The sequence below is a fragment of the Typopeltis vanoorti genome, chromosome 12 (genome assembly GCF_054136105.1).
Source record: "Typopeltis vanoorti isolate ZY-2024b chromosome 12, IOZ_Tvanoo_1.0, whole genome shotgun sequence".
Taxonomy (NCBI): Eukaryota; Metazoa; Arthropoda; class Arachnida; order Uropygi; family Thelyphonidae; genus Typopeltis; species Typopeltis vanoorti.
The window spans coordinates 91,436,893-91,558,788 of record NC_143560.1 but is presented as its reverse complement, the minus strand read 5'-3'; the positions used below and the strand labels follow the sequence as shown (position 1 = coordinate 91,558,788).

The following is a 121,896-nucleotide window of genomic DNA, read 5'->3' as shown; positions in this document are numbered from 1 at the left end:
GGCCTGATCTATACTAACTGAGCTGCTGACACTCTAATGTTTCACATTAAAAAAAATCCAACTTTGCAAAAGTTTTAATACGTTTTAGTACTTTGGACTCGAAATGAGACTTCATGAACATCTCTATTACAATAACACTGGAATATCTTATCATGAATGGAATCCTATCTCTGTTTGGCAGCACTTTCATATGTTGTGATATTACTTTTGTTCCTACATAAATATTATTCATCCGTGATACTAATGTATGATAGTTTAAAATGAAAATCACTCTCTCACTCACTTTCTTTCATGGTCTGCCTCCTTTCTTGTGTGTGTGTGTGTGAGAGAGAGAGAGAGGGGGGGAGAGAGAGAGCAACCTTTTGTGGGTGGGATATACATAAAAAAAATAAATTCTAAAAACCCATTATGTAAATTAAAAGACATAGTTCACTAGTAACCTTCAAAGGTAAATCAAGTTTTTAGTATAGTATAGAACTGTGACATCAAGAGATCCTGCTTTCTGAGCATCAGTCTTATTGTTTTTTTTTTTCTCTTCCATTCAGGAAAACAAGGAATTCAGTCATATGGAAACATTGATGCTACTGAACATTGTATTAAGAATAATAAAACTAATAATAATTTAAAAGCCAAATTCAATGAATAAAAAAAAAATACTTTTTTTAAGGGTACTCCAGTTAAATCTGAGAATCTGAACACAAGACCTATATATATGTGAGAACATAAATTAGACATACCATGACAAAAAAAACGTTTCTCATTGAAAGTAATTATATATATATATATATATATATATATATATATATATATATATATATATATATATATATATATATATATATATATATATATATATATATATATATATATATATATATATATATATATATATATGTGTGTGTGTGTGTGTGTGTGTGTGTGTGTGTATATATACATACACACATACATAAATTAAATTAACATTGGTACTAGTACCATTTTGCAAAATTTAAATGAATAAACAACACCAGACTAATAGTATTTGATCTAAGTAGGAAACTGCAAACATCACACAGGGGGTTCTACAGAACAATTTACTAGAACAAGTAACCAGTGATAATGTATAAATTTCTACAACAATAGTGAGTTTTCCTCATCCACAAATTAAAGCAGAATAATATGACTCATTTGAACTATATCTAAATTGCAGCTCTTTTAAAAGTGTTCATGATTTCATTAGGAATAAATATATCATTATTACATCAAAATTCCAAGCATCAGTATATATTGTACTTGAATAATTAAATAGTACTAATAGAATACAAGGAATATTGAAAGAAGAAAATTTTTTAAATTCTATAAATACCGCACAACACAAATTGAACTGTTCAAAGTGAAATCACAGTTCATAAGTTCTCTAGAATAAAAATACTACATTCAACTCATGATGCTACAGAAGATCGAATGAGCTATCATTTAGTGTAGTGGAGTGTAAAAATTATTCTTAAATTGTGTACTTCCACACAGTGGATACAGTATAGGTTTATAGCATTAGTCACAAATGAAATTTCAAGAAATACAAACATTGTGTTATATTTAGGTTGGTACTTAATTTCCCACAAGTTCACTAGCTCTATAAGTTTATGTTAGTTTCTTAAATGAAACTACAGAAATTCTGCATCTGTTATTAATTCTGCAACATGAATAATTTTTGTTTTTATTTAGCAATATAATAACTAGCAAAACCTCATTAATACAGCTTTCTCCTATATAAGGAGATTCTCTCTCTTTCTCTCTCCCTCTACCAAAAAATAAAAATAGATATATTAATGTTGAAAAATGTAGAGAAGATGCATATGGTCATCTCTGGCCATTACCATAGATCTACTGTATGAGTCATCTGGAATACAACGTATTCTGAATGACATGTAGTGAAGTCAAGTGATCATTTTTCTTGTAATCCCTTAAAACTACAATACAGAAAACATGGCAGATAAACAAATTGCAAAAACACTAGTTTTGTAAAATTGAAGCTGAAAATTTATCTAAGAAGTTAAATAAAGTAAAATAAAATTAATATTTAAAATGGATTTTGAAGTGAAACTCCATGCTGCAAAGAATTCAGCATACTTTTCACTATTTTACTCTAGAGTACTGAAAAACCTAAAAACAAATCATGCAGAGTGATGCTTAAAAAAACAATTGGTGTTCATGATCTTATGGTGTCTTCATATTATATAAAATGAGATTAATGTGTGTTTGGAGAATCTAAGCATTGAAGTGCTTGATACAAAATATTTCCCAAGCCTAATTTTAACTCGTCATCGATTTCAAATGTAGTAGCATTGATTGAATTCAACAGAATTCAAAGATAGAAGGATGGGGGGGGGGGGGGAATTGTGTTTTAAGCAGAATATGCACTGAAAGGTTTTTACACTTAATCAAACAGGTTTATTTTATAATTTACTATTTAACAGAATAGCTTCTGTCTGGTAGAGGCTTTGTCACAGTGTAGAGACGAAGAAGAATGGAACAAAGAGCACTACTGCAATGAATATGCAAGTTGAAAATTGTATCTGCATTACATATTATATTGTTCTTATCAACTGAGAATAACAAATAATCAATATTCAAATAATAAATTTAGTTTAATCCTTTATCCAAGTGTGAGCAAACAAAGTTTGCACCTGAAAGTATCTTCAGGACTGGGGCAAGGTGGTACAACACCAGGGCAACTCATTGCAAAGGTGGAGCAAGCTACCAACACTCCTGTCTCAGTATCCCCTATAATGCAAAACACATCTCCTTGCAGATATGTCTAATGTTATGCATTAAGGGAAGGGCCACTACCCAGACTAGTTTCGACCTTTATTGAGGTCTCTTCAGTGGGAGCCAGGCCCAAGCTGAGATACCAGGCAGAAGCATTCGCAGGTCATCTCTACCTATAGGAGTTGCCAAATGGTGTGCCACCCTTTTTTAATAAATTACTCTGGATTTAGAGAAAGATGTCAAAAGTTTATTTTTCACTTGGTTAGAGTATAATAAATTTAGTTTAATCCTTTATCCAAGTGTGAGCAAACAAAGTTTGCACCTGAAATTATCTTCAGGACTGGGTCAAGGTGGTACAACACCTTGTACCACCTCGCCCCAGTCCTGAAGATACTTTCAGGCACAAACTTTGCTTGTTCACACTTGGATAAAGGATTAAACTAAATTTATTATACTCTAACCAAGTGAAAAATAAACTTTCAACAATATTCAAATAAACCTTTGACATCCACAATATCCAATAATGTTGACATAATATATATGAATGACGGAAGCTAACATTTATAATGAAATTAATTTTGTATTTATTTTCCAGAAATCAAAATGGTAACTGAAATCATTACATAGCACATTAATTCTGAGATGCTGGAAAGGACAAACATTAGCAAAGATATGACTCAAACATAATAGGCTCTTTCCTCCTCTACCTTGACAACTAGCACCCCAGAAAATAAAATAACAATAGCCTGCCTTTTCCTAGATACTCTAATCACATCTTTCCAATGGCACCCTTCTTTCTCAGTTTACAGAAACCACCCACATAGGTGGATACATAAACTTTCCCATCAATACCCCCCCACTCTCCCAACCACATAGTGTTATCAAAACCGTTGCCAACAGAACCTTCAATCTCTGTTCTACCCAGGCTGAACTTACAGCTGAACTCTCCTTTATTTGCAGACATTCTTGTTGAACTGCCAAAAAGATTAACAAAATAGCTGTTCTTCCCATCCCTTCAAAAAAAACAAAAAGGGGATAGCATGAGTGAAGAGAGTGAGAAAACAAGACAAACGGGGAAATGGGAAGAGGGACACACAGGGTGTACAGGGGAACATAGCATGAGAAAAGTCAATGCTCAAAGAGGAAGTGAAAGTGTGGTGAGTAGACAAGACAGGAATGGGATGTAAGGGGAACAGTTTGGTTCGAAGAGGGTACTGGGATGCGTAATGAGAGAAAGAAATGGCTTGAGGAAGGACATGGAGAACCCACATCTAATAAGTCGCATCAGTGAGACTTGTTATAGATTCAGAAATGAGCTGTTATATCTGTATACAAAATTACCAGAAACAAGGGAAATTAAATGGTTGCAATGTTGAAATCATTTACCTAAAAATTGTTAATAATAATAATTATGGCAACATCGATTGGGATGATGAGATAGTAACCAGAAATAAAGAAAATGCCTTTATTAGTTCTGTTTTTTTTTAGAGAGAACTACTTCAGACAGTGTGTAACAGAGGGCATGTGAGGATTGAGATTAGATCATCTCATCAAAGGAGGTCATTATAAATAAGGTGTCAAATCACCCTCCATGAAATGGAGAGTGACCATGAAGTCATTACCTGAGTGGTTGCCAGCCATGTGAGCACTTCTGTGAAGAAAAGATATATGTGTGGAACTACTCAGGAGATGCTTACAGGTGTAGCATGGAATGAGGAGTTGGGTGGAAAGGGGATCAATGCAGCTTGGGTACTACTCAAGAACTATCCAGTAGATGCAATGTTTAAATGTATTCAAAGGGTCAGGAGGTTAAATAAATTAGGTGTGAAATGCATGAATGAAGAGATTAAATATGCAACAATACAAAGAAAGAAGGCATTAAGGCAGGGGTAGCTCTTGGCCACATGCGGCTCGTGTCCACGCAGCTCTTCATGCTCTACCAGAAAAAAAATAAATGAAATGAGAAGAGGCATCAACAAAAAAGAGAAGAAGGAGAAAAAAACAGGATTAATAAAAATTTCTGCAATATAAAAGTTTAATTCGAAACACATTAAATGAGGTTCACTTAAACAATTAGAAAAATTTTAAAATCAAAACACGATAATTTTAGTTATTTATTTACTAGTAGAGTCCTTCCTTGTATCCATTTGCTTAACAAGTTCCTTAAAATAAGGTGTGTAATTAGTCAAAGCAGTTGGTGAGCACCAGAAGTGTAATTAACATGTTTTGGCAGGAAGGCATACCTTCTGCCACCTCGCCATGCATGCTCACTTACTCCCGTACCATCACATCAGTCAAAAGGTTGCAGCTCTTCTAATTCTTACCAGAATTATTTTGGCTCCAAAAGGATCATAGTTGGCCACCCTTGCATTATGGAGACAACATAAGATGAGTGGTGATAATCAATTCCATGAGTAGTACAAGGAACAGGTAAGGAGGGTAACTAGGTTGGTAAGGGTAAAAAAAAAAAAAAAAAAATACCAAGGAGTTTTTTCGATATGTAGCCAGCAAAAAAAAAAAAGAAAAGATTATGGTAAGATGACACTGATTGCAGAAATTTTTATTAATCCTGTTTTTCTCTCCTCGGATTTGCTATGGGGAAGTCATGTTTTAGTAATCTACTTACTTATTACAATAAGGTGACAGCTGCATCGGATGAGGGAGATAGATACACAGTAATGTAATGTAATAGTAGAGTCACTTATTTGTTGAAAGTTTTTCCACTTGGTTATACTATAAATTAAATGCCAAGAAATTATATTCTTGGTTTAATTCTTTATCCAAGTGTAAACAAACAAAGTTTGCGCATGAAGTAACTTAAATGCTGGGCAGCTCGTATATAGAGGCTAATGATTTCACATCACTTGCCTTAGTATCCCATAATGCAAACTACATTATCCTTACAGACATGTATAATGCTATGCATTATGGGAAAGGCCACTACCCAGACCAGCTTCAACCTTTATTGAGGTCTTATCCAGAGTATTTTAGTAATAAACACACACATACACACACTCTTATTCTCTGCTAGTCAGCATCAGTACTGCAGCAATCCAATGGGTTATCATCATCATCTCTGCAAAAAGTTTCCTGAATGACAAATTTTTATCCACCTTCATATCAAGATCCCTTACGTCCTCCAATGCCACCATTAGAGTTCCAGCAATAGAGTAGGCAGCCTTCCATCAGTGGATCCAAATGTCAAGATCTTATATTTAGTTGCATTTAACCAATACCTCCATTTATTTGTCTATCTTTCTAGCTTATTCAAATACTCCTGATCAGCACTATTACTAGTAAACTATCCCTGCTTCGCATCATCTGCAAACAACTGAATAGTTGTTTGCAGATGATGCGAAGTTATCAGCAATGGTAAGTTGTATACCACGAGTGAAGAAGAGGACACAATTTGGAGTAAAGTGGATGACAAACAATATTAAACAGGAATTGCATGCGAAAAAGAGGCTATGGAAGAGATATAAGGAGACAGGTGAAGAGATGCATGAGGAATATAAGACACAGGCCAGAAGAGTGACTCGTGTGGTAAGGAAAGCGAAACTGGAATATGAGAGGAGATTGGCCCTAAGATCCAAAGAAAATCCTAGGGAATTTTTTAGCTATGCAGCCTGTAGGAGGAGAAATGACTGTGGAAGAATAATATTGTGGGATAAAAATGGGAATAGAGTGACTGATGCAGAGGACATAGTGGAATTGTTCAATGAACACTTTATTGGAGTATTTCATCCTAGAGGAGTCAGTTTTAATGCTAGAGGGATAGGACTGGTACGAGGTCTGGAGGTACAGGAGGAGAGTGTGTTTCAGATACTGAGTACTCTGGATGTCAGTAAAGCTGTGGGACTGGATGGTATTTCGCCACGAGTTTTGAGAGAATGTGCTAGGGAATTGACAATACCTTTAACGTGGCTTTTCAATGAAAGTCTGGCTTTGGCAAAGGTGCCCAGGGAATGGAAGGAAGGTAAGATAGTGCCATTACATAAGGGTGGTAACAGACTGGAAGTGTCTAATTATAGGCCAGTCTGTGTGTCATCAGTAGTTAAGATCTTGGAGAAAGTAGTGAGGGACAGTGTACAGCATTGGGCAGATGAGGGTAATGTTATCTGTGAGAATCAACATGGATTTGTGAAAGGACGCTCTTGTTTTAGCAATATGCTAGCCTTTTATAATAAAGTTACAAGAGCATTAGATGAGGGAAAGGCATATACTGCAATTTTCTTAGACTTGGCGAAGGCATTTTACAGGGTGCCACATGATAAGCTGATATTTAAGTTGCAGCACATGGGTCTGGATGTCAGATTGGTCAACTGGATTCAGGATTGGCTGTCTGATAGGTATCAGAGAGTTGTGTATGGTGGAGCAGTTTCCAGGAGGCAGAGGGTTACAAGTGGGGTCCCACAGGGCTCAGTACTAGGACCTATATTGTTTAACCTTTATATCAATGACATAGCCAGTGGATTGCAGGGGGATATTCAGTTGTTTACAGATGATGCGAAGCTTGGAAGGATTATTAGTAATAGTACAGATGTGGTAGCCCTGCAAGAGGATTTAAATAAGCTAGATAGATGGGCAAATGAATGGGGGTGTCAGTTTAATGCAGCAAAATGTAAGGTCTTGAAGTTTGGGAAACATCGATGGGATGCTGCATACTCTATGGGAGGAGTTATACTGGAGGAAGTAGGGGAGACAAGAGATCTGGGGTTGATGATTGATAGAAACCTGAAGTTTAGGGGACATATTGCAAAGGTGGTGAAGGTAACACAGAGGATTGCTGCTATTATGAGAAGGACACTGACCTGCAGAGATAAGAGGGTTATCATTCCGTTGTATAAGTCTCTGATCAGACCACACTTGGACTATTGTTCTCAGATTTGGTCCCCAGGATTTGAAGGGGATAAATTAACTGTGGAAAGGATACAAAGACGGATGACAAAGATGGTTTCAGGACTGTACAAGGATAGTTATGAGGATCGGCTGAGAGAATGTGGACTGCAGAGTTTGGTGGATAGAAGAAGGAGAGGTGATATGATTGAGACTTTTAAACTGTTGAGAGGTTAAATAAGAGGTTAAATGTTACAGGGTTGACACTGGGGAGTTCTTTCGCTTGGTTGATCAGCAGGAAGGAGTGATGACAAGAGGCCATCCCTGGAAGTTACGAAAGGAAACTGTGAGCAAGAGGGTAAGGAGTGGTTTCTTTGTGTGGAGGGTGGTTGAGCCGTGGAATGCATTGCCTGATGGAGTGGTGGGAGCAAGAACGGTCAGTGGGTTTAAGGAGTGGTATGATAAACTTTGTGTTTCTCAGGGGGGGGACCTCCCCTCGATGAGTCTTGACAGACTTTATGTCTTAGAAAGGACCTCCCTCGATGAGTCTTTTGACTCCTTGGAGGCCTGAATAATAATAATAATAATAATATCATCGTGCAATTCTAGTGTCTTGACCAATAAAGGTTGACCAGTATTGGTCATAGTTCACTTTCCTATGAAATTTCACATGTAGCATTCTTTCTCCTTGATACTTCTTCCCCAATACACTAGCATAGCTAATTTTCAATCTACTAGCCTAATATTTAAATCCATATGTTGCAACTAAAATACCAAACTGTCATGTGGTAACCAGTCAAATGCTTTTGTAAAATCCAGAAGAAAAAAAAAATCACAGTATGTGCATTTCCCTCATCAACCACTCTTCTTACAATATAAAAGACAAACAGATTACTGAACACGAGCTCTTAACAAATTCATGGTAACTTTCATAAATAATATTTTTCTCATCTTCCCAATTCTGTGTACATGCTCTTATAATTTCTCCAACTGCACAACTACAGAAGAAATAAAACTAGTCTATAAATGCCACCATTCTACCACCACTCTTATATAATGGCAATATCTTAGCCGCTGTCTACTCTTTAAGGATTTTACCAGTAATAATATTTTCATTAAATGCCAGATTACAAACACTATCAAGTCCTAGGCACATTCCCTTAAAATATGGCAATCCCTTAATGGCATCTAGAGTATTTAGTATTCTAGATGTCAGTAAGAAATAAAAACTGCTTTACCAAGATGAAATATCCTAATAAAGTGATCATCAAACAGCTCCACTGTGATCTGCATTGCTCATCCAACCAATGTCTCCATCTAAAAGATTATTTATTCACACTTATTTTTTTTCCTTTTTTTTTTTTTTTGTTCACAATTTTTTTTTCCATATTTTTTTAATGTAAACCCAGCTCAAAAGAAAGTTGTAAATCTATTGTATATTAGTACTGGGTGATGGACTAAGGATTAAATAATTTGAAAACCATGCTCCAGAGACTAAACATATACATTTTGAAAATCATTTCACTAATCAATAACATTTCGTCTATGTAAAAGACTTTCAAAAATATCCATGCCCAAGTAAGATTTGAACCTACTGGATGGAGAGCAGAAAGGCATTCATCCAATCAGACAAGTGACATATTTACATATCATATAAAATTCCTTGAATTTTCTTTGAATCATAATTGTGTTTTTTTTTTCCTTCTTTACTAGTCACTTTTCTTGAGTAATTTTTTTTTATTCCCTTAATATTTATTTCATTCTAAAACTTTTTTTTATCTTTCTCCCTCAAGTTATACAATTTACCAATGCTACTAACAAATATTTCTTGCCTATCTCCAATGCACTACTGATCCCCTCTTCTTTCAAATTATTTCTTCCACAATACTGCCTCAAGCTGATTTAAAAGTCTGTTATGATCACATGACATAATTCTACATAAATTCTTTTCTCCCTGATACTTCTATATATAATCATCTCTCAAGTTGTCATTCTTAAGGATAGGAAGAACAACTCCATGATCAGATCCTCTGGTGCTGTGGCCAAATCCAGAACTCTTGGATTATCATGTTCCCTTTATCACATTCTGCCACAGATATCTGCCCCTAAAGAATTCCAGAAATTCAGTTATCTTATTATATGCTGTTCCTCTTTCCAATCTATGCTATCATAGTTAAAATCACTCATAATTATCATCTGCTTCACTTGCAAAACTAATTTTCCTAAACGTTTTCTGTTCTTCACTTTTTTCTATTCCCTTGCCTTCAACAATATTTCACTAAATACTCTGTCTTACCTACTTCTATCTTGCATCATACACTCTCAAACCTATCAGTACCATTTCCCTCCTAGTTCACTAACCTGACAGGGTACAACTTGTCACTTATTATAAATAATACTTCACCACTCTGTTTTCTCTCATTCTAATCCTGCTGAAATCCTTCTATTCCTGTTAGGATATCATCTTCTGTCAGCTATGTCTCACTAATACCAATAATTTTTGACAGATTGAGGCTATTAATGAAACTCAGATTTATTCCTGGCATTTGTTTTCATTACTGTTATATCTATTATTGCACCTCAGACTCCACTGGGCTCCAATATACAACCTCTCATTGCCCAAACTACAATCTTTGCATGAGACAATCCTGCTGCCTTCTGCTTTGACAGCTCTCGTTTCTCTTCCTTAACACATTCACGTCCCAGAAAATGGCAGCAACTCCAAATGTGATCCTTCCATGTTCAGATGCAACCATACCTTGCATACAGCTGTCATCATATTCATGTCAAACACTCACATATTCCAGATCTCCATCTTCCAGCACATTCTTATTATGTCATTCATTATCATAACTCTTCTCCTCAACTGTATATTATCATACAGAAGCAACACATTTGCTAGCTTTCCTTTCACCCTTTTCTCCAACAGCAATCTGAAATCTTTTGCTACCCAATTCACACTTTTCTGGTCACACTTAATTCTCTTAGGCTTACAAGCACTCCTGTAACATTTTCCTCTTCGCATCCTGAATCATGAAGTCTCCATATATTAAACTCTTCACAGTTCCATTCATTCCACTTTAACTCTTCTCCTCCCTCTTTACACTCTCTTGACTTCCTCTCCCTTTCACTATTTCTCTGGCTCATCCCAACTTCCACTCTTATTCTCCTTGCATCAAATAAACTTGTTTCGTTTCTTAATCTCTTCATTTACCCTCCTCAACTCAGTCTTCATGCAATTCACTTCCTTTCTAAGTACCTCTATTTCTCTCTCCAACTATCTTGTCTTCGACCTATATTCCAAATTTGAATACAATAGTGTGAATATGGATGGGGAATTTTAGGATTTCATGTAAACACATCTATGCCAATTCTTCTACAACAGTGCCAACAAAAGTAATATTCTCAATACACAGTGCAATGATGAATGTCCTATCAAAAATAATATAAGTCAATGGAATAAGTAATGAGCAAGCAATATGTATGTTGTTTAAAAAGAATGACAATAGTGCAAAATAAAAATTATATATATATTTTTAAACTTACAACATAAACTAAATACTGTCAGTTTAAAAGAATGATTTTCTAGAAGCTTTAATAAAAGTTTGATCATAGCAACAAATTCTATATAGTTTCACCTCAAATTCGATTTTTTTGAATCCCGTTACAAATTGTAAAATTTTAGGTCCTGTCATGTTTGTATTAATAAGGTTTTACTTTATGTAATTTTCCTGCAGTAATAATTGGTAGTAATTAATAGGCATTTTTAAAAGTCAATCTACTGTTATATATAACAAAATGTATTCTGGACATATTTTCTTCTTTCAGATAAGCATTTATTAAGATAATATTTATACTAATAATATACTGAATACTTAATTTATTAGGAATTCTGAATGCTGAGTATGCTAAATGTCAGTAAGGCAGGGGGGGGGGACTAGATGGAATTTCACCACATGTTTAAGAGAATGTGCTGTGGGACTGACTGTGCTATTAACTTGACTGTTTAATGAATCTTGCAATGGGAAAGATTTCTGGAAAGAGGAAGGAGGGTAAAATAGTGCCATTGCATAAAGGTGGTAGCAGAATGGAGGTATCAAACTACATGCCTGTTTGTATCTCTTCTGTAGTTGTTAAGATTTTGGAGAAATTGGTAAGAACTGTTATACAGAATTGAGCAGATGAAGGCAATATCATTTATGCAGACCAGCATGGATTTATTAAGTGGCAATCTTGTATTAATTATCTTTTACAATAGAGTAATAAGAGCAGTGAATGAGAGTAAGGCATACACTGTCATTATTTTGTATTTTGCAAAAGGCATTTGATAGGATGCAACATAAGTTGATTTTTAAGTTATAACATATGGGTTTAGATATCAAGTCAGTGGATTGGATCGGTAAAACTGGCTTTCTAATAGATATCAGAGTTGTATAAGGGAGAAACTATCAGGGAGTAGGAAAGCTACAAATGGAGCTCCACAGGGTTCATTCTTTATGTCAATGATATTGTCACAAGATCACAGAGAGAATTTGTATGCAGATTGAGTTGCCTGGAATAATAATAATAATCCCGGGCAACTCCAAGGAGTCGACAGACTCATCAAGGGAGGCCCTAACATCATGTCAAGAACAACTGTTCGACATTCACACAGTATCTATCATACCTTGCCTTGAACTCATTCATGGTCGTAGCACCCACAACAGACTCTGGCAGCTTATTCCACTCATTCACCACTCTGCAAGTAAAAAACATCAGCAAAACTGCCAAAGCAACAATACCAAGAGGCCAGCGGAAAAACACCTGGATACCATACTGGAAAGATCACAATATTGATTCAATGATTACAGAAAGAGACAATATCAATGAACAATTCAGAATTAATAAAACTGATGATTACAGAAAGAAATTAATGGACATAACACACAAAATAGAGCAGGAAATTTGGAAGTGCAAACAAGAGAAATGGGCGGAACTTTGCAGTAACCTGGATCCAAGAAAAGACAGCCAACACTGGAATATTATTAGAATCCTAGACAATATCAAAAAAGAGAACCAACAGAAAACAAACTTCATCATAAATGCTGGCAAACAAGCTATTACAGATCAAGAAATTGCAAACACACTGGCAAAAACCTATTCAAACAACTCCAAACTTCAGTATAACAGAGAGGACAAGCCCCTCAATAAACTCACAAGTCAAATGCTAAAACAAGCAAGAACATACCAAACTAATGACATCTTCTCCGAAGAATTTACACTAAGTGAACTAAATTCATCAATCGAGAAAACTGCACCTAATAAATCCCCTGGTAATGATCTTATCTTTGGTCATATGGTCAAACACCTTGGCAAAAATGCCAAAGAATAACTTCTGGACATTCTCAATACCTCTTGGCGAACGGGCAAACTTCCAAAAGAATGGAAAAAATCAGTTATTGTACCCATCCTGAAACCTGACAAAAATGCTGCAGAATGTCAAAGTTACAGACCTATCGCATTAACTAGCATACTTTGTAAAATTACTGAAAGAATCATACACTCCAGGCTTATGCACTGGCTGACAAAAAATAAGAAAATCAACTACTACCAAACTGCTTATAGAACTCGTCATTCGACAACAGATCAATTATTCCATTTCTGCCAAACAATAATAGACTCATTTCAGGAAAAACCAACAAAAAAGACAACTGCCATATTCCTTGATATGACTGCTGCTTTTGATCGTGTTTGGATCAAAAAATTAATACAAACAATACATGATATTGGAATTAGAGGAAACGCTTTAATCTGGATTGCTGATTTCATCAGAGGAAGAAAGATCAAAGTCAGAATCAATACAGCAATATCAAAAGAGCGGAGAACCTGGGCTGGTGTTCCCCAGGGCTCAGTACTCAGTCCCTTACTATTCCTTCTATATGTCAATAATATTCATCCCTACCTTACAGAAGACACAAAAGTAACTTGCTATGCAGATGATATAGCCATCTGGCACACTAGTGCTAAAATCAAAGAATCAGAGGAAATTCTAAACAAATCCATGAGAGGATTAGAAAAATGGTCAAACGAACTCAAACTTAAAATCAACCCAGACAAAACAAAACTAAGTACATTTAGTACAGACAGGAAAAATAGACATTCCTACAATCCCAAAGTCATGATCAATAACAAGCTAATTGAAAAAGTCACAAATCCAAAATACCTTGGTATTACGCTTGATCAGGAATTACGTTTTGCACAACACATCTCTAACACTTCCAACAGAGCTCTAAAAAAATTAAATATACTGAAAAGGCTTTGTGGAACAAATTGGGGTGCAAAGCCAAAAATCCTCAAAACTACTTACACTACACTAATAAGGCCAATAATGGAATATGCAGCACCTATCTGGTCACCTTCGGCTTCATCGGTAAAGAAAAACCTAGACAAAATACAAGCAAAAGCATCCAAGATTATCATTGGTGCAGTCTCATCCACTAACAACATCAGAGCCCAACAGGAATGTGGGCTTGACCTGCTGGAGGACAGACGAAAATTTGCCACCATAAAATTCATAAATAATATCAGAAGCTACCAAAGTGATCATGTCTCCCTAAAAACCTATGAACATTGGAACCAAATTTGCAGACTTCACAGATCATCGACTTTACAATATGATGACACTATCAGGAAAGAAATAGGTCTTGATCAGCTAAATGTCCACATAAACAAAGAACCTCTATTTTCCAGTCCTTTACCTTCAAATACCTTCATAAATCTAAACCTTACCAAACTCTGTACAAAAAAAGAACCAAAAGAAATGCTTAAAGAAAAAGGCCTAAATACCATCAACCTTCTTTCATCCTCCAAACAGGTTATTTGTTATACCGATGGATCATCAGACACCAATATGATTAATGGAGGCGCTGGTGTTCTCCTTCTACTCCCGAAAGGTGAAAAACTTTCAATAAAAGTTGGATCTGGGAGAATCGCTTCCAATTTTACCAGCGAACTCTACGCAATAATTAAAGCACTAGAAGCCTACTTAAATCTATCATCATCTCAACAATCTGAAGGAATTATAATTTACAGTGACTCAAGATCAGCTATGGAGGCAATCAAAAATGGCAATACCAAGCTCACACAAGACATCCATAAACTCTTAAATCATCTAAAGTGTTTAGGTAAAAGTTGCATTCTACAATGGATTCCTGCTCATGTAGGCATTGATCACAACGAAGCAGCTGATAAATTAGCAAAAGAGGCCAGAGAACTCAACCAAGAAACTCATATGATAACTCTTGCTGATGCCAATGCACTAGCAAAAGCTAAACTAATTCCATTGAAATCAGTGATACAACATCAAATTCCCGAGATCAATGCTGACAGAAGGACCTCCACTACGATAGCAAGACTACGAACAGGACATTATAGAGGAATGAAGATCAATACAGATGATACGAGAACATATAGAAACTGCAACAACTGCCCCAATACGGAACTGACACCCACTCACATCTTTACCTGTCCAGCAATTACAGCAGCCTTGCAAGAAATAGATCCTAATCCTGAACAACAGCTCTATACAAACAAAATCACAGACATAGCCAAAGCAGTACAAAGAGCGCACGGAAACATCTAAGACTCTTCAAAGGACAAGACAACAACAACAACAAGCACCCACAACAGACTCTGGCAGCTTATTCCACTCATTCACCACTCTGCAAGTAAAAAACCTAGCTCTAACACCCTTGTTAACCACATTCTTACCCAGCTTCCATGCATGGCCCCATCCTCCCACCACCGGTCCTATTTTCAAAAATATCTTCTGGATTAATCTTATAGAAACCCTTCAGTAATTTGAATGTCTCAATCATATCACCCCTTTTCTGCCTATCGACCAATTTTTGCAACCCACAAATCTTCAACCTATTCTCATAAGGTTCATTCCACAGACCTAATATGATATGAAGCTTGGTAGAGTTATTAGTAACCACTGATGTTTTGGCTCTTCAAGAGGATTTAAATAAGTGGGTAAGGTGGATAAATGAATAAGGCTGACATTTTAATGAAATATAGGTTTTAAATTTAGCATAAGGTTTTAAATTTTAGGATCCACAGATGGGATGCTTCATACTCACTTGGTGGAGTTACACTGGAAGAAGTGGAGGAAGCAAGGGATCTTGAGGTGACTGCTGATAGAGATTTCAAGTTCAGAGATCATATTGCAATGGTTGCAAAGACATCTCAGAGAATTCTTGCTATACTGAGTTGGCCACAAGAGATAGCTAGTCACCAGGATTTGAAGGGGGATGAAGTTACATGGAGAGAGTATTATGATTATGAGGATAGACTGAGGGCATGCAGACTGCAGAGTTTGATGGATAGAAGACAAAAGGAGAGCAATATGATTAAGACCGTGTGTTGAGGCTTAAGTGCTGTGAAAAATTCATGTTGGAGGTTTAGTGGAATATTATCAGCACTGAGAAAGAATTAAAATTAATTTTAATGCTTCCAGTATTTATTCTCAGTCACAGAGACGTCTTCAGGGATTGCAAATAACTTTTGTAACAACACACAAATACAATACAATGATAAATAAAAACTGTATTTGTATGTGTTGTTACAAAAGTTATTTGTAATCCCTGAAGATGTCTCTGTAACTGAGACAAAATATTGGAAGCATTAAAATTAGTTTTAATCCTTTCTCAGTGCTGATAATATTCCATTAAATCTCCAATGTGAATGATTAAGACATTTAAGCTGTTGAAGGATTATTATCAGATTAACACTGAGGAGATTTTTCAAATAGTAGAACAAGGACAAGGGGCCATCCCTGGAACTAACAAAAGGAGTAAGTAAAAGGTTAAGAAGTTTTTGCATGGAAAGTGACAAGATCATGGAATGAATCACCTGAGAGAGTGGTGAAAGTGCAGAAGGTGGAGAGTTTAAGGAATAGTATGATTGACTTTGTATTGATCTCCCATGATGAGTCTTGTGATTTCATGAATCTCAAGAAAATAATATTTAACCTAGACTACTCAAATATGGAGTATAAAAGTTTTGCAGCTGATGCACTACATAATTCAATAAGCCTGGTCAGAAGTTCAAATTCCAGATTACCAAAATAGTCTCATAGTATCCATCTACAAAAAAGGGAAATAAAACTGAATGTGAAAATTACAAAAGAATTTCCATGATAAGTAGTCTTGGTAGGATGAGGCTTCCATCCTTTTATCTCTTGTGGCCAACTCAATATTGTAGGAATTCTCTGAGATGTCTTCACAACCATTGCAATATGATCTCTAAACTTTAAATTTATATCAGCAATCACCCCAAGATCCCTTGCTTCCTCCACTTCTTCCAGTGTAACTCCACCAAGTGAGTATGAAGCATTCCATCTGTGGATCCCAAATTAGCCTCTCTCAAGAATACTTGAGAGATGCTAAGATAAATCATGTAATACAAAACTTGGTGAAGAACAAGCTGTTCTTCAACAAGCTATTCTTTAGCTAAACTGAGTTTTCTGACCAAACAGGAGTTGTCAGGATCAGATTTGTACTTTACAGCAAAGAGATGAAACATGGGAATATAATAAGAATCTGTATTTATGTTTGTAGATCTGGAAAAGGCATTTGACACAGTACCAAGAGAAAGCTGTTATTATGGAACATTATTATGATGTAATACAATCCTTATTTAAGTTGTAAGGCAGCAATTAGAACTGCAAAAGATAAAAGATGATGGTCTGATATAAAATCAGGTGTGAGGTAAAGGGAATACAATATCTCCACAATATATTAAATTAGTAATGTAAATCAGTTATAAATGTATATGCAGATGATGCTACACTCCTAAATAAATCTAGTCCAAGCTTGTTCAGTATTCTTTAGCTAAACTGAATAACTGCTCTAACAAATTTGGTATGAAAATTAGTAATAAAAAATTACTACAAAAATGAGGAGAAATATTAAAAAAATTAGTTGCATCTTGCATGAAGAATCTATAAAAAAATGGAAAAATTTCATATATTTAGGTACAAGTTTTAGTGTAAATGGTGAACTGAATTAACCTCCCTACCAGCCAATCTGAATGAAATAGTGACACCAAATTGCGCTTCTTATCCATGTTATTCAGTGGGTTTTAGAGCTTCGTATCCAGATTTATCTTGATGCCTATAGATGTTGTGGCTGGTTGGGGGGTTAAGTATAGTAATAGACAACATAATTAGCAAGGCTAGTATAGCATGAAGCCAGTTGAATAAATTTATATGGAATAAGAAAGAAATTACTCAAAACACTAAACTAGTTATATACAAGACAGTGTTCAAGCCACTTTTACCTTAGATCTGAAAATGGGTTAGAAATAAAACAGTTGATTAAAGACTCTAGTTCTGAGAAAAATTAGGGAAGTGGCCAGATGGCATGGCATGGCATGGCAGAATACTATTAAAAATGAAGATATTAGGGAGGAATGTGACATTGTTAGCATTCGGGAATGTGAACATAGTCAGAGGGAGACTAAGATCTAGCTAGCGGATTGATGCAGTAAGAATTGCCTTAGATGACTGAAATATAAGATCTGACAATTGGAGTCCTGACAGATAACAGACTAATGTGAAAGAATATTGTCAATTGGACATCAGTAACAATGTAAACCTTACATGTGCCATTATTATAATATCCTGTAGACCCCTTGAGGGTGTATAACAGGAATCTGATAATTATGATGAATTTTTCTTTTCTTTATGAAACATCTCTCAGTCATGTCCTCTGGCATTGCATTGGAGAGAAATGGAATGACTTCTGCAATTTCTATTCTTCCTTCTTACGGTTGGATTACTGTTTACACTCTCCTGATTCAGATACCTAATCTAATCACTAAAATAATTCTTGCTAGAATGAAGGTCTGCATTTCATTCTACTCAATAAGTCCTGGTTTCTAACAAGTGTGTCAAGACAGCCTATGCAAAAAATTCAGCAAGCTAAAAGTGTCTTCCTCTGGGTCTTCTTCTTGCTGTCATGATATCAAACACCTGTTTTGCTAATCTTTACTCTATTCTGCTTAAGTGACATACTCTAACATTACCTCTGCTAATATCTTTATTTTTAATACATTTCTACCACTGATGCAATCTAGTCTTTCCCCAATTTTTCTCAGAACTCTCGTGTCTGTGGCTTCCAGTCTCAATTAACTTTTTTAATTCTAACCCAGTCTCTAAGATCCATACGTTAAAGCTGGCTGGTTTGAATGCTGTCTTGTATATAACTAGTTTCGTGTTTTAATTAATTTCTCTCTAATTCCATATAAATTCATTCCATTGACCATACCATACCAGTTTTGCTGATTCTGATGTCTATTTCCATATTTAATTTCCACTTCACTAAAAATTGTGCCTAAATAGCTGAAACGTTTTACTTGTTCTACTCTCCATTTGGGATGTGGCTAATTTTTTTATGTTTGTTATGATCTTTTTATTGCTGATTTTCATGCCAAATTTGTTATATCGATTATTTAATTTAGGTAAAGAATCTTGTAGTTAACTTGTACCGGATTTATTTAAGAATATAACATCTAAAGAGCTGAAATTAACACCTGTAATTCTGATATCAGATTTAATGCTACCTTCCTTCATAATGTGATCTACATAGATGGTAACAGTGTGCACCCTTGTCTACATGCCTGGTTTACATCAAATCACTTTCCCATACCTCCTTCAATTTTAACTGCCAACTTGCAACTGAAATGCAGACTGTATTTCTGAATATAATGTCTCATTCACACCATATAATTGTAGCATTTTGAAGAGCCCCCCCCTCCTTCTTGGCGCCCTGTCATTTTCTAACTTTACAAATCTTAAATATAAATCCTTGTTATTCCCATAATTTCTCAACTATTTGTCTTAAAGTAAAAATCTGATCCTGACAATCCCTGTTTAGCCTCAGTACAAGAAAACAGTAATAGGTAGATAGATTTTATTATTATTAACAGCCTATTTTTCTAACCACTGCAGGGTGAAGGCCTCTCCCATTATAGGAGGTTTTGGGTCTACTACTCCCATGGCGACCTAGTCCATATTGGTAGAAGACAATCACAAACATCCATGCCTAAGCGGGATTTGAACCCGCAACCTCTTGGCTGGAAAGCGGATATGCCAACCAGGCCGACTTAGGAAAAAGATCAGGATGAGAAGATGTAAACCATAAAGAGATGCTATTAAGGAATATATCAAAGTTGTAATGCTCGCAGACAAAATATATTCAGTATAGCTTTCATAGCCTGATACAGTGAATAAAATCAAATATTCAAGAATTCGTTTTATGATACTTGTAGTTAATTTAAGACCAATTAATAATTCTTCCCTTGAAGGTTAACTAATTTTTCATTTAAACTTTTTTTATTTAGAAAAATGATGTCCAGAATACAATAGCAAATAAAAATTATATTAACTCTAAAAAAGAAAAAAAAGAATTTTCAAACATTCCTAATTAAAGAATGTTCAAATGTACTGAAAAACTCTGAGTATAAGTAAACTGTTCATTATAAAAATTATGATAAAAGAGTTTACACTCAGTCATAAGTTTCTGAGAATTAAGTATAACATTATTTTCATAATTCAGTTATCATAAATTAATAGTGCACTTCACTTTTACTGTTTTTGCAAGTGTTAATATTAATACTGATATGCAAAATAACAGTATATTGATGCAAAACTATTTTTGTATAATATTATGTATTGTATTATTTTTATAATGAAATACGTATTTGATTATAAAAAATGTTCATGTGGAATTTCTAAATAATAAGCATTTTGTTCATATAGTTACATATTTAAAAGTATAACAATAATGAAAAAATGAAATATCTGCAATCAACATAATTTAATTAGAATTGAAGTTGTCATAGTGCATTTAATTCATAAATTATTTACCAAAAATTACGATGTGGCTCAACTTGTAGTGTTTTTGTGATATGTCATGATAACCTTCATATTGCTACTCACTACCAGAACTGATTTTCTGATAACCCTTACAGTGTACTTCCATCCCACTCCACATTCCATCACCATCATCCTCATCCCATTCCGCCACTGTTGCACCACTATCCCCACATGTGGCATCTTCATCTCCAAAGTCAATAAGTAATCTCTCACTCTCCTGACTCTTTTTGCCTCTCGACAAAAGTGGAGATCTATTTTCCCTTGCACGTGGTGGCTGTGGTGACCATTTAGACTTAATTGGTGTTTTGGTGCCCTTGAGACTGGTACTACTTGTGAAAGAATCTTGCTCCCATTCATCTGTCATCCAGTCTGCTGAAGATCTTCTGTGAAAAAAAATAAACTAAGTAAATATTTAATTGAAACATCTCTCTTCAAGTCTTCAACTTAATTGGCATGCACTACATAAAATGAAGAAGACAAAAATAATTTTGGCCATCCTGTTCACACAGTGTTATTTAAATTTTCCCATTTATTTTATACAAAAATTTATTATTTCACTTTTAACATATCTGAAATATAAATGATTTTCCATTCTGTGATAGTTAAGAGCTTCACTGGATAGCACAATTTCTAATGGACTTTCCATGAAGTACTAATATGATAAAAAAAAAAAGCTTGGATACAAGTGTCTACAAATCACTATGATGTTCTTTAATTATTATGATGCGACATTGCAATCCATTCCACACAACCCACTGTCTCCATTACTTAATCTTCCATGGCTCTATCTGTGCACAAAGCCATCTATTTTTCCTCAATAATATTTTTTGTCTAAACTGCATGCATTTCCTAACCAATTTGTCTGTATGCAGGATAGAAAACCTTGAGTTTCCCAGAGAAAACACCCTGCAACCTCCATATGAGATTGGCTAACTCACCTTCAATTAAAAGAGTTACATAAAGATCCCTTCATCATGAATAGAATCAAAACTAAGGTCTTTTCCAATCAAGGTTCACAATGTCTCATCATTCTTCCAAAATTCTTCCAAAATCAGAAAACCATATCCTTATATTATATGAAGCAAGATATAATTACCAGATTAACATGGATGAGATTTTTCATAGAATATCTGCAGACGGAGAGAATGAGAGGCCATTCCTGGAAGCTGCATAAGGTAGGTGTAAGCAAGGGAGGTGAGGAGTTGATTTTTTGCACAAAGAGTGGTGGGTGATTGGATGCATTGCCTGAGAGTGTGGTGACTGATTGGATACATTGCCTGAGAGTGTGGTGAGTGAGATGCATTTAAGTCAAAATATGATGAGCTGTGCATGTGAGAGTAGGACTCTTGCAGTGAGTCTTTTGACTCCATGGATGGCTGTTGATAATGTGGAAAGTAGAAAGAATGATAATGATGATTATAAATGTCTAAGAGATTTTTCATAGAATATCTGGAGACAGGGAGAGAATGAGAGGCCATTTCTGGAAGCTGCATAAGGTAGGTGTAAGCAAGGGAGGTGAGGAGTTGATTTTTTGCATGGAGTGTGGTGGGTGATTGAATGCATTGCTTGAGAGTGCGGTGAGTGATTGGATACATTGCCTGAGAGTGCGGTGAGTGATTGTATACATTGCCTGAGAGTGTGGTGAGTGAGATGCAATTAAGTCAAAATATGATGAGCTGTGCATGTGAGAGTGGGACTCTTGCAATGAGTCTCTTGACTCCATAGATGGCTGTTGATAATGATAATAATAATAAGATATCTTGGTTGGTATAACTGTATGGAATAATGATGATGTATCTCTCATTCCAGAGGAAATGGAATGAGAGATACATCATTAGTGATGTGAAAAGTAGAAAGAATGATAGTGATGATTATAAATATTTAAGACAGAACATTTATGAATTTATCAAGCAAAATTTTCGTGGTAATTTTCAAATTAAAGCTGATTGGTTCTTTCAAGATTACACAGTGGTCAATATTCATTGTGCAGAATTTATGGAGACAAAAACATGCATGTTAGAGCAAAATAAAACATGTTTGCAATAAAAACAGCATAATTATTAAAATAACTGCCAAAACAATACTATCCATGATGTGCAAAAGGGAGCTTGAAGAGCTCCTTTTTGCATTACAGGAATAATTATGAATATTCATGTTCATATATATGAACATGAATTCTTAAAAAAATATGAATACACGCCCATATATATACAGGTAACCCTTGTTGAACGCAGTACTTATACAACACGGTTCTGATAAAAACACGGTCTACAAATTGTAGTAACCCTTTATCTTTTCATATGTTTTTCACCGTGCGACTTAAAAATCAAATTTTATCTTTGTTAAATTTGTGTCTGCCTGTATCTGTATTCCACATGTAATTATAAGTAGTGAATTTATATTAGGGGAAATACCCTTTAGCACACATGTACCTCAATTGTTTACTGTATAAAATGTTTATTGTTGAAAATTGCCCTCGTTTCTGCCAGGAAAGTGTGTTAAAAATCATAAGTGTGTTCATCTCAAGCTGAGCACTTTATTTTCTGGTGAGTTACATACAATACGTAATGCTTGCTTTTTTGTGTAAAAAATTATTTTTATAGTAATGGCCACAAACTGCAACGAAAGGGAAAACCAACATTGAAAACAAAATTAATAATTAATTTCTCTCGAAGAAAAATATTCAAAATCTTGGAGATCGGTTGAAAAATGGAGAAAAACCAGGAGTTTTTGCAGAGACTTTGAATTTAAATGAATCAAGAATTCGAACAATCAAACAAAATGAACATAAAATCCGAGAAAGTGTTTATTGCTGGGTCAACGATAAGTGCAAGGCGCATTGCTCGTGTACACGATATTCTAATGGAAAAATGGAGAAATCACTAATGATTTCGATAGAAGATTGCACCTCAAAAGAAAATTCCTATGGATGGAAATCTTATTAAACAAAAAACTCTCAAAGTTTATAAACATTTACAGTGCAGATTCATCCACAGATTAACCAGATTCATCCAGATTCCAATATAACCAGATTCATCCACATTGAACACCTGGTCTGTGTTCAATGTGGATGAATCTGGTTATATTGGAAGTTCCAAAGATAGAATTACTCTACTGTTTTGTAGTAATGCATCAGGTGATTACATGACAAAACCAGTGTTTATTAACCAATCCTGAAATCCTCGTGCTATGAAAGATTAAAATATGTACTATTTTATTTTGCCTAAAACATTTATGCATTATGTGCAATGAAGTTTAAGTACAATTTGTAATTTTTATACTTTTATACTATGTGTTTGTTTCATAGTTTATATGTTTTCTTAACTTACATGAATTACCAGAATTAAATAAAAATATTTTTTTTGTTGGATATGTCATTGTTTATATAATTTAAAAAAAAAAAACGATTTTGGAACATAACCCTACTTTTTCTATGTGATCTGAGACTCGCATAACGCGACATTTCAGCGGAACCTAACATCCTCGTTATACGAGGGTTTACCTGTATATATATATAACAATTACTAGTGTGAGGGGATTTTAATGAGAATGCTCCTTAAAACTGGGATGATTTAAGGCAATTATTCTTATATAGGTTTGGTTGATGAATAACAGCCACACAGTTTATATATATAAACTGTATGACTCTTATTAGTTTAGTAGAAATATATAAACTGTATGACTCTTATTAGTAGAAAACGAAATAGAATTTATGTAAGAGTGTTGTGTATGGACACCATTTGTAGGAAACTGTATGGAGAGGGGGGGGGTAAGATTAAATCTAATTAAGCATATATACGTTCACAATTTTCCTGTCTGACCATAACATGAAAGAAATGATAGATTCCTGGATGGAATAGGAACAATTTCTTCCTGATCCAAGAGTCCACTAAACAACTGAAGCTTAAATAAAAGCTATTTTCTTTTATACACATTATATAAAGAAATCTATGAAGCTCTGATTCATCAACCAAAACACCTGAGAAGCAAAAAAAGCAGGTGTTCTGAGATAACAATCCAGACCATATGAATAAACAGAGAAACAAGGTAAGGAGAAGGTTTTGTAGGGAGATTCTGATCAGAGGGGTACTTAATGAAAGAGTAATAAAATCTTGTTTCCCTGATGCAAAAATTAATATCAGCGATGCTATTGGGATTATATGAAATATATATAATGTATATATATTTCAATAAATAAGAGTATGTAATTATAATAAAATAAAAATTTTCTTTAAAAGTTACATTTACCTTCAGAACTGCCAAAGAAGTATCAAAAACAATATAAATATAAACAAAACACAATATGAAACTGTGAACAAACAATTTCCTCATTTGGATTTTATGCACAATACTGAACAAAATATTTCTCATCTTCCATATTATGATAAAAATAAATTACATTTTGAAGTTGCTTAAATTATTCATAATCCAAAGTTTCCACCTCTGAATATTTGCAGAAATTAAACCTTAATAAATGTGATCTTCAAAAATAAAAATCTTATTATTACCAAAGTGATAAAGGCAGTATTGTTGTTATATCAATCTCTTCTAAATATAAATGGAAAATGGACTTTTTACTTCGAGATCCAACAAGAGCCAGATGGCATTTATTCTGAAAAAGAATTAATGTCTTAATGTTTATAGTTTCTTCATGTCTTTACTATTATTATTATTATTATTATCATCCAGGCCTCCATGGAGTCAAAAGACTCATCGAGGAGAGGTCCCCCCCCCTAAGAAACACAAAGTCTATCATACCACTCCTTAAACTCATTGATTGTTCTCGCTCTCACCACTCCATCAGGCAATGCATTCCATGTTTCACCACCCTCCATGCAAAGAAACCACTCTTCACCCTGTTGCTCACGGTTTCCTTTCATAACTTCCAGGAATGGCCTCTTGTCATCACTCCTTCCCGCTGTTCAACCAAGCAAAAGAACTCCCCAGTGTCAACCCTGTAACCACCTTTCAACAGTTTAAAAGTCTGAATCATAGAATCATATCACCTCTCCTTCTTCTATTCACCAAACTCTGCAGTCCACATTCCCTCAGTCAGTCCTCATAAGTACAGTCCTGAAACCATCTTTGTTATTCACCTTTGTACCCTTTCCACAGTTAATTTATCCCCTTCAAATCCTGGGGACCAAATCTGAGAACAATAGTCTAAGTGTGGTCTGATCAGAGTCTTACAATGGAATGATAACCCTTTTATCTCTGCAGGTCAGTGTCCTTATCATTATTGCAGCAATCCTCTGTGTTACCTTCGCCACCTTTGCAATATGTCAACTAAATTTCAGGTTTCTATCAATCATCAACCGCAGATCTCTTGTATCCCATACTTCTTCCAGTATAACTCCTCTCATAGAGTATGCAGCATCCCATCATTTAGATCAGCCATGCCCTCCCCCCCACAAAGTTGTGATCTCTCTAGCTGAACAAACTAAACTCCTTATTGGATAACGTATTTTCACTTGATTCCAATACATTTGAAAAACTTAAAAATCATCATGCATGGCCACCTAGAATTCATGGACTTCCTAAGTTGCAGAAACCAGAATATCCTCTATGTCCCATTGTAGACATTACAGGAGAAGCATCCACACAAAATTTTGAAGTTTCTTTCAAATCTCCTCTCTCCCTTAACTGGCCAGTCTTTCTGTTATATTAAAAATATCAATAACTTTATATAAAAAAATCAAGGCTTTGAAACTTCATTCCATAGATTTACTAGTAGTTTCAATACAACTTCACTTTTTTCTAATGTTCCTCCAGATAACCCTAGAATTTTGATCATCAAAATTTCCATTGGATATGATAGAACTTTTTAAGTTTGTCATGAATACTGGATATTTTAGTTGGAATGAAAATCTTTATCAACAAATTGAAAGGACAGCAATGGGATCTCCAATTTCTCCTCTTCTTGTAAATTTCCACTTGCAACAAATTGAAGAAAAAATGTCCGCTTTTTAATCCAAAACATTTCCTGTGTCTTCGTCATATGGATGATGTTTCTGCTACCTAAATTTAAAAATCACATTAACAACTAGAAATCTTCTTACAAAAAAATCAATAATCTTCACCACAGAATCAAATTTACTATGAAACTTGAGTCAAATGGGACTATATTCTTCGTAAATATCAGTAACTTTATATATTAGCCTTATATTTAAAACTTTATATATTAGCTTTATATATTAGCCTTATAAAAAATTGGAATTAGATGGTCCCTTATTAACATCTGTCTATTGTAAACATTCCTTCTCAGGTCCATATAATCTATCACACATTTGCTCACCATTTCACAGAAGTATGGTATTATTACTTGTGGTGTTCGCACGGTTAGCCTAGTGGCTGTGCACTTCGCAACTATATGACTGGGAAAGGAGTGTCCCAGGTTCGATTCCCGTCGAAGACATGAAGAATTTGAGGATCTTCCTCAGCCATAGCCACAGCCATAGTCTGTATATTGTACTCCTATACAATATAGGAGTACACCAGTTCAGCAATTCTATAGTAGATGTATATGTAAGTTCGGTTCACTTAAAACCTTGATATTTCAGGTCTACCTACTCACTGATGAGACCTCAAAAAAGGTTGAAACCGGTCTGGGTAGTAACCTCTTCTCATAATGTAAAACAGTATATATACATCTCTTAGGAGCTGTGTTTTACATTATGAGAGAATATTAAGGGTAGTGACAGAGCTTGCTCCACCTTTGAATGGAGTTGCACTGGTGTTGTACTACCCAAGTGATTACTTACACTTGGGCTCGCCGATAGTTTTTTCGGCATGAAACTCTATGGATTCGATGGATTTCGATCTGAGTTTCATACCCGGCTATAAAATAAAACGGGATTTACCATCTCCCTTTAACTTGGATTACTTGAATGTTGAAAAACACTAACAAGTAAAGATAGGGAGGTTATTATCCCTCTTATAAGGCTATGATTTGCCCACATCATGACTACCACACACAGATTTGGTCACCTGTAATTTTAGGGGGACAGGGAGGTAGTGGAGAGGATTCAGAGATCAGTGGTCAAGCTGGTGACAGGTCTATGGAATGCTCCATATGAGGATAGGTTGAAGTGTGTGGGTTACAAAGTTTAGTGGATAGGTGGAAAAAGGGGAGAAATGATAGAAACTGATAAGATATTAAATGGGTTTTATAAAATTGATGCAATGAAAAATTTTCAATATATGGCAAATAGAGAAGGATGTAGAAGTTATGTGAAGAGTGTGGTTAATAAGAGGGTGCGGACTAGATTTTTTGCATGGAGAATGGTAAATGAGTGGAATAGATTGCCAGAATCAGTTGCAAGTGCTCAAACAGTGAATGAATTTCAGGAAAGGTATGATGAGTTTTGTATAAAAGTTAGTGCAAGTCTCCCATAATGAGTCTCTGGATTCCATGGAGATGCTGTATAATAATAATATCATAATATTTTATATAAATGCCTCCTTTCAAGAGGTTATATCATCTGTACTTCATCTGAACCACTTCAGAAAGAAATTTCTACAATCAAGGAAATAACTATTCTGAATGGTTAAAACTCAAAACAACAGAGGAAATTTCAACTGTATTTCCCCAAAACTCTACCAGAAGAGATGACTCACACAGAATCTCAATCTCTTGCAATGAAGATATTTCAGAGCATATCGCTCATATCTTAAAGAAGCTCAATATCTCTACCATATTCAAACCTATTAATGCAGTCAATCCTATGATACCATTCCAAAAGATAAATTCAAAATATACTGCTACCCGGAGTGTATTCAGTTCCATGCAACTTCCAGATATTCTATTTTGTGTCAACAGATCAACCTGTTTCTAAAATGCATCTCTGAGCATCACTCCTATATTGCCAATAAGAAATGTAAGAAATCTGGTTTAGTAGAACATGGAATTATTAATACTAGCCACAAGATCCTCTGGGATGATACTAAATTATTACACTGATATTCCTGTAAATATGAATGTCTTTTTAAAGAATTCTGAAGTTCTTCTACACCACCCTAATTTCAACCTGAATGACTGTCCATACAAAAACTCTGAGAAATTATTATCCAGAACTATACCTCTTAATATTATATAATTAATGGGTTTTTTTTTTCATTCACATGCACACACCTTTCATTTGATCATAATAATATTGTTTTTTAACCTAGCTGTCACACAACTGCATACAAGGAAAGATTCTAGTCTTCCATATACCTTCATTGTTGATGGATTTCTGAATTTCCCACTGTAATATACTACACTGTATATGGTCCACAATATGTGTACAAAAATATCTGCACTATAATTAATCAATTAAATGTTTAATTTAAATGAAATTTAATCAAAGTCAAAAGAGAGTTCAATTTGGTCGGCTAAATCCCAAATTGCCAGCCCATCCTCATTTGTTCAGTCCCCAATAGATATATGTACTGAAGGGCTGCACTACATGAAGAGGAGGATTGGAAATTAAGAGTCCAGTCAGTTCTCTGCATTCCTGAAAGGAGATGTGGAGGTCTCCTCCTAGTTATCTGGCTTTAACCCTTAAGCAATCCTTAAGGATCTTCTAAGGAAGAATTTTCCAAGTCATTAGAACAGGCAGTTGACATAAAGAAAACGGAAAAAGTCATCCTTGTTGGAAACCTAAACTGCAGAGTAGGAAATGAATCCCATCAGGCATATAGGAATATTCCGGGAAAATTTGGAGAAAAAGGATAAAGCTAATAATAATGGGAAGTATTTGCTAGATTGTGGAAGGGAAGCTTGGTGAAGAACAAGCTGGATTCAGGCCAAATAGAGGTTGTTAGGATCAGATTTTCACTTTACGACAAATTGTTGAGAAATCATGGGAATATGACAAAGATCTGTATTTAAGTTTTGTAGATCTGGAAAAGGCATATGACAAGGTGCCAAGAGAAAAGCTATTCAAAATGCTACATTTATATGGTCATTGGGCATTATATCAAGCAATACTTAGTCTTTATTTGAGTTGTAAGTCAGCAGTTAGAATTGAAGGACGTACAGGAAGATTATATGGATCGCATTATGAAGGAAAGTGGTCTTAAACCTGATATAAAAATTGGAGATATTAATTTCAGCTCTTTGCTTTATGCAGATGATGTTATACTTTTAAATAAATCCAATACAAGTCTGCAAGATTCCCCGACTAAATTGAATAAATGTTGTAATAAATTTGGTGTGAAAATCAACAATAACAAAACAAAGACAATGAAAATAGAGAGAAACATTGAAAATATCAACTGCATCGTGAATGGAGAACCTATAGAACAGGCATTCCCAACCCTATGACCGCGGGCACCATGGTGCCCGTTGATCAATTTGTGTGTGTCCGCCGCTGTTCAACCGTGTGCTGTATAATTTTAAATAATCACATGCACGTCATGCAACAATTCATGGCATGCTATATAACGCATGCATTAATGACACATGACGATTATTAAACGCATACAATGTAAAGTAGATGCGCATTTGAAGTTGCATTCATTTAACAAGAGAATTCAAAAAATTTGCTTGAAAAAATAGATGGTGCCCGTCGCCCTACCGGTACTTTAGAATGTGCTCTAGGAAACAAAAAGGTTGAGAACCCCTGCTATAGAACAAGAAAAACATTTCAGCTACTTAGGCATAATTTTTAGTGAAGATGGTAAATTAAATATGGAAATAGACAATAGAATCAACAAAGTGGGTATAGGAGGAAGTCAACTGAATAAATTTATATAGAATAAGAAAGAAATTAGTCAAAACACTAAATTAGCTGTATACAAGACAGTGTTCAAACCAATTTTAACTTATGGATCTGAAAGCTGGGTCAGAAGTAAAACACTTGACCAAAGACTAGAGACCGAAGATATGAGAGTCCTGAGAAAGATTAGGGGCATGAACAAATTATTGATTATTATTACCCCAAGACCCCCATGGAGTCAAAGACTCATCTGGAGGACATTTTACATACACACACAACTCATCATACAGTGCTTTAAACACCAATTCTCAGGCAAGGCATTCACAACTCTGCATGGAAAAAACCTGCTTCTCACTCCCCTACTCACACCCTCTTTATACAGTTTCCAGGGATGACCCCTGGTTCTTCCCTGATCTCCCACTATTTTCTGTAGAACCTCTCCAGCATTGATGCTATATCAACCCCTTACTAACTCATATCTCCTCTCTTCCTCCTGTCCACCAGACTCTGCAAATTGCATCTTCTCAATCTTTACTCATATTCGACATTCCAGAGGTTAGAAACTACCTTAGTCAGTTGCCTCTGGACCTTTTCCAACATCTCTTCATACTTCTGAAAACCAGGTGACCAAATCTGGGCACAATAGTCCATGTGTGGCCTGATCAAAGCCTTATACAATGGAACAAAAATCTACCTATTTCTAGAAGTCAGTGTCCTCTGCATCATTCCCAGAAGAATTTGTGTTGTCTTCACATTTTCGCTATGTGTCCTAAATTTCAGATCCTTATCCACTATCTCCCCCAGATCGCTTATTTCCTCCACCTCTGACAATATATCCTCACCAAGCATAAATTCTGCATTCCATCTTTATTTCCCAAATTTTAAAACCAACATTTCGCAACATTGAACTCACGTCCCCATTCCCGTACCCAATCACTCAATTTATTCAAATCTTCTTGTAAGGCCATAACATCTTCTCTACTCTTCATGCTTCGTCTCAACTTTGCATCATCTGTAAACAACTAAATATCTGCATCCAAATCTTCACCAATATCATTAATATACAAGTTAGACAGTAATGGCCCTAAAACAGACCCCTGAGGCACAACACTAGTGACTTTCCTTTTCCTGGATATTGCTCCCCATACACAACTTGTTAATACTTATCAGATAGCCAGTTCCAATCCAATGTACTAATCTAATATCCAACCCCATCCACTTTACTTTCACTATCATCTTATCACGCAGTAATCTATCAAAAGCCTTTGTGAAATCTAAGTATATTACTGTATATCCTTCTCCTCTCTCGAAGAAAGCAGTCGCCTTATTGTAATAAGTAAGTAGATTACTAAAACATGACCTCCCTTTAGCAAATCCACGCTGTCCATCAAAGATAATATCATTGTTGTCAACCCAATTCTGGATCCTAATTCTCACAAGCTTCTCCAACAACTTAACAACTTAAAAAAAAAATATGTAAGACCTGCATCAACTCCCTGGCACATTCCTTTAGAATATGTGGTGATATATTATCAAGTCCCACAGCCTTATTAACATCTAGTTTGTTCAACTCCCATACACCTCTTGCTCACTTATAGTCAGTCTCTTCTTTCCAGTCTTCAACTGCTCTCAATCTCAACATGAAGTCACATTCATGAGATTGAAAGACCTTTATATGAACTGCTCATTAAGTATCTCCACCACATCTTCCGCAACAGCTGTCTTTATACCATTTTCTCCAATCAATGTCATCCTTCCATAATCATTCTTTCTTTTGCTGGCTACATATCGAAAGAACTCCTTAGGATTCTTTTTGGCTTCATTCGCTAACTGCTGTTCATACCTCACTTTAGCTACCCTCACCCACCTTGCCTGGTCTTTGTAATCCTCATGGAATTGGTTATTTCCACTTCTCTTATGTTGCCTCTATAATTCCCTTTTTCTTTGTATCACATGCTTACTCTCTTTATTCATCTATTTCACACCTTATTTACCTTATTTAACCTTTTCACCCTTTTTGGAATACATTTAGACATTGCATCTACTAAACAGTTTTTGAAAATCCCCCAAGCTGCATTGATCTCTTTTCCAGTTAATTCCTCATTCCATGCTACATCCACAAGCTGTCTCCTGAGCTCTTCACAATCACCCTCCCTTGTAGTTCCACATATTCAGCAACAAATGATTTGAAAGAAGACAAAATGGAAATGATAGAGGATGTGAGGGAATTACTTGAGGTAGCAAAAGAGAAGAGTGAGAGAGTTAGGTTGATGAGTATTTTACCACAGTATGACAGTGAAGTGTTTAGAAGGAGGGCCATAATTGCCAATGACTTTATGCGCGGGTTATGCAGGGAGAGTGGTGTGGAATTTGTGGATGTGCGGAGTGAGTTCGATGGGCCAAAGGATTTATATAAGATGGATGGGTTACATTTGAATGGAGTTGGTGTACGGAGACTTGAAAAAGTGTTGATGAATGAAGTGGAAGTGGATGTACAGACTCAGGGAAACTAGATTTATTAAAGTGGGGGGGGGGAGTAGATATGCAGACTTTAGGGAGGCAGTTAAGTGTATGAATGAGTATAATATGCCCGAGCGAGTACGAAGGACAACAAATCAGAATGGGATAGTTAGTATAAGGCATCAAAGTAGGGGTGGGACTAATGGGCTTCTGCTATTCATGTACACTAATACCAGGAGTATTAGGAACAAGAAGGAAGAGTTTTTGGCCTTGGTTGGCACTTCCAGGCCACAGGTTGTTGGTATTAGTGAAACATGGCTGACAGAAGATGATAAAGCTAGTGGGATTGAATGCGACAGGTATAGCGTGTTCAGATGTGACAGGGTGAATAAAAAGGGGGGGAGGAGTGTTATTGATAATAGCTGATGAGTTGCAACCAAGGAGTATAGAAGTTAAACTGCAGGATAGAGAAAAGAGCACATTTGAGGCTGTTTAGTGTGAGATAGAATCTAGCAGAACAAAATATACAATTGGGTGTATATACCAGGTGATGGAATAGATGGTGAGGATAGTATGCATAGGCAAATAGAAGAAATGAGTGGAAGGAGGGTAATTATTATGGGTGATTTCAATTATGGTAACATTGACTAGAAAGAGGAAATTGCATGTGGGAGGAAGGAATTGGATTTTATGCGGTTATTAAGGAACAACTATCTGCAGCAGCATGTAGTGGAAAATACCAGGGGGCAGAGAGTGCTTGACCTAGTAATTGCAACTGAGAATGTGGCTGTAACGAACATGACCATGTTGCCACCAATTGGTGAGAGTGACCATAAGGTCATGACTTGGGAGGTGGCTAAAGGAGTGGAATTTACAATTAAGACAGGGTACATGTGGAATTACTGGGCTGGTAAGTATGACAAGCTTAGGTGCGTGCTTGGCTCAAAGTGTTTGCAGGAGGCAATGGTTACCAAGAGTCCGAATAATAAATCAAGTAGGGGTTAAATGAATGAATAACACTATTAAGCTTGAGCTGCAAAAAAAGAAACAATTGTGGAGGGAATTTAAGGAGAAAGGTGACCAGCAGGTGCAGGAACAGTATAAAGCTCAGGCCAGGATGGTAACAAGAGCAAAAGCGGATTACGAAAGAGAAAAGCAAAAGCGGATTACGAAAGAAAATTGGCCTTTCAGGCTAAAGAGAATCCCAAACAGTTTTTTCAATATGTTGCAAGTAAAAGGAAAAATGTTCATGGCAGAATGATCTTAAAAAATGCTGAGGGTAGGGAGGTAACCAAACCAGTTGATATAGTGGAATTACTGAGCGAGCACTTTGCAAGGGTATCCAGGTGGTGACATTGCAGGAATGGAAGAACCAACAGCTTATACTGGAATTGTGATGAATGAAGTAGAGGTAACTAGTCCATTACAGAACCTCAATGTCAATACATCTGTGGGATTGGATGGTATACCAGCTCATGTCGTACGTGAAGCAGCTAAAGAATTGTCAGTACCCTTGACCATTTTGTTTAATTTGAGCCTCAGGTCTGGGTCAGTCCCAAGGGGATGGAAAGAGGGGAAAATAGTTCCGCTGCATAAAGGTGGTTCCAAGGCTGCTGTTGAAAATTACCGGCCAATCAGCATAACAGGAATCATTATCAAGGTCTTGGAGAAAATAGTCAAGAGGAAAATACAAGATTGGATGGAAGAAAATGGGATACTGTATCGGGGACAGCATGGTTTTGTGAAGGGTAGGTCATGCCTCAGTAACTAGCTCACGTATTATAACACAGTGACGGCTGAACTGGATAAGGGTAATGGGTTTACAGTGATTCTACTAGACCTTGCTAAGGCCTTTGACAGGATACCACATGGAATTCTAATCAGTAAAATGCAGCATATGGGGATGGATATAGGGTTGGTGAGATGGATAGGAGGGTGGTTGATGGAGAGATATCAGAGAGTGGTTTATTCAGGAGTAGAGTCCACAAGACAGCCTGTGACTAGTGGTGTGCCACAAGGATCTGTTCTTGGACCACTGCTGTTTAATTTGTTCATTAATGATATAGGAAAGGATCTGAGAGGAAGAGTTCATTTGTTTGTGGATGATGCAAAGTTGGGTAGGGCAATAGTGAATGCATATGATGTCAAAATTTTGCAAGAAGATTTGCATAGATTGGAGGTCTGGGCTAAGGAGAATGGATGTCAATTTAATGTGGCGAAATGTAAGGTTATGCATTTTGGGATGAAAAGATTAGCAGCAGATTACTACACTGGTGGAACTGTACTCCAGGAAATTGATGAGGCACGAGATTTAGGAGTGTTGGTGGATAAGGAGTTGAAGTTTAGGGGGTACATTGCAAAAAAGTGGCCAAATCAGCTCATCAAATCACTTGGTTTGCTGAAGAATACGTTGACAAGCAGACACAAACAAGTAATTGTTCCTCTGTATTGGGCCTTGATAAGACCCCCATCTAGACTACTGTGCCCAGATATGGGCACCAGGGTTTCTTCTTGATGGGGAGGAGGTGGAGAGGATCCAGAGACGAGTGACCAAGATGATAGCAAGTCTGTGGAATGAACCTTATGAGAACAGGTTGAAGATTTGTGGGTTGCAAAAATTGGTCGATAGGCAGAGGAGGGGAGATATGATTGAGACATTCAAATTACTGAAGGGTTTCTATAAAATTAATTCAGAAGATATTTTTGAGAAAAGGGATGGTTGTGGGAGGACTAGGGGACATCCATGGAAACTGGGCAAAAGTGTGGTTAGTAAAGGTGTTAGAGCTGGGTTCTTTACTTTTAGAGTGGTGAATGAGTGGAATGGGCTGCCAGAGTCTGTGGTGGATGCTGTGACAGTGAATGAGTTTAAGGCGAGGTATGATAGATACTGTATGAATGTCGAATAGTTGTGATGAATATGATTTGGGGCCTCCCTCGATGAGTCTAATGACTCCCTGGAGTTGCCCGTAATAATAATAATAATAATAATAATATACCCTTTTCTCGCAGAGGTCCTCATGCTGCTGGCAACCACCCAGGTAATCACCTCATGGTCACTCTCACCAATTGGTGGGTGATTTGACACCTCATTTATAATTACATCCTCTGATGAGATGACAAAATCCAAGACCCTCAATCCTCGCATGCCCTCTGTTACATATTGTCTGAGGTTATCCTTCAAAAACTCAAGAAACTCATTTTCTTTACTTCCAGTTGCTATCTCATCATCCCAGTCTATATTGCCATAATTAAAATCACCCATGATGATCACTCATTTCTTATTTGCTTGGCTAATTTGATCATACATTTCGTTATCACTGCCATCCACAGATGGAATCAATGGCAATATCATATTAAAAACAAGGATATTAAGAGAGAACTTGACATTGCTAGCATCCAGGAATATGTTAGCAGAGCTAATCTCAGGTGGTATGGTAACTTAAACGGAATGGGAGAAGAAAGATTAGCAAAACAAGTGTTCTCTGCCAGGTTGGCAGGAAGAAGACCCAGAGGGAGACCAAGATATAGGTGGATTGATATGGTAAAAAGTGTCTTAGAAGATAGAAATATAAAATTTGATAATGTTGGGGTCTTGACAGGTAACAGATTGATTTGGAGGAAAATTGTAAATAGGAAGTTAGTAATGATGTAAATTTTCCATGTAGTACTACCATATCCTGTATGCCCTTGAGGGTACATATCAAGAATTTGATGACGATGATGATCTATTTGCTGGATATCTGCTCATGACACAGACTAGCCATTACTAACACCATGTTCTAACAAAAAGATGCGCACAAGTTCACGTGGAAGAAGACACAAAAAATAAGAAAAGGATCATTGACGATGTCATTGTTGATGGTGATATCTTCATGCTGGTTCAAGATACAAGACAGTACAGAGGATTTGAAGTTGGAAGTGACCATTTCTTAGTGCTAAGCAGGATAAAAATGGATATTACATTGAAAAGAATAGTATGTAAGAAAGTTATAAAAAATAGCATTGAACAGCTTTTACAGGTAAACTGTAGACTTGACTATACAAACGTCATTGAAGAAAATTTGAAGCAGTTTGAAAAATGAACCAAACCTTGGAGTCTCCGTGGAAAACTCTGAAAAAGATATTAATTGATTCAGCTAGGAATGTATGTGGTGAAGTTGTCTATAAGAATAGAAAAATAAAAACTTTTTATTTATGCATTACTGCATGGTGGACACAAGAAGTTAAAGAAGCAATTCTGGAAAATGTTGGATCCTACTTCTTGTCAATCTTTACTTTGGATCTGACATGTTAGTCACTACGATGTTCTTAAACAAAAAATAGTTGCTAGTCGATTTCTAATACAAATATAGAGAAAATTTATATTTATAGACTGTGCCACTCTATATCTGAATTAGTTCAAGAACTGAAGAAAAATCAACCCTCAACTATTTCTCCTTAATATGTTATTAATATATATACTGGCCGAGTATATTCAACTAACTTAATTCACCCGCCTTGGTTCGAATATTTTATGAATGGTGAAGTAAAAGAGATTCAGGCAAAATACAACATTTGATTAACAAAAACAAACATTTAATTTTATAATCACAAATTATACACTTAAGATCAAAATACTAAACAAGTTATTATAAACACTTCAGCCTTTCTAATGATACTGTCATACAAACTCAGACAATGGTAAATCTGTTATCTCTAATACAGTCTTCTCACAGTTCTTTAAGTTCCAAATACGACAAAAATTGCAGTAACACTTCCTCACAAATAAACACTTTTAAATTTACACTTCAGCTAATTTTCACCAATAGTTACTGTTAGTATAGGGAAATTCTAGGATGAAACTCACACACTTCTCTGTATAGGAATATTAATGGTTGAAATAATCTTACCGATAATCTTCTATCTTCATCTACTTATATATATATATACACTTTTTATAACTAAACACTTAAACAGTATACGGCACTCATTAAAATAATTCTTCTAAGCAATAACTGAATTAATCATCGGTCACAATACACATAAACAAACGTTGTTGCATAAAGTACTACTGATCACTCATGAAATAAGGCAATACACAATAATTCCTTAACTTGGTGTTTTATATGCACAGCTATTCATTCTTCCTGTATTCATTTAATTCTTTAGGCAATATATTTCTAAGCACAGCTAACGGTAAACTTCACTTTACAGCCTCTACTATTCTAGTAACTCAGTGCTTTGCTTCAAGGTTCTGTGTGTCCTTGAAAGGCCGGCCCTGAAATTAAATCTCAATTCAAGTATTGCTAGTCCATTTAGTAGTCACTCAGCTGTCTTCCGTAGCTATAATTGTTATTCTACAACTTATTAGCTAACCGCCTCTCAGCTAGTACACTTTATTAGCTGCTTGAGTGACTTGCCGACTCACTATTATCGCACTGTGATTTCCGAATGCCAAATGCTCCGATTCAAACCTAATGCCAATCTCTCTCTAATAAATCTCTAATCTCTTAAATTCTTATTATTTCAGCGTTCATCGCTTTTTATATCCATTCTTCTCGCCTAAATTGTTCTCATGATTTCTTTCTAAAACTCTTTTCAATAAACCTCACATGGTGTTCCAAAACGTGCTCGCTCACTTACATACGTTTCCATGACAACAAAACAAAATATAATAAAATTGAGCTATTACATAACGTTAAACTTTACAAACAGGAATAAATAGAGAATATTTACATTTCAAATAATGCGCAGTTAAATTATCAAATACAAGTTCTTATAATATTAACATAATAATAATTAAAATAGCTTAATAATATTTAATACAGTCTTTTCATTATTAATACATATATCTTTGATTAAATAATTAAATATTAGACAAAATTAAGGTAGTTATATGAATATTAAATTATAAACAAGTGATTTACATTAAATAATATTTACAAATGTAGCCTTTGCCATGGTGGATTATGTTGGATTCTGAGGAGAGTATTAATAATTTAAATTTCTCTTCATTTAGAATCCAACAAAGGAAAGCATACCAAAAGTTTCTAGCAAATAAGTCAGCAGATGTCCTAAAAGAATAGAGATAAATGTAAGAGTACTAAGCTATGCGTAAAAGTAGCTAAACAAAAGTCATGGGAAGACTTTGGTAAGAATATAGAAAATAAATATCAGGAAAGTGACAAAATTTTCTATAGGTGATTGAAAAAGTTTAGAAATAGAGGAAAGAGTACTGTAAAAGGAATCAACAATGATAAAGGTGACATGATCACTTTCCCTGGTTGGTGAAAGTGATCATGAGGTATTGGTTTGGAAGGTAGTCACAGAAAAAAGTTGTTATCAAGAAGGTCTATATGTGGAGCTACAAGGTGGCTGATTATTAGAAGCTCCATAGTCAACTAGCATCAATACACTGGGTTGATGAATTGTGTAGAAAAGATGTTGACAGTGCATGGGAAATGACAAGGCACTATCCAATGCAAGCAATGTATAACTGCATACCAAGAGTTAAGCAAATAAATAGAATAGGAGTGAGATGGATGAACAGTGAAATCAAGCAAGCAGTGTTACAAAAGAAGTTGTTATGGAGGAAGTACAAGACAGTTCGCAGTGAACAGATGCATGAAGGCTACCGGACTGGTTGGCCGAGTGGTTAGCGTATCCACTCTCCAGCCAAATGGCTGTGGGTTCGAATTGCACCGTGGGCATGGATGTTTGTGAGTGTTCATGAAAATAATAGTGTTGGTGGTCAGCAGCAGAAAGCGTTTTTGTAATTGGTGGATTAAGTGGTGAAGGTGAAGAGTTGTTGAGTAGATGCCCTCCCTCGATGAGTCTTTGGACTCCCTGGAGGTGTTATGTAATAATAATAATAATATAAAGTGCAGGCCAAAAAAGTGACAAGCATGGTTAAAAACGAAAAAGTAGAATTATGAGAGGAGACTGGCCAGTCAGGTCAAAGCTAATCCATAGGAATTTTTCTGTTATGTGGCAAGCAAGAGGGAAAATAATTATGGTAAACTGACACTGGTGAATAGTTATGATATCAAAGTAACCATAGCAAATGATATAGTGGAATTATTTAATGAACACTTCATCAGCATATATCATAGTGGTGTGATTGATGCTGTGCAACATGAAGGGAGGCATGGCTAAGGAGAATTAAAGGTGAAAGAATCAGAGATGTATCAAGTGTTGCTTGAGTTAGATGTTAATAAGGCTGTGGGGATGGATGACATATCACCACATTTTTAAAGAATGTGCAAAAGAGTTAGCCATGCCCTTGTCCTGTTTATTTAATGAAAGTCTTGCAGTGGAGAAGGTTCCTACATAGTGGAAAGAAGGCAAAATAATATCTTTCCACAAACATGATTTGAGAACAGAAGTTTCCAATTATATACCAGTCTGTATATCTGCAGTTGTGATCAAAGTTTTGGAAAAATTGGTTAGAAATGGAATACAGAATTAGGTTGATTGACATAAGATTCTATATGATGATGGACGGGTTTGTGAAAAGCAGGTCTTGTTTTAGCAATCTGCTTATATTTTATGATAAGGTGACAAATGTGTTGGATAAGGGGGAATCATATACAATGATATTCTTGGACTTTGCAAAAGCATTTGATAGATTACCACATGATAAGCTGGTGTACAAGCTGCAGAGGAATAGATAGTATATTGGTTAGATGGATCGGAAAAGGATGGTAACCAGTGGTGTGTGTGGCCTCAGGGTTCTGTTCTTGGGCCCCCTACTGTTTAACTTATTTGTTAATGATATTTTATGTGGATTGACTGGGGAGCTGCAAATATTTGCTAATGATGCAAAGTTAGGTAAATTATCAGGAATAGTGCTGATGTTAATTCTCAACAGGAAGATTTGAATAGACTTTTAGCTTGGATAAATGAGTGGGGTTGCAGTTTTAATATTAATAAATGCAAGGTGTGTACACTTTGGGATACAGAGAGATAAGGCTGTACTGTATTGGTGGAGCTGTACTTCTGGAAGTGGATTAGATTTGGGATCTTGGAGTGATGGTAGACAGTGAACTGAAGTTCCAGGGGCACATTGCATGTGTTGCAAAGACTGCACATCATATTGCTGCTCTGATAAAAAGTACGTTGACATGTAGGGATAAGGGGATGATGGTGCCTCTATATAAGGCATTGATCACACCACATAGATCACATGCTCAGATTTGGTCACCTAGTTTTCAATGTGATGTGGAAACACTAGAGATGGTCTGACAAATAACCAAAGTGATATCAGAATTCCGGAGTGTTGGTTATGAAGTACATTTGAGAGAATGTGGATTACAGAGATTGTTGAATAGGAGGAAAAGAAGAGATATGATAGAGACCTTCAAGTTAGTTAAGGAATTCTATCAGATTAATACAGAAGAAATTATAAAAAGAGTGGATGTTAAGATGGACAGAACAAGAGGTCATCCCTGGAAGTTGTATAAAGATGTGGTGAAGAAAGGTGTGAGGAGTAGATTTTTTATGTGGAGAGTCGTAAGTGAGTGGAATGCATTACCTGAGTATGTTGGGAGTGCATATAGTGTAAATAACTTCAAAGCTCATTATGATAGACATGTTGCTGGTTGAGTGGGTCTCCCACGATGAGTCTGTTGACTCCATTGAGGTTACCAAATAATAACATAAACTGCAGATAAGGATAACCTAGATGTCTGGAGTAATTATTTTGAAAGACTTAAATGAAACATGCAGTGAAAGAAACTTCTCATGGCACAAGTTTCTTAAACAACATACTAGTACATTTTCAAGAGGAATTCAGAGAGGAATACATATCAGTACTTGAGGTAGAAAAAGCCATCAAAAACTTGAAATGTGGAAAGGCAGCTGGAGTAGATGATATTCGACCAGAAATAATAAAGAATGGAGGTATAAAAGTCTTCCAGTGGCTACACTGCATAATGCAGAGGTTATGGTTAGAAGGTTGAATTCCAGATAGTTGGAGTAGAGATCTAACAGTTCCAATCTATAAAAAAGGAAATAAAGCTGAATGTGAGAATTACAGAGGAAATGCTCTACTAAGTGCTCCAGGTAAGATTTATGCCAGCATACTTGAAAACAGGTGGAGAAAGATTGCAGATGAGAAACTTGGAGAAGAACAAGCTGGGTTCAGACCAAAGAGAAGTTGTCAAGATCAGATTTTCACTTTATGAGAAATAGTTGAAAAATCATGAGAATATGACAAGGATCTGTACTTAAGTTTTGCAGATCCAGAAACGCATATGATAAGGTGCTCAGAGAAAAGCTTTACAAAACTACAATTATATGGGGTAAATGGAACATTATACAGAGCAATACAGTCTATATTTAAGCTGTAAGTTAGCAGTTAAAATTGAAGGAAATACAGGAAGATGATTTGATGTAAAATCAGGAGTAAGACAAGGATGCTCATTATCTGTAATCTTATTCATCATCTATATGGATCACATTATGAAAGAAAGTTTCATTAGGCTTTTATGGAGATGATGTTATACTCCTAAATATATCTAGTGCAAGTTGCCAGGATTTTCTAACCTAAACTGAATAACATGTTTATTCAGTTTAGGTTAGAAAATGCTGAACATCAACTGCATTCTGAAAAAAGAGCTTATAGAACAAGTAAAATATTTCAGCTATTTAGGCACAATTTTAGTGAAGATGGCAAACTAAATTTGAAAATAGACAACAGAATAAGCAAAACTGGTATGGTGGGTAGCCAGCTGTATAAATTTATATGGAATAAGAGAGAAATTAGCCAAAACACCAAACTAGCAATATACAAGACAGTGTTCAAACTTGTTTTAAGTTATGGATCTGAAAATTGGGTTAGAAATGAAGCACTTGATCAAAGACTAGAGACTACAGATATGAGGGTTCCGAGAAAAATTAGGGGAGTGAACACATGGCATCAATGGCAGAATCATATTATTATTATTATTATTCAGGCCTCCAAGGAGTCAAAAGACTCATCGAGGGAGGTCCTTTCTAAGACATAAAGTCTGTCAAGACTCATCGAGGGGAGGTCCCCCCCTGAGAAACACAAAGTTTATCATACCACTCCTTAAACCCACTGACCGTTCTCGCTCCCACCACTCCATCAGGCAATGCATTCCACGGCTCAACCACCCTCCACACAAAGAAACCACTCCTTACCCTCTTGCTCACAGTTTCCTTTCGTAACTTCCAGGGATGGCCTCTTGTCATCACTCCTTCCCGCTGATCAACGAAGCGAAAGAACTCTCCAGTGTCAACCCTGTAACCACCTCTCAACAGTTTAAAAGTCTCAATCATATCACCTCTCCTTCTTCTATCCACCAAACTCTGCAGTCCACATTCTCTCAGCCGATCCTCATAACTATCCTTGTACAGTCCTGAAACCATCTTTGTCATCCGTCTTTGTATCCTTTCCACAGTTAATTTATCCCCTTCAAATCCTGGGGACCAAATCTGAGAACAATAGTCCAAGTGTGGTCTGATCAGAGACTTATACAACGGAATGATAACCCTCTTATCTCTGCAGGTCAGTGTCCTTCTCATAATAGCAGCAATCCTCTGTGTTACCTTCACCACCTTTGCAATATGTCCCCTAAACTTCAGGTTTCTATCAATCATCAACCCCAGATCTCTTGTCTCCCCTACTTCCTCCAGTATAACTCCTCCCATAGAGTATGCAGCATCCCATCGATGTTTCCCAAACCTCAAGACCTTACATTTTGCTGCATTAAACTGACACCCCCATTCATTTGCCCATCTATCTAGCTTATTTAAATCCTCTTGCAGGGCTACCACATCTGCACTATTACTAATAATCCTTCCAAGCTTCGCATCATCCGCAAACAACTGAATATCCCCCTGCAATCCACTGGCTATGTCATTGATATAAAGGTTAAACAATATAGGTCCTAGTACTGAGCCCTGTGGGACCCCACTTGTAACTCTCTGCCTCCTGGAAACTGCTCCACCATACACAACTCTCTGATACCTATCAGACAGCCAATCCTGAATCCAGTTGACCAATCTGACATCCAGACCCATGTGCTGCAACTTAAATATCAGCTTATCATGCGGCACCCTGTCAAATGCCTTCGCCAAGTCTAAGAAAATTGCGGTATATGCCTTTCCCTCATCTAATGCTCTTGTAACTTTATTATAAAAGGCTAGCATATTGCTAAAACAAGAGCGTCCTTTCACAAATCCATGTTGATTCTCACAGATAACATTACCCTCATCTGCCCAATGCTGTACACAGTCCCTCACTACTTTCTCCAAGATCTTAACAACTACTGATGACACACAGACTGGCCTATAATTAGACACTTCCAGTCTGTTACCACCCTTATGCAATGGCACTATCTTACCTTCCTTCCATTCCCTGGGCACCTTTGCCAAAGCCAGACTTTCATTGAAAAGCCACGTTAAAGGTATTGTCAATTCCCTAGCACATTCTCTCAAAACTCGTGGCGAAATACCATCCAGTCCCACAGCTTTACTGACATCCAGAGTACTCAGTATCTGAAACACACTCTCCTCCTGTACCTCCAGACCTCGTACCAGTCCTATCCCTCTAGCATTAAAACTGACTCCTCTAGGATGAAATACTCCAATAAAGTGTTCATTGAACAATTCCACTATGTCCTCTGCATCAGTCACTCTATTCCCATTTTTATCCCACAATATTATTCTTCCACAGTCATTTCTCCTCCTACAGGCTGCATAGCTAAAAAATTCCCTAGGATTTTCTTTGGATCTTAGGGCCAATCTCCTCTCATATTCCAGTTTCGCTTTCCTTACCACACGAGTCACTCTTCTGGCCTGTGTCTTATATTCCTCATGCATCTCTTCACCTGTCTCCTTATATCTCTTCCATAGCCTCTTTTTCGCATGCAATTCCTGTTTAATATTGTTTGTCATCCACTTTACTCCAAATTGTGTCCTCTTCTTCACTCGTGGTATACAACTTACCATTGCTGATAACAAATATTCTTTCACAATTTCCCACGCACTGGTGATATCCCGGCCTTCCAATTCCTCCCTCCATGAAACTTCCCGAAGTTGACGTCTAAGACTATTATAATCACCTGCCTTATAATTCCACATAAGTTCCCGTCTCTTTGATACTCCTGCATGTCTATTCATTTTCCAAGTCAAAACCATATGGTCACTCTCTCCAACTGGTGGGAGAGACGTCAACTCAGTTATTATCAACTCTTCTGATGCTATAACCAAATCCAAAATTTTTGAACCTCTTGTTCCCTCTGTTACATGTTGCCTAAGACATTTGTCCCTCAAGAATTCTAGAAATTCCATTCCCCTATTGTTACATGCATCTTCCTCTCTCCAATTTATACTACTGAAGTTAAAATCTGCCATAACAATCATTCTTCTTGCACTTGCCAAACTTAGCTGTCTAAACATCTCCTGGTCCCCATCCTCTGTGCTCCTGGGTCTGTAGCAACACCCCACTAAATATCCTGTCTTGCCTACCTCTACCTCACACCATACGCTCTCAAAATCATTTGTCTCACTTCCTTCCAAATTCTCCACTCTTAGAGGACATAGGTCATCACTTATCAAAAACAGCACCCCATCATATTATAAATGAAAGGAACTTGACATTACTAGTATTCAAGAATATGTAAGCAAAGCTAACCTAAGGTGGTAATGGACACTTAAATAGAATGGATAAGGAAAGGTTAGCAAAACAGGTGTTTGATGTCAAGATGGCATCAAAAAGACCCAGAGGCAGACTAAGGCCTATGTGGGTTGATTCGGTCATGAGTGCCTTAGAAGCACGTTGTTAGATATCAATATTGGAGTGCTCACAAGCATGAGAAACAGATTAATTTGTAGGAAAATTGTTGATAGGAGATTAATAATAATGTAAATTTAATCATGTAGTGCTGTCATAGTAGGCTGAACACCCTTTGAGAGTACATATCAGGAAATAGATGATGATGTTTGACTGTGATTAATGTGTAATTATTTTAATGAATACTACAGAGTTATCCCCTCATCAAAATAACAGAAAACTTCAGGTTATGATGTAGTTAGCAGGCAGTCTACATGGAATTTTGGAAACTTGTGAGTAGGAAAAAAAAACTTAAAATAAAAGCTTGGTCTAAGGTGGACCTTCCAAGATAAGCCTTGTGATCCCACAGAGGTTCTGACTTATTAAAAAAAAAAAAAAAAAAAAATCAACTAACGCCTTTTGATTCCCATATACGGGAGTAGGCGAGGCCATTTAGCCCTATCTAACTTTTGGAGACTGAGTGGGCAGTTCAATCTCCACTGGTACCAATCAGAGATAGATGGCCCAAGGCTATCACTAATTAAACGGTACACAGTGAAGAGAGGCGGCTCAAATGTGCCTCCATCTCGTGGTCCCTAACCCTAACACAATATATTTAATGTCTGAAATAATGTGGGTTCTACGGTCGATTTTCTTAAGTTTACAGGACGAAAAACCCGAGTTTCCGGGAGGAAAAACCTGCTTGCCCGTGCCAGAGATCAACTAACTCGGGAACCAGTCGAAAAAAGGCTTAGAAAAATTTCCTCTAGTCGCCGACTAGACTCGAAACCAAGTCTTCCTTTGTGCGGCCAAGCGCCATGGTATGCAAACGCCACATCCACTGAGCTACACAGGCTCTGTCTGACTTATAATAATAATAATAATGATGATGATCACGAAAATTAGCAAACATAACTCAAAGCATTACTTGGATGTTGAAGAACACACAGACAAGTAAAAATAGGGAAATCAGAATCCTCTTTATAAGAATGTAATTCAAGGATCTTGATTGCTGTGCACAGATTTGGTCGTCTTGGGATTTTCGGTGGAGAGGATTCAGAAACAAGTGACTAAACTAATGATAGGTCTATGGAATGCTCCCTATGAAAATACTCTGAAGGTGTGTTTTTTGCAAAGTTTATTTTTTGCTTAAATATAAAGAGCTAATAAGCTTTATTTTTTGATTTTTTTTTGATTTTTTAAAATTATTTGTTGTTGTTGATGAGCCCATACCTCTCATGTATGGGCTCAGCGAAGGTTGGAATGGGTAGTGAGGTGGGAAAGGAGAAACTTGTGTGCATTTGATTTAAAAGCCTGTATATTGTTCTTCCCCATGATGTATTTCCACATCATGGGGAAGACTGTTCCACAGTACAACAGTAGCAGGGATGAAGGAGGAAGAAAAGAAACTTGTTCTGTGAGTTTCAATGTTTACTGTGAATTTGACAGGTAGTAAACATGCAAAATTTTTCAATAGATGACAAATAAAGGGAAAACTAGAGGATTCAGCCCAGAAAGTTGTGAGTGTGTGGACTAGATTTTTTGCTTGGAGAGCGATATAGGAGTGGAATGGATTGCTAGAGATAATTGTGAGTGCCCTGACAGTGAATAAGTTTAAGAAGAGATATGATACATACTGTGTTAATAACGGTTAGTATGAGTCTCCCACAATGAGGCTTCTGACTCTGTGGAGATACCTGTATAATAATAATAATAATATTGCTATGATTGTTCTGTCACTATTTTTTCAAGCATGCTTCCAAAATGAAATTCATTTTTATATCTCTTATGAATAAACACAATAAATAATGTAAAACAAGTTACAATACAGGAAGATGCTAAAATTTCTAGGAAATTTCAAATAAAACAGTTTACTTGAAACTAAGTGTCCATATTACATTAAATTTGTAAATGGATTTGACATTACAGAATTAAAAGTTGAGTAGTTTCATGATAAAAGAAATATTGCTGTGTCATAATAATAGTTTCATGATCACTTAAGATTATTATTATATGGGTATCTTCATGGAGTTTGGACTAACAGTTAGGAGACCCACATTAACCATTAGAAATTTAGGTCTCATGCCCTTGCTGATGACATTCATTAACAACTTCCAGGGTGTTCCCCCTTTTTTTATATTGAAAAAAAAATTCCCCGTACACCAATTTTATAAATCTCTTTAGTAATGTATGTCGTTATCATATCACCTCCCCTCTTTTCTGTCTATCAACCAAATTTTACAATTTATTCCTAATCTTCTAGAGAACATTCTACAGACCTGTCATCACCTTGGTCACTTACCTCGGAATCTTCTGAACCAATTCCTTATCCTTATGAAATCCAACTAAATCTGTGCAGAGATTTCCCAAACTTCTCCATGCATTTGTCAAAAAGAGGATGACATAAACAAGAAGATCCCTTGTTGAATGATGATGGAGGAATCCACATATGCAATAATTTATTAGTTGACAGGTTTTCAGGTAACATAAAATGGAACAGAGCAGTGTAAAAAGGCAACAACAGAGAACAGGAGTCCACTCTAGAGCACAAACTTTTAGAATCAAAGAAATTCCATCAGTACCAGAAGATTTTTTAATAACCAGTTTGGAACAAGATTCTTCTAATCTCTTTTGGCAAAAAAGGGAGTTGAATGCTGTGTGATTAGAATGGTATGCAGTCATTACCAAGATGATCAATGCAAAAACTGGAGGAAAAGTAAGAATCCAGGAGACGGGCTTTTATTATGAGTAATGATGCAAGAGAACCATCCAAGTGCAAAAGAGAAGAAGAAGGTTGGATAAAAGTTAAAACAGCTATGGCAAGATAATATAAGGTATGACTGCCATTTGGACATGATTTCAGTTTCAACCCATTCCAAATTAATTCAGAAACTGGAATTAATTTGGAATGGGTTGATAATCTGCATGCTACTACTTCAAGTATAAACAGAAAAGGAAGATATAGATGATGATGAATGCCACTTGCAATATGTTTAAGTCTTCTTTTGTACTGCCTTGAGACATTTCTTAGAAAACTAAGGTTTAAATAAGGGACAATAATTTAAAGTGGAATGGGGAACGAATGCTTCCATACCAATAACAATTGCTTCAGTGATGCATTCAGTGCAAGTGTCCAGATAAGAAGAATGAAAAGAATAATCCAACTAACTAAGGAAATGAGGCCATGAAATCTCAAAGATTGTTCCACGGATCTGCAGTCAGATAATGCTTTCTCAAACATCTCTTGACCATTTCCCATACATGGATGGGTCCCTTGCAGGTTCTAATACCAGGATAATGCTCCAAGCAAATTCCTAATTTCATCATAATTACCTGCAGACTGAAAACTCTATCCATACTTCACTACCTCCCAGATCAAAAATGCACTTTGTCTTCTAACTCAAAGCGGTGGCTACGGTGGTTACGGGCAGACCTTCTAATGCTATCAGCATGTCCAGAATACTCAAATATAGGACTTTTCCATCATGTACTGTTTTAGCTAATGATCTCTGCATAACCCATAAATCCAAGCCCTTCTCCACTCCTATGTGTCCTTTCCTCAGAATAGTCAGTTGTGTGCTGTAATAATTACTCATCCTGATTTTTTGCCCACTATCCAGCTTATTGGAGGCCTTAAGAGGCTCGAAAAAGTTCATTGTTTGGTCTCGGGCTAGGAAATACTACACTAAAATGTACAATAGGTTGACCACCTTCTCCACGTGGGATTCACATTAAAAAAAAAAAACATCTATATATATCTTCCTTTGCCTCTCCAAGCCTACACTAGCAACCAACCAATATAATTTTGTGTCCTACTAGCCAGTAGAACAAATCTTGTACCCAACAGGTCAAAATGCACTGCTTCACAAATGGATGATATAACTACAGGGATAGAATGTAAAGGATATCGTATGTTCAAAGACAGAGAGAGAGAGAGAGAGAGAGAGAAAACAGGATATGCAAAGGATATTATCAGTTATAACAGAAGAACTACAATCAACAAGAAGTTCTATAATATTGACAATATCCCTTGCCATAACCTGTTTTCTCTCTCTCTCTCTCTCTGTGAAAATACAATATCCTTTACATCCTATCCCTGCATGCCTAGCACATCAATAACATATAACTTCCTAGTTATATGTTAACATCAGAGATGTATATTGATGTGCTAGGTATGCGGTGCATACCCACAGAATAGCAATATCACCAATATTTTGTGTTTGCATTTATCCCTGTTAAAGACTCCCCTAATTGTTTTCTGGCTTCGCGTGATTCCTAAAATTAAACACAATATACTAATGCTTCATGAAGAGGACTTTTTTGATGTGTAAACATTGCATCACATTCACATTAATAGTCCAGGTGTGTGCAGCCAAAAATACAAACACCTTTGAGACCTTTGAATAGACATACAGATGGTGTTCTAGTAGTTTTAAACCACCCAGAACGCGAGGCAGGGTATGCACTGAGATAATAGCACCCAGAAATCAGTGACTGGTTATTGTGTCAACCAATCCAACTGAACGTTGTCATTGTAATGAGATGCTGATTTGTTTTCTGAGTTTCATTTGTTTTGTGTGTGTAAAGTGTAAACTGATGTGTTTAGGACATCGATATAGACAAGTTTTTAATATATAATTTTCTATAAATAATTTATAACTTTTTTGCCCATATTTACAATGGGAAACAGTGTTAACAATCTACTGAATGTCCTGTTTTCTGCCAGAGCTTTTGCAGATTGTATGATTAGAGTCGAAAGAGGTTGAAACTTGTTATAAATAAGTAAGCAAAACAAGTTATTTCAGCCTATCTTTGGTTTAATCTGGGAATATAATAATTTCCCAAGTGATTACTTTTTCCGATTTCTGTGCATATTATATGGCTGTATTTAAAAATGGTATCAAAATTCAAAGTATTCATATTTCAATTTAGTATTTGCCAATGATAGTCTAATCTCACCATTTATGTGAGAAGCATAAAACCTTTATGCTTCTCACATAAATGGCATGCATAAAGCATAACTATTGTTCAGTTGACCTTTATACTTTCCATATTTAAAATTATATTAATTGACAAATTAAAGTATTCAAAGATATCCTACAATTAAATACATTGGATCAATTAAGATGAGAGCTGATGTGCTATGCACTCTGAAAACTTTCATACATCAATAAAAATGCAATTATACAGTCCAATTGACGTGAATTTTGTAGCTCTGTTGCAAAAGCAACCTAAATGGGCATGACACCACTGGTCAACATCTACAATACCCTATAGTTATGACAATCCTTTAGCATATGGAATTGAAATTCTCAAAACTTCTTAAGGAGGATTAGAATGAAAGCAATAATTATTAATTATTTTATTGATTATTTTTGTATTATAATCATCAGAGATTAAAGTAGCTCTGATAAATAACAGTTCCTTATTTAAAAAGATAATTAGTGGAACATAGCTTATGTGAACATTCAACTGAAATTTTAATTACACGATATTTCTGACAGAGGTGATGATGTAAAGTGGTATTGATATATTTATCTATAAGCTGGTTTTCTGTATACTGAGAACAGTAGACTGCCATTAGGTTAATGCAAAATGAGAACATCCAGAAAAGAGAGACAATTGTTATCATCTACTTCAAGTGTAAATTTAATTTTTGGGTTTATTGAATTAATTTTTTCAAGAAATTCATGACATTTGCATACAGCAAAAACATCATTGACATATCAGTATTAAATAGATGACTGAGGAAAAAAGCATTGAGAATATGTTGTTCATATTGTTCTATAAAACAATTTGCTAGAGTAGGGGAAATAAAAGATCCCATTTCAGTTCCTTCTATCTGTTTATAGCTTATTTTGACAGCAAAAGTAATTCCAATAACAATTATTTGAATTTACAATAAAATCAAATAATTTTACAATAGGAGAAGAAAAATCAGTGCATAATAATTCTATTGCATTAGCCAGCTGGATGTTTGTGAAGAGTGAAACTGTTTAAAAGGGTTATAAAGATAATTCTGATATTTTATTCTTGAAATCTGAATTTTTAATGAAAGAAAAAGAATTTCCTGTAAATGCAAAGAGAAGATTTGACAAATATTTTGAGTTTGTAGGCCAGACAAGTTAGATTTTTTTAAAAGATTGAGAGAATGTAAGTTGCAGAGCCTCGTGATTAGGATGAAGGGGAGGGGGGATATGATTGAGACAGGGGTTGTTATCGAGTCGACATGGAAGAGATTTTTCATAGAATGGGTGAGGGGAGTAGAACAAGAGGCCATTGCAGGAAACTGTATAAGGAGGATGTGAACAGAGGAGTGAGGAGTAGGTTCTTTGCATGGAGAGTGGTTGGTGAATGGAATGCATTGCCTGAGTGCATTGTGGGTGTAGACACATTGAATCAGTTTAAGGCACGGTTCAATAAGCATTGTATGCAATAGTGTGTACCCTCCGATGATGAGTCTCCGACTCCATGGAGGTCAAATGTTAATAATAATAATAATAATATAATTCACAATAAGTCTTAAAAGGAACATTTTCTTTATGAATCTTGGGATGAAAGACCATTAAGTCAGGAATGTCTAGCATGATGAGCGCTTAACTTTTTTGATGGTTTCTTCATCCCAAGAATGAACGTCATCCATGAGATTATTAAGTTTGTTGATTTGTGACTGAGTAGGATCTCTGGAAATGCATCTATTGATGATATAATCATGAGGTACACAGGCAGGATTACCAATACAAATACAATATTATTATTATTAAGTGACACTTTTAAAGAGTCCAAACAGTCTAAGGCTTCATTGCAGGAGGGCATACAACTTCACACATCCAATCTTAATTTATTTAATCTATAATAGCATTATTCACTACAATGCAATTTACTGCTCACTGATTTTTTTTTTTTTTACTGTAAATTGTGTGTAATCTCTGGCTGATTTGCCTAAACACATTGCAAAGTCTAATTAAAATCACAGATGCAAGGGATCTGATAAACACTAGGCAATGCTAGTGAGACAGCTTTTCTGCCCAGAATGTAAAAACTAAAAAAAAACTTCTGGACAGGATGGAATGCAAGAGTATCAGTGACTGCACATTTAAACTTAATGTACATGATAATAACAGGTGTGGGGAAATCCTGACATGTTTTAACCAGTTTTATCCATGCCACCTGTTGGTGGCATGGATAAAACTGGTTATAGACCTAAAAGTGAGTTGCTGTTTATTTATGAATGTCAGAAGCATCAGAAATAAAATAAACAAAATTATTTCACTGAGTTTATTCACCCACAAGTTGTTGGAATAAGTGAAACATAGTTGGATGAGGATGATATCCTGATGAAAATAAAAATGGAAGGGTACAATGTTCAAGGAGATGCTGCTGATCATAGCAGGCAAATTATGTCCACACAATGTGGAGATGTGAGATGTAAATAGTGACAATGGTTTTGAGACAGTATTGTGTGAGGTAGAGGTTGATAGGAAGAGATATTTAGTCATGTTGCTATAGGACTGGGAATGTGGGGGAGGGAGGGAGGGAGGTGGGTAGCGATGAAGAAATGTATAAGCAACTAGGGTAATTGATGAGGAAAGGGTGATGATTATGAGTAATTTGAATTATGGTAATACAGATTGTAATGAATTGATAGCATTTGGGAATATGAAAAATAAATTTTTTGACAATATGTAATGGAGGACACACAAGTACAGAGTCTTAGATCTGATAATTTCATAGAAGATGTGATTGTGAGCGGGATGTTGCATGATCATTAAAGTGATAAACCAGGTAGTAGCCAGCCATATGAAATCTTCTATGACAAAAGGATATATGTGGAACTACAAAGCCAGTAATTATGAAAAGCTTAGGAGACAGCCTGCAAATAATAACATGGAATGAGGAGTTAAATGGAAAGGATATATGGTGCATAGCCACTGACCAACAGAATTTTAACAGCATAAATAAATGAATGTATTCTGAAGGTCAAAAGGCTGAATAAGGTAGGTGTAATGTGGATGAATGATGATATTAAGCATGAAATCTAGAAGAAGAATGCACTGCAGAGGCAGCACAATATGAGCAATGCTAATCTTCTTCTTCTTCTTCTGCAGCTTCTCCCACTTAAGTGGGGGTCACTGTTTGTAATGAGTCCCCTCCACACCTTCCTGTCTTGGGCCGTCACCACATCCAAGTTCTTCATCTTCAAGTCCTCTTCTACCAGCTCCCTCCATCTCTTCTTTGGCCGCCTACGCTTCCGCCTTCCTTGCACATCCATCTGCATGACCCTTCTTCCCACATATTCGTCCTCCCTCCTCATCACATGACCAAACCATCTCAACCTTGCCTCCTGTATTTTCGCTCCTAAGTTCGTAACTTTCACTGTTCCCCTGACATAGTCATTTCTCAGACAATCCTTTCTGGTCACACTGCACATCCACCTAAGCATTCTCATCTCTGCTACCTCCATCCTGCTGATATTATTTTTCCTCAGGGCCACAATTTCTATAGCATATGTCATAGCTGGCCTCACTACTGTCCTATAAATTTTGCCTTTCAGATTGATCGGCACCCTCTTATCGCATAACACTCCAGCCATCTCCCTCCAGTTCCTCCAACCCGCTTGTATCCTGCATCCCACTTCCTTCTCAGCTCCTCCATCTTCTTCCACTGTTGAACCTAAGTATCTAAAGTCTCTCACCTTCCTGATGACATTTCCTTCCAGCTCCAGATCTGTCTCCTGGCCGCCGCCCACTGCACAACACATATACTCTGTCTTATTTCTGTTCAGTCTCATACCTCTCTCTTCCAGTACTTTTCTCCATCTTTCCAGTTTAGTTCCCGCTTCTTCTCTTGAATCTACACACACTACACACAACAAAATGTCATCTGCATACAACATTGTCCAAGGCGCATCTTCTCTCACCTTCTCTGTTACCACCTCCATCACAATATTAAACAGAAACGGACTTAATGCTGACCCTTGATGTAAGCCAACTGTTACTTGAAAACTTTCTGTCTGTCCCAAACAGGTCCGAACACTTGTCTTCACATTTCTGTACATTTCCCGCACCAACCTGACATATTTCTCCGGCACCTTCTTCTCCCTCAGACACCTCCAGACTTCTTACCTTGGCACTCTATCATATGCTTTCTCCAGATCAATAAATACCAGATGTAGCTCCCTTTGTTTCTCTCGATATTTGTCCATCATCTGCCGTAACCCAAAGATAGCATCTGTTGTTGATCTACCAGGCATGAAGCCAAATTGTTCCTTTGCAATCTCCACCTCCTTCCTCCTAATATTTATTATTATTTTTTTATTATTATTATGACACCTCCAAGGAGTCCAAAGACTCACTGAGGGAGGGCACCTACTCTGCAGCTCTCCATCTCCATCCCTTACTCCACCAACCAACCAACCTCAACTACCATCATCTACACCAAAGCCATCTATTGCCCACCACTAGTATTTTCACAGACAATCACAAACATCCATGCCCATTGCAGGATTCGAACCCACAGCCTTTTGGCTGGTGAGCAGATACACTAACCACTCGGCCAACCAGGCCAATTTAGTTGCGCACAGATTATAAAGAGCAGACCAGAAGATTCATCCTGTACTGACTTCATACCTTCTTCAAAATTGCATGCTTAATCTGCTCATTCATTCAATCTAATTAACTAATAATCTTCCTCCCTCCCTCCCCTTCTCTCTCTCTCTCTGATTCACCCCAATCACTCTCATACATTGTTTCTGACCACCACCTCTTCTATAAGAATTTTCATGAGTAATGTTCTACTGAACTGGCCATCATTATTCTTCCCTCTTCCAGCTTCAAACCTACCGAACCAATTTTTTCATTCCTCCTCTTTCATTCCCTCTGCTTCTGTGCTTTGAAACAGCTTCCTTCATTCTTTCTTCACCACACGCGACTTCCCCCTCCCCCACACACACACTTCTTGTCCACACAGTATTGATGTGCCACAGTTTAACAAACTTTCATGTATGTGGTTAGTGTGGATCTCCCATCTCATCTTTGCTTGCTGACCATTATGTGAATCCTCTGAGCAACAGGCATCATTTAATTACCATATTATTATTATTATTATTATTCCAAATCTACATGGAGCCATAAGACTCATTAACACCCACATTAACAATACTGTAACACTCTTTAAACTCATCCACTGATCCACTGTTTGCAATCAGGCAATGAATTTCATGTTCCTATCACTCTCCATGCAAAAAAAAAAGAAAAGAAAAAAAAGTTCTTACTCTAATTTTGAAACCTCCAGGAATGGCCTCTTGGGCTCATTCCTTCCTCTCTTTCTACCACATGAAAAACATCTCCAGGGTCAATCTGGTAAATATCTTTCAAATGTTGCAATCATATCTCCCACCCACTGCTTCATCTCCTATACACCAAACTCTGTAGTGTGCCTTTAGTCTATTCACATAACCAACATTGTAAGGTGCTAATATCATTTTTGTTATCAAATCTTGGTTCAAATCTTGGCTGACTAGATTTGAACACAGCAATCCAGATGTGGTCTGATCAGTGCTCTATATAATGGTACCAATGTCCTTTTATCCCTGCTGGTCAACATCCTCCTCAATATTGTAGCAATTCTCTGGGTTGTCTTCACACACTTTGCAATGTGTCCTCTGGACTACAAATGTCTATCGACAATCACTCCAAGATCCCCTGCTTCCACCACTTCTTCTGGTATAAATCCACCAGTGAGTATGAAGCAACCCATCTGCCAATCCCAAATTTCAAAACTTTACATTTAGCTGCATTAAACTGACATCTCCACCTCCCATTCATTTGCCCACCCACCTTTCAAATTTATATACATCAAAAACACAGATAATATTTGAATAATTTGGCTATACACACAAGAACTACAGATTTTTAATGAATACTTTAAACAATTATAATCAAGTATTACAACTCAAAGTTAACAAATGATTGCTTTTTTCTATTTTGTGTATGTTGTAGTCTGTACAACGAAAGTTATGTTGTGTAGAGAACGAAAATAAATATGGGACAATGCTGACATACAGAGTCGCACCATCATAAAGTCGCACCATCATAAAGTCGCACCATCATGGTAATGATACTACTACTTCCCTATAAAAAAAAAAAATACCAGTCATCAAGCTCACAATTACATACATAAAGCATATAGATAGCATTTTACACAATAAGAATTAAAGTGGCCTTCATGCCCTTTAAAAAAAATATTCTTTTATTTTAAAATTCCCAAACCCTCCACACGTGCCAATGAAAAAAACAGCTGTTTGTGAAAAGCACTGCCTGAGAGTGTCGTGACACCAGAGAATGTGAGTATATTTAAGGCATGGCATGATGAACTGTGTGTGTGTGAGTGACTGTGGAACCTCCCACGATGAGTCTTTGACCCCATGTAAGTCTGATGATGATGATGGTAATAGTAATAATAATAATTATTATTATTATAAATAAATAAATAATAATATTTATTTATTCATTTATTATGAACATGACATATCGCTACATAGAAGGCAAGCAAATCAGGAAAAATTTGCAAAGGGAAATACATTACATGGAACAATACATTATGGAATTAACATTTCATACTACAAAGTAAGGGCATAATTTTATCAGGGATAATACAAAAATGACAAAGATTGCAGGCTACATTTATATAAAAAGATTCAAAACAATAGATACCATGGAGGACAAAGAGCACATCAAAATGGATATCAGGAGGCTGTTTGGAGGGATAAAAGAGAATAGTGTGACAGGAAGATTAGTAAGTATGTTGCCTAGATATGAGGTGGAGAGCAAGGATTATGAATGATATGTTAGCTGAAATGTGTGAGGAGAAAGGAGTATAGTTTGTTAATGTGTGGAATGAGTTTGAAAGACAAAGTGAACTATATAAGAGAGATAGACTGCATTTGAGTAGTTATGGTGTAAGTTGCTTGGAGAGACTGCTGCTGGAAGGTAGAGAAGTGAGTACAGAGAATGAATCAGATCAAGTGGGAAGTGATGTGAAAGAGCAGGAGAGTAAGACAGGAGAGATTGAAGAGGTGGTTATGAATGAGGACGTGAGTGGCATGAGTATGGAAAATGAGAGAATGGGTATGCAAGAGGAACAGGGAAACAGGGAGGCTAAGGGTGGACAGGGGTACAGAGCATGAGAAAGGTGGATTCTCCAAGAGGATGTGAAAGCATTTGTAGACAGGAAAGGAATGGGATGACACCAGTGATAAAGAGGAAACAGTTGGAATTGAAGAGGATTCTAGAATGAATAAGCAGAAAGGGAAACAGCCCAGTTGAGCATGGAGAGATCACATCAAATGAGTGGTATCAGTGGAACTAACTGTAGATCCAGGAATGAGCTGTTGTGTTTGTATACAAATGCTAGGAGTGTAAGAAACAAGGCAGATGAATGTTTGCACTAATTGAGTCTGTTCACCCAAAAATTGTTGGTGAGACATGGTTAGATGTGGGCGACATTCTGACAGGAATAGAGATGAAAGGGTATGATGTATTTCGTGAGGATAGGAGTAAGAAAGGAGGGGAAGTGCTATTGATTGTGTTGTGCCACTTCATAGAGAAAGAGTTATGTCCATTAAGTAGAGATGCAAGAGGGAAATAGTGCTAGTGGTTTTGTGGCAGCATGGTGTGAGATAGAGGTGAATGGAATGAAATACTTGGTCAGATGTTGTTATAGACCAGGTAATGTGGATGGTAGTAATAATGAAATATATGATCAAATTAGCCAAGCAAATAAGAAATGAGTGATCATCATGGACGATTTAAATTATGGCAATATAGACTGGAATGATGAGATAGCAACTGGAAGTAAAGAAAATGAGTTTCTTGAGTTTTTGAGTGATAACTACCTCAGACAGTATGTAACAGAGAGCATGCGAGGATTGAAGGTCTTGGATTTGGTCATCTCATCAGAGGATGTAATTATAAACGAGGTGTTAAAATCACCCACCAGTTAGTGAGAGTGACCATTAGGTGATTACCTGGGTGGTTGCCAGCAGTGTGAGGATCTCTGTGAGAAAAGGGTATATGTGGAACTATAAGGGGGGTGATTATGAAGAGCTCAGGAGACAGCTAGTGGGTGTAGCATGGAATAATGAGTTAGCTGGAAAACAGATCAATACAGCTTCGGGGATTTTCAAGAACTATCTAGTAGATGCAATGTCTAAATGTATTCCAATGTTGAGAAGGTTAAATAAGGTAGGCATGAAATGGATGAATAAAGACATTAAGCATGTGAAACAGAGAAACAGAGAAAATGGCATTATGGAGGCAGCATAAGAGAAGTGGAAATAACCAATTCCATGAGGATTACAAAGACCAGGCAAGGTGGTGACTTGGTTGGTAAGGGTAGCAAAAGTGAGGTATGAACAGCAGTTAGCTAATGAAAACCCAAAAAGAATCCTAAGGAGTTTTTTCGATATGTAGCCAGCAAAAGAAAGATTGATTATGGAAGGATGACATTGATTGGAGAAAATGGTATAAAGACAGCTGTTGCGGAAGATGTGGTGGAGATACTTAATGAGCAGTTCATAAAGGTCTTTCAATCTCATGAATGTGACTTCATGTTGAGATTGAGAGCAGTTGAAGACTGGGGAGAAGAGACTGACTATAAGTGAGCAAGAGGTGTATGGGAGTTGAACAAACTAGATGTTAATAAGGCTGTGGGACTTGATAATATATCACCACGTATTCTGAAGGAATGTGCCAGGGAGTTGACGCTGGCCTTAACATATTTTTTTAATACGAGTCTTGCACTGGGTCAAGTTCCTAAGGAGGGGAAGGAGGGCAAGATTGCGCCACTTCATAAAGGAGGTGATAGAACTCAAGCATCAAACTATAGGCCTATCTGTGCGTCAGGTGTTGTGGGAGAAGCTGGTGAGAACTAGGATCCAGAAGTGGGTTGACAACAATGTTTTTATCTTTGATGTACAGCATGGATTTTCTAAAGGGAGGTCATGTTTTAGTAATCTACTTACCTATTACAATAAGGTGACAGCTTCCTTGGAGAGAAATACACAGTATTAAACTTAGATTTCACAAAGGTTTTTGATAGATTACTGCATGATAAGTTGATAGTCAAACTAGAGTGGATGGGGTTGATGTTAGATTAGTGCATTTTATTGCAGACTGGTTATCTGATAGGTATCAGCAAGTTAGTTATGGGGAGCAATATCCATTAAGAAGAAAGTCACTAGTGGTCTGTTTTAGGGCCATTGCTGTTTAAACTATATGTTAATGATATTGGCAAAGATTTGGATGGGGATATTCATTTGTTTACAGATGGGACGAACCATGAAGAGTAGAAAAGATGTGGCCTTAAGAGAAGACTTGAATAAATTGAGTGATTGGGTATGGGAATGGGGATGTGAGTTCAATGTTGAGAAATGTTGGTTTTAAAATTTGGGAAACAAAGATGGGATGCAGAATTTATGCTTGGTGAGGATATATTGTCAGAGGTGGAGGAAATAAGCAATCTGGGGGAGATAGTGGATAAGGATCTGAAATTTAGGACACATAGCCAAAATGTGAAGACAACACAAAGTCTTCTAGGAATGATGCAGAGGACACTGACTTCTAGAAATAGGGAGATTCTTGTTCCATTGTGTAAGGCTTTGATCAGGCGACACATGGACTATTGTGCCCAGATTTGGTCACCTGGTTTTCAGAAGTATGAAGAGATGTTGGAAAAGGTCCAGAGGCAACTGACTAAGGTAGTTTCTAACTTCTGGAATGTCGAATATGAGTGAAGATTGAAAAGATGCAATTTGCAGAGTCTGGTGGACAGGAGGAAGAGGGGAGATATGATAGAGACCTACAAGTTAGTAAGGGCTTGTTATAGGATCAATGTTGCAGAGGTTCTACAGAAAATAGTGGGAGATCAGGGGAGAACCAGAGGTCATCCCTGGAAACTGTATAAAGAATGGTTTGAGTAGGGGAGTGAGAAGCAGGTTTTTTTCATGCAGAGTTGTGAATGATTGTAATGCCTTGCCTGAGAGTGTGGTGTCTGCAGAAAATTAAGTGTGTTTAAAGCACAGTATGATGAGCTGTGTAATGATAAAAGTCTTTCCAGATGAGTCTGACTCCATGTGGTCTTGGGTAATAATAATAATAATAATAATAAAACCATGCAACAAAAATTCGGGTATAGCATGTAATTTTATTTGGTTTCTACAAAACATAAACAAAATGGGCTGTGAAAGACAACATTATTATTATCATTATGAAGATCTAATTCCCCCATGAAATCGAAGAGCTCATCATGGGAGGTCCATACTATCTCTCTCTCAAGCCAAAGGATCATTGAACAAACCCATTCACAGTTTCAGTACTCACCACATTTTCAGTCAATGCATTCCACTCTTAATGTAAGGAACCTGCTTGTCACCCCATCTGCTCACACCTCCTTATACAGCTTCCAGGGATCACCTCTAATTCTACCCTTGCCTCTGTCTAGCCTATAAAAAATCTCCTCCATATCAATCTGGTAACACTCCTCGCCAACTTATGTCTCAATCATATCCCCTCTTCTTCTACTATTTACAAGGCTCTGCAAGTTGCATTCCCACAATCTCTCCTTATGTATGACATTGACTTAGTAAACCTTCTCTGGACCCTGTCCAATGCATGCTTATTTCCTTAAAAATCAGGTGATGAAATGCTCACAGTAGTAGTCCATGTGTAGCCTAATTTTATATGAGAACCATAAACTCTTTACTTTTGCATGTCAGTGTCCTCATTATTGTCATAATCTGTGCTTAACATGAAAACTTATCAACATTGAGCTGTATATGTGATTCACATGTTGACATTAACTGTTAAATTCTTGGTGTTTATTTCTGGGTGTTTTTTTATTTATTTAATTCAATTTGATATAAGTAATTTCTTATATTCACAGTTTTCATCTAATACTCCTGTGATCCAAGTGATTCATTGAACTCACTGACTGAGATCAAAAATCATTGCACTATTTAAAATCACTCAAGGGGTTGATCAACTGTTGCAACTCATATTCTTTAATTAACTTGTGAAGTATTTTGAAAATTAATTCATACTCCTGTTTGGGGTTCTACAGGCACTCATTTTGTTATTATTATTTTGACACCTCCAAGGAGTTCAAAGACTCATCACATAGGGGAAACTCTACTCTACTCTGCTACACACACACACATCTCACCTACTACTTAATGATTCTACTACACACAACTACCATTAATGCCATGTACTGCCCAATCACCACTGCCAATAATATTTTTTGTCTGTAAATTGCTTGTGTTCCAATGGCTGATTTGCTTGTATGTGAGATGAAAAACCTGAGTTTACAGGACAAAAAATTCTACTACCTTCATATGAGATCAGTTAACTCACCTTCAATTGAAAAAGCCCATATAAAAATTCCTCTCATCACAACAGGAATCACCCTCAGGCATTTTCCAATCGGAGGGTGCAATACACCATTATTCTTCCAACTGCACTATAGAGGCACTTACACTTCAGAATTAACAACTCACTGTCAATATATGCATTGATTTTGTGCTCATATAGGTGGGGGAGGGAGACTAAACAAAAGAAACAGATGGAGAAAGAAAACAAAAAGTAAATGATAGTCAAAATTCACAGTAAGATCCTTACTTTTTCCTGACAAATAAAATAATTTAACAACTTATCTGGATTACTCAGAATTAACAATAATTTTATTGACCAAATGAGAAGGTCCAGAAAAGATTCACCAAGTCAGTGTCAGGTCTGTGGAATGTGGGGTATGAAGACAGATTGAGGGAATGCAATTTGCAGAGCCTTGTGAATAGAAGAAGGAGAGAGGATATGATTGAGATGTACAAGTAGATGAGGGGTGATTAATGTGGAGATTTTTCATAGACTAGAAGGAGACAAGGGTAGAACAATAAGCCATCACTGAAAGCTTTATAAAGATGGTGTAACAAAGGAATGAGGAGGAGATTCTTTGCATGGAGAGTAGTTGGTGAGTGGAATGCTTTGCCTGAGAGCATAGTAAGTATAGAAACTGTGAATGGGTTTAAAGAACAGTTTGATCATCATTTTACATTAGAGTGTAGATCTCCTCTGATGAGGCTTTTGATTCTTTGGAGGTTTGATGTAAATAATAATTACTACTAATAATACAAGTATACAGAGGTAAAGATACATAATAAATCAAAATATATGTAATGAATGAGCATTTTAATGTAAAACTTAAAAAATGCCCAATTAAAATTATTTTAGTTTCTTATTTACTAAAAATAAGAAATTAATGATAACGTTTATTCATAATTCTTTACTTATTCATATACATTATTGTTATGCTTTTTTGGGAATCTCCATGGAGCCAAAGACTTATTGTGAGTAGCTCATTTTAACCATTGCTCACACAATACTTATCATACCTCTCCTTGAACTCATTCACTAAAGAAGCACTCACAACTATCTCTGGCAACTCACTTCACTCATTCATCATCCTTCAAGCAAAAAATCTAGTCCTGACATCTTTGCTAAGTACATTCTTACATAACCATGTATTGAAGTCTTTGGTGTCAATTCTAAAATACCCCTTTAATAATTTATATATTTCTATTATATCCTCTCTTTTTCACCTAACAAAGTCTTTGAAGTCCATAGACCTTCAATCCATCCTCATAGGAAGCATTCCATAGAACTGTCACAATCTTGGTTACTTATTCGGTCATTTTACATTTTCTTGTGAATTCTTCCCACCACTTCCTCTTCTCCATGAAATTCAGACAACCAGATGTGGCCGTATTAATGCCTAATAAAGCAGAATAATAACCTCACTATTCTTGCTTGTCAGCGTGTTCTTTCACAACACATAATCTGATGTGTTGTTTCAGCTACCTTTGCAATGTGTCCTCTGGACTTCAACTCCCTATCTACAATTACCTCCAAATTCTTTGCCTCATCAATTTCCTCCATGGAGGAAACTGACGAAGCAAGTTCTATCACTTGAAGTGCACAGCAAGGGATCTCTTCATCCCAAAATGTGTGTATGACCTTACATCCAGCAAGACCTTTCCTCCACAAAACCATGCTTCATTCAACAAGAAAGAAAATAAACTTTAATAAATTTAGTTTAATCCTTTATCCAAGTGTGAGCAAACAAAGTTTGCACCTGAAAGTATCTTCAGGACTGGGGTAAGGTAGTACAACACCAGGCAACTCGTTGCAAAGGTGGAGCAAGATAGCATCACTCCTATCTCAGTAACTGTTTTTACAATGAATTGTAATGCACTGAGATATAAACTGTTTTGTTTGTTTTTTTCAGTAAACTGACTTTAGAAAAATTGCTATTAGGTGAACTGACTTTAAAAGAATTGCCATTTGGTTAATTGTTGTTCAATGAACATAACTATGATGAATTTTCATGGAAGTGATAAGATCATACCTGAACTACATTACACAGATATGGTCATTTGGCTTTCAAAGAAGAAGAAAGGATATTGCTGATGATTCAAATGTGGATATCCAAGATACCAGAAGGCTGAAAGAATATTCATTATGAGGAGAGATTTAAAGAATGTGGACATCACATGTTTGGCGACTAGACAAAGGAGAGGAGATATAACAGAAATATACAAGACAGTCAAAACAAATTTTACAGTATAGATATATATGAGATTTTTCAATATATGCAAATAGGGCAGAAGAGAGAGAAAGAGCAAGAATCATCCCTGGAAACTGAATAAGAGTGTGGTCAGCAAGGGTATGCTAGGTGCTGTGCCAATTAAAGGACCTTCTTTGATGAGTCTTAAGACTCCATGAAAGTGCCTGATCAATAATAAATCCTGTGGACTTTTCTAAATAAGTGTTCACATAAACTTGATTAAGCAGTATAGTCTAAAAGATTAAAAAATAAAGGATTGAGGAAATCTCACTGTGTCTGACTTTTCTCTTGGCTACTGCTTGTATACCAGTCCCACTGACAGTCGGTATCTTTCTCAGGAGTAACTGGTTGGTCATGCAGTAGTGGTGTATCACTTCGATCTGGATCATGATTTCTAGAATTAAATTAAAAGATATACAGATGATTAATTCAATAATTCTGTAATTATTTTAAATAAAATTGTGATAATATATACATAGCATTTCTGTTGCAAAATCAAAACATATGAGGGTCGTAAATAAAGTAGTGGAGACACTGTCAGGAGATGTAGTTGGTAAATCAAATGTTACTCTTGACAGAGGTACCAGTGAATAGACAGATAGAGGTACTGAACAGACAAACTGACACTGCCCATTCTAACAAGAGTCTCCTTGTGTGAAGAAATGGTTAAAGTCAACATCTCAGTGTGCAATGCTCTAAGGTATGTTCACAAGATTAGAACAACAATCCTGGATCAAGGTCCAGGTTGCATGAGGTAAAACTGCAAGTGTGTTATTGTGGCCTAAGGGAAGCCTGTGGCAAGAGTGCCCAGTTGTAGCGAGATAACGAGGTATATTTCGTGCAGGGTGAGACCATCCCGGATGATAATCGCAGTGCAGGATGCCCTGCCATTTCAGATAAACATGTTGAACTTGTTCAAGGACCCATCACAGTTCATTGGCAATAGACTGTATACCAGTTAGCCCAGGTAACTGGGATAAACCACCAAGTGTTTGGCACATCCTAAAAGAGAGGCTCGGTATGCACAAAATTTCAGCTTGTTGAGTTCCACATCACTTGACTGAGATGCACAAATGTCATCTCAGTTAAGGGAAGGAGTTAAGGAGGATGTTCCTACACTTCCCTTGGAAGTGTTGGAACATCCTCTGTATTCACCAGATATGAATCCTTGCAACTTCGACTTGTTCCCCAAAAATGAAAGAATCCCTCAGAGGTTCTGCAGTTTTGTAATGTGCAAGGGTTTCTACAAGCAGTAGTTTGCACTATCACAACAGACAAAACACTCTGTTGATGGTATCCAGTGGCTTCCACAAATTTCAAAACAGGTGCTGAACATGGCAGAAGATTACAGTGAAGGGATGTAATTGTACAGACTTGATAAATAAACTATTTTACATTTTGTGTACATGTTGCCACACATTATTTACAACCCTCATAACATCATTTAACCAGAATAACCTGGGAATGAACTAGGATGTGAAGAACATTGATAAGGTTTCAAATGAAACTGGTTTCTCTTATCTCATATAGTGGATGGAAGAGCTTTCCACTTGAAAACGCCCTCTCCTCACCACAAACGACTGACTGAAAAGCATATGCACTTAGTAAAGTATGTATTTAGGATTATCTACCTTAACAAATTTAAAATTAAGTTTAAAAGTCAAACTACTTGAGTGCAATGTATAGCTCAAATTTTGTGCATACCGAGCTTCTCTTTTAGGATGTGCCAAACACTTGTTGGTTTATCCCAGTTACCTGGACTAACTGGTATACAGTCTAATACAGAAAGAATGTGTGATAATACAAATCCCACTATAATGTGAATATATTGTGAAAATCTTTAGATGGTAGAAAAATTTCATGCAAAACCACCACCCTACTTATATATAAACACAAGCTTGGAGTTTCTTCAAAAAAAAAAAAAGTTATATGTTTAGTCTTTAAAATAAGGTTTCTGGATTATCTACACCTTAACTCACCTGAAAATAAACACACGTGTTGAAAATAATCATTTCAACACGTGTGTTTCGTGTCCCTAAATTCGTAAATACATAAATATCCATAAATATTCATAAATATCAAAGAGTGGTTTACGGAGGCAGGTGCACCTCAGGGTTCAGTATCACTTGAGTATCAATAAAAATCTCCTTCAAAATAACTTCTAAACATGTCTGAAATTTGCTGGCATGTGGAGACATCTACTTTGAATATGATTCAGTTAAACTCTTCTAAAGTGTGGCTTTCAAATCTCCCAGATGGTAGCCGATGGACAGATATCAAAGAGTGGTTATGGAGGAGCAGGCAGGTATACCTCAGGGCTCAGTACTTGGTCTTCTGTTATTTAATTTGTACATTAATGACACTGGAAATATCCACTTGTTTGCTAATGATGCAAAATTAGGAAGAGCAATAGTCTAGGAAGGTGATGTAGATATCTTGTAGGATGACTTAAATATTATTATTATTATTATTAATCAGGCTTCCATGGAGTCAAAAGACTCATCGTGGAAGGTCCTTTCTAAGAAACACAAGTCTATCAAGACTCATCGAGGGAGATCCCTCCTAGGAAACACAAAGTCTATCATACCACTCCTTAAATGCATTGACCGTTCTCGCTCTCACCACTCCATCAGGCAATGCATTCTGTGGTTCAACCACCCTCCATGCAAAGAAACCACTCCTCGCCCTCTTTCTCACAGTCTCCTTTCATAACTTCCAGGGATGGCCCTTGTCACGACTCCTTCCCGCTGTTCAACTAAGCAAAAGAACTCCGCAGTGTCAACCCTGAAACCATCTCTCAACAGTTTACAAGTCTCGATCATATCACTTCTCCTGCTTCTATCCACCAAACTCTGCGGTCCACACTCCCTCAGCCGATCCTCATAACTAACATTGAACAGTCCCAACACCATCTTTGTTATCCGCCTTTGTACCCTTTCCAAAGTTAATTTATCCCCTTCAAATCCTGGGGACCAAATCTGAGAACAATAGTCTAAGTGTGGTCTGATCAGAGTCTTATAGAATGGAATGATAACCATTTTATCTCTGCAGGTCAGTGTCCTTCTCATTATTGCAGCAATCCTCTGCGTTACCTTCACTACCTTTGCAATATGTCCCCTAAATTTCAGGTTTCTATCAATCATCAAACCCAGATCTCTTGTCTCTCCTACTTCCTCCAGTTTAACTCCTACCATAGAGTATGCAGCATCCCATCGATGTGTCTAAAACCTCAAGACCTTACATTTTGCTGATTTAAACTGACAACCCCATTCATTTGCCCATCTATCTAGCTTATTCAAATCCTCTTGCAGGGCTACACATTTGCACTATTACTAATAACCCTTCCCAGCTTCTCTTCATCCGCAAACAACCGAATATCCCCTTGCAATCCACGGACAATGTCACTAATATAAAGGTTAAACAATATAGGGCCCAGTACTGAGCCGTGTAAAACCCCATTCGTAACCTTCTGCCTCTTTGATACTACTCCACCATACACAACTCTCTGATACCTATCGGACAGCCAATCCTGAATCCAGTTGACCAATCTGACATCCACACCCATGTGCTGCAACTTAAATATCAGCTTATCATGTGGCACCCTGTCAAATGCCTTTGCTAAGTCTAGGAAAATGGCAGTATATGCCTTTCCCTCATCTAATGCTCTTGTAACTTTATCATAAAAGGCTAGTATATTGTTAAAACAAAAGCGCCCCTTCACAAATCCATGTTGACTCTCACTGATAACATTACCCTCATCTGCTCAATGCTGTATATGGTCCCTCACTACTTTCTCCAAGATCTTAATAACTACTGATGACACACAAACTGGCTTATAATCAGACACTTCTAGACTGCTATTCGCCCTTATGCAATGGCACTATCTTACCTTCCTTCCATTCCATGGGCACTTTTCCCATGGAATGGAAGACTTTCGTTGAAAAGTCAGGTCAAGGGCACTGTCAGTTCCTTAGCACATTCTCTCATAACTCGTGGTGAAATACCATCTAGTCCCACAGCTTTACTAATATCCAGAGTACTCAGTATGTGGAACACACTCTCCTCCTGCACCTCTAAACCTCGAACCTGCTCTATCCCTCTAGCATTCAAACTGACTCCTCCAGGATGAAATACTCCAATAAAGTGTTCATTGAACAATTCCACTATGTCCTCTGCATCAGTCACTCTATTCCCATTTTTATCCCACAATGTCATTCTTCCACAGTCATTTCTCCTTCTACTTGCCACATAGCTAAAAAATTCCCTAGGATTTTCGTTGGATCTAAGGGCCAATCTTTTCTCATATTCCAGTTTTGCCTTCCTTACCATACTAGTCACTCTTCTGGCCTGTGTCTTATATTCTTCATGTATCTTCTCTTCACCTGTCTCCTTATATCTCTTTCATAGCATCTTTTTTTGCATGTAGCTCCTGTTTAATATTGTTTGTCATCCACTTTACTCCAAATTGTGTCCTCTTCTTCACTCGTGGAATACAGCTATGGGCAAAGGTAAATGGTTGTCAACTGGAAGTGGTTAAGTGTAAGGTGATGCACTTTGGGAGGATGAGATCACATGATGTGTACTGTATTAATGGAAATGAACTGCAAGAAGTTGACAAGGCAAGAGATTTGGAGGTTATTTTAGACAGAGAACTTAAGTTTAGAGGGCATATTGCAAAGGTGGCAAAAACAGTAGATGGTTGTTGAACAGACAAGAACACACTGACAAACACGGATAGGGAAGTTATTGTTTCACTTTATAAGGTATTTATAAGGCCACATCTGGATTATTGTGCACAGATCTTGTCACCTGGGTTCCTAGGTGATGAAGTAGTGAAGAGGATCCAGAGACGAGTGACAGACATTGTTACAGGTCTGTGAAATATTTCCTGTGAAGAAATATTGAAGGTCTGTGGACTCGATAAACTAGCTGATAGATAGAACAGAGGAGATATGATAGAAACATGTAAGTTATTAAAGAGGTTTTATAGGATTGATACTGATGACTTTTTTTTCTGTACAGTGCAGCAAGCAAGAGAATAAGGGGTCAACCCTGGAAATTGTGTAAGAGGCTAGTTAACAAGGGTGTCAGGACTAAATTTTTTGTTTGGAGGGTGGTGAATGTGTGGAATGCATTGCCAGAGGTGGATGTGAGTGCTTCATCTATGAATGAGTTTAAGGAGAAGTATGATAGATATTGTGCGAATAATGGTTAGTGTGTCAATGGAGGATCTTCCACAATGAGTCTTCTGACACCAAGGAGACACCATTATAGTAATAATAATATAAAAACTCAAACACTTGTCTGTCTTCGTCTTCTATCTGGAAGAAAATATTTGTAATTTTATATGGCAGGAGAAATGACCAGATCACTAACTCTTTCATTACTAAAATTTGTTAACCCCTGGAATAATTAAGTGTATGTACAAAAATGATTATGTAATGCTCAATGCAATTACACAGGTTTCAGATTCGAATGGGGTGGTAATGGCACTACACAAGAATAATTGTGGGTCCAAGGGGATGTTGAAATGAATGTACACAAATGCCTGATGTAGCAGAAATAAGGAAGAGGAGTTTTGGGCATTGATCATTGGCTCAGAGAGGTATGGGAATGTAAGAAGAGGAGAGAATGGAAACAATAGGAGCGAGGGAATGGTAAAAGGTATAATGTATGGTGACTCAATGATCCGTGGTGTTCAAGATAGGATGCGTGAGGAGTGTTTGCCAGGAGGAACAATAGAAAGGGTAGCAATGGCAATTAAGAGAGGTGAAAGGGTGGATGAGATGATTGTGATGGCAGGAACGAATGACTTGAGTGGTAATGTAAGTTGGGCAGCGAGAGATATGAGATTTTTGCTTGAGACTGTACGGAAGAAGACAGAGAGAGAGGAAAAATAGTGTGCGTGTTGCCTAGGTATGATAATGATCAGCTGAGCAGAAGAGCGGTGATATTGAATGGCATAATAGCGAGAATGTGTGACAAGAGAGGACTGGTATATGTGGATGCTTGGAGTGCGTTTGAGGAAAGAGAGGAATTGTATGCGAGAGACCATTTACATTTGAATGAGGAAGGACATAGGCATCTAGAGAGATTGCTGTTCTGAACGAGTCAGTGTGTCCCAGGGAGGATGATAGCAGGGATGGCCTCATGTGGGAATGGATACTTGGGAGAAGGGAGACAATGTCGGGTAACACTGAGCCCAGTGGAGTCTAGAAGGGATAATGCTGGGTATAGAAACAATGGCATTTATATGCTTTATACTAATGCCAGGAGTATCCGGAATAAGGGAGAGGAATTGGTGGCGCAGATAGCATCAGCCAGGCCAAAAATTATTGCGATCACTGAGACGTGGTTGACAGAAGGGGATATAACAACAGGAATAGAAGTCGCTGGGTATAGCATTTTTCATCAGGATAGGAGGGGAAAGCGTGGTGGTGGGGTACTGCTTATGATAAGTGATGACCTATGTCCTCTAAGAGTGGAGAATTTGGAAGGAAGTGAGACAAATGATTTTGAGAGCGTATGGTGTGAGGTAGAGGTAGGCAAGACAGGATATTTAGTGGGGTGTTGCTACAGACCCAGGAGCACAGAGGATGGGGACCAGGAGATGTTTAGACAGCTAAGTTTGGCAAGTGCAAGAAGAATGATTGTTATGGCAGATTTTAACTTCAGTAGTATAAATTGGAGAGAGGAAGATGCATGTAGCAATAGGGGAATGGAATTTCTAGAATTCTTGAGGGACAAATGTCTTAGGCAACATGTAACAGAGGGAACAAGAGGTTCAAAAGTTTTGGATTTGGTTATAGCATCAGAAGAGTTGATAATAACTGAGTTGACGTCTCTCCCACCAGTTGGAGAGAGTGACCATATGGTGTTGACTTGGAAAATGAATAGACATGCAGGAGTATCAAAGAGACAGGAACTTATGTGGAATTATAAGGCAGGTGATTATAATAGTCTTAGACATCAACTTCGGGAAGTTTCATGGAGGGAGGAATTGGAAGGCCGGGATATCACCAGTGCGTGGGAAATTGTGAAAGAATATTTGTTATCAGCAATGGTAAGTTGTATACCACGAGTGAAGAAGAGGACGCAATTTGGAGTAAAGTGGATGACAAACAATATTAAACAGGAATTGCATGCGAAAAAGAGGCTATGGAAGAGATATAAGGAGACAGGTGAAGAGATGCATGAGGAATATAAGACACAGGCCAGAAGAGTGACTAGTATGGTAAGGAAAGCGAAACTGGAATATGAGAGGAGATTGGCCCTAAGATCCAAAGAAAATCCTAGGGAATTTTTTAGCTATGTGGCCAGTAGGAGGAGAAATGACTGTGGAAGAATGATATTGTGGGATAAAAATGGGAATAGAGTGACTGATGCAGAGGACATAGTGGAATTGTTCAATGAACACTTTATTGGAGTATTTCATCCTAGAGGAGTCAGTTTTAATGCTAGAGGGATAGGACTGGTTCGAGGTCTGGAGGTACAGGAGGAGAGTGTGTTTCAGATACTGAGTACTCTGGATGTCAGTAAAGCTGTGGGACTGGATGGTATTTCACCACGAGTTTTGAGAGAATGTGCTAGGGAATTGACAGTGCCTTTAACTTGGCTTTTCAATGAAAGTCTGGCTTTGGCAAAGATGCCCAGGGAATGGAGGGAAGGTAAGATAGTGCCATTGCATAAGGGTGGTAACAGACTGGAAGTGTCTAATTATAGGCCAGTTTGTGTGTCATCAGTAGTTGTTAAGATCTTGGAGAAAGTAGTGAGGGACCATATACAGCATTGGGCAGATGAGGGTAATGTTATCTGTGAGAATCAACATGGATTTGTGAAAGGACGCTCTTGTTTTAGCAATATGCTAGCCTTTTATAATAAAGTTACAAGAACATTAGATGAGGGAAAGACATATACTGCCATTTTCTTAGACTTGGCGAAGGCATTTGACAGGGTGCCACATGATAAGCTGATATTTAAGTTGCAGCACATGGGTCTGGATGTCAGATTGGTCAACTGGATTCAGGATTGGCTGTCTGATAGGTATCAGAGAGTTGTGTATGGTGGAGCAGTTTCCAGGAGGCAGAGAGTTACAAGTGGGATCCCACAGGGCTCAGTACTAGGACCTATATTGTTTAACCTTTATATCAATGACATAGCCAGTGGATTGCAGGGGGATATTCTGTTGTTTGCGGATGATGCGAAGCTGGGAAGGATTATTAGTAATAGTGCAGATGTGGTAGCCCTGCAAGAGGATTTAAATAAGCTAGATAGATAGGCAAATGAATGGGAGTATCAGTTTAATGCAGCAAAATGTAAGGTCTTGAGGTTTGGGAAACATCGATGGGATGCTGCGTACTCTATGGGAGGAGTTATACTGGAGGAAGTAGGGGAGACAAGAGATCTGTGGTTGATGATTGATAGAAACCTGAAGTTTAGGGGACATATTGCAAAGGTGGTGAATGTAACACAGAGGATTGCTGCTATTATGAGAAGGACACTGACCTGCAGAGATAAGAGGGTTATCATTCCTTTGTATAAGTCTCTGATCAGACCACACTTGGACTATTGTTCTCAGATTTGGTCCCCAGGATTTGAGGGGGATAAATTAACTGTGGAAAGGATACAAAGAGAGATGACAAAGATGGTTTCAGGACTGTACAAGGATAGTTATGAGGATCGGCTGAGAGAATGTGGACTGCAGAGTTTGGTGGATAGAAGTAGGAGAGGCGATATGATTGAGACTTTTAAACTGTTAAGAGGTGGTTACAGGGTTGACACTGGGGAGTTCTTTCGCTTGGTTGATCAGTGGGAAGGAGTGATGACAAGAGGCCATCCCTGGAAATTACGAAAGGAAACTGTGAGCAAGAGGGTAAGGAGTGGTTTCTTTGTGTGGAGGGTGGTTGAGCCGTGGAATGCATTGCCTGATGGAGTGGTGGGAGCGAGAACGGTCAGTGAGTTTAACGAGTGGTATGATAGACTTTGTGTTTCTCAGGGGTGGGACCTCCCCTCGATGAGTCTTGACAGACTTTATGTCTTAGGAAGGAACTCCCTCGATGAGTCTTTTGACTCCTTGGAGGCCTGAATAATAATAATAATAATCAGCTGAACTTGGCCAAAAATTATAGGCATCAGTGAGACCTGGTTGACAGAAAATGATATAGTTACAGGGATAGAATGTAAATGTGTTGTATTTTCAGGGAGGATAAAGCAAACAGGAACAGTAGGTGGAGTATTGTTGATAACTGAAGAACTACAATCAACAAAATTAGAAATTAAAGTGAATTTTAGGTCTGGAGAAGATGGTTCATTTAAGACTGTCTGGTGTGAGATGGAGACCAACAGGACAAAATATATTGTTGGTTGCTTTTACACACTGGATGGAGAAAGTCCACAGGAAGATGTGGATATCATGTATCAGCAGATTAAGCATAATGAGTATATACTGAACAATTATTATGGGAGATTTCAACTATGAGGTCAGAGACTGGAGGGAGGAGAGGAAGATGGAAGTGAAATTTATACAGTTGCTAAGGAATAATTACCCGAAACAACATGTTATAGAGGGGACTAGGAATTTGAGAAGGCTGGATCTGGTAATAGCATCAGTAGATATATCCAGAACCAAGTTAGACTATGATTCCAATCAGGGAGAGTGACCATGCAGTCTTGTTCTGGGGAGTTGCTAAACATGTATAATTCTCTGCCAAGAAAGAGTTTATGTTGAACTGAAATCTGGTAATTAAAACAGACTTTGGAGGCATCTTAGAGCAGTGCCATGGCATGAGAAGCTATAAGAAAAAGAATATCAGTAGTGCATGGGAAGTGGTCAGAGATTGTTTCAGAAGCAGTATCAGACTGCATATCTAAGGTCAGGAGACAAACCAAGTGAGGGATTAAGTGGACAAGTAGAAATATAAAGAAAGAACTGCAAAAAAAAAAAAAAAGGAGGAATATAAAGAAAAAGAGGATCACCATATGCATAAGCAGTACAAAGTGCATGCAAGAAGGTTGACTACTATGATTGAGATTATGATAAGAAAAGGCAAATTAGATTATGAGAGAAAATTAACTAAGAGTTTTTTTCATTATGTAGCAAGTAAAAGGAAAAAGGATTATGGTAGGATGACTTTAATCAATACTGATAATAGGAAGGTGACAGAGGCAAAAGAAATTGCTAACTTGCTGAGTGGTCAATGATGTGAAAGAAAGATATGTCAAAATTGAGGTTGATGAACAATAGGTGTTCAGTATATTGAAAAATATCAATGTGAATATAACAGTGGGACTGGATGGCATGTCAGCTCATGTACTACATGAATGTTTTAGAGAACTGGCATTGCCTAAATCTCAGTTCTGGCAGGATTCGAAAGGAGAGGAAATACAATAAGATAGTTCCATTACATAAAGGTGGCTTCAAGACAGAAGTAGCAAACTACAGACCAATTAATATACAAGGAATGGTTATTAAAGTATTGGAAAATTTGGTCAGGAGGATAAACTAGGTAAAATCCAACAGTAGGTGGATAGGGATATGATACTCTATAGCAGGCAGCACAGCTTAAAGAGTAGGTCCTGTCGTAATAATAAGTGACAGGGGAAATGGATAAAAAGGAAATGACTACACCAGGATACTGCTGGTCTTTGTAAAGGCATTTGACAAAATAACACATGGAACCTATTACAAAAGATGGAACAAATGGGAATGGATATGAAGCTAGTTGCATGGATGGAGGGGGAAGGGTGATAGACAGACACCAGAGAGTAGTATATGGTAGAGTGGAATCTAGAAGAATGAGAATGACTGGAGTACCTCAGGATTCTGTACTACTCTATTACTCTTTAATTGGTATATCAATGTTATAGGAAAAGATTTAAGGGAGGGATATTCAATTGTTTGCTGATGATGCAAAACTGGGGAGGGCGATAGTTAGTAAAGGTGATGTAGATATTCTGCAGGATGACTTAAATGAATTGGCATTATGGGGAAAGGATAAAGACTGTCAATTTAATGTTGCAAATGAAAGGTTATGCACCTCAGATTGAAAAGGCTGTATACTGTGTATCAAATTGACAGTATTGGATTGGAGGAAATTGATGAGGATAGGTAAAAGTTGGTAAAACAGCTCAAAGGATTACTTGGATATTGAAAACCACACTAACGAGTAAAGTGGAAGTTATTATCTCTCTTTATAAGTCACATCTTGACTAATGTGCACAGATTTTCACTTGGGTTTCTTGGGATCAAAAGGTGGCAGAGAGGATTCAAAGACAAGTGACAAAGACAGTGGCATGTCTGTGGAATGCTCCTAGTGAGGATAAATTGAAGGTGTGTGGGCTATAAAATTTAGTTAATAGGCAGAAAAGAGGGAACGTGATAAAACCTTATAGGATATTAAAGGGATTTTACAAAATTGATGCAAAGGAAAATTTTCAATATATGACAAATAGTCAGAGAACTAGGGATAATTCATGGAAGTTGTGTAAGTGTGTGGTTTGTAAGAGACTAGATTTTTTTTGCATGGAGAGTGGTAAATGAGTGGAATGAATTGGCAGAATCAGTTGTGAGTACCCTGACGGTGAATATGTTTATGGAGAGAGATGATATGTTTTCTGTCTATAAACGTTAGCGTAGGTCTCCCACAATGAGTCTCTGGTCTCTATGAAGATAGTGTAAAATAATAATAATAAAATTTGTGGTGATATGTCACCCATTTTCACAGGCTTATTAACAATTAGACCAATCAACACTTAATACACTTCTTTTACCTGTAATTCCCATATTATTTGCCTCCAATCTAGGTGTTGCACAGCATCACTTACACCCATATGAAATGAAATACACTGATCAAGTGCTCGTTAAACGATTCTACTACAACTTTCACCATGGTCACTCTACTACCATAACTATTCCAATATTACCTTTCCATTATTCTTCCTCTTACTTCCATACAGTGAAAGAATTCTCTTGAATTATCTTTGACTAGACTGGCCAATCTCTTCTCATATTGCACTTTTTCTCTCTTTACCATGCTTGTCATTTGCATTTTATATTCCTCATGCACCTGATCACTACTTTCTTTTACCTCCTCCATGGCATCATCTTCCTTCCACTTTCTGATCCCAAAGGAATCCAGGTTACCAAATCTGTACATAGTAATTCAGACTGGCCATATTTACACTTTATAAAGAGGAATAATTAAATTTCCCTATGCCTGTTTGTTAGTGTCTTCAACATTCAAGTCATGTGAGGAGTTAATTTTGACTGCCTTTGAAATATGCCATCTTGACTTTGACTTTGTCTATAATCTCTCCAAATCCTAGCCTCATCAATTTTCTGAACTCCAGTGTCATCAAAGTAATGCACAAATAACACGATCCTACACTTTGTGTAATATACAAAGTAGGATCATCAAGGTGTAAAATCATGTGGATCACCTTTAAATTTAAAGGATAACAGTTTAAATCATCCTAAAGAATCTCTATACCATCAACATTAACTATTTGCCTACCCAGTTCTGCATCATCAGCAAACAACTGGAAATTTTTTCTTAAATTTTTTTCTTATATCACTGATGTACAAATTATCAGCAGTAATGCAAGTACATAAAATCAGAATTAAATTAGAATGGGAAAAGTGGGTAGAACAAGAGGCCATCCCTGGAAACAGAATAAGGAGGGTGTTAGCATAGGAATGAAGAGCATGTTCTTTACATGGAGAATGGTTGGTGAGTGGAATGCAGTTCTTGAGTGTGCTCTGAATGTAGACACATTGAATCAATTTAAGGCACAGTTGGATGAGCTTTGTGTGTGTGTGTGTGTGTGTGTGTGATACCATGTACCCCCCCCCATGACGAGTCTCTGACACCATGAAGGCAAGATGTTAATAATAATAATAATAATAATAATAATAATAATATCATATTGGATATGTTCAATGATATTTATCTACAAGAAAAATTCCACAAATCCTTGATTATCTTATCACATAAAAAGGGTAAATAGAAATTATATCAATACTATAGACCAATCAGTTTGGTATCACAATTGTATAAAATGTTTATATCCATTATATTAAATAAGATCACAAGGTGTAAATGTAAGTTTCTGTGGTTTAAAAGTTCTGTGAGAAGTTTTCAGTATTGAGACCACATTATAATATAAATAAAGAGTTTAATAAAAAATAAACAATTAAAACCCGACAAGTTTTGTATGTCGTAACTTTCAGGTTTTATGTACCACCCTGATGATGTAAGTCTTACATCATCAGGGTGGTACATCAGTTTTACACAACAAAAGCCTATTAACAATTAATTACACATATTGGATGTTTTTGATAACTTATAACTATATAACTGATAAACCAGAACACAAATGGTAAATTCATTACTGTATGCATGTTGGAAGATTGCTAGTTGTTGCTATCACATGTGTTATATCCTAGGTCCAGAGCAGTTAAATTTTTGATGAAAGCATACCATACTTAATGTAAAATTAAGCCTTGATTTTTATTGCATTGTGTAGGGATCCTAAGCATTTGTGAGGTTTCTTTAAATTTTCTTGTAAAACAGTTACAATCAATATATGATATTTTTGTTTGTTGCCAAAGTACTTGATGGCCAATAGTGGTTGCATGGAATGCTAGGCCTGATTTATGCTCTCTTCTTTTATTATTATTATTACCCAAGACCCCATAGAGTCAAAGACTCATCTGGGAGATCCTTTTATCATACACACAGCTCATCATACCATGCCTTAAATACACTCAAATTCTCTGCAGGCACAACACTCTCAGCAGTTTTTTCAACCTCTTTTACGTGTTCAGAAATGCAGATCTCTCCCGACCTTCCTGTCTGGCCTGCATAACAAATGCCACAAGAGCAATGAATAATGTGGTCTCAATACCAAAAACTTCCCACAGGATCACAAGGTTTTTGGATAATGCACAGCCATATGAACAAACAGGATTCAGAGCAAGATTCTCTACAATAGATTGTATCCAAACTATTAACCAAATAATAAAAAAAGCAAATTAATATAATTTTTCTGCATATTTAGTGTTTGTAGATTTTGAAAAGCCTTTGATTCACTATATCAGTTAGATATAATAAACAGTTTAAAACAACAAACCATCCCAACAAACTATATCAGATTATTATCATAACTGTATATCAAAACTCAACAAACAGTATAAAGCTAGAACATCAAGGAAAAGAATTTGGTATTAAGAGAGGAGTAAGGCAAGGAAATCTTATATCACTCAAATTGCTACATTAGAAGAAGTCCTTGAGAATGTCTCATGAAAAACTACGGAATTAGCATCAACAGAAAAATCTCAATCACTTATGGTTTGCAGACTAAATTGTGCTTTTAGCAAAAAAATGAAGGCATTTAGGAAATGCTAAATGACCTTGACAGAGAAAGCAGGAAAAAAAAAGGTTTCAAGATTAATATAGCTAAAACCAAACTCATGACAAATTCAGATGAAAGTGAAGTAAAATTAACTGATAATCATATTGAAATTATGGAGGACTATATTTATCTTGGTCACTTAGTTAGTTTTAAGGAATAACAAGATAAAGAAATAAGTAGAAGAATCACAAAAGAAAACAAAGCATTTTGGCTGTATAAAGATTGTTATTATTATTATTATGTGACACCTCCAAGGAGTCCAAAGACTCATCAAGGGAGGGCACCTACTCTACAACTCTCCATCTCCACCACTCAATCCACACACTACAGCAAACCATGTCACCTACACCAACACCATCTACTGCCCATCACCACTACCACCACCACCACCACTAGTATTTTCACAGATAATCACAAACATTCATATCCACGGCAGGATTCAAACCCTCAGACTTTTGGCTGGAGAGTGGATACACTAACCACTCAGCCAACAGGCAGGCATTATCTGTTAGGAGATTTGTGTGTATACTTAAAAAGAAAGCTATTTAATATGTACCTTACTTCAGTGTTTACCTATGGAAGTGAGAATGGGCAATGACAGGAACCAGGTTGAATGTAGCCCAAAGAGCCTCAGAGAGAAGAATGCTCCACATAACAAACAGGGATAAAATAAAGATACTAGAATTAGAGAGATGACTGGAGTAAAAGATTGTGAAATGTTGTAAAGCACGTAAACAGATATGGGCTGGCCATATTAGTAGATTGACAGATTAAAGGGGGACAAAATTATGCAGTGAGTGGATACCAAGAGAAGGAAAGAGATGCAGGGTTGATCTGCAGAGGTTTGACATGAGGTGGTGGACATTGGCTAAAGACTGACAGAACAGAACTGGTAAGTTAAGGGGAAGGCCTATAGCAGTGGATGGAAAGAGGAATACAGATGATTGAGGCACTGGAGAGAAGCAAATGAGCATGAGAACTAGAGGTGTTTGTAGGAACAAATGATTTGGCTGAATACAAGGAAAATGTGAGAATAGATATCAGGAGATTACTGAAAGGATTGAAAAATAACAGTGTAGTAAGAAAGGATTTCAGTATGTTGCCAAGTTAGGACAATAATGGGTTGAGATGACAAGCAACAATGAATACTATATTGGTAAAGTTGTGTAGGAAGAAAGGGGTACTGTTTGTTAAAGTGTGAGAGAATGATGAAATTGTACAAAAGTGATTAAATGGATTTGGTGTGAATCAACTGGAGAGACTACTGCTAGAAGGAAGTTTAATGAGTGATGTTAACACAGGAGATCAGAGGAAGAAAGAAAGGTGATGTGAAAGATCAAGAGAGTGAAACAGATGAGACTGGAATGCTTGTGAATGGCAAAATGTTTTTTGTGAGTATAGGAAGCACAAGAAGGGAGTGGGACTGCTGTTGAGAATAGCAGTAGAATTATGTCTGCACAAGGAAAAGATGCAAGGAGGAAATAATAGCAGCAGTTTTGAGATGGTAGGATGAGGAGGAGGTTGACAGAGTAGTAGAACAAGAGATGAGAAAGGAAAACAGGGCTGGAGTCGAGATGGACAGGGAGATACAATATAAGCAAAGAGAGAGAGAGAGAGCATGGTAGTAGTGAATGTGTATAAAGAGATAGTCATCATAGCATTAGGATGGCCTGGATGTAAAGGGAGTAGTGAGTCTGAGGAGATAAACAGGATAACTAGTGATAAAAGCAACTGTGCATGAGAAAGCTTGGTGAAATTACAGTTGAGAGGCTGCCAGAAACATTAGAAATAAGGGAAAGATAAAATTGTTTCACTGATTTGCGTTTATTCATCTAGAAATTGGTGGAATAAGTAAAGCATTGTTGGATGAAGATGATAGCCTGATGGGAATCGAAATGGAGAAGTAAGATTTTTTTTTGAGTATAGGAAGCACAAGAAGGAAGCAGAACTGCTGTTGAGAATAGCAGTAGAATTATGTCTACACAAGGAGGAGATGCAAGAAGGAAATAGTAGTAACAGTTTTGAGATGGAAGAGTGTGAGGAGGAGTTTGACAGAATGATATTTAGTTGGATGTTGTTATAGACCAGGGAATTTGGAGAATGTTTCATGAAGAAATATTCAGACAACTTGGATTGGCAAACAAGGAAACTGTGATCATTGTGATTTTAATTATCGTAATACAGACAGGAAAAAAAGACACAGCAATGGGAATAAAGAAAATGAATTTGAGTTTCAAAGGTAAATCAATCTTAGTCATTATGTAAAGGAAGGCATGCAAAGATTCAGAGTCATAGATGTGATCATTTTATAAGGGAATGTAATTGTGAATGGAGCATCACATTTTCCTCCAGTTGATGAGAGTGATCATAAAGTTATCACCTGGGTGGTGGTTAGCCATATGAAAACTTTTGTGAGGAAATGATATATGTAGGACTACAAGGCCAGTGATTATGAAAAGCTTAGTGCTACAGCATGGGATGAAGAGTTAACCTCGAAGAAGAAGATAAATGCTGCTTGAGCTGACCAAGAGATATTTAACAGCATCACTTTCAGAAGTCAAAAGGCTGAATAAGAGATAGGTATCAAGTGGATGAATGAAAAGTTTAAGCATGAAATCTGGAAGCAGCAGGCAACACAAGATGAATAATGATGATATTCAGTGCATAAAGAGTATTTAAGAGCAGACCAGGAGTGAATCAGTTGGTAAGGACAGCAAAAGTGCAGTTTGAACTAAAATTATCAAATCAAGTCAAGAAAAATCCTGATTTTTTTAATATGGTAGTAAGCAGAAGAAAAAATAATTATGGCAAGATGTTAATGAATAAAAATTGTCTTTTGGTAACTGCTATAGAAAATATAAAGAATTTATTAAAGTTTCACTCTGAGGATGAAAATCCTCAGAGTGAAATCATGAGAAGCTCAAGTACAGAAGGAGTAAGCCATCTTTGTGACAGAAGATGACTTACTGGTGAGTGAGCAAGAGGTATATGAAGAGTTAAGTAAGCTTGAAGCTTGATGTTAATAAGGCAAAAAGAATTGATGACATATCACCATGTGTCTTAATGCTTGATGGATTGTATAAGGGAATTAGCAGCACTCTTGCTATACTTGTTTAACAAGTCTTTCAACAACTCAAATCCCAAAAGAGTACAAAGAGGGTAGAAGTTGTTCCACTTCACAAAGGTGGTCATATGACTGAGGCAATACAAAACTGGGTTAATAACAGCAATATTCACTGTGATGGTCAAGCATAAATTTGTTAAAGGGGGGTCATATTTTATCAATTTACCTGTGTACTACAACAAAGTGATGAATGTACTGGATGAGGAAAATGCATATACAGTGGCCTATTTCAATTATGCAAAGATTTTAGCAGATTGCCACAACAAGTTGGTAACTAAATTGTAATAGATGGATTTAGTATTATGGGATTAGATTCTAGATTAATGAGTTGGATAAGTGACTGCTATCAGAAAGGTATCAACAAGTTTTATATGGGGAGAAGAAGAGGAAAGTCACTAGTGGTTTGCCACTGGATTCTGTTGTGGAGCCATTGTTGGTTAACTTGTATAATAATGATAATAAGGTGACAGCAGAAAGGAAATGGCTACACTATGATGTCTTGAAATCAAATGCCTTGAAAAGCTGGACTTTTCAAGTCTGATAGACTGAAGGCTGATAGACATACATTCAGGAGTGGTGGAGTGGAATCAAGGAGAATCAGGATGCTAGTGGAGTACCCAAGGGCTCTGTACTAGGATCATTACTCTTTAATTTACATTAATGATATAGCAGAAGCTTTGAGAGGTGGGAAGCTATTCAGATGTTTGCTGATGATGCAAAACTGGGGAGGGCAATAGTTGATAGTGTGATATACTATAGATATCTTGCAGGATGACTTAAATAAACTAGCAGTGTGGGCAAAGGACAATGGTTGTCAATTTAATGTTGTAAAATGTAAGGTAATGCATTTTGATTAATCACTTGATTGGTGATATAGATATCTTGCAGGATGATTTAAATAAATTTGTAGTTTGGGTAAAGTATAATGGTTGTCAATTTAATGTTGCAAAATCTATGGTAATGCACTTTGGGATGAAAAGGTTACATACTTCGTATGTTACTGATGGTACTAGATTACAGGAGATTGATGAGGCTAGGGATATGGGGATGATGGTGGATAGAGATTTGAAATTTAGAGGACATACTGCAAGAGTTGGCAAAATAGCTCCGAGGATTACTTGAATGTTGAAGAACAAATTGACAAATAAAAATAGAGGTTATTCAAGGTATATTTTAAGGAAGCCACAATAGTACTAATAACCGGCGGAAACCTCAACAGAAATCAGGGTATAATTCTCAACAGTTCGTGGAAAAACTTGATCCTCTCTCTCAGTCAATCTGAACTGCAGCTGGCCAGTAATCACATTGCAAGTCTACAACAAACGCGCATGCGTGATAATGAATAAGAACAATAAGCCATCTCTGTCACGCGAAACGTGTAACCATAGATACTAGTTTGGTTTACAACGTTTTTTATGTTCCTTTTAATTTGCATTTACTTTCATATCTCCGTAATACCTTGAAAAAGCCAGACAGTTTGCTGGCGAAACTGGTAGGTTTTAATAAATGTTTATTTGTAAAATACTGGTCTGTATTAATAAAAGTGTATTTCTAAAAATAGAGGTTATTATCCCTCTTATAAAGCTATGATTTGTCAACATCATGACTACCATACACAGATTTGATCACCTGTGATTCTAGAGGACAGGGATGTAGTGGAGAGGATTCAGAGACGAGCTACTAAACTCGTAACATGTCTGTTGAATGTTTCCAGTGAGGATAGATTGAAGGTGTGTAAGTTGCAGAGCTTAGCTGACAGGTGGAGGAGAGAGGATGTGATAGAAACTTATAAGTTCATCACCATCATAACACTAATTACGGGTATAGACCATATTGGTTTGTTCCAGCCTCATTATCAATCCAATATCCTTTTTTGAGGTCTACCCTGCCTACTCTTTCCAATTGGCTTATATTTTAGTATTTGTTTAGGATGTCAGGTGTTGGCCATTCGGTTTACATGTTCAATCCATTTTTGTTTATAATTGTTTAGTTCTTCCATTGATTTCGTTTTTAGTTCTTTTAAAATGTCTTCATTCCTTTTTTGATCTAATAATGTGTATTTTGCAGTTCTTCTCATAAATCTCATTTCACTTGTTTTTATTCTTTGTTTATCTTGTTTGTTTATTGCCCAAATTTCACTGCCATATAATAATGTGGGCACTGCTAAAGTATTGTATATTTTCAAGCGTGTTTCTTTTTGTACAATATTTGGGCTGAATGTTCTATTTATCAGGCCTATAATCTGTAAAAATTTTGAAGTTTTTAATTTTGTCTTTTTCTCCTTCATATGATATTTCACATCCAAGATAACTGAAAGTATTTATCTGTTCTATTATTTTATTATTAATAATTATTTTTCTTCTAACTGGAGTTTGTCCACAAAATGCCATTGTTTTAGTTTTATCTATGGAAATTTTCATTCCAAACTGTTCTACTATACAGGGTGTTCGGGATAAATTTGACAGTTTCGTAAGGAAAAAGAAAATCTTCTTTGTATCTATTAAATTTAATGAATTGACAAAAAAACATTACAGGCAGAGTTAATTACAATACTATCAACAAGATTTACTCAAAATAACCACCATTAGCATCGATCACAGCTTCAATTCTGCTTCGGAACCTCGAACAAGCTGATGCTACAGTCTCCCTGGGAAGGGCCGCAAAAACTGTTTTAATTTTATCCATTAACTGGGCTTTTGTATTACTGGAAGTGCGGTTGGTGTCTTTTTCAACTGCGCCCCATACAAAATAATCCATGGGGGTTAAGGTCTGGGGAGTTTGGAGGCCAAACATTTGGACTGGTGAAGTCGTAGAAATTTTCAGACAACCATTTTTGACTTTTCCCAGAGGTGTGGCAAGGGGCCGAATCCTGCTGCCATACATACGGCCTACCATTGGCTACCCTTGTTATCCAGGGCTTGACTACAGTTAGCAACTCCACGAACAAAGCCCGAATTCCAATGCCAGGGTTCTTCAACACCTGTTCCTGCAGATTTGCGAGGAATTCTGCTGTACGAACGCAATCAGATCGTCTGCTAGGGATCTTTCTTCTTGCTACATCCTCGTAGTCACCATTGCAAGTCTCTAGTTCATGCCTGATTGTTTTTACTGTATTCAGGGAGCATTGGGCAGCAGTCGTAATATCCTTATTTTGATGGCGGGCACGAATCATCATGATACAAGTTATTCTCTTCCATGATTCAGGTGGGTTCCAGCTATCCATCCTTTCTGACATCTTGTATATGAATGAAGAAGGGTCCAAACTTTTAAATGAAGAGAAGTGTGTGTTAATACATGTAACTTACGGAAAAATATAATTAATTATAAATATGTCAAATTTATCCCGAACACCCTGTAATGTTTAAATTATATATTGCTCTTTGTAAATTGTCTTTCTTATCTGATATCATTACCTGATCATCTGCAAATAATAACATATTTATTTTGTCATTCCTTTGGTATGATCTGTATGATTTTGTTTCTAATTGATCTGTATGATCAATTAGAAACAAAGAAAGGACAGAGAAAAATTTATCAACTAGCAAAATGTAGAAATAAAGCAGCAAAGGACATCTTACATGTGAGGCAGATCAAAGACGCTGAAGGAAGAGTATTATGGAGGAATGTGGACATAAGAAACAGATGGAGAATATACTTTGAGGGATTTTTGAATGAGGAAAATGCGAGGATTCACAGAGAAGATGGGCAGCCTACTGAGGGGATGGTGCAGAACATCAGTAGAGTGGAAGTGAAGGAAGCCATGAAGAGGATGAAGAATGGAAAATCGGTGGGCCCAGACAGAATTCCAGTGGACATGAAAGGCACTGGGGAAAAAGGGAATTGACCTGCTGTGGGACCTGTTCATGAAAGTTTGCCAACAGGAAAATGTACCTGAGGAATGGAGGGAAAGTACTCTTGTCCCCATCTACAAGGGTAAAGGGGATGCACAGACTGTAAGAATTACAGAGGAATAAATTTGTTTCCCACACAATGAAAATCCTAGAAAGGGTTCTTGATGGAAGATTGAGGAAGGAGGTGGAGATTGCAAAGGAACAATTTGGCTTCATGCATGGTAGATCGATGACAGATGCTATCTTTGGGTAAAGGCAGATGATGGAAAAGTTTCGAGAGAAACAACGGGAGCTACATCTGGTGTTTATTGATCTGGAGAAAGAATACGATAGAGTGCCAAGGCAAGAAGTCCGGAGGTGTCTGAGGGAGAAGGTGGTACCAGAGAAATATGTCAGGTTGGTGAAGGAGATGTACAGAAATGTGAAGACAAGAGTTCAGACCTGTCTGGGACAGACAAAGTTTTCAAGTAACAGTTGGCTTGCATCAAGGGTCAGCATTAAGTCCATTTCTGTTTAATATTGTGATGAAGATAGTGACAGAGGAAGTGAGAGAAGATGCGCCTTGATTTATGTTGTATGCAGATGACATCGTGCTGTGTGCAGATTCAAGACAAAAAGTGGCAGCTAAACTGGAAAGATGGAGGAAAGTACTGGAAGAGAGAGGTATGAGACTGAGCAGAAGTAAGACAGAGTATATGTGTTGCAAAGTGGACGGCAGCCAGGAGACAGATCTGGAGCTGGAAGAAAATGTCATCAGGAAGGTGAGAAACTTTAAATACTTAGGTTCAACAGTGGAAGAAGATGGAGGAGCTGAGAAGGAAGTGGGATGCAGGATACAAGCAGGTTGGAGGAACTGGAGAGAGATGGCTGCAGTGCTATGCAATAAGTGGGTGCTGATCAATCTGAAAGGCAAAATCTATAGGACAGTAGTGAGGCCAGCTATGATGTATGCTATAGAAACTGTGGCCCTGAGGAAAAATAACATCAGCAGGATGGAGGTAGCAGAGATGAGAATGCTTAGGTGGATGTGCAGTGTGAACAGAAAAGATCGTCTGAGAAATGACTATGTGAGGGGAACAGTGAAAGTTACGAACTTAAGAGCGAAGATACAGGAGGCAAGGTTGAGATGGTTTGGTCATGTGATGAGGAGGGAGGGAGGACGAATATGTGGGAAGAAAGGTCATGCAGATGAATGTGCAAGAAAGGAGGAAGCGTGGGTGGCCAAAGAAGAGATGGAGGGAACTGGTTGAAGAGGACTTGAGGATGAAGAACTTGGATGTGGTGACAGCCCAAGATAGGAGGATGTGGAGGAGACTCATCATTAACAGCGACCCCACTTAAGTGGGACAAGCTGCAGAAGAAGAAGAAGATTAGTTTTTCATTAAGTTACTAAAATGATTCTATAAAATTGACACAAAAGAAATTTTTCAATACACGGAGAATGGGGGGGGGGGGACAAGGAGTCCCACTTGGAAGTTGTCTAAGCACATGGTTAGTAAAGATGTGCAGACTAGGTTCTTTACTTGAAGAATGGTGATTGAATAAGTGGAATAGATTGCTAGAGATGGTTGTGAGCACTCCAACTGTGAATACCTTTAAGGAGATGCACGATATGTATTGTGTTAATGGATAGTGTGGGTCTCCCCACACGATCATGTATACCTCTTGTCAGACAACTGGGAATAAAGGTAAAAAAAACAACATAACAATTTGAATCAGTTAAAAAATCACATTTCAAGTAATAGTGACATCTCTTAAATAATTATACCAAAAGGATATTAAATTTAAATGGATAACTATATTCTAAACACAAGAGACTGACATGGATTTGTTTGATATAGAAAATAATAACAGGATTCTTTGAATTAGTGAAGCAGCGAAGAAGTGTATATCCTACCATTGAACATAATGATCTTTATTAATTCCATGGTCATATAAATCCAGATATGCCAAGTTGATGGAAATAGTTGATGTAATTCAAATGTTATTCCCATTTAGCCTTAGTAACAAACTCAGTTTAATAGTAGTATCTGAGACCATAGGAACAGTGGATGCAGCACACACCAATAATTTAATGTACCTGTCTTTAGAGACCAAGGATTATTTTTTTGAAGTAAGACAAAAAGGAAGCAAGTTTTCAAACAGAAGAGGAGGTTAGATGTAAATAATTTTTTTTATTATTATCTGAAAAATGAACATTTAAATTTAATATCCTTCTGCTATAATTATTTAGCAAAATACAGGATATTTTGTTAACTGATTAATTTCTATTGTGTTACACTAGAGAAATATAAAGTTTTGTAAAAAAGTTTGACTTTTTTAAATCTAATAAACTGATAAATAATAAGGCATTAATAAATATTATTATTATTACATAACACTTCCAGGGAGTCCAAAGACTCATCGAGGGAGGGCACCCGCTCTATAACTCACTGTCTCCACCACTCCACTAACTGCAACTACCTTCATCATCGACACCAGCGCCATCTACCGCCGACCACTACTACCATCACTATTTTCACAGACAATCACAAACATCCATGCCCACAGCAGGATTTGAACCCGCAGCCTTTTGGCTGGAGAGCGGATATGCTAACCACTCAGCCAACCAGGCTGGCAATAATATATTACTAAACATTTTCTTCAACATGTCTTTATCCATTAAATCATTTTGAAAATAATTTCACAAGAATTAGTAAGCTTAAAATCAAGAATATTGTTAGATACTGAATGGAGAACTTCTTGACAAGTTATTCATTCAGAATCTAACATGTAAGCTTTACAAAATAACAAAGAAATTTGCATAATACCTGCTTACCAGTAGAAGATGAGAAACACCTTTATTATTGTATGTGAAAGTTTATATCAGAATGTGTAAATATTGGAATTTATTTATTGTAAAACAGAAAGCTAAAAATCAAGAGTAATGTCAGATTAGCATTTCTTGTAAAGGAATAATGGCTTAATTTATGTATTATCAAACTATCATAAAATCATAAGTCACTAGGTAAGAAATGACTAATAAGATCAAAGGTCACGTCTAAGCCGCAAGTACCTGTCGTAACGCCGAAGGCTGTAGCTTACGGGGAAGGCTGACATAAGCGCTTTTCCTCGAAAATAACACCTAATAGCAAGGAGGGAAAGCAAGGGGGATCAACCTAAGGGCGTTGTAAGCTATGGATCGTGCAAAAAAACAATACAGAAAAAGAGGGTGCTGAGAAAGAATATTTAAGGCAATACGCGCCAAGCTCTAGGCTTTTTTCCTGTTTTCTTCAGGGATTTTGGAGATCGAGGACTCTTGACGAGTGATCAGAGATAAGACAAGCCAAGGGGTGCTATGTCGACGACAGCCGGCCGTATTCATGACCTGCGCTGAGAGGTATTCCGCAGAGATCCGTACGAGAATCAACAGCTCATGCAGAATGGTGCCAAATGCTGAATGACCCACCCAAACGAGTGGAGAAAGCTCGTAGCAACAGCCATTTCTTGATTTGTGTCTGGTAGCAGAGAACGGAACAACTCAGTCATGAGACGAAGGATGACCCGAGCAACATGTGGCAGCTAATAGACCTTCGGAGGGACTTGGTAAAGTAAAGATTCATTTGTTTTATATCTTGAGATTGTTTGAAGGTAGAATTTGTGTCTTGATAAAGCAAGACTAAGGACATTTTAGAGAACTTTGATAGGATAGAGTAATTAATACAGCCAATTCTATTAGACAAAGAATTGTATATCATAAATCTCTAACGTGTATATGATTGAAATAATGAAAACCCTTTGTTAATTGAGTAAACTTAACTAAGAGAGAAATGATTTCAGAAATATCTATTTAAAGCAAATGTGAATGAAGGAACATGACTTGAGTGTAACATTGTTTAAATTATCCATTGTATTACATGATTTTGCATGTCAGTTTATGTGAGAAAGTCAGATTAGTATTGAACAGTTTGTATAGATAAGCATAAGACATTAACTTAGCTAGAAATTCAGAAGTTTTGATAACTTGATACAAGATTTAATGTACCTGTCTTTTTTAGTATTAATAAGCGTGTTTTGTTATTTGAATCAGAGTCTTGCCTGAATTCGAGGTGTCAACCTACCACTTATAAAATTTGAACCAAATAGCGGGAAAGAGTTTAGAAAATTATATAATAGAGATTAGATCTTAGGTCACGACTGCAAGGAACCAAGATCTATATACTTACGTGTGAATTTAGATTAACGTATATGCCTAAAACCTAGGAATATTTCCCTGAGCCTGAATTATATTCTTGTTATAGGAAGCTGGCTAGTGCAGTTAAAATATAAATTTGCCCGTTTCTGAAGAGGAAATATCCCTAGGGCTCAACCCAGGTTATATATTAAGGAGAAAGATATAAAATTTAGGTAGAAGGATATAGAGAAGACTGGATCAATTTGGATCATACTTAAATACATACTCTAATAAGGAAACGAAAATACAGATGTTACAATATGCTTATTTTTCCAAAGGAAAGGATACTTATAAACAGCTTTGTTTGTTAAGCAATAGGTGTGAGCATGCATTCTTTGCTAGCACATTGAAAATCAAAACTATACTGCATCTATACATCACATCACTTAATAAAGGTGCTGGTATGCCAGTATGCCTGCATACCATTCCAAAAAAGCACTGCTTATAAAATATACATTAAAAAATGTAAAGAATTTATTATTTTTATTATTATTATTACTTAACACCTCCAGGGAGTCCAAAGACTCATCGAGGGAGGGCACCTACTCTACGACTCTGTCTCCACCACTCAATCCACCAACTACAACGAACCGCAACTACCATCATCATCTACACCATTGCCATCTACCACCCATCACCACTAGCATTTTCACAGACAATCACAAACATCCATGCCCACGGCGGAATTCGAACCCGCAGCTTTTTGGCTGGAGAGCGGACACACCACTCGGCCAACGAGGCCGGCAAAATTTCCTATAATCACTGACTAGATTCGAAAGCAAGTGTTCCTTCATGTGGCCAAGCACTGTGCAAGATGTGCAAACGCCACATCCACTGAGCTACACAGGCTCATTTTAATATTTAAAATAAATTTAAAATTAAAATCATTTTAAATTAAAAAAATAAATAAATAAATTTAATTTAAAATGATATAAGAATAGAATACAATACACAAATGAAATAACATACACATGAAATGAAATATGGTAAAATATTGCATAAATGAAAGAAAACATATAACAAAATAATATACAAATGAAATAAAATAGAACAAAATCATATACAATTAAATAAGATAAAACAAAATAATATAATTAAATAAAACAAAGTAAACTAAAACAACATAAAAAGACAACCTGTATGCTTCAAAGTTTCTGAGAAAACTATGCTCTTTTCTGTCAGTGCAATGGCATATACTGCTGTAAATCACATGATTTACTTCGTTAGACCCATGCTAATCTTTGAATCCTATAAATATAAGCACTATGAATTTTACACATTAAATAAAAATGCTCTGGATGTTTTGCACTGTATATAAGATTTTGTTAAGGCTCATTATGTAATCATTACATTACAAAATAAAGTTCCAAAAATATTTCTGAAAATGACAGATTAATTGTTATTATTACGTGACACATCAAAGACTCATACCCTACTCTCCATCTCCACCATTTAATCTACCAACCAGGAAATCGTAACTACACTGACATCATCATCTACACCAATGCCATCTACTGGCCACCACCACTAGTATTTTCACAGACAATCACAAACGTCCATGCCTACGGCGAGATTTGAACCTGTAGACTTTTGGCTGGAGAACAGATATGCTAACCACTTGGCCAACCAGGCCTGCATTTATTTTGAAACACATGTACAAATTTAGGTTAGATTCAAAAAGTTCAAGATTATAAAGTAATTAAGCTCCTTGATAATACAACCTACAAATTATTATTATTATTATTATTATTATTATTATTATTATTATCCCAAGACCTCGTGGCATCAAAGACTCATCTAGGAAGTCCTTTTGTCATACACACAGCTCATCATACAGTGCCTTAAACACACTCAAATTCTCTGCAGACAACATACTCTCAGGCAAGTGACGTGAAGTCATACCACCTTTGCCACAAGTTGCCTTAGTCCTAAAGATACTTCAGATGCAGTTACAATTGGATGATGGATTAAACTAAGTATGTAATTTCTTGGTATCTCTAATTTATACTCTTACTAACTTGTAGGTCTCTATTATATCACCCCTCTTCCTCCTATCCACAAGAATCTGTAAATTGCATCTTCTCAACCATTCCTCATATTTGACATTGCAGAGATCAGAAACTAATGAAATAGTTTCTGATCTCTGGACCCTTACCAACATCTCTTCGTCCTTTTGAAAACGAGGTAACCAAATCTGTGCACAGAAGTCCATGTGTGGCCTAATCAAAGCCTTATACAATGGAACAAGAATCTCCTTACTTCTACAAGTCAGTGTTCTCCAGTCCTTAAGTCATCTCTGGACGCTTCCCAATATCTCTTTGTCCTTTTCAAAACCAGTATGGTTTTGAAAAGGACAAAGTCCACAGAAGTCCATGTGTGGCCTAATCAAAGCCTTAAAGAATGAAACAAGAATCTCCTTACTTCTACAAGTCAGTGTCCTCCACATCATTCCCAGAATTCTTTGTGTTGTCCTCATAATTTTTCAATGTGTCCCCTAAATTTCAGATCCTTATCCACTATCACCCCAGGATCTCTTATTTCCTCAACCTCCAACAATATATCCCCACCAAGCATAAATTCTACATTCCCATCTTTGTTTTGGAAATTTTAAACCCTTACATTTTGCAACATTGAACTCACATCCTCATGTCCATGTCCATTCACTCAATTTATTCAAGTCTTCTTATAAGCCCAAACATCTTCTCTACTCTTCATAGTTCATCCCAACTTTGCATTATCTGCAAACAAATTAATATATTCCCATCCAAATTCGCCAATATCATTAACATACAGGTTAAACAGCAATGGCCCTAAAACAGACCACTGAGGCACACCACTAGTGACTTTCCTCTTCCTGGATATTACTCCCCAAAACTAACTTGCTGATACTTATCAGATAACCAGTCTCCAATAAAATACACTAACCTAGCATCCAACCCTATCTGCTCCAGTTTTACTATCAACTTATCATGCAGTAATCTATCAAAAACCTTTGCATAATCTAAGTATAATACTGTGTATTCCTCTCCTCTCTCCAAGGAAGCTGTCACCTTATTGTAATAAATAAGTAGATTACTAAAACATGACCTCCCTTTAGCAAATCCATGCTATATATCAAAGATAATACCATTGTTGTCAACCCACTTCTGGATCCTAGTTCTCACCAGCTTCTCCAACAACTTAACCACAACACCTGATAGGAATATAATTTGATGCCTAAGTTCCATTGCTTTATAAAGTACCACAATCTTGTCCTCCTTCCACTCCTTTGGAACTTGACCCAGTGCAAGACTCATTAAAAAAATATGTCAAGGCAGATGTCAACTCCATGGCACATTCCTTCTGAATACGTGGTAATGTATTATCAAGCCAAACAGCCTTATTAATATCAGGTTTTCTCAATTCCACATACACCACTTGCTTGCTTACAGTCAGTCTCTTCTCCTTAATCATCAACTGCTCTCAATCTCTCTCTCTCTCCATGAAGTCATATTCACAAGAATGAAAGACCTTTATGAACTGCTCATTAAGTATCTCCATTATATTGTTGTGTCGGAAAAAAAATGATGAGTCGCCTTTTTTTCCCACCCAACATTAATCTATCTCAGAAGGAGTGGATAAGGACATGCTTATGCCTCCGGATGGGAAATGTACCGACTGATGTCCCAAGAACATGTAAATATCTAAGTGTGTAAGCTCTGAACAGTGTTAAAATAACCCATGAGTTTAATAGAGAATAGTTGTAAATGAATTAGAATATAAAATCATGTATAAATTGCCAAGTAAATATGTATAAGCTAGAGCATGTTTTAAGCCATGTAAAAACAGTCAGTGGCCACAGCGTCCAATCGGCAGTCGCCGTATGCATGACGACACCATCGAGTGGGCGAGCTGTTCTGAGGTATAAAGGTTTCGGCAGGGATTTGAATCGCTCTCTTGTCTCTTGTCTCCGGGTTTGGTCCGCACCTAGTTTCCTGTCGGAGAGCTGTGTAGAGCTTGCCGGCACGAGCAGCAAGAATCCCCCCTTGCTATGTATACTACGTGGGCCAAGGCTGCAACTACAATGTATTCAGATCCATAAGAAGAACGAGCCACTGATGAAATCAACGTCAGTGTTCAAAATCTGCATATGAGTGTTTTCCGTTCGTATGGAAACAAAGGAATAGCAAGGCCGCCATCAGTGAAGACACTGTAAGCAGACCAGAACATCCAGTTCAAGGCAAGAACGGTAAGCGTAAGATTTTCTTATGTTAAATGTTGGATTAAAGTAACCGTGGGGTAAGGAAGCAGAAGTTAAGGACACATGCTATTTCCATGTGGTGCTATAAGAACAGGCTGCGATTTGGACACTTTTGTCTGCGGTTGAGAGGAAAGCATATTAGGCTCCAGGCGAACAGGATGCCGAGGCCCGAACTGTTTGCGTGATTTAGGAACAGTAATATTATATGGTCAGAACGTAATTAAATGTTAGCTAAATATTTTGGAGGGAGGATTAAGTAAGAATAAGAAGTATTACCCTAGAGAAGTTCATGTCAGAATTATTGAGTTGTCTTGTGTATATATGCAATATTACATGTGTGATAATATAAGAGTCTGAGAATAGATGTACGTATAGAAGTGAGAAATTTATGTCAAGTAAGGGACTATAACATAGAAGTTTTGGATGTGATTAATTAAGTAAAGGGAACCCAGACTCTTTTAAGATTAAGGATTTGATTAACATGTATACTTGTCTTTGTGCCATAATAAATGTGTTTCTTTATATACAATCAAATGAGTTTGTCATCCTTTCTGCGGATTGAGCTACCGTTTGAAAACTTACGTACCGTGCATTAAGGGGGAAACCAATAGTGGTATAGGAATCAGGACCACGACTGCATTCCTCATGATCCCTACATTTCCTTTAAATATTCTTGGATAATGTATCAGAGTTTAGTTGACGGCTAGCGCAGTCTTTAATCAATACAAATTTGTCGGCAAATGAATATCTGATATTGACTGATACAACAAAAAACTTAATGTTAACTGTAAAGTTAAAGTAAAGACAGAGATATAACAACAAGGCAGTCACATAGGCAAATATATATAACAGACAATATATATAAAAAAAAGAAATATAACAATGGCGCAGTCAACAGGATGTGCTGAAAGAGATTAATTTGCACACCAAACTGGTCTCAATCCCAGAAACAAACTCAGTTGTGAAAGGTATAATAGTGAAATTAAGTATTTTTGAAATTTAGCTGCATTTGGGCTGTGGTAATCAGAGAGCGTAAGTATGTCCCTACCCAATACGACCACCGAGATGAGCGCCCCAGAGTTCTTTAGGACCACAAACCCCCAACAAATTTTCCCTCAGTTCTCTGGTGAAGATTCTGACGATGTGGGGGCTTATTTCGAATACGTAGAAGAACTTAGGAAAATAGGGAGATGGAGTGACTTCCAGTTACTCATTTTGCTTCGCAGCAAGTTAACTGGAAGGGCGAAAAGCTACTTCTACTCCTCTCCCCTATTGAAAAATACAATGGACTACCAGAGGTTTAGGCAAATTCTAACCTCACAATTCTCAAAGACCAAGACAGTGGGGCCAAACCTCAGGAAGCTCCAAAGCATAAGACAAAAGGAAAGGGAAAGTGTAAGTGAATATTACAACAGGTTACTCACGTGTGCTAACACACTAAGTGTACAGGAGGAGGAGAGACGACATCTAGATTGGACAGTATTTCAACTATTCAGAATGGGCCTGAGACAGGAATTGAAGGAGGTGGCGTTTGCAAAAAACATATCCAACCTGAAGGAATGCCTTAATGCCGCCACAGAAAAAGAGCAACTGCTTGGGGACATCTACCCCGCAGCCACTGCAAACTACGTAAACATAATAAATGATAATAAGGGAGATAATACGTCTTTGAACCAAAGAAAGGAGGAGAGAGAAAAGGAAATAGAAAAATGCCAAGAAGTACAAGAAGGCATAGAAAGAAACAAAGTGAAATCTGTCTATAAGATCGATAGTGAAACGTGTAATCTCAACGAAGTCCACTCCCTGATAAAAATCGAGGTTGAGAAATTTCAACAACCACTAATGGAATGACTTGATTTAATAGCAAGCCAGTTAATGGAAAATAATACAAACAGCAAGAGTTCTCAAATGATTCCGGAGGAGAAAGTAACAGATCTCATAAGACAAGAGGTAAATAAGGTACAACAGCCACTACTTGACAGATTAGAGTCCCTAATGGACAGGTTAGCAAAAATGTCTACCCAATGTGGCTCGAGCCCTCCTTTGTCTGTAGACGGAGAGGTTAGACGAGATTTCCGATGTGAAATCCCTATATGTTACCGTTGTAACAAATTAGGACACATTGCCAGCGACTGTTGTACCACACAGGGAAACCCAAGGGTTAGGCACCAACCTGAAGTTACATTTTATGTTTGTGCCAAGCAATTTGAAAAGGGAAAAGAAAACCTCACAGGAATGAAAGTAACAACGAGAATAGGCAGGAAGAGTTTAGACGCACTCTTAGACACAGGATCCCAGGTTTCCACTATATCTGAAAACTGCATCAGGGAACTGAGTGAATTCATAAAAATGAGAACTAAGAGATTAAGGAATCCGGTCAGACTATTAGGGATATCACCCCCTGTGATTTATGCCCAAAAGCGGGTAAGGTTAAGAATAGATTTGGTAGGACAAGGCCTACATGCATGGCATAACTTCCTTGTACTGCCCAGAAACACGGGCCCACACGTAGAAGTGATCCTAGGGGAGGATTTCCTGAAAAAACATGGTTTCTCCTGTAACTATCCCAAAGCAACTGTGCTGTTCCGTGGAGGAAAGACTGATTCAAAGAACGATCAAGAACTTGTAAGCAAAGGAGTAGAATCAGAAAGCATAATTGAAAGTCAGAACACACGTCATAATGAGCAGCATGTTCAGACCGAAGGGACACCTACAGATATCATGCCATTACAAAAGGGTAGTGTGGAAAACAGAAAGATATCACCCCACTGCGGAGAACTGAGAGAAAAGATTCCTTCGGGAGGGACCTCTAATAAGAAAAAAAGAAGGGAAACAAAGGGGAAGAAGGCAAAGAAATTTTGTAATAACTTAGTTAAGAAAAAATTTTAATTAAAGGGGGGGGGCCTTTGTTGTGTCAGAAAAAAAATGATGAGTCACCTTTTTTTCCTACCCAATATTAATCTATCTCAGAAGGAGTGGATAAGGACATGCTTATCCCTCCGGATGGGAAATGTACCGACTAATGTCCCAAGAACATGCAAATATCCAAGTGTGTAAGCTCTGAACAATGTTAAAATAACCCTGAGTTTAATAGAGAATAGTTGTAAATGAATTAGAATATAAAATCATGTATAAATTGCCAAGTAAATATGTATAAGCTAGAGCATGTTTTAAGCCATGTAAAAACAGTCCGTGGCCACGGCGTACAATCGGTAGTCGTCGTATGCGTGACGACACCGCCGAGTGAGGGAGCTGTTCTGAGGTATAAAGGTTTCGGCAGGGATTTGAATCGCTCTCTTGTCTCTTGTCTCCGGGTTTGGTCGGCACCTAGTTTCCTGTCGGAGAGCTGTGTAGAGCTTGCCGCCACGAGCAGCAAGAATCCCCCCTTGCTATGTATACTACGTGGGCCAAGGCTGCAACTACAATGTATTCAGATCCATAAGAAGAACGAGCCACTGATGAAATCAACATCAGTGTTCAAAATCTGCATATGAGTGTTTTCCGTTCGTATGGAAACAAAGGAATAGCAAGGCCGCCATCAGTGAAGACACTGTAAGCAGACCAGAACATCCAGTTCAAGGCAAGAACGGTAAGCGTAAGATTTTCTTATGTTAAATGTTGGATTAAAGTAACCGTGGGGTAAGGAAGCAGAAGTTAAGGAAACATGCTATTTCCATGTGGTGCTATAAGAACAGGCTGCGATTTGGACACTTTTGTCTGCGGTTGAGAGGAAAGCATATTAGGCTCCAGGCGAACAGGATGCCGAGGCCCGAACTGTTTGCATGATTTAGGAACAGTAATATTATATGGTCAGAACGTAATTAAATGTTAGCTAAATATTTTGGAGGGAGGATTAAGTAAGAATAAGAAGTATTACCCTAGAGAAGTTCATGTCAGAATTATTGAGTTGTCTTGTGTATATATGCAATATTACATGTGTGATAATATTAGGTAACTTAGTTATAAGAGTCTGAGAATAGATGTATAGAAGTGAGAAATTTATGTCAAGTAAGGGACTATAACATAGAAGTTTTGGATCTGATTAATTAAGTAAAGGGAACCCAGACTCTTTTAAGATTAAGGATTTGATTAATATGTATACTTGTCTTTGTGCCATAATAAATGTGTTTCTTTATATACAATCAAATGAGTTTGTCATCCTTTCTGCGAATTGAGCTACCATTTGAAAACTTACGTACGTGCATTAAGGGGGAAACCAATAGTGCATTAAGGGGGAAACCAATAGTGGTATAGGAATCGGGACCACGACTGCATGCCTCATGATCCCTACATTTCCTTTAAGTATTCTTGGATAATGTATCAGAGTTTAGTTGCTGGCTGGTGCAGTCTTTAATCAATACAAATTTGTCGGCAAACAAATATCTGATATTGAGTGATACAACAAAAAACTTAATGTTAACTGTAAAGTTAAAGTAAAGACAGTTAGAGATATAACAACAAGGCAGTCACTTAGTCACACAGACCACAGACAAGACAATATACAAAACAAAGAACATAACAATATCTTCTGCAGTGGGTGTCCTTATACCATTTTCTCCAATCAATGTCATCTTTCCATAATCATTCTCCACCCCCGCTGGCTTGCTGCATCTATAATGCCCCTTTTTTTTTTTCTGTATCGCATGCTTAATGTCTTTATTCATCCATTTCACACCTACCTTATTTAACCTTCTCACCCTTGGGATACATTTAGACATCTACTAGATAGGTCTAGAATATCCCCAAAGCTGCATTGATCTCTTTTCTAACTCCTCATTCCATGCTACACCTGCAAGCTGTCTCCTGAGATCAATGCTGGAGAAGTTTTACAGAGAATAGTGGGAGATCAGGGGAGAACCAGAGATCATCCCTGGAAACTGTATAAAGAGGGTGTGAGTAGAGGAGTGAGAGGCAGGTTTTTTTCATGCAGAGCTGTGAATGATTGAATGATCACAGTAATCAAGATGGGATCTTATCAAGGCTCGATACAGAGGAATAATAACTTGCTTATCTCTGCTTGTCAAAGTATTCTTCAGCATCCGAGTGATTTGATGAGCTGATTTAGCCACTTTTGAGATGTGCCCTCTAAACTTCAACTCCCTATCCACCAACACTCCCAAATCCCTGGCCTCGTCAATCTCCTGGAGTACAGTTCCACCAATGTGGTATACTGCTGCTAATCTTTTCACCCCAAAATAACCTTACATTTTGCCACATTGAATTGAGATCCATTCTCCTTAGTGCAGACCTCCAATCTATCCAAATTATCCTGCAAAATTTTGACATCTTCTGCATTCACTATTGCCCTACCCAACTTAGCTTCATCAGCGAACAAATGAACTGTTCCTCTCAGATCCATCCCTATATCGTTAATTAAACAGCAGTGGTCCAAGAACAGAACCCTGCGGCACACCACTAGTCACAGGCCATCTTTTGGACTCTACTCCTGAGTAAACTACTCTCTGGTATCTCTCCATCAACCGCCCTCCTATCCATCTCACCAACCCTATATCCATTCCCATATGTTGCAGTTTACAGATTAGAGTTCCATGTGGTATCCTGTCAAGTATTGCCATAATTAAAATCACCCATAATAATTACCCTTTTCTTATTTGCTTGGCTAATTTGATTATACATCTCATAGTCACTACCATCACATTACCAGGTCTATAATAACATCCAACTAAGTATTTCATTCTATTCACCTCTATTTCACACCATGCTGCTTCATAAAACCACTAGCACTATTTCCAGGGCAATCGCCAGATTAGATCGCACCCTGAGGCAAACAATTAAATATCACCCCTGATTATAAGGCAAAAATATAAGAAAATCATCAATTGCCATTTTGTTTTTATTACAAGAGAAACATTAATGCAAAACGATTACATAATAATATTAATTAAATGTTTGCTCTGTGGAGATATCGCACAATAAAACTGTTTTTAACCCCTTCTAAATTTAAATTATAAGCTATATCTGCCTCTATCAATATAGTTGCTTTCTTGGGTCATTGCTGTTCACAAATAATTTTTAATCACTTTAAACTTGGAAAAATTCCTTCCGCACTTGCGACGCTGCCTACCGCAATATGGCTGAATGAGCGTCCTTATTAAGCCATGCTGTGAGGCAGACTGCCTGTATGCTATTGGAAGTTTGTTTCCACTTCGTTAGACTATAATAAATTTAGTTTAATCCTTCATCAAAGTGTAAGCAAACAAAGTTTAAAGTAATTTCAGAACTGAGACAACCCGTGGTAAAGGTGGACAAAGTTCTCATCACTCTTTGTCTTAGTATCTCCCATAATGCAAAGCACACCTCCTTGAGGACATGTATAATGCTATGTATTAGGGGAAGGGTCACTACCCAGACTAGTTTCGACCTTTATTGAGGTCTCGTCAGTGGGAGCCAGACCTAGGAGTGGTGATACTAAGGCAGAAGCAATGGACAAGTCATATTTACCTATACAAGTTGCGAAATAGGAGATACTAAGACAAGGAGTGATGAGAGCTTGGTCCACCTTTACCACGAGTTGCCTCAGTCCTGAAGCTACATCAGGTGCAAACTTTGTTTGCTTACACTTGGATAAAGGATTAAACTAAATTTATTATAGTCTAACCAAGTGGAAAAAAACTTCCAACATCCAGAGTAAATCTATTACTAAATCCAGAGTAATTTAATAATAAGGTGGTACATCTTTTGGTAACTTGTATAGGTAAATATGACTTCTCAATTGCTTCTGCCTTAATATCACCACTTCTGGGTCTGGCTGCCTCTGATGAGACCTCAATAAATGTCGAAACCAGTTGGAAGCTTGGGTGATGAATGCCAATGCTGTTTAACAAGGCCATATATCTCACTAGTTTTGTGTTTATGCTGCCCTCTTTGTTTTTAATGTTATAATAAAAAATTTTTAAAAATAAAGGAAGTTTTGTTACTTATATACATTAACTATACTATACATTTTATATGCTGCCCAAGACAATTCCTCTTCCCTCAATGTGGCTCAGGCAAGCCAAAAGGTTGGACATTCATGATCTAGATGATTTCGTGCTGGGAAGAATTATTGGAAAGCTTGAAGAAATGCCAAACAGTTTGGAATCTCACATAGCATTCTATCCAGGTTCTGGGCAGCATTTCAATCCAATGGAATGTATTCCAGATGCTTGCTAAGAAGTCGCCCTCGCTCTACCACAGTGCATGAAGACAGATTTTTGGTTATGACAGCAAAACATAATCTCCAGACCATGTCAGGACAGCCTACAAATTGACTCCACGCAAACACAGGTGCACGGACAGTGCTGTAACGAGGCAGGTGCAATGGGTGCACAGGCACGGGGTCCAGGACGAAGGGGTCTTGAAATGGAGTTTTAAAAAAATAATCAGTATTATATTTTCATTTTCAAATTTTAAATTTGGCTGCCGTGGGGGCCGATTCCATAACATTTTTGGTTATAGTTTAAAATTAACTGATCTATTTCTGTCGTATATTTTTTAATTTTTTTCCATAAAAGGGAGGCAAAAATAAAATCTTGCGCAGGGCCCATGAAAAGCTAGTTACGGCAAATGCATGGATATCTCGACAAACTGCGGCTAGACGTCTGTGACAAGTAGGCCAATAAGCCCGAAGGCCTGTTCACTCATCGTAGAGCACGTTTTCAGTGATGTCGTATCCATAAAAGTTGGGGGAGACACCAATGTGCTAATGTACTCTTTACAGATGAGTCATTTTGGTGTTTCCTCCAATGCTAGATGACACTTGATCTGTACTGCTTATCATCGCGAAAATGTTCTTGAAATGGATAAATATGGCAGTGCTGGGAAGGCATAGTGGTTGCTGAACACACCGAGTTATAAGTACTGGAAAAAGGGACTATGAATAGTGAACGATATTGCAATGAAGTTTTTCAATACCGTTTGATGGTTCCATAGTTCTCATTTCACCATCTCTGTAGTGAAGAATTTATTTTTATGGAAGACAATGCCACACTAAATCATACACGAGCAGCGGATATACTTCTGGAGACCGAGGATATTAAATGATTCGAGTCGCTAACATGCTCCCCAGATCTCAATCCCATAGAACACGTTTAGGATACAATAGGAAGACGCATTGATGCGAAATTCCCCTCCAGAAAACAAGGCCTTATCCTTGTTCTGAAGGAGGAGTGGGCCAGTTTGCATTGTGAACTCCTGAATCATTTGGTGCTAAGCAGGGACAGCAGAAGCAAGCATGAAGAGCATGCGGGCGTCACTACAAAGGGGACACCGCCACTGGGGCATGGTTCATAAGTTCATTTTTAAGAAACAAAATTTTTATCATAAAAAAAAATTCTTAGAATGATGAATATTAAAATAAATAAGGACAGATACACCGAATAAAAATTTTTAAAAATTGTATATTGCCGCCTCCTTGATCAACCGGCTATTTACAATTTTGCAGCGAGAGCAGGCTAAACTTGACTGCAGAATGTTGTGTCTACTGCAGTCTATCTAAAGTGAAACGGTGAACAGTTTTTATGTGCAGAAACGAATTTTCGTACAAAACATTTGTTGCTAGTTAGCCAGTCATATGGTACGCATCTCAGTAAGCTACTGACAGCAGCGCAGTGCAAACGATTATTTCATCTCTGTGCCGTGTTGTGTAATAATTTCTTGTCGGTATAAAATAGAAATGGAATCAAAAATTTTAAAAAAAGTTATCCAGTGCACAAAATCATAAGCATCATGCTGCGAAAGAAGCAGATATTAAGAAACAAACTGGGGCTCTTAATAAATTTGTTAAAATATTAAAATATTCTGATGCAGATTGTAACCAACTCGATATCTCAGAAATCAGAGTTGAAGAACCGTGCACATCATCCAGTTTGCATGAAAGTACTATTGCAACTATTGAACAGGACGCATGATTTAAGTGAAAAACAGTTAGGAAAAGATTTAGTTGTAGTTGACCACGAAACTAACGCATTGTTAGTCTTTGTAAATTTAGAAGATCCAGGTGAATGGGGAAATATAGATGAAAAATTACGAGTTGTTTTAATTGAGATGGGGCCTGTTCAAAAGAAAAATATAATATATCCCAGAGATACATATGGTCGTAAATTTGGCGACACGTATTATAATAGAACAATGGAAAACGGGGAGCTCGTGCCAAGAACATGGCTCGTTTATTCCGAAACTTTAAAATCTGTTTTTTGTTTTTGTTGCAAACTTTTTGCACCTATTGAATCAAGTAGTCTTGTAGAAGGTTATAACGATTGGAGAAATGTAAGTACAACTTTGAATAGACATGAGACTAGTTTAACTCACTTGAAAAATTTCTTAAAATGGAAGGAACTTGATAAAAATTTAATAATCAAAACTACTATTGATTGCCAGACTCAAAGCATGTGTGAAATTGAAAAGAAACATTGGACGAGTCTTTTAGAATGCTTGATTGAAATTATAAAATTCCTTGGTAGCTAAAATTTAGCTTTTCGCGGATCATCTGATAAATTATATGAAAGGAATAATGGCAATTTTTTAAAATTAGTCGAACTGTTTGCGAAGTTTGATTCCGTTATGGAAAAATCATGTTGAAAGAGCCCTACATCGAAACAATAGAGTACACTATTTGAGCAAAGACAGACAAAATGAAATATTGGAAACTTTAAGTAACAATCAGGGATACAATTTTATTATCAATTCGAAATCTAAATAATATTCCATAATTTTAGTCTGCACACCTGATGCAAGTAAAACAGAACAAATGACCATTATTATCTGCTTTGTTTCCTGTGACAATGGAATTGTCAAGATCAGGAAAAACTTTTTTAGGTTTTGTAGATATATCAGATTCCACAGGATGTGGTTTATGAAAATTTTAATAAAGAAACAGCATGAAGCACAAACATTGTGCTAAAATAAAGAACTACAAATTTATTTGCTCTCTTATAACTTGGCATGATTTACTTAACAGAATAAACCTGTGAGTAAAATACTTCAAGACAAAAATATGAACATTACACTTGCTTTAGAATCTATCGAAAACTTAAAAATATTCTTACAAGAGTATCGATTAGATACAAATTTTAAAGAAGTTCTAAAAACAGCAAAAGAACTGAGTGAAGAGGTGGATGGAGAACAAGAATTTAAAATTTTACGGAAGTTCGACGACAAAAAAACACATGACAATTCCACTACGAGCATCATGCCACAATCGCCAGAAGATAAATTTAGAGTGAATGTGTTTTATACACTTTTAGACATTGCAATGTGTTCGATAATAGAACGTTTTGAACAACTAAAAACATATTACGATAATTTCAATTTCTTGTATAGATTACTACAAATTAATAATTGTGATGATTTAGAGATTCTCTTGAAAGACGGCGAGAATAAAGACGTAAATGCAATAGAACTATATGACGAGTTATGTGCTTTCCGGGATATTTTTCGGAAGGATAATGTAAAGATTCAAAACCATTTTGATATTCTTAATTTTATTGTGTCCAATAATTTATCTTTCCCTAACTTTTCAATTGCTTTAAGAATCTATTAACCTTACCTGTTAGTGTTGCGAGCGGTGAATGTTCCTTTTCCAAGTTGAAATTGATTAAAACCTACTTAAGAACAAGTATGTCACAAAAAGGGCTTGTTAGTTTGGCTTTAATAGCTATTGAAAATTATATATGTGCGAAATTAGACGTTAAGACCATTATTTCTGATTTGGTGAATATTAAATCAAAAACCATAAAATTTTAATCTAAAAAAGTTCAAGTATATTTATGTAATTTAATTTATTTTCTGTTATTCTGTAAAGATGTTATTTTTTGAATATTTATATTAAATATTAAAATTATTTTTGAATTCTTTTCTTATTTCCTCATCCATCTTGAGTTTCTTTTATTTTCCTAAAAGATAGTTCCACTTATAAAAATTATTAAAATTTTTTTACAAGTTACTAACATGTAAAATGAAAGAATTTTTTAAACTTTAGTTCAAATAAATTTTAATTTTAATTAAAATTCGTTTTAATTTTGCTAGCGATTCGGGTCGGTGAGAATTCTATAATACCTGTATCATTATATTCAATGATTAAAGTGAAGTGGTTTTGTCAAAATTTGCTTTAACTTTTAAGAATTTTTTGAATATTTGGGTTTTTAATGATTATCCTACCTAGTCAACACCCCCGGTTCGTTACATTTGACGAACCAACGTGTGGCTGTTCTGTCAAAATTTATTTAAGAAATTTCAAATAATTTAAATTTTTATTATCGTAAAAGAACCACACACGCCAGGATCGTTATGGGGCACTTAGATATAAATTGCATGCAAGAGCCAAAGACCCCTAGCACCGGTTCTGGTGTTAAGCATGGTATGACGTTGTGAGAGCTGCATTGCAGTTCAGGGTAGACATATTTTATACTGAAATATCTCTCCATATAGTTTTCTGTAAGAACTGTACATTAATTCCTTAACTACGTCCTTAGGAAATATATATCTTTAGCCACAAACATGCAATCCATCCTAGTCATTTACCACTCTCCTATCAAAAAAATAGTTAGCACATCCTTACTGACAATACTCTTATACAATTTCCAAGAGCGCCCTTCTTTTCTCTTCCTATTCGTCATATATTGAGAAAATTATTTCACGTCAATAGAATATCTTTACTAACTTATAAGTTTCTATCATATTTCCTTTTTTAATTCCTGTTAACCAAACTCTGTAAAACGCACACACACGCATGCACACACACACACACACACACACACACACACACACACACACACACACACACACACACACACACACACACACACACCTTCAATCCAACAGAACACCCATGTATGGGTGTTTTGTTGTAATTAAATAAAAACACATAATTTACAAATTATTATTATTATTATTATTATTATTATTATTATTACGACGTCTGCACGGTTAGCCCAGTGGCTGCGTGCTTTGCAATCATATGCCTAGGGAAGGAGTATCCTAGGTTTGATTCCTGTCGACGACGTGACAAGTTCAAGGATCCCACAAAGCAGGCAAACCAGCTTTGAGAACTCAACACTATGGACACAGGATACACCGGGGCATAGGGCTGACCACCTTATCCTGTGAACGGTTTGAGGTCCGACTGTCACACATACCGCTGCATCAACAAAAATAACTGTCAATGTCCCGAAATCAAACCTGTAACACATGCAAAAATACCTTGATCTATACTGATTGCCACATTAAATGGACAAAACATATAGAATACCAACATACCAAACTCTGGATCATCGCAGCAAAACTCTTCAGAGTAAAAGACATTATTCCATCCAACATAAAAAAAACTCCTATATCACGGTATCTGCGAATCCCTATTCAGTTCTATGCAAACACATCAAACAGCCACCTTACAAAATTAGAAACATTAAACAGGAAAATTGTGTCAACAGTGATTTGGACAAGTAAAAGACATTATTCCATCATCATCATCATCAAATTCCTGCCATGTACCCTCAAGAGGTGTACAGGATATGACAGTACTACATGAAAAATTTACATCATTACTAACTTCCTATCTACAATTTTCCTCCAAATCAGTCTGTTACTTGTCAAGACTCCAACATTATCAGATATTATATTTCTATCGTCTAAGGCACTTTGTACCGTATCAATCCACCTATATCTTGGTCTTCCTCTGGATCGTTTTGCTGCCAACCTGGCAGAGAACACTTGTTTTGCTAATCTTTCCTCGCCCATTCTGTTTAAGTGACCATACCACCTGAGATTAGCTCTGCTAACACATTCCTGGATGCTGACAATGTCAAGCTCTTTCCTAATATCCTCGTTTTTAATATGATATTGCCATTGATGCCATCTGTTAACGCCTATAATCTTTCTCAGGACTCTCATATCTGTGGCCTCTAGTCTTTGGTCAAGTGTTTTACTTCTGACCCAGCTCTCAGATCCATAAGTTAAACCTGGTTTGAACACTGTCTTGTATACAGCTAATTTAGAGTTCCGACTAATTTCTCTCTTATTCGAAATGAATTTATTCAATTGAATTCCCACCATACCAGCTTTGCTGATTCTGTTGTCTATTTCTATATTTAATTTACCATCGTCAGTAAAAATCGTGCCTAAGTAGCTGAAATGTTTCACTTGTTCCACAGGTTCGCCATTCACAACACAGTTGACATTTTCAATGATTCTACCTATTTTCATTGTCGTTGTCTTTTTATTGCTGACCTTCATACCATGTCTATTACAACAGCTATTCAATTTAGTCAGAGAATCTTGCAGACTTGTAGCAGATTTATTTAGAAGTATAACATCATCCACATAAAGCAAAGAGCTGACATTAACATCTCCAATTTTGATATCAGGTTTAATACCACTTTCCTTCATAATGTAATGAAGGAAAGTGGTATTAAACATTAAACCATCTTCCTGTACTTCCTTCAATTCTAACTGCTGACTTACAACTCAAATAAAGCCTAAGTATTGCTTGATATAATGCCCCATTGACACCATATAACTGCAGCATATTGAATAGCTTCTCTCTTGGCACCTTGTCATATGCCTTTACCAAATCGACAAAACTTAAATACAGATCTTTCTTATATTCCCATGCTTTCTCGACTATTTGTTGTAAAGTGAAGATCTGATCCTGACAGCCTCTATTTGGCCTGAATCCAGCTTGTTCTTCACCAAGCTTTTCTTCCACAATTCTTCTCAACCGTTTCTCAAGTATACTTGCATAGATCTTGCCAGGAACACTCAGTAGGGAAATACCTCTGTAATTCTCACATTCAGTTTTATTTCCCTTTTTATATATGGGTACTATGAGAGCTCTACTCCAATCATCGGGAATTCGTCTCTCTGTCCAGGCTTTCTGAACTATGCAGTGCAGCCACTGTTAGACTTTTATACCACCATACTTCAGCATTTCTGGTCGAATATCATCTACTCCTGCTGCCTTTCCACATTTCAAGCCTTTGATGGCTTTTTCTACTTTCAAGTATGGATATGTATTCCTGACTGCATGCCTGGTCAGTGTTTTTTATCACTGTGCTATCATCACTGCTTGTTTCATTTTGCAGTTTTTTTCAAAGTAATTACTCCATACTTCAAGGATATCTTTTTCTCCTGTTTTCATGTCACCTTTATCATCTCTAACTCCTTTTACAGCGCTCTTTCCTCCCTTCCTAAGCTTCTTCAACAACCTCCAGAATATTTTGTCACCCTCTTGATATTTATTTTCTATATTCTTGCCAAATTCCTCCCATGACTTTTGTTTAGCTATTTTTACACACTGTTTAGCTTTCTTACATTTGTCTCTGTATTCTGTAAGAGTAAAAGCTGACTTATTTGCCAGGAACTTTTGATATGCTTTCTTCCTTTCCTTCACTGCCTCTTTAACTTCCTGTGTCCACCAGGGAGTTCTGATTTTTTTATCCTTGCACACAACCTCACCATATGCCTCTCTGGCAGAATCAAGCAATGTTTTCTTCAGAGTTTGCCACTGAATCTCCAAGGTTTGATTCCTGTTCTCAAACTCTTTCATTTTCTTTTCAATAATCTTTCTGTATTTTAGTCTACAGTTCACATCTGAGAGCTGCTCAACTTTTATTCACTTTAAAACTTTCTTGCATGTTATTCTTTTCAATATGAAATTCAATTTTATTCTACTCAAGACTAAATAGTGATCACTTCCAATTTCAAATCCTCTGTACACTCTGGTGTCCTGCACCAGGGAGAAAACATCACCATCAACAATTACATAGTCAATGAGACTTTTCTTATTCCTAGCCGCTTCTCTCCATGTGAATTTGTGCACATTTTTATGTTGGAACATGGTGTTAGTAATAACCAGTCCGTGTCCTGAGCAGAAATCCAACAAATATTTGCCATTATTATTAGCTTTGCTCTTTTCTCCAAATTTTCCCAAAATATTTTTGTATGTCTCACAATCATTTCCTACTCTGCTATTTAGATCCCCAACAAGGACCAACTTTTCCTTTTTCATTGTGTCAGTTGCTTTTTTCTAAAGCATCAAAAAATTCCTCCACTTCTACCTTAGTAGAACCTTCTGTGGGACCATAGGCACAAATAAGTCTCATTGTCCAGTTCCCCATTCTCATATTTGCCCACATTATTCTACTTGAGACTGACTGCCATTCAAGAAGATTAGCCTCGTATTTTGTGTTGAATACTATGGCTACTCCTTCTTTTCCTTGATTGTTATTGCCTGAATATAACATTTTGTATTTATTGCTCAGAAAGATCTCACCAGTTTTGGTCTTTTTTGTTTCAGTCACCCCTATTATGTCGATCTGGTACTTATCTAATTCCTCAGCTAGCTCCATTTCTTTGCCATTCAGGCTTCTTATGTTGATAGTACCGATCTTTAACTCTGGTGATGTTGAGTTGGGGTTTGTTTTCAGATTTGTTCCAGTAGCTGACTTTTCGCTGTTCACCCTGGTTCCCTGGCGAAAACAACGGGGGCCTTGTTTAACTGGGCGACGCCCCAGCCGGCATGAAATTTTGTCATGTTGTACCATCATTTTTTATTTTGGTTTAACCAATAAGAATACAATTTGGTCGGCTAAATCCCAAATAGCCAGCCCATCCTCGTTCGTTCAGTATCAAAGTAGATACCCAATAGGGTGCACCACGAGAAGGTGAGGATTGGACATTAGGTCAGAAGCCCTGGTCGGTTCTACACATTCCTTTAATGGCTATGTGGAGGTCTCCTCTCAGTTATACAGCTTTGACCCTTAAGCACCCCACATTATTCCATCCAACATAAAAAAAACTCCTATATCATGGTATCTGCAAATCCCTACTCAGATATGGCATAACAGTCTATGCAAACACAACAAACAGCCACCTAACAAAATTAGAAACACTACACAGGAAAATTGTGTCAAGAGTGATTTGGACACCTGACACGCAACAACCAATATCCCACCAGCACATGGCGATACACAGAATCCTGAGCATTAAAAACCTGAAATGCATCATCATTATTAACAAGCAATTACTTGACATTAACAAGGAATTACTTCAACATCACTTATCGAAACAACAGAGACACATATCTGATGTATCTGATATGAGATTACATCAGATACCCACGCAACTCAACAGCCTATCAAGAAATTTAAAACACATAGATAACTACAGAACATTAAAACACGAACTCTGGAAAATATACCAACAAAGTTAATATACCATTAACACTAATATACACATCACAAATCACCAGCATACAATACCTACATCCCATGCATAACAGTAACAACAACATAAATAGTGAAGGCCAATACCACTCGCTTCATAAAAGCTAACCCAAGCTTCGAAGTAGGTGGGATTAACTCGCCTCACTCATATACATGTAATCCTTATAATCAAAGAATGCAGATTATTATTATTATTATTATTATTATTATTACCACCCGAAGACCTCATGGAGTCAAAGACTCATCTGGAAGGTCCTTTTACAACACACACAGCTCATCATACCATGTTTTAAACACATTCAAATTCTTTGCAGACACCACATTCTCAGGCAAGGCATTCCAATCATTCACAACTCTGCATGAAAAAAACCTGCCTCTCACTTCCATACTCACACCCTCTTTATATAGTTTCCAGGGATGACCTCTGGTTCTCCCCTGATCTCCCACTATTTCTGTAAAACTTCTCCAGCATTGATCCTATAACAACCCTTTACCAACTTGTAGGTCTCTATTATATTTCCCCTCTTCCTCTTGTCCACCAGACTCTGCAAATTACATCTTCTCAATCTTTCCTCATACTCGACATTCCAGAGGTCAGAAACTACCTTAGTCAGTCTCCTTTGGACCCTTTCCAACATCTCCTCATTCTTCTGAAAACCCGGTGACCAAATCTGGGAAGCATACTCCATGTGTGGCCTAATCAAAGCCTTATACAACGGAAGAATTTCCCTACTTCTACACGTCAGTGTCCTCCGCATCATTCCCAGAAGCCTTTGTGTTGTCTTCACAATTTTTTCGCTATGGGTCCCCTAAATTTTAGATCCTTATCCACTATCACCCCCAGATCTCTTATTTCCTCTACCTCCAACAATATATTCTCACCAAGCATAAATTCTGCATCCCTTCTTTGTTTTCCAAATTTTAAAACCTTACATTTTGCAACATTGAATTTACATCCCCATTTCCGTGCCCAATCACTCAATCCACAAGGCCACAACATCTTCGCTACACTTCATGGTTCGTCCCAACTTTGCATCTGCAAACAACTGAATATCTCCATCCAAACTCGCCAATATCATTATTATACAAGTTAAATAGTAATGGCCCTAAAACAGACCCCTGAGGCACTCCACTAGTGACTTTCCTTTTCCTGGATATCGCACCCCCATACACAACTTGTTGATACCTATCAGATAGCCAGTCTCCAATCCAATGCACTACTCTAATATTTAACCCCATCTGCTCTAGTTTGACTGTCAACTTATCATGAGGTACTCTATCAAAAGCTTTTGCGAAATCCAAGTATATCACTGTGTATCCTTCTCCTCTGTCCAAGGAAGCAGTCACTTTATTGTAATAAGTAAGTAGATTACTAAAACATGACCTCCCTTTTAGCAAATCCATGCTGTCCATCAAAGATTATACCATTGTTGTCAACCCAACTCTGGATCCTAGTTCACACAAGCTTCTCCAACAATTTAACCACAACACCTGACACAGAGATAGGCCTATAGTTTGATGCTTGAGTTCAATCACCTCCTTTATGAAGTTGCACAAACTTGCCCTCCTTCCACTCCTTAGGAATTTGACTGAGTGCAAGACTCATATTAAAAAATATGTTAAGGCCACCGTCAACTCCCTGGCACATTCCTTCAGAATACGTGGTGATATATTATCAAGTCCCACAGCCTTATTAACATTTAGTTTACTCAACTCCCCATACACCTCTTGCTCACCTACAGTCAGTCTCTCCTCCCCATCATCAACTGCTCTTAATCCCTCCATGAAGTCACATTCACAAGTTGAAAGTTCTTTATGAACTGCTCATTAAGTATCTCCACCACACGTTCTGCATCAGCTGTCTTTATACCATTTTCTCCAATCAATGCCATCCTTCCATAATTATTCTTCCTTTTGCTGGCTACATATCGAAAGATCTCCTTGGGATTCTTTTTGGCTTCATTAGCCAACTGCTGTTCATACCTCTCTTTAGCTACCCTCACCAACCAAGTCACCCTCCTTGTTTGGCCTTTGTAGACCTCATGGAATTGGTTACTTCCACTTCCATGTGCTGCCTCCACAATGCCCTTTTTCTCTGTATCGCATGATTAATCTCTTTATTTATCCATCTCACACTCACTTTATTTAACCTTCTCACCCTTGGAATACATTTTAGACATTGCATCTACTAAACAGTTTTTGAAAATCCCCCAAGCTGCATTGATCTCTTTTCCAGCTAACTCCTCATTCCTCATTCACGCTACACCTGCAAGCTGTCTCCTGAGCTCTTCATAATCACCCTCCTTGTAGTTCCACATATACCCTTTTCTCACAGAGGTCCTTGCACTGCTGGTAATCACCTCATGGTCACTCACCAACTGGTGGATGATTTGACACCTCATTTACAATTACATCCTCTGATGAGATGACCAAATCCAAGACCCTCAATCCTCGTGTGCCCTCTGTTACATACTGTCTGATGTAGTTATCCTTCAAAAACTCAAGAAACTCATTTTCTTTAATTCCAGTTGCTATCTCATAATTCCAGTCTATATTGCCATAATTAAAATCACCCATTTCTTATTTACTTGGGATTCTTTTGATTGTACATTTCATTATCACCACCATCCACATTACCTGGTCTATAACAACATCTCACCAAGTATTTGATTCCATTCACCTCTATCTCACACCATACTGCCTCAAAACCACTGGCACTATTTCCCTCTTGCATATTCACTTTATATGGATATAACTCTTTCTCTATCATCAACAGCACTCTCCCTCCGTTTTTACTCCCCTCTGTCCTCACGAAACACATCATACCTTCCATCTCTATTCCTGTCAGGATGTCATCCTCTTCCAACCATGTCTCACTTATTCCGACAATCTTTGGGTGATCAGACGCAATTAGTGCAACCATTTCATTTGCCTTGTTTCTTATACTTCTAGCATTTGTATACAAACACAACAGCTCATTTCTGGATCTACAGATTGTTCCCCTGATACCACCACTCACTCGATGTGCTCTCTCCATGCTCTACTGGGGCCATTTCCCTTTCTGCTTCTTCATTTTAAAACCCTTTTAAATTCCAACTGTTTCCAATTGATCCCTGGTCATCCCATTCCTTTCCTGCCTACACATGCTCACCTCCTCTTGGAGCATCCACCTTTCTCATGCTGTGTACCCCTGTCCACCCTGAGCCTCCCCGTTTCCCTGCTCCTCTTGCATACCCATTCTCTCATTTTCTATTCTCATACCACTCACTTCCCATTCATAATCACCTCTTCAATCTCTTCTGTCTTACTCTCCCGCTCTTCCACATCACTTCCCACTTGATCTGATTCATTCTCTCTATTCAATTCTCTACCTTCCAGCAGCAATCTCTCCAAGCGACTCACACCATAACCACTCAAATGCAGTTCATCGCTCCCATACAGCTCACTTCGTCCCTCAAACTCATTTCACAGATTAAGAAACTGTACTCCCGTCTCCTCACACGTTTCAGCCAGCATATCATTCATAATCCTTGCTCTCCACCTCATTTCACCACAGTCATACCTAGGCAACACGCTAACTACCCTTCCTGTCACACTATTCTCTTTTATCCTTCTAAGTAGCCTGCCTCCTGATATCCATTCTGACACACTTTTTGTCCTCTCTCAAATCATTCGTACCTATTAATTCTATTAACTCTTTTGCTCGCTCCTGCCTCATATCCAATGCCTCAATCACTCCACTCATTTTAGCGCCTGGAAAGCATACTTTCCTCCAGCACACCTTTAATAATGGAGTCGCCATACAATGCCACTCGCTCATCTTCCGTTAACTCTTTCATTCCATTATTATTTATTTTAAGTTTTATCCTGAATTTTCTTAATTTCATTCCGCATCCATTTCCTTTCTTGCCTCATCCAATCCAATTTAACTTCCGAATCTCGTGACACATTCTTTCTCTATCATTCAACCTTTCTAACTCTCAACCCCTTCTTCTCACTTTCACTCTCATTCATCCTTCTTTGTTTCCATACTTTCGGTCCAACATGCAGCCAACTTCGCTATCATTCTTCCCATTTTCACACTCATTCATCTTTCTTTGTTTCTGTTCTTTCAGTCCAACACACGTTGAACTTTTGCTATCATTCATTCTTTTTTCGCTATCATCCATTCTTTCGATTTTTTTTTACTTTCGATTTCTGCATCACGCCATTTCTAGTTTAGTTCGTTCTCTCAATTTCGTTTCCTTCCGCCACTCTCACCTCACTTTCGTCCCTTTTAACATCCGTTACGGTTTTCAAATCGTTCTGTTTCTTTTTTACTGATTTTTTAACATTTTTTCACCTCTCTTTCTCACCATCCTTCTCTTTGAAACGTGCACTCATTTTCCCCGCGACAATCTCGCTATTAACACTTTCTGTAATCAATTTCATATTTGCATTCATCAATTCCTCGTTCAGGTCACACTTCGCACACACACACCCTCCTTCCATCCTCACCAAATATCCACAGATCATTTATGTAATCGAAAGAATACATATAACAGACCTCACACTTAACGAAACGACTGAAATCTAAATTAAAGTCATGGAATGACAATGCCGCTGCCATTTTTTGCAGGATACTAAGTCTAATAATAACGATTTCGTAAAATAAATCCCCCACACTAATAAAACCGGTAGCGCACAACGTTTACAGCCTTTCTTACTCAAAATATTACGTGTATGTATTTAATTATTCCTAGAAAACTTATCCCAATCAGGAGCTCTTCTTATACATGTCACTGTGCTTAGGAGAGTACCACACTGAAGATACTGATTATTATGTGATAACATCATTAATATAATATTACTATGTAACATGAAAAAATAATGTAATAAATTATTCTTCTTATTAAAAAATTATGAAAATAATGAGTTTACATTGTAGGTTTGTGAGAATTAGGAAATATAATATTTTAATTGCATAGGTGTAAATACTGTTGTATAATCATACTTTCTCAAACTTTGAAAAAGAAATAGTAAACTACAACATGTAATATTATATAACTTGTGTAACTCTGAACTATGTATTTGTAAATTATTACTGTGATTGTTATTTTAAAAAATAGCAAAAAAAAACTATGTAATCATCATTATTATTGAAATTTCATCCCATGTAGCACTTAGTGCTGAATCTTGTAAAATAATATACTGAATGTTACTCAAGACAATCATTGTATATAAGTAAATATTTGAGAGATCAATAAAAATTTAAAAAAATAAAAAAATTATTATTATTATTATTATAATACAGGCAGTCCGTGCGGTTAGCCTAGTGGCTTTGCGCTTCGCAACCATATGCCTGTGGAACGAGTATCCCAGGTTCGATTCCCGTCGAAGACGTGAGGAACTTGAGGTTTTTCCTGAGGCATAGCAAAGTTAGCCGGTCTTGGGCGCGGGCAGTAGGGTTTTTTTCCGCCAGTTTATCTGGCGTTTTTCATCTCACAAACAAGCAAACTGGCCCCATGAACATACGCCTCTACAGTCAAGAATATATCCTCCCAGCTGCAGACTAGGCGACAGGTCGGGTGGGAGTGGTACTAACATGTAGTCGCATCTAAGTAACATGCGGACCCTGCATAGGAAGCGGGAACAATGTGTAGTGAAAGAAATTATTATTATACAGGCACTTCCATGAAGTCCAAAAACTTATCACAGACACATCCACACACTCTATCATACCTCTCCATGAAACCATTAACAGACAAAACACTCCTACCTGACTCTGGAAACCAATTCCACTCATTCACAACTCTCCAAACAAAAAATCTAGTCCTCACACCCCTACTAACCACAGCTTTATTCAACTTTCAGGGATGACTAGTGGGTTCACCAAGACGTAGTTGACAGAAGAGGATATAATAACAGGAATAGAAGTTGCTGGGTACAGCATTTTTCGGCAGGATAGGAAGGGAAAGAAGGTGATGGAGTACTGCTTATGATAAGTGACGACCTATGTCCTCTAAGAGTGGAGGCCTTGGAAGATGGTGACACTAATAATTCTGAAAGCATATGGTGTGAGGTGGAGGTGGGAAAGACAAGATATTTAGTGGGGTGTTGCTACAGACCAAGGAACACAGAGGGTGGGGACCAGGAGATATTGAGACAGTTGAGCGTGGCAAGTGCAAGAAGAATGATTGTTATGGGAGATTTTAACTACAGCAGTATACACTGGGGAGAGGAAGATGCATGTAGCAATAAGGGAATGGAATTTCTAGAATTCTTAAGGAACAAATGTCTTAGGTAACATGTAACAGAGTGAGCAAGAGGTTCAAGAGTTTTGGATTTGGTTATAGCATCAGAAGAGTTGATAATAACTAAGATGACATCTTAGTTATCTCTCCCACCAGTTGGAGAGAGTGACCATGTGGTTTGGACTTGGAAGATGAATAGACATGCAGGAGCATCAAAGAGACAGGAACATATGTGGAATTATAAAGCAGGTGATTATCAACAGTCTTAGACGTCAACTTGGAGAAGTTTCGTGAAGGCAGGAATTGGAAGGTCGGGACATCATTAGTGCTTGGGAAATTGTGAAGGAATATTTGTTAGCAGCAATGGTAAGCTGTATTCCACGAGTGAAGAAAAGGAAAAAATTTGAAGTAAAGTGGATGACAAACAATATTAAACAGGAACTGCATGCGAAAAAGATGCTATGGAAGAGATATAAGGAGACAGGTGAAGAGAAGATGAATGAAGAATATAAGACACAGGCAGGGAGAGTGACTAGTATGGTAAGGAAGGTGAAACTGGAATATGAGAAAAGATTGGCCCTTAGATCCAAGGAAAATCCTAGGGAATTTTTTTAGCTATGTGGCCATTAGGCAGAGAAATGACTATGGAAGAATGACATTATGCGATAAAAATGGGAATAGAGTGACTGATGCAGAGGACATAGTGGAATTGTTCAATGAACACTTTATTGGAGTATTTCATCCTGGAGGAGTCAATTTGAATACTAGAGGGATAGAGCAGGTTCGAGGTTTAGAGGTGCAGGAGGAGAGTGTGTTCCACATACTGAGTACTCTGGATATTAGTAAAGCTGTGGGACTGGATGGTATTTCACCACGAGTTATGAGAGAATGTGCTAAGGAACTGACAGTGCCCTTGACTCTGGAATGGGTCTGATGAAAGTCTGGCTGTGGGAAAGGTGCCCATGGAATGGAAGGAAGGTAAGATAGACATTCTAGTCTGCTATTGCATAAGGGCAATAGCAGACTAGAAGTGTCTAATTATAGGCCAGTTTGTGTGTCATCAGTAGTTATTAAGATCTTGGAGAAAGTAGTGAGGGACCATATACAGCATTGGGCAGATGAGGGTAATGTTATCAGTGAGAGTCAACATGGATTTGTGAAGGGGCGCTTTTGCTTTAACAATATACTAGCCTTTTATGATAAAGTTACAAGAGCATTAGATGAGGGAAAGGCATATACTGCCATTTTCCTAGACTTAGCAAAGGCATTTGACGGGGTGCCACATGATAAGCTGATATTCAAGTTGCAGCACATGGGTCTGGATGTCAGATTGGTCAACTGGATGCAGGATTGGCTGTCCGATAGGTATCAGAGAGTTGTGTATGGTGGAGCAATATCAAAGAGGCAGAAGGTTACAAGTGGGTTCCACAGGGCTCAGTACTGGGACCTATATTATTTAACCTTTATATCAGTGACACTGTCCGTGGATTGCAAGGGGATATTCGGTTGTTTGCGGATGATGCAAAGTTGGGAAGGGTTATTAATAATAGTGCAGATGTGGTAGCCCTGCAAGAGGATTTGAATAAGCTAGATAGATGAGTAAATGAATGGGCTTATTAGTTTAATGCAGCAAAATATAAGGTCTTGAGGTTTCAGACACATCGATGGGATGCTGCATACTCTATGGGAGGAGTTAAAATGGAGGAAGTAGGAGAGACAAGAGATCTGGTTTGATGATTGATAGAAACCTGAAATTTAGGGGATATATTGGAAAGGTAGTGAAGGTAACACAGCGGATTGCTGCAATAATGAGAAGGACACTGTCCTGCAGAAATGAAATGGTTATCATTTCGTTGTATAAGACTCTGATCAGACCACACTTAGCCACGTTAAACTGACAGCTTAACGTGGCTAAGTGTACGTGGCTAAGTGACTGTATGGACTAAGTTACCTTAGTCCATACCGTCAGCCTATTTTAAGTCATCCTGCAAGATATCTACAACATCTGAATTGACTATCGCTCTTCCTAATTTTGCATCATCAGCAAATAAGTGGATATTTCCTTTCAAAGTATTCCAGATATCATTGATGTACAAATTAAACAATAGAGGGGGACCAAGCACTGAACCGTGAGGTACACGACTAGTCACATGTCTTCTCCTGGACTCAGCTCCATCGTAAACGACTCCTTGATATCTATCCACCAGCCATCCTCTAATCCAAATCACCAGCTTTGGATCCATACCTATTTGCTCTAACTTATGCAACAGTGTTCTGCATGGTATCATGTCAAAGTCTAGCAGTATCACTGAGTAAGGATTTCCTTTATCTAACTGTTACTTTATTATAGAAAGTAAGCAAGTTACTGAGGCAAGATCTACCCTTCACAAAACCATGTTGCCCCTTATAAAGTATCATATTGCTGTCCACCCAGTCCTGAATTCTAATTTTTACCAATTTCTCCAAAACCATAACCACCACTCCAGATATACTGATTGGTCTATAATTTGCAACCTCAGTCTTGGAGCCTCCCTTATGCAGTGGAATTATTTTTCCCTCTTTCTACTCTATTGGTACTTTACCAGAACTGAGCCTTAAATTAAACAACCTGGTTAGAGGAGAAGGTGCTAATTCTCTTGCACATTCTCGTAACACATGGGCTGATATGCCATGAGATATTCCAAAGGCAGAGTTAGCATTTAAGGTTCTGTAATATATTAAGCCCCTCTTTTCGTCTATCTCTAAACTTTCATCAGTCAATGACACATCTGATACTGCGATATCACCACCAAGATGGTACACTTTTGCAAAATGATCACTACGCAACTCAACTATTTGATTTGCTTCTGTAATTTCCCTACCATCAACACTTTTAAAAGTAATCTTTCCATGGTTATTCTTTCTTTTACTTGCTACATAGCAAAATAACTCCTTAAGGTTGCTTTTGGATTCATCAGCTAGCTTCCTCTCATAATTAGCTTTGGCTTTCCCTACCATACAGTTTACTCTCTTTGCCTGTATCTTGTACTGCTCACGGGAACACTCATCTCCTTTTTCTTTATACTTCCTCCACAACCTTTTATTTATCTGCAACTCCTGCTTAATAATATTATTCATCCATCTTACTCCTACCTGATTTCTCCTTCTGACTCTGGGAATACAGTCTGATACAGCTTTCTTTAAATACTCCTTGACAATCTCCCATGCACCATCAACATTTCTCCCCTTCAAATTCTCATGCTATAGCACTGCTGAAAGCTGACTTCTCAGCTTGTCATAATCACCAGCCTTGTAATTCCGCATATACCCCTTCTTAACATAATATTCAGCACATCTTACAATCTCCCAGGTCAAGACCACATGATTGCTTTCCCCAAGTGGAGACAGTGTAGCTAAATTACTGATATCTTCTTTGATGTTATGACCAGATCTAACACTGTCGAATCTCTTGTCCCTTCCATTACATGCTCAGGTAGTTATCTCTTAACAACCGTATAAACTCCATTTCCTTTGTTTCTTGTGACAATGCCTTCTCCCAATCTATGTCCCCAAAGTTAAAATCCCCCATAATAATTATTCATAATTTGCCAATACATACTATCTACATTCCCCCCTTATTTTGCATATTTTGCCCTGTTGATCTCTATCTCACACCAAACAGCCTGCAATGAACTACCCTTTATATACAATCATTAGTACAACCCCCCCCCCATTCTGCCTGAAAACACTGTACCCCTCACATTCAATCCCTATAACTATATCATTCTTAGTTAACCAAGTCTCACTAATTCCTATAATTTTTGGCCAAGTTGTACTAAGTAATGACAAAAATTCTTCGCACTTATTCCGAATACTTTGAGTATTAGTATACATAAACTGCAATACTCCCTGTGTATGAATTAGCCCACTCTATATACTGTTAATTTTCTGCAAACAATTAATCCCAAATTCACAGCGATTAATGACCTTAGTACTGTTTACAGCCGACTCTATCACCTTCCTCCCTAGCAAATTCCATTTCCCTGTTTTTGACCATTTACTCTATCCTTTATCAATAAATGTTCTAAATGCCAAGCGCCCAATCCATTTAAGTGCAAACCATCTCTCTTAAAATACTCCTTCCTTTTATCAAACTCATCCCAGACATTCATAAAATGAATATTCAGTTTCATTTCTTTGCAAAAGCTTTTACACAATCTTGACATCATTCCATTTACTATAATCGCTCTTCTGTTTAATTCATCACTATCAAATCTTGGTAGCACACTCGTGATCTTTCCACTCTCGCTCTTTGCATTCATTGCTATCATTAAATCCTTTAAATTCTGTCTCACAGAAAATCTTTCGCTACCTAGATCATTTGTCCCAATAACTGCAATAATTTCACTCGCTCTATCTTTCTGCAATTTCACAGCCTCAGTTATATCCTTAATCTTTGACCCTGGATAGCACGCTTTAATTACTCTACTTCTTCACACCTTTAATTACAGAATCCCCATACAGCACAATATCTTTTCTGCTCCTTTTTAACTTGACATACTTTACCCCCCACTGATGCTTGTTTTTGTTCCTGATCTTCTCTCACATTCATTTGTATATTGCTCAGCAATCTCTGTGTATGTATTTTTGCACTATTTATTCCATGCACACGCTCACTTAATCCGTTACTAAATAATCTGTCATTCTCATTCCTTGTCATTCTTAATCCCCCCCCCCATACTTGCTATTCCATAAAAATCATTAGAACACATTTATAATTGGTCAGATCAAAATTATAAAATATATTACAGTCATTTAAAAAAGTCAGTTCCTTTGTCTCAGGAGAACTTGCACAACACAGTTTACTCCACATGCTTCTACTAGTTACATTGGGATATGGCTGTATAAAAGAGGAATGTTTCCTATGAGACTGATGGCACCTAACTGTGAAGTCTTGATGATCACTTAAACTTGGGACATTAGACAAACCAGATGTATCATCATATATTACACTAAAACTTTGGTGTTTATTCGGTGTCAATTAATACAGGCAAAACAGTTGATGCATAAGATGTGAAATGGACTGCATAGTCTATCATTTCTACCTTGACATCAGATTCAAGAGGTGATACCATAGACACACAAGATGATAAAGATGTTAAGTAATCTGTATTGACACCCCTAGCAACTACAGAAGAAATGGTTGACTAAGATGACATATCAAAACTAGAAAATAAAGGATTGATATCATCACTACCCAAGATTTTTCAGGGATCCAGAAAAGTTGCCCCTAGCATTTCTCCCCCAGCACATCTCCTCCGCAACACATTTCGCCCCCTGTAGATAATGAGTAAGCTACAAAAATATAAATAATACACCTAATTGTTTAATCCTAATTTATTTTGTTTTAATAGAATAAATGCACATTATTATAGTTTTAAATAAACTATAATAATGTTGAATGCAGTGCCTCTAAGGTAATCAATTACATTACGATTTTGAAA

At 37.1% G+C, this 121,896-nt stretch overlaps 1 long non-coding RNA gene across 1 annotated transcript; it reads right to left on the bottom strand.

Annotated features, from left to right (window-relative positions):
* Window positions 1–20,434: 20,434 nt before the first annotated feature.
* On the bottom strand, window positions 20,435–90,968 carry LOC150101001 (uncharacterized). The gene is made up of 3 exons (XR_016549124.1): window positions 90,857–90,968; window positions 64,392–64,514; window positions 20,435–20,886 (listed from the first exon to the last, which is right to left on the bottom strand). It is a non-coding gene; the product is annotated as an uncharacterized LOC150101001 (long non-coding RNA).
* Between the last annotated feature and the right edge of the window lie 30,928 nt (window positions 90,969–121,896).